Source organism: Mus musculus, chromosome X, assembly GCF_000001635.26.
Source record: "Mus musculus strain C57BL/6J chromosome X, GRCm38.p6 C57BL/6J".
NCBI lineage: Eukaryota > Metazoa > Chordata > Mammalia > Rodentia > Muridae > Mus > Mus musculus.
In genome coordinates, this window is record NC_000086.7 from 157,527,393 (window position 1) to 157,671,571 (window position 144,179).

At 41.4% G+C, this 144,179-nt stretch overlaps 2 protein-coding genes and 3 pseudogenes across 3 annotated transcripts; 1 reads left to right on the forward strand and 4 right to left on the reverse strand.

Annotated features, from left to right (window-relative positions):
* The first annotated feature begins 13,411 nt into the window (after positions 1–13,411).
* Gm6568 (predicted pseudogene 6568) lies at positions 13,412–14,358 on the forward strand (annotated as a pseudogene). Its single transcript, NR_040420.2, has 2 exons — positions 13,412–14,037; positions 14,075–14,358. The product of NR_040420.2 is annotated as a predicted pseudogene 6568 (transcript).
* Positions 14,359–20,429: 6,071 nt separating this feature from the next.
* Mbtps2 (membrane-bound transcription factor peptidase, site 2) lies at positions 20,430–71,323 on the reverse strand. Its single transcript, NM_172307.3, has 11 exons — positions 71,104–71,323; positions 66,333–66,481; positions 63,962–64,163; positions 48,692–48,795; positions 45,467–45,594; positions 33,991–34,109; positions 31,493–31,673; positions 28,205–28,299; positions 27,491–27,686; positions 25,524–25,599; positions 20,430–23,758 (listed from the first exon to the last, which is right to left on the reverse strand). Exons 1-11 carry the CDS (start codon positions 71,176–71,178, stop codon positions 23,536–23,538), a joined length of 1,548 nt encoding a protein of 515 aa, NP_758511.1. The 5' UTR covers positions 71,179–71,323; the 3' UTR covers positions 20,430–23,535.
* Yy2 (Yy2 transcription factor) lies at positions 38,727–41,593 on the reverse strand. The gene has a single exon (NM_001098723.1). It carries the CDS (start codon positions 41,374–41,376, stop codon positions 40,240–40,242), a length of 1,137 nt encoding a protein of 378 aa, NP_001092193.1. The 5' UTR covers positions 41,377–41,593; the 3' UTR covers positions 38,727–40,239.
* A 13,973-nt stretch (positions 71,324–85,296) lies between the features above and the next one.
* Positions 85,297–86,555, reverse strand: Gm15173 (annotated as a pseudogene).
* A 36,756-nt stretch (positions 86,556–123,311) lies between these two features.
* Gm8644 lies at positions 123,312–124,053 on the reverse strand (annotated as a pseudogene).
* Positions 124,054–144,179: the final 20,126 nt, after the last annotated feature.

The window sequence follows — 144,179 nt, forward strand, 5'->3', positions numbered from 1 at the left end:
CTCTCTCTCTCTCTCTCTCTCTCCCTTTATCCCCCCTCCCTCCCTCCCTCCATGTTTCTCTCCTATCTAGTGATAGGGAGTGAAGTTCGGGAGATAAGGGGTGGGAAAAAGAAAAACGCACAAAGTTGCAAAGGTTTGCTCCAAGTTTGGGCAATGCATTGCTGAGGAAGCATAAGACTGGAGGAGGGGATGTCTGGATCCTGCTCTTTTGTGTGAAAGAAGGGAGATTAGCATGTGTAGTTTGCTACCAGGTCATAGAAGCCAATCCCCTTTATGGCCTACCTGATGGAACTCCTAGAGTTGAGCACTTAACTAAGCCATCCAATTACACTATATACGTATGAAGAGGTTTTAAATCATGAATCCAACTGAGGTTAATAAATTGGACTCTATGTTATTAAGGATTTCCTTCCTTCTTCTCTATAGAGGTCAGAAGCCGATAAGAAAATCAAAACAGAAGGAAAGGGGAAAGCAAGCTCTATTTTCTTCAGACAGCTGAGTGTAGCCAGAGGAAATTAGAAATGCAGTCCACTGTGTATGTAAGTGCCTCCAGTCTCTTTCTGCCTCAGCAAAGGCATTGCTAGATTCTGATTCCCCAAAAATCCAAGTTCTTGTGTGTTTGTGACTCCTGATCTCCATTGGACACATCCATGTGTTTTCTACAATCTTTGCTGTAGGGAGCCATTCCGGACTTCCTGGTCAGCAGGATGGAAATCTGTTCCAGGTAGTAAACAAGCCCATGTTTGGTGGATGGCCCACCCTTAATCCCTGATTGGCTGAGCAAGCCTGCCTGGTGAGGTGATGTGACCTGTGGTGATTGGTGGGGGCGTGGTTGTGGCTGGAGAGAAAAACACTTGTAACTAGAGAGGCTGGGGGATTTGAAGTAAGTAGCTGCCTGAGTAAACTGCATTAAGAAGAACCGGTGGTTGTGTCTTTCTTGCTGGTCGAGTGGGACGCAACAAATGGTGCCGAAACCCGGCACCCGAATCCCCCACCGAAGAGGTTCAGAACTTTCTGCAGTCAGGGTCTGTCGACAGGATGAGTACGGTAAGTAACTCAGTATCCCAGGATTGGGATTAGGCTCTCAGTAAAGAGACAATAAGGCTCTCAGTAAAGAGACAATAAGGTTCTCGGTAAAGAGACAAATAGGATCTCGGTAAAGAGACAATAAGGATCTCCAGCTCTGGAGACAAGAAAGTGAAAGTAAGAGAGAAAGTGAAAGTAAGAGAGAAAGTGAAAGTAAGAAGGTAATAGGGACAGTCTATGGGTTATTTTCTTTTTCTAGCCATTGGAGTGATTTTTGTGAGCCATTTTTGTTGTTGTGGCGACTGTGTGGAGCATGAAAGACTAGGTATGGGGTCGTCACAGTCACACCCAATTTTTTCAGCGCTCAATGAGCTGCTTAGAGTGAAGGGCGCAAAACAATATTTTTTGGGTCATATTCAAACTTCTGTATCTCCATGGAATACCCAAAATTTTGTTATCAGAAAGAAATCAGGCAAATAGAGGTTATTACAGGATCTGCAAGCTATTAATGCACAGATGCAGGTGATGGGCTCCATTCAGAGGGGTCTGTCTCTCTTATCTGCCCTGCCAGAAAAGTGGCCTCTAATAGTAATTGATATTAAAGATGGTTTCTTTTCCATTCCCTTGGATTTGAAAGATAGTGTTGGATTTGCTTTTACTTTGCCCTCCTGTGATCATGAAGAGCTTGATCAAAGATTTGAGTGGGTGGTGTTGCCTCAAGGAAGGGCTCAGAGTCCTACCATGTGCCAGCTTTATATAGGAAAAGCATTGGAACCAATTAGGAAAGAATATCCCAAACTTCGCTGTGTTCATTACATCCTACTTGCAGCAAAGGATGAAAAGTATTTGCAGGAAGCCTATGGAAAGATGGTGGAGAGTTTGAGGCAATGGGGTTTGCATATTGCGCCAGAGAAAGTGCAACAAGAGAAAATAGAGTCTTGTTTAGGAGCAAGGATTGCCCCTACGGCCGTTTGGCCTCAAAAGATACAATTGAGGGTTGATTCCTTGCATACTTTGTTTCAAGTTTTAGAAGGAGACTCAGAGTTAAGTTCCGAAAGGGAATTAACACCTGAGGCTAGAAAGGCCCTTACCCTAGTGGAAGAAGAATTGATTAAAGCCCAGTTTCAGCGTTGTAAAGAAGGGTTACCCATCATTTTGATAATATTACCTACTGAGATGCAACCCACAGGATTATTGTGGCAAGAAGGCCCATTGTTATGGATCCATTCCAAAATATCTGCTGGGAGGGCATTAGATCATTATCCTACAACAGTGGCTTCTTTAGCCTTGTTGGGAATTCAGCATTGTTTACAATATTTTGGTATAAAACCCAGCTCTATTGTAATCCCCTATGATAGGTATCAGCAAAAGGTCATAACAGCAAATATTGATGAGTGGGCTATTTTAGCCTGTATTAATGAGGGTTCATTTGATAATCATTATCCCAAACATCTGTTAATGACATTTTTTAAGGAACATCCAGTCATTTTCCCTCAAGTAGTGAGGAAAACACCCATTAAGGATGCAGTTAACATGTTTACTAATGGATCAAAAACCGGATGTGGAGTATATATTGTAGAGGGGGAAGATCCTGTGGTCAGGCCGTATTATCCCTGTACTCCGCAGATGGTGGAATTACAAATAGTTATTGAGGTCATTAAGGATTGTGATTTTCCTTTTAATGTAGTTAATTTAGTTTTATCCCTAGAAGTGGCAGGCCAAATAAAAGTTCGTAGTACCATCCAAGCCTTAGCCTTACAATTACAAAAGTTGCTGTGGGAAAGACGCCAACCATTATATGTTGGACATATCTGTGTCCATAGTGGGCTTCCAGGACCCTTAAGTTGGGGAAATGATATTGTAGATAATTGTACTCGTATGGAGTTCATGTTTTTAGCATCCCCTATGGAGTTAGTCTCACAATTTCATTCTAAATTTCATGTTAATGCTAAAACTCTGCAGAAAAAATTTGGACTCTCTAGAGCACAAGCTCGGGATGTAGTCACTACCTGTGGACGTTGCCTTGAGTTTCAACACCCACCTTCTTATGGAGTGAATCCTAGAGGATTGCTCCCTCTGCAGGTGTGGCAGATGGATGTGTCACATTTTTCAGAATTTGGCAAATTGAAATACGTTCATGTATCCATTGACACATGTTCAGGAATAGTTTATGCATCTCCCATGGCAGGGGAAAAGGCCTCCCATGTTATACAGCATTGTTTGGAGGCCTGGGCAGCTTGGGGTAAGCCCCAACAACTTAAAACAGATAATGGCCCTGCATATACTGCCAAAACCCTGGTGTCTTTTTGTTCACAGATGGAAGTACAAGTTAAACACGGCCTACCATATAATCCTCAAGGCCAAGGAATCATTGAACGAGCACATAGAACCTTAAAAGAATTATTAATAAAACAAAAAGGGGGAATAGGCTATGGCCATACCACAAAGATAAGAAATTTTTTGCAATTGGATAAGGAAGGTCGCTCTGCTGCTGAACGACATGCTAATACCAGCCCCAGTAAACTGGGGTATGCTAAATGGAAGGATGTGCTTACAGGATCATGGAATGGTCCGGATCCTGTGTTAGCCTGGGGGAGAGGGTCTGTTCGCATGTTTCCACAGAATCGCGAAGAGCCAGTGTGGGTTCCAGAGAGGCTAGTGTGACACTGTCAAAATGAAGAAGCTGATCTTGCTGGTGATAAGCACGTGTCTGCCCTGATGGGTGCGGAACCCAGATGGGGAATACTGTTGGTGTTTAAAGTGGACTGCAAAATTTGATGGCAAGATGAATGAGCTTCGCTCTGCGATTGTCACCGTGAATTCTACCTGAGTGGATCCTGGCTTGGCATAGGCAAAGAATGGACTGGGATAGGTGCCTTCGCTATGGCCCTTGTTTTGGCATGCATGTTGTGTGTATGGTGTATGTGTCGGTTGCGGAATGCCCAGGTCCACACTGCCGCCATGGTGGTGCAAGCTTTTGCCACAGTGGAAGCAGGGAGTCACCTCAGATTTGGCTTGCTACCATAAAGAGTGAACAATGAAGCCATCATTCCGTAGGGTTGTACGGCTAAGCACTGCACAGAGGTTAGTCTGGAAGCTGTTTGACTATCTCTGGGAGGTATGTCTGATTGCATGAGGGTTGAGTGTCCTAGTGTCCTTCCCCCAGGAAAAACGGCACGGGAGCAGGTCAAGGTTGCTCTGGGTAAAAACCTGTGAGCCTAAGAGTCAATCCTGTACATGGCCCCTATTTCTGCACACTGGGGATCAGACCTCTATCTTCACCCACGGAGCTTGTTCAAAAAAAAAAAAAAAAATATATATATATATATATATATATATATATATATATATATATATATAAAAGGGGGAATTGTAGGGAGCCATTCTGGACTTCCTGGTCAGCAGGATGGAAGTCTGTTCCAGGTAGTAAACAAGCCCATGTTTGGTGGATGGCCCACCCTTAATCCCTGATTGGCTGAGCAAGCCTGTCTGGTGAGGTGATGTGACCTGTGGTGATTGGTGGGGGCATGGTTGTGGCTGGAGAGAAAAACACTTGTAACTAGAGAGGCTGGGGGATTTGAAGTAAGTAGCTGCCTGAGTAAACTGCATTAAGAAGAACCGGTGGTTGTGTCTTTCTTGCTGGTCGAGTGGGACGCGACACTTTGCATCTACACAATTAAGACTGGTCACACACTGGAGTAGTAAGTGCCAGGAATATGGGCACTGTGATTTTAGGTTTGGTACTTATAGTTCTTCCAATATTTGCTTACTGCATCCTGAATGTCATTTGTTGTCATTCAACAAATATAATGTGTTCTGCTCACATTCTGGCTCCCTGATATTGGTACTGTAACTAATTGTGGCCATAGTATAAATGTAAATTTTGGGGTGGGAGCATTTAATTGATGCTATCAGCTTTCCTGGGTTGGATTTTCCTTTTAGTGTGGCAGATGGCAAAGTCTGGCATCGTGGCTGAGCTACAGACTCAGTTTCTAGATCACTATGGCGGGCAGGGCTCAAAGATGAACTCTATGACAGCATATGAAACAAGAGAGAAATCCATCTTTGTTGTTTGGGCTTGTCTATTATGGCAGCACAATCTGGTCTAGCCTATATAGGACAGGTGTTTTAAAGGAATAAAGTGACTGAAACGAGGAGATACTCTCTGTTTCTGTCTCTGTGTTTCTGTCTGTCTTTGTGTCTCTCTGTCTCTGTACCTCTCTGTCTCTGTGTTTATCTCTGTCTCTCTCTTTGTCTCTGTCTGTCTGCCTCTCCCTCTCCCCCCCCCCCACCTCTTTCCTCCCTCGACCCTTTCTTAAAACAGGGTCTTGCTATGTAGCTTTGGCTGGCCTGGAATTTAAAAGAACACAGCCTGACCTGCCTCTGCCTCTGCCTCTCCAGTGCTGGGAGAAAACCAGCTGGATGGTGTTTTCTCTTAACAGCTCATTCTCACTCTGTTTTTTTTTAATTGGTTATTTTATTTATATTTCAAATATTATCCCCTGCAAGGCAGTGGTGGCACACACCTTTAATCCCAGCACTTGGGAGGCAGAGGCAGATGAATTTCTGAGTTCCAGGCCAGCTTGTTCTACAGAGTGAGTTCCAGGACAGCGAGGGCTACACAGAGAAACCCTGTCTCAAAAACAACCAAAAAAAACCAAAAAAACAAAACAAAAACAAAAACCTAAAACAAAACAAAAAACAAAAACAAATGTTATACCTCTTTCCCCTCCACAAGCCCCCTATTCCCTCTCCCTCCCCCTATGAGGGTACTCCCCTCCTCCCCCCCTCCCCCTCCCCCACCTCAGCGCCCTAGCATTCCCCTACACTGGGGTAACGAGCCTCCATAGAACCAACGGGCTCCCCTCCCATTGATGCCAGATAAGGCCACCCTCTGCTACATATCCAGTTGGAGCCATGGGTCCCTCCATGTGTACTCTTTGGTTGATGGTTTAGTCCCTGGGAGCTTTGGGGCAGGGTGTGTGTGTGTCTGGTTGGTTAATATTGTTGTTCTTCCTATGGGGCTGCAAACCCCTTCAGCTCCTTGGGTACTTTCTGTAACTCCTCCATTGGTTGGAGTCTGATGGTTGGCTGCAGGCATCCACCTCTGTATTTGTCAGGCTCTGGAAGAGCCTCTTAGGGGACAGCTGTATCAGGCTCCTGTCAGCATGCACTTCTTGGCCTCAGCAATAGTGTCTGGGTTTGGTGACTGTATATGGGTGGATCCCCAGGTGGGGCAGTCTCTGGATGGCCTTTCCTTCAGTCTCTGCTCCACTCTTTGTCTCTGCATTTCCTTTAGACAGGAGCAATTCTGGATTATTATCTTTGAGATGGGTGGGTGGTCCCATCCCTCAAACAGGGATGCCTAACCTCTGGATATGGTCTCTACAGGTTCTTCCTCTCCTTTGTGGGGGCATTTCAGCTGATGTCATCCCTGTTGGGTCCTGGGAACCTCTTGGTCCCAGCATCTAGGACTTTCTAGTGGCTACCCCCAGTTCCCCATCCCCCACTGCTACTCTCCTTTCAAATTCCTGACCCTCTGTACTTCTCTCCTATCTCCTCCTGTACCTGAACCAGACCACCTTTCCCCTCCCCCTCCTCTCTCTCTCCCAGATCCCTCTCTCCCTCTACCTCCCTAGATTATTTTCTTCATCCTTCTGAGTAGGACTGTAGCATCTACACTTGGGTGTGGTCTTCCTCTTTCTTGGGTTTCATATGGTCTGTGAGTTGTATCATGGGTATTCTGAGCTTCTTTTTCCACTAATAAATGAGTACATACAATGTGTGTTTTTTTATGACTGGGTTACCTCACTCAGGGTGATATTTTCTAGTTCCATCCATTTGCCTAAGAATTTCATGAACTCATTGTTTTTAATAGCTGAGTAGTATTCCATTGTGTAAATATACCACATTTTCTGTATCCATTCTTCTGTTGAGGGACATCTGGGTTGTTTCCAGCTTCTGGCTATTATAAATAAGGCTGCTATGAACATAGTGGAGCATGTGTCCTTGTTACAAGTTGGAGCATCTTTTGGGTATATGCCCAGGATTGGTATAGCTGGGTCTGCAGATAGTACTACGCCCAATTTTCTGAGGATCCTCCAGACTGACTTCCAGAGTGGTTGTACAAGGTTGCAATCCCACCAACAATGGAGGAGTGTTTCTCTTTCTCCACATCCTTGCCAGCATCTGCTGTCAGTTGAGTTTTTAACCGTAGCCATTCTGTCTGGAGCGAGGTGGAAGCTCATTCGCCTTTTAAAGTAAAAGAAGGAAACACAACTAGGAACATGGAGGAAGGAAAACATAAGAAAATTAGATCCATTGGGGCACTGGAATCATCTTGAAGTATTTTTTTAAGATTTATTCATTTTATTTATCTGAGTACACTGTAGCTGTCTTCAGACACACCAGAAAAGGGCATAGGATTCCATCACAGATGGTTGTGAGCCACCATGTGGTTGCTGGGAATTGAACTCAGGATCTCTGGAAGAGCAGTCAGTGCTCTTAACCGCTGAGCTATCTCTCCAGCCCCCACATCTTGAAGTATTTTGTGTGTTTTTTTTTTTTAAATTTCATTTATCTGAGTACACTGTAGCTGTCTTCAGACACACCAGAAGAGGGCATTGGATCCCATTACAGATGATTGTGAGCCACCATGTGGTTGCTGGGAATTGAACTCAGACCCTCTGGATGAGCAGTCAGTGCTCTTAACGGCTGAGCCATTTCTTCAGCTCCCGTATTTTTTGTTTCAAGTCACAAGTAACTCACTTTCTTAAAATATTTAAAAATATAAATAAGCAAAATCAAAATGAATCTAAATTATTCCTATGATTCCATTATACAGAGATAGTCAACCCCTTTGAAGGAGAAAACCCTTTCAAATTGATATTTACATATTATATTAATTACTTTTCCATTGCTGGGATAAGAACACCATAACCAAAGGCAATTTAAGGAAGAAAGTTTATTTCAGTTTATGATTCCAATGGGATAAAATCCATCATGACAGGGAAACAAGGCAGACATAGTGATGGGAGCAGGAAACAGTGTCACATCTAAGATCAAAAGAAGGAAGCAGAAAGTGAGAATGAACAGGAAACAGTACCAGGATATGAATGAGTTCTCAAAGCTCACCCCAAGTGATGTAGTACTTCTCATTATACTAAAATCTCTTTCTATAGAGAGAGATTAATCCTTTTTATTGGTTATTTTATTTACATTTCAACCCCCCATCCCATCCCTACTCCCCCTGCCTCTATGAGAGTGTTCCCCCATGTACCCACCCACTCCCACCTCACTGCCCTAGCATCCCCCTACACTGGAGCATCAAGCCTCCACAGGACCAAGGGCCTCCCCTCCCATTGTTGCCAAATAAGGCAACTTTTATTGCTACAAATGCAGCTGGAGCCATGGGTCCCTCCATGTGTACTCTTTGGTGATTTAGTCCCTGGGAGCTCTGAGGAGTCTGGTTGGTTGATACTGTTCTTCTTCCTATTGGTTGCAATCCTCTTCAGCTCCTTCAACCTTTCTCCTAACTCTTTCACTGGGGTCCCTGTGCTCAGTCCAATGGTTGGCTGTGAGCATCTGCATCTGTATTGGTCAGGATCTGGCAGGCCTCTTAGGAGACAGCTATACCAGGCTCTTGTCAGCAAGGAGATGCAGGGACAAAGAGTGGAGTAGAGACTGAAGGAAAGGCCATTCAGAGACTACCCCTACATAGGGATACATCTCATCTGCAGACACCAAACCTTGACACTATTGCTGATGCCTAGAGATTAATACTATATGTTTTGTTTCTCTAGAGAACCATAAATATTCTTGCCATAGAATATTCATGCTATATTACACTAGTGGGCATCTCCTGCCTGCCAGATCATACTATACTCAGGGTATACAGCTGGGAAAGGCTGCTAATGACTTTTTCTCCAGAAGACTGCATAGCATCTCCCGGTGCTATGAATGTTAGCCTTTAGGCAGGAATCTTTTACCTTGATTTCCCTGTGTCCTACATCCAGGGTGTGTCCACCTGTATTTTTGATACAGGATGTTTGAGTGCAGCCAGAACTCACCTCTATCCCTATCTTGGATGGCCAGTGAGCCTCCAAAATCTGCCTAGTGCTGGGTTCACAGAAGTGTATTAACATGCAAGGTAGTTTTACATGTGCACTGAGGATCTAAACTCAGGTCCTTATGCTCGTGCATCAAGCAAAGCACTCGAATCATTGAGCCACCTCCCTAATTCTTTTTTTGTACTTTTTACTCAAAGTACTTCTGCATATGTTATCTAATAAGAGTGCCTTTATATAAATATAATGCTAGTTTATTTGTTTTTTTGGGGGGGGTTCTTTTTTTTTTTCCCCCGAGACAGGGTTTCTCTGTATCGCCCTGGCTGTCCTGGAACTCACACTGTAGACCAGGCTGGCCTCAAACTCAGAAATCCTCCTGCCTCTGCCTCCCAAGTGCTAGAATTAAAGGCGTGTGCCACCATGCCCGGCATAATGCTAGTGTAAATTAACCAACTTAGACTTTCATACTACTGTTTTGGTAGTTGGACAGATGGTTTCCAGTTACTCACTTCATAAAAATTTTACTTAAATTTAGCATAATTATTTTAGCATACATTATCACAAAAGAATTACATTCAATAAGCATGGGCTTTTTTTTTTAGGTTGACAAATATTGGTAAATTGTTTTCCAATTACACGTCAGTTATTAACGTCAGTCCACATTGTAATGTGTCATTTAAATTATTTTGTTTTTATTTACATGTATGTTGTCTGTGTCTCTGTATGGTTGATCTTGGACGTCAAAAGTGGCCACTGGATCTGTCACTGTGAGGCACATGATATGGTTACTGGGAACCAAACTTGAGTCCTCCCAAAGATTAGGAAGTTCTCTCAAAACTGCGAAGAAGTTACCTGTCCAGCTCCATGTGTCATATTTTACCTTGACAAATTACAAGCCTAGATAATGGAAACATTTCCTCAGAAATGTCTTCTCTGTGATCCAGATCATATTGTCAAAGGCATAAACGATTATCAACTCAAAAAAAAAAATTAAAGCTGGGCGGTGGTCATACATGCCTTTAATCCCAGCACTTGGGAGGTAGAAGCAGGCAGATTTCTAAGTTCGAGGCCAGCCTGGTCTACAAAGTGAGTTCCAGGACAGCCAGGTCTACACAGAGAAACCCTGTGTTGAAAAACCAAAAAAGAAAAGAAAAACAAACAAACAATTAATTTAAATTCCAGACAGGGTAACATGAACTTGATGTTTTTTTGTTTGCTTGCTTTTTTTTTCTTTTTTTTCTTTTCTTTTCTTTTCTTTTCTTTTCTTTTCTTTTCTCTCTCTCTCTCTCTCTCTTTCTTTCTTTCTTTCTTTCTTTCTTTCTTTCTTTCTTTCTTTCTTTCTTTCTTTCTTTCTTTCTTTCTTTCTGAGATGGGTTTCTCTGTGTAGCCCTGGGCATCCTAGAACTACTCTGTAGATCAGGCTGGCCTTGAACTCAAGAGATTCACCTGACTTTGCCTCCTGAGCTCTGGGACTGAAGGTGTGTGCCACCACTCTGGGCTATCTTGGTGTTCTTTACCAACATTCTTATGTCTCGTTGGTGACTTTATTTCTTTCCATGAAGTGCTTTCATATTATTTTTACAAATAAGTGATATGTCTACTCTATGAATAGGAAAACACTGAGGTATAAGTTGTGTGTATGTGTAGTGTATGTATGCGTGTGTGTACATGTGGGTCCATGTACTTAGGTGGAGTGGCCAAACATTGACATCAGGTGTTTGGTGGCTCACCACCTTATTTTTCAAGACAGGGTCTCTCACTGAGCTTGGAGCATCCTGATCTGGCTGGCCAGTGAACTCTGGGGATCTGCTTGTCTCTATCTCTTCTACAACTGCAGTTCTAGGGTTACAGACACTTGCTACCATCATGCCTTGTTTTTGTGGGGGTGGTGAGGATCCAAACTCAGGTCCTAGAGTTTGTACACTGTTATGTTCAGGGACTTGGAACTGACTAGGATGGGAGCCAGGGACTTAAGAAAATGGGAGAGCTACACAGACATACAGTCATAAAAGTAAGATCAGGTAGTCTGAGCTCTTGCCTTAAGGAACTGAAGCACCCCAGAACTTCAGCATATTCAGTATATACAGCTCGACAGAAAGGAGGGTTATTATATACACTTGGACAAGGAGGCCTGAGTTATTACATACAGATAAACAAGGTAATCTAGGCAGGAGCAGTCTCTGTAAGGGAGCAGTATTCAGGTTGTAAATATTCATGGAGAGAAAGCTATGATATACATTTTTGGTTCACACTATCAACATTCCTACTTAGACCAGAGGAAAACTATCATTCCTTCATAGATCTGAAGCTCTGGGGGCTCTGACATGGCCAGTTCCTGTCAACACACACATTTACTCAGGAATTCATTCATTCATTCCCTATAGTGCAGCAAGCACTTTACCCACAGAGCCATCTCCTTAGCTGTTGAAATCCAAGTTTATAAAGAGACTCTCCTTTAGTTATATAATTTATACTGAATTCCCATCTACAGCTTGGGTTTTGGAGAAGGATTTTTTGCCAATTTTAGTAAAGTTAAAGTTCACCTTAAAACAGTAGATACAACATAATTTCTGAGAAGGGGCAGCAGAAAAGGAAGCTTTATCTGAGTTCCATCTCTGCATTAAAAAATAATAAAAATAATAACATCAAAAGACGGGATTTCTTTTTTCTTTTTTTTTCTTTTTTTTTTTTTTTTGGTTTTCGAGACAGGGTTTCTCTGTGTAGCCCTGGCTGTCCTGGAACTAACTTTATAGACCAGGCTGGCCTCGAACTCAGAAATCTGCCTGCCTCTGCCTCCCAAGTGCTGGGATTAAAGGTGTGTACCACCACGCCCGGCAAAAGAAGGGATTTCTTATATAGAACAAATAGTATATCAGGCTTGCATCATAGAAATGGCTCAGCAGTTAAGAGTACTTGCTCTTGCAGAGGACTAGAGTTTGGTCCCCGGCACCACTGTCTGGCACCTTATAGCCACCAGGAACTCCAAGTCCAAGGGATCTGACAGGTCGTCAGGGTTAACCACACGCACCTTTATCCACTGGGCCACCTCCCTGGTCTTATTATTAAAATACTGCACAAGGGGCCGGGGATGTTAGAGGAATGGCTCAGAGGTTCTTGCTGCAAAATCCTGAGGACTGGTGTTCACATCCCGGCACAGTGTGTAACAAATGGCTGACAACATGTTTTGTTTTACTTTTCTACTGCTGTGAAGAGACACCAAGGTGACATAAAACAAAAGCACTTAAATGGGGTCTTGCTTACAGTTTTAGAGGGCAAGTCCATGACCATAATGGCAGGAAGTAAGGAAGCAAGCAGGAAGGCATGATTCTGGAAGCACTAGCTGAGAGTTTACATCTGATCTGCAAGTTGGAGGCAGAGAGAGCTAACTGGGAATGTCATGGGCATTTGAAATCTCAAACCCACCCTCAGTGACACACTCCTCCCAAAAAGCCACATCTTCTAACCCTTCCAAAACAGTTCCTCCAAGTGGGGACTGTAATAGCTATTCCTGGTTGTCAACTTGACTCTATCTGGAATGAACTACAATCCAGAATTGGAGGGTTCATCTGCAATTCAGATCTTGAGGCTGGGGGATACAAGTTTCTGAGCTGGATCTTTGCATGGAGATCTTGAGGCATAGTGGTTATGAAAAGTTTAGGCTCAGACAAGGTAGTACATGCCTTTAATCCCAGGAGACTAAGGTAAGATCGCTGAGTTCAAGGTCAGCCTGGGACAAAACAAATCCAAGATCCTGGCATGGTGGTACACACCTTCAATCTGGGCCACACCTTCTGCTGGAGGCTTACATAGGGACATTGGAAGAAGGAAGATTCGCTCTTTGACTGCTTGTACTCACTTGCCAGCACATCTGTTGGAACTGACTTCTACAGAAGACCAGCTGAAACAACTAGCCTTGTGGGACTGAGCAACTACTAGATTCTTGGACTTCCTATTCACAGCTGCCCATTGTTGGAGAGTTGGACTACAGATGGTAAGTCATCATGCCAAATTGCCTGACTATATAGAGACTATCAATAAGTTTTGTGACACTAGAGAATCCTGACTAATACAATCCCTTTCATGCCTAGCATAAAAATTAAGGATGATGCTCTCATAACAAAATGCGGTATTAAGAGGAAATCATTAACACAGTAATTTAGCTAGTTTCAAAATGTGACACAAGAATTTTCTGATTGGGCCAGTAGGGAACAGGCTGAGCTGGGAGGAGGCTACTCGGCGTTCGGAGGTGGGGTCGGAGCCTGTGCGGCCGGGGTCAGGCAACCGCAACTGCAGCCGGAGCCGGAGCCGGAGCCGGAGCCGGAGCTAGAGCCGGGCCGCCGCGGTGTGGAGAAGCTGCGTCGGGGCGCACAGGTTATTAGAAATGGCTACTCCACAGTCAGTTTTCGTCTTTGCAATCTGCATTTTAATGATAACAGAATTAATCCTGGCCTCCAAAAGCTACTTTGATTTCTTAGGTGTGCCAAAGTCTGCCTCAGAGCGACAAATCAAAAAGGCCTTACACAAATTAGCCATGAAGTACCACCCTGACAAAAATAAAAGTCCTGATGCTGAAGCAAAATTCCGAGAGATTGCAGAAGCATATGAAACGCTCTCGGATGCCAGTAGTTGGAAAGCGTATGACACAATTGGACACAGTGCTTTTACTAATGGCAAAGGACAAAGAGGCAATGGAAGTCCTTTTGAACAGTCATTTAACTTCAATTTTGATGACTTATTTAAAGACTTTAATTTTTTTGGTCAGAACCAAAACACTCGGTCTAAGAAGCATTTTGAAAACCACTTCCACACACGCCAGGATGGTTCCAGTAGACAAAGGCATCACTTCCAGGAGTTTTCTTTTGGAGGCGGATTGTTTGATGATATGTTTGAAGACATGGAAAAAATGTTTTCTTTTAGTGGCTTTGATACCACCAATCGACACACAGTCAAAAATAGATAGACTGAAAATAGATTGAAAATAGACTGTAAATAGATTTCATGGATCTAGCAAGCACTGCAGGACTGTCACTCAACAAAGAGGAAATATGGTTACTACATACACTGATTGTTCAGGACAACAGTTGAATCTTTTCCTGTTTCCACTAAGCCCACCTAGTTTATTCTTCCTTACTATGTCTGATGAAAAAAGTTTTCTGTGAACTATTTTGGTAAATGCATGATTTCACTTATGTTAAGCTGTTTGTTATAGGTATTCCATATATTGAACTTCTTGTTTTTTAAAACAAATTACAATACATTCAGCTAGTAGGAAAAAAAAAAGAATTTTCTGATTGAAGATCCAAAGATATTGGGTGACCCATCCATTCTTCAGAATTGAGTTTGTAAGAGCTGTCAAGGACTTTCATCCACTGAACCATCCCACTGGCCTTGTGTTTAGAAAATCTCAAAAGGGGCAGGGGATGTTATAGAAATGGCTCAGAAGTGTTTGCTGCACAACCGAACCAGATAGGGCAGATCATTTCTTTCTTTTCTTTTGCTTTTAAAGATTTATTTACTTTATGTATACGAGTACACTGTAGCTGTGCAGATGGTTGTGAACCTTCATGTGGTTGCTGGGAATTGAACTTAGAACCTCTGCTCACTCCAGCCCCACTTGCTTCAGACCAAAGATTTACTTATTATATGTAAGTACACTGTAGCGGTCTTCAGACACACCAGAAGACGGTATCAGATCTCATGGTTGTGGTGGTGGTTGTGAGCCATCATGTGGTTGCTGGGATGGGATTTGGACCTTCAGAAGAGCAGTCAGTGCTCTTACCCTCTGAGCCATCTCGACAGTCCTAGATCTTTTTTTTTTTTTTTTTTTTGGAGACAGGGTTTCTCTGTGTAGCCCCTGGCTGTCCTGGAACTGGCCTCAAACTCAGAAATCCGCCTGCCTCTGCCTCCCAAGTGCTGGGATTAAAGGTGTGCACCACCATCAACCAGCTCCAGATCATTTCTTTATGGCTCTTAACACAGGAAAACAGTGAGAATTAGTGTAAAACTTTAGCTATTTATGGTTGGTTTGGGGGATGGGTAATGGATTCTGGTTTTCAACATATATTTTGGGGAAACTATTTCTAATAATTTTATCAATAAGTTTTGACAAAAAATTTTACTTTTTTTTAAAGAAAGGATCTCATTATGTAACTCTGGCTGGCCTAGAACTCAGTATAGACCAGGTTAGCTCAAACTTACAGAGATCCACTTGCCTCTGCCTCGTGAGGGATAGGATTGAAGGCATGTGCTATCATACCCTGCTCCCAACATAATTCTTAATCTGTCTATTTTCCCCTTTTGAACGATTCATGTGTATGACAGTTTTGCTTACATGTGTATATGCTTACCATGTGCATGATTGGTGCCCATGGAGGACAGGAGAGTGTGCCAGATTCTCTGGAACTGGAGTTAGAGATGGTTTTGAGACTCCATGTGGGTGATGGGAGTTGGATGTGGGTCCTCTGCAAGTACAAGTGGGGTTACTTAACCATTTCTGTAGACTCTATAGTTTCACTCTTGGACCATGTCTTTCCTCCTACCATGACAACAATTCTTTGACTCTGCCACACTTGAGACTTAAAGGGAAACCCAGCAAGGTGAGCGACATCTAACTTAGCATATTCCTTTCACTACAGGATTTTCTTATACGCTTATGCTTAAAAACATATCTGAGGGAAAGCAGTAAGAAGGTAGTGTGAAATTCTTCCTCTTTCATTCTAGTTATTCAATTAGGACTGAAATAGCAGCACATTCAACACGAGGTTTGGTTGTCCAACATGAAAAGACTAGGAGTCCATAGTCTTAGTCTAAACAGTGTTATCAGCCACCCAGGTTCTTTGTATTTCTGCATATTGCCATCTTAAACAATTGCTTTTGTCTATTGCCTGAATGATGCAATATGCCTCCCAGGAAAAGGAGCTGGGCATGGCTCAATTGATACAGTGTTTGCTTTTGCACAACTCCCTGGACACCTCTCTGTTACCTCTCCCTCCCTCCCTCCCCCCTCCTTCCTGAGTGTGTATGCATGCACACATCCATTCATGTGTGTGAGCACAGACACACATGTGACCCAGTACAAATGTAGAGGTTAGATGACAACACTGTATGATAGCTCTCAGCTTCCACCTTGTTAGAAACAGTTGTTAGTTACTACATACACCAGACTATCTGGTCAAAGATTGCAGGGATTGCCCTGTATCTTCTTCCTATCATCTGTAAGAGTGCAGGGACTACTGGTGAATTGTACCGCATACCCCCAGCTATTCTTGTATGCTGGAGACGCAAGCTCCAGTTTTCATGCTTGCACTGCAAGCACTTTACCTGCTCAGCCATCTCCCCAGCCCTGCCCAGAAAAGGTTTTACTTAAATCAAGACAGAAATGTCTTTTAGAAGTCTCTACGGAGAAAAAAAGCTCATTTGCCAAGATGGGTTACATGGCTAGTCCTACCTGCAGGATTGCAGGGAAAGAGAAAGACTAGTTGCAATTTTACATTTTTTGCCACAGAAAGCATATACTTAGAAAAGAGGGGGAAAGACTGTTTTTTCCATGTGCTGATTCATATTTTGCAAGACTATTTCACAGCTTAAAAAGTAACTGTAAATGGGAATGGTTGTTGATGGCACATACCTGTAATCCCAGCAGCTGGGGGGCTGAGGCAGAAGGACTACCTTAAGTCTAGACAAGCTGGGCTACGTAAGAGATAGTCTCCAAGTGAAACAGAACCAAACCAAACTAAAACACAACCAAACAAAAACTCCAATCTAATATTACAAGAGTGCTAGAAGTTGGGGCTGGAGAGATGGCTCAGTGGGTAAGAGCACTGACTGATCTTCCGAAGGTCCTGCATTCAATTCTCAGCAACCACATGGTGGCTCACAACCACCCGGAATGAGATCTGACGCCCTCTTCTGCTGTATTTGAAGACAGCTACAGTGTACTTATGTGTAATAATAAATAAAGCTTTGGGCCAGAGGGAGCAGGGACTGAGCGAAGTGGGGCCAACCAGAGCGAGCGGGGTTGACTGGAGCGAGCAGAGGTCCTAAAAATTCAATTTCCAACAACCACATGAAGGCTTATAACCATCTGTACAGCTACAGTGCACTCATATACATAAAATAGATAAATACTTTAAAAAAAAGAGTGCTAGAAGTTCAATGCAACTACCTCTTCCATATATATGCATGTACCCGTACACACACACACACACACATTTAAGAAACCGTCCAATGCTAGGGCTGTATGTAGTTCAGTGGATCTCTCTCTCTCTCTCTCTCTCTCTTTTCTCTCTTCTCTCTCTCTCACACACAGACACACATGCACTAATCACACCCTAGTTCCCTGAATGTTCTCCTACTGATTCTGTGTTCTCCTGACGTGTTCTTTATCTAGACTTATTCCTCTCCAGTCTCTGGAGCCCGATTTGTCTGTGAACTGCTGATATTTCCTAGAGGTGGAAGTGAGGCTGTGTTATTGAGAAGGAACTAGAAAGTCTTCAAGTTTTGAATGCTCGTGGATGACAGAGCTAATCTAACATTTGGACTCAAAATATGTCATTTTACTGTCCTCTTTTTTATACCTTAATATTTAGAATTACAAACCATTCCAAATTAAAATTGTATGCCAATCCAATATGAACTATAATTCAATTCAATAGGAATTATGTATTATTCTCCAAAGCACTTGCTGACAAGCATGAGAACCCAAGTTAAAACCCCAGCCCTTGAGCTGGGTGTGGCAGCACACGCCTTTAATCCCATCACTCAGAGGCAGAGGCAGGCAGAGGCCAGCCTGGTCTACAGAATGAGTTCCAGGACAGCCAGGGCTATACAGAGAAACCCTGTCTCGAAAAACCAAAAAAAAAAAAAAAAAAAAAAAAAAGAAGGCGTTAGATCTTATTACGAATGGTTATGAGCCACCATGTGGTTGCTGGGATTTGAACTCAGGACCTTCAGAAGAGCAGTGAGTGCTCTTACCCGCTGAGTCATCTCTCTAGCCCAGGAACACTATTCTTATAGAAAATAAAGATAAGTATTCAGTCAAAACATATATATAATCATTTTATTATATTACTGGATCAAAAAAAAAAAACAGTTGCCATCTATGCAAATAAGAAATACTTTCTCCAAATGAGAGGTAAGACATTACTAATATTTATTCTCTCCAGAAAACTAACTTTATACATTTTATGGATGACACACTTTTTTCATATTTATTAGTTCTCTGCACATTTCATACAATGCAGTCTGATCATATTGACCCTCTTCCTTCCCTTCTAACCCACCCCTATTTTCTAACCACCCAATTTTGTGTCTTCTCTTTCAAATATAGAGAGTACAACTTGTGCTGCCCATATACACTGGGTCCCACCTTTGTTTCTCATGTTTCATGATTTAAGTATTCAGTATCTTCAGTAATAGGATGTGGCCTTCTACTGGAGTGTAGATGGCCTACCAGGGCCACATCCTTAAGGAAAACTGACTCTCTTCTCTAAACTGATAGCAACTGCCAATAAGTCCTTAGCTGAGGGATGGGACTTTGTGCCTACCTCCCCTTTCCATGCTGGGATTTTGCCTGGCTTGAGACTGTGTAGGTCATCTCTATGTTGTCACAACTGTTGTGGAGTCACATGTGCAACTTTATGTGTCTGGGAAACCGATTCCTTGTAAACAGGGTTCACAGCTAGGTAAGGTGGATACTTACTTTTTCCTCCTATGGTGGCAGCATATAGCACTATGAAATCCCAGTCTGTGGGGAATGAAACTTCCAGGTACATACCAGCTTTATTTTTTCATGTACCATGATTCAAGTATTCAGTATCTTCAGTAACAGGGTCTTATTTTCAAGTTCTGGGGTGCAATCAAGTGTTGGCAATAGCCTGTAATTTTGGGAGAGGTGCCTATGGGACCTCACTGGCAAACCACTCCAAAAGTGGTAATCCCGTTTATGGCATTGAACTTTTTATTTGTTAGCCTACGGTGTCTAGTAGGGGCACTCTGTCCCATTATAGCATAACTGACTGCAACTGTTTCTATAGATATGTATGTATATATTTTAGGAAGTGTCTAGATTCCCATATGACTTCTTCAAAATGCCTTTATGTTTTCTACCTTTCCCATGTTCCCTTCTCTACTTTGCCCTCTCAGGCTCCCCTCCTTTTAACCCTTCCTGTTTCACTATTTCACTTTGACCCTCTAAGCTCAACTGGAAAACCTTGCCTCAATTAATAACATAGAGGACCATCAAGATTGACTTCTGACATCAATCTCAGTCCATCATATTCATGAGTACACATGTGCATACATATCTGCACATATATGAGCCCCAATACTTAATTGAATGTGTGTGTGTGTATTTATATATACTTAAAAAATGAAAACGAGAAAAGATGTGTTTAAACAAAATACACTGACAGGTTAACACATTTTAAAATGTTGATTTTTTTTTTCTAATCAAAAATATAAATTAAAGATGCCATTTTGAAAATCTACCTAACATAAAAATTCAGTTCATAAACTTAACAGTGTGTATACATAAAACTCTGGTAAGACTTCAAGACACCAGGGCATGGGGAGGGGAGTTGAGAGGGTAGTAGAGACAGAGAAAGGTGGAGGGGGAGGAGTACAGACCAGCAAAGAGCACGAGGAGAGAGGGGGGAGGGGATAGGGAGAGAGGGGGAAGGGAGGAGAGGACAGAGGAAAAGCTGGAAGGCAAGAGAACAAGGTGAGAGGGGAGGGGACTGAGCAGCCTCTTTTGTAGTGAGTCAGGCACACTTGGCTGTTGCCAGGTAACTGGGGCAAAGCTTAGATAAATGCTAACAAGGACTTTGTAGGTTAGAGCGGTTTCTATGGAAGCACAAGAATCTGACCTTAGACCCTGGCTCCTAAGCTCAGCTCCAGACTGAGTAAGAGACCTTGTCTTCAGGGAATAAGGTGAAGAGCCATACAGAGGGAAATCCAATGTCTTCCTCTGGCCGCTACACTCACATGTACCCTCCTTCCACATACATACATTTGTAATACTATGATGTAAATATATTAATAAAATAATATTAACACCAGACAGTATGACACACGCACACACCACTAAGGAAATGTGGCAGTCCTCTTTCCTTAAAGCTAACATTTCCAAAATTATAAACAAAGGCACCTCACTTAACAGATTTTTTTCTGAGACAACTGTCATATACAACTGTCATATACCAATATGGAAATTGAAGATCATGTTTAGAGTCAAGATCTTATTCTATGTAAGTGGGACATTTCTACAGAAAAAAAAGGACACTGACAAGACAATAGCTTTTGTCTAAGGTCAAATGTAAAAAATATGATACAGAAGATGATAAACGTAAAATGCTGGTTTATTACATTTGTTCTTTTATTGCTAAACATCACATTCTGACAATTATAAAATCAAATTAAAGCCTTAAAATGAATTACAGCTCAATTAAAGGAGTTATTGGAACAAATCTGTGTGCCACCAGTATGTGGATGTTCAATAAATACCAAGGACACAATGACAGAAAGCTACATCACTAGGAAGCGTATGCTTACAATCTGCTGTTCGCACAGACAATGACCTAGAAGTATTTATCAAAGTCAAGTTTAACTGTATGTCTCTTCAAACTGAGATGCTAAAAATAATATGTACATGTCTCACACTTATGGATGATTAAAATAAAAACCTTAAGAATGTAAACAATGCAGAATAGGAACACTGAGAATAAAATTTCACTGCTGAACAAAGAGACAACACAAAAAGATACTTCTTCAAATCACCAACATAATTCATTTTTCCAATATAACTCATTTTTCTAAATGCTCTACAGAAACCAAAATGAATTTTTCCATAAAGATGATAATACACCAGGGACATAAGACATTCCAAGCTTTACTATGTCAACATATATTTACAGTAACTATTCGACAATCCTTTTTACAGCTTAAATAGAAGCATGCTTTTCTAGCCATAAATAACACTAATCACCATCATTCATTCAAGCACATTAAGCAATTCTGATAGCGCATGCACTACACAGGGAAGCCAGGAGCCCACAGGGAAGCGGAAGAGACAATAAGTAACATCTCCTTTCTTTAGTAATGAGGCCATTTGCATACAAATCTGGACTCCAGGAGAGAAGCACCCAAACCCGACCCTAAAGATTAGCTGGCAGAGGTGTTCAGCAGCTAATAAGAAATAAGGTTTTGTATTGTTGCCTTCACTCAGAAAATGAAGTTAATGAATAGAATTTCCTCTTATTAAAATAGTTTCATGGTCTATGGATAATAGTTTAGTGGTAGAATACTTGCTCGCATGTGTGAGGTCCTGGGCTAAGTACCATACCAAAAATTGTTTTCCTCAGTATTGAAAACAATGATTTACACACATACATTTTCATTAGTAAACTGCTTCATGCATGCGATGAAGTTAATGTGAGTATTTCACGGCATTCTCTAAGCTTTACCTGAAAAGGTCTGTGCCTTTTTAATATGCAGATACATTTTGGTCCTGAGTGATCTTAGAAGACAACAATGCCATATTTTCTGCAATAAAAGTTAGTAATTTGTATGACTTTAGTATTATTAGTAATAATGGCCCATCATTAATAAAATCTCAAAATGATATTCAGTGTATGGTTCCTATTAAAGAATGAAGGCAAATTTGTAATAAAGTCTAAAAAATTTCTAAAAATTGATTTAAAAGTTTTAGGCGCTTAAGAGAACTAATGTTCTGAAAAAGGTCACCTTATGGAGTACCTTACTTCAGGAGGGAGGTATATATCTGGCTATTAATGAATGAATGGATGGATCATTGCCTTTTGTTACCTCTAATGTGTGTGTTTCATGAAATATGTATTTTTCATGACAGAAACAGTATGTGCATATATATTCTTAAGACTAACAGTGTCACATCAGCCAGCTGACTTTCTCAATTTCCCAGGCTTGAACTGCTACCCTACAAGACCAATTGTGATTCTTTACAGCTCAAAAGTCTCTTTCTAGATTCTGGGAAATTTTCATTTGTGCAGCCATTCTCACTAGACTACCAAGTCTTTTATGTACTCACAGAGGTAGCTTAGGGGGAGATGGAAAACAAAGAGGAGGTGTTTAATCCCGCCAACAGAGAGAAACATACTAGGTGCTGGTGACGACAGAGTATGGCTCAAGGTTGAATGTTCTTGCAGCACAAAGGAAAAAGTCTACTCTGGAAGAGTTCTAAGCTGCAAAGCTCTAGGAAGTGGTTAAGTAGGTTTGCTGAAGTTCTGTTGTGATCTGTTAGAGGACTCAGCTTAGTTCTCAAGTTCACCTCTAACTGCCTGAGCTCACATGCTGCCGTGAGAGACCCTTCCTGCAGCATACTCTATATATAACAAGGCTTAAAAATGTTGAGTGTAACTTACACTATGAAAAATGTAATACTTGTGCGACAAACTGTCTTATCACATCACAAGCCTTATCTGCTTTCAACATTGCTCATTTACTTGATAGCACTTGTACAGAGTTTTTGCTTTCATGTTAGCAGATACTTTCATAGAATTGTAACCAGAGTACAGAATAATACACCATTAAACTTTAAAATACTTTTCAAATAAGATAAAGACAAGAGTTATAAAACCAAGAGCACTTGCTCTACTTTCCATTCAACCAAGGTCTAGCTTCCTTCCAATCATTAATGATTTTGTGTATGTGCGTGTGTGTGTGTGTGTGTGTGTGTGTGTGTGGGTGGGTGGGTGGGTGTGTGTGCGCGCCTGTGCATGTATGCATGCACGAAAGGGTCTTGCTATGTGGCCAGTGCTGGTCTGGAACCTACTATGTAGCTAAAGATGATGGCCTTGAATTCACGATCCTTATGCCTAGCCCTCCAAACACATAGAGGCAGGTGCTGGGATTATAGGTGTGCACCAGCACATCACCTTAATGGCACTTTTCAGTAACTTTTACCTGGGACAGGCAAGCTTAGCCTAAGTAGCATAAGTAAGGCCCTGCTTTCAAACACTAGTAGAACACGCAGACACATACCACATACACACGCATTCTCTCTCTCTCTCTCTCTCTCTCTCTCTCACACACACACACACACACACACACACACACACACACGTTTTCCTACAAGATTCTGCTTTTCCTTTTACTATTCCAAAATGCTATATGGTCACACAAAATGGTATTACATGAATGAATTTTCACTTGTTTACAAATTATTCAACAAACATTCAGAGTTTGCACATTCAATCTTTAAAGTAGGATATAGTCAGGAATTATGCTTTTCATTTCTTCTACTCCCTCTACTACAGAGTTTTTGGGTTCTCTAGATATTAGGAGCTCAAAGAGGTTGGCCAAGGTGTTTTAAGGAAACACTTTACATTTCATAACTAGTAAGAATTTCAATGGCAACAGATATTGCCATGTAGCTTTACTTCTTAATTCTGTTGGATGAGAGCAAACATTACCGTGCTGTAACCATCCAGAGTCCCAGTGTCACATTGGCAGCCAAAAGTACACTGCCACCAAGCAAGATGAAAAATCCAATCAGATCTTTGACATCATTGTCTCCAATTACTGAAGTAAGGGTAGCATCCAGGAAAGAGTTTAAAATCCATTGACCATCCAAGGCAAAGCAGGGCACTGCATTAACAATAGCCAGAGCTCCAGAAAGAGAAATCAGGTACCTGGGTAACGATCAGTTAAGGAGCTAGCTATGAGATTACAAGTGGAAATCATCTTCTGAGAAGTCACTGGGAGGTGACATTACTGTAGGTCTCTCTACTTTAAGTCTCTAACATTCTTTCTTATAACAAACACCCCCCCCCAATAAAAAAAGCCCAAAACCCAAACAACAATACAAAACAAAGAACAACAACAACAAAACCCCTAAGCAAACCAATAAATAAATAAATAAATAAATAAATAGCCACTTAAAGCTGGGCAGTGATAGCCTTTAATCACAGCACTTAGGAGGCAGAGGCAGTTAGAGGCCAGCCTGGTCTGCAGATCAAGTTCCAGGACAGCCAGGGCTACACAGAAAAACTCTCTCCAAAAACAAAACACACCCTCCCCTCCCAGAAAAACCCCCACCACAACCACCACCAAAAACCAAAACCAAAAAAAAACCTACCCACTACCAAAAAACCAAAACAACAACAAAAAAGTAAAAAAGCACATAAAAACAAACCCCAAAACATTCTTCTACCTCTATTATTTAAAACTTTCAATAGAAAAGCAAATTACAGAAAGACAGACTAACAAATCTACAATGGATTCCTAAGCTTATGCGTTTGTAATCCTTTAATGATACAACAAAGAGAAGGAATGCAGAAGGACTAAGAAAGAAAGGAAAAAAGTGCCCCCAACCTTAGGGGTTTGTACATGCTAGGCATTGGTCTACTACTGAACAACAATGCCAGGCCCCAAATTAGGATTATGTTAAATTCTGAGACTGGGTCTTGTGGGACAGGATGGTGACAATCCTGTTTTCAAGATCTTAAGCACGCACCAACACTGCAGCCCCAATTTACTTCAACTATATTTATTTTTATTTTATTGGTAAATATGTGTGCCTGTTTCAATGAGTACCAAATGCATGTAGAAGATAGCCTGGCAAGATAAGGATGGAAAGAATAGGAAGCTGAAGTTACCTTGTTGTAGACACTTTGTCATTGTCCTGCTCCTTTTTTAAAATGTAAGTACACTGTAGCTGTCTTCAGACACACCAGAAGAGGGCGTCAGATCTCATTATAGATGGTTGTGAGCCACCATGTGGTTGCTGGGAATTGAACTCAGGACCTTCCATAGAGCAGTCAGTGCTCTTAACCACTGAGCCATCTCTCCAGCCTTGCATCCTTTTTAAAAAGGATTTGTTTGTACATCATATTTGTTTATACATCATATTTCCTGTAAAACTATATATGCTTTTGTGGGGCTGGAGAGATGGCTCAGCCGAGCACTGGTTGCTCTTACAGAGGACCTGGGTTTGATTCAAGTACCCATATGATAGCTCACACTCATATGCAACTTGTTTCTGTCACCCTCTTCTGGCCTCTGTGGCACTGTATGTACACGGTGCACAGATATACCTTAGGTGCATTGGCAGAAGACTGCCCCTGAACTTCTGAGCTAGCGGAGCAGTGGAGACAGTTTTGGTGGCAAGGAAGCTTCTGTGAAAAGAGCCCATCCTCTCTGTGTGCTTCAGACCCTTCCAGCAGCCAGGCCACTGTGATGCCAGCTGCTTTTCCCACAAGATCCTCCTTTCTGTAACCTTTGTCCGTAGCTGATGGAGTTTTCTTCACTGATTTTCCCCTCATATGTAAAACCTGACCTTTCATCTTTAAGGTATCTTTCAGTTGTAAGCAATTAAATGATAAAGCTTTATAATGATCTATTTGGGGTAAAAAGGATAAAGCTACAACCAACATACTTTTAAACCAGAAAGGATACTTGACAAATGTCTCCACAATCACTGGCAGATCTATGCTTAGAAAGTTGAAACGTGGGATGAAACTTGTAATGCTCACTAAAAATGAAAAACAGGGAATAATAAATATTATTCATAGCATAATAAGCAACATTACAAATTTACCATACATTCAAAAATTGCACTAGTCTATTAAAATGGCCAAGCAAAACTTTCCTAAGCATGTGCTCTCTCTCTCTCTCTCTCTCTCTCTGTGTGTGTATATATATATATAACACATACATACACAAACACATTTACATATATACATACACACACACATATGTATGTATAAAATCAGAACCAGGCCTTTAATTCTATTACTTAGGAAGCAGAGGCAGACGTATCTTTGTGAGTCTAGCCTGATCTATATAGCAAGTTCTAGGCCAGCCAGGGCTATATTCTATGAAGTCTCTTTTTGTTTGTTTGTTTGTTTTTTTCTTTTTTGAGACAGGGTTTCTCTCTGTAGCCCTGGATGTCCTGGAACTCACTCTGTAGACCAGGCTGGCCTGGTCTCAGAAATCTGCTTGCCTCTGCCTCCCAAGTGCTGGGATTAAAGGCATGTGCCACCACGACCAGCATTGAAGTCTCAAAACAAAAACAAAAACAAACAAAACAAGAAAACATAAAAGAAAGAGGGAGTGAGGGAAGAAGAGAAAGCAGTTATTATCAAACATACACTACAAATCGTATCATGACAAAACTCGTGTCCTAATATACACTTACATTTTGAGGTTACAGCTATTATAAAGCATTATTATGCTATTTAATGATTACTTCTTTACTGCTAAGATAAAGATTAACATGACTTAAACTCCCTGTACTCTGTAGACTCCATAACCCTGGTCCAAAGCATCTAAAATGTATCTAGTCATTAGCAAAGCTCACAGTCCACATTGCTAAGTTAAACCCAACCAGAACCATCTTTTCACTTAAGATTTTACTAATAGCTGCATCCTAGAGTCATACTTAACACCAAACCATTAAACAAGGAAAATGATGCAGGTGTCTCTCACTATAGAACTACAAAGGAAGCCCAGGCTTTGTGGCACATACATTGAATCCCAGCACCTGGGAGGCAGGGGCAGGCAGAACTCTGAGTTCAAGACGAATCTGGTATATGAAGTGAGTTCCAGGCTAGCTAGGGATACATAATGAGACCCTGTCTTAAAAAACAAACAATGGCCTAGTTGGCCATCACTGGAAGGAGAGGCCCATTGGATTTGCAAACTTTATATGCCCCAGTACAGGGGAACGCCAGGGCCAAAAAGGGGGAGTGGGTGGGTAGAGGAGTGGGGGGGGTGGGTATGGGGGACGTTTGGGATAGTATTGGGAAATGTAAATGAGGAAAATACCTAATTAAAAAAATAAAAAAAAGAAATGTAAGTGAATAAAGTAACCAATAAAAAACAAACAAACAAACAACTCAAAAACTATAAAGTAGTGTTTTGTGTGGTAGTGTGTGCCTATAATCTTGACACTCAGGAGGCAGCCACAGGCATATCTCTATGAGTTTGAGGTGAGCCTGGTATATGTAGCATGCTCTAGGCCAGCCAGCCAGGGCTACATGGTGAGTCTCTGTCTAAAAACAAAAGCAAAATAAACACAAAGCAATGCTTTTTAAAGAGGAACATAAGATATAAATATTCATCTACTGATAAATGAAAAATGAAACTATGGTTGATAAAGGATAAACCTTGAAAACATGCTACATGAAATCAGCAACTTGGAAATATTCAATTTATATGAAATTTGGAGTATAGACACATTGATAGAAACAGAAAGCATATCAGTGGCTGAAAAAAATGATTAATCAATCATTAATTAAGTAATGCTTAAGAACAAGTTAATAAGACTCTGATAAGTCGCCAAGTTTATCCTAAATGGAAGCAAAGCAACTGAGACCATATGTGATCCTAACGACTTGGAAGAGCTCCCCAGAAGTACCCACCTGTGTAGTGAAGATGCAGTGGGTGCCCTACATACAGCATATCAATTTGCGGGGGATGTTTCACTTTGATTAGTCGGGTGTGAGTTTCCAAGGACGGTACTATACAGAAGCTAGAACTTGCGCCGCTTTTGCAATCTTTATTGCTTCTACAAACTTGAGTAGCTTCAACTGCTTTCCGGGCAGGTAGACACGTATGCTAAAAATATAATATCAGTCAATGTTAAAAAGTACTTATTAGCCAGGCAGTGATAGCTCATGCCTTTAATCCCAGCACTTGGGAGGCAGAGGCAGGTGGATCTCTGAGTTCGAGGCCAGCCTGGTCTACAAAGTGAGCTCTAGGGCTATACAGAGAAACCCTGTCTCAAAAAATACCAAAAAAAAAAAAAAAAGTACCTATTAACAAGAAAAATCTAACTTGCATTCCTTCATGCTTTTCTTGTCACCCAGCAGATAAGGAATGATCTTGACATTAAAATGTGCTATTTATTAATGTGCACCAACTATAAATTTCAATATTCCATGTTTTGCTATATAGGATATCATACTACTATGCATTTGTAGATTCTCAGATAAAATGTGGCATCTGAAACATGGAGGTTTTAACTAAATAACACAAAATAGATAAAGACAGAAGGCATTATAGCTTTTGTTTTAGCTATATATTTATTTTAATGATCATATCAGACAAGTAAGATAGCCTTTGGGACAACTTACCAAACGTTTATTGAAATTATTTCTGTAGGAAAAGCACACATCTGTGAGGCTGTGATTGTTACAGCATTCAGTAGAACCATCTAGTCGTTTGTATGCTAAAGAAAAACACAGTACTTAGCATGGATTACATACAAGTATAACTGTAATAAAAATTCTGCTTTTAAAAGACAAAAACAGTAAGCAGAATGGTAGATGTATTTGAAAGCAACTGTTAATGCATTATTTACTTGGACAGCTACAAGCTATAGTCTGGTTTTATAATATTAACAGGGTACCCAAGTTGAAATGAGAAGTTGCACTCAGGAACTTAGTGTTAGGATAGCTCAGTTGTTCTGGGGTTTCTGTAGCACATGTGATGTGGAACTGCGGGTTTCACTGCTGGCATCCTATAAGCCAGGCAAGGTGGGACATACATATGTTTAGAGGCTTCATTTGATTCAGGATCTCACCCAGCACGCAGGAGGTGAAGGCAGAAGGACCAGCAGCTTAAGCTCATCTTCAACTATATATTGATTTCAAGACAAATTGGGTCTACATGAGAGTCTGTCCAAAAAAAGAGGAAAAAAAAAAAAGGAACAAGAAAAAAAAAAAAAAAAACAGCCGGGCGTGGTGGCACACGCCTTTAATCCCAGCACTCAGGAGGCAGAGGCAGGCAGATTTCTGAGTTCGAGGCCAGCCTGGTCTACAAAGTGAGTGCCAGGACAGCCAGGGCTACACAGAGAAACCCTGTCTCGAAAAACTAAAAAAAAAAAAAAAAAAAAAAAAAAAAGAAACACAAAAAACAAGAAACATAACCTGCTAAGAGAGGAAGGAATGGGAGATGGCAGATGGGGGAAGAATTGTGGGAGGGGGTGACTGGGAGAGAGGTAGTGAGAGGGATGTAAAGAGAATAAGTAAAATTTTAAAAATCCAACAAAAACAAAAAGAAAAGAAAAATGCAGCTGCACTTAACCCAGGTTAGCAGTTGTCTTTATAAACTCCCCAGCCATAACACTAAAGCTAGAGTGAGTTTTAGTTCTGTGAGAGGAACTCCAGCCTCTTCCTGAACTACAGTGAACAAGGGCCTAGCTACTTCTGAAAAGTGACTTTTGGGAGTAAGGAACTTTGGCAAACGTTTCAACCCTAAAGAATCAGATTGGTTAATAATAATAATAATAATAAAAACAACAACAACAATAGACCAAGAGAACACCAGACATCTGACATCTTGAAATCATACAAATAAAAGTGCCAAGCATTGCCTGTGAAATATTTTGAAGGACTGAAGTAAGGAAAGGGGGTGGAGAGGGGGGGAGGGAGAGGGAGAGAGGGAGAGAGGGAGAAAGAGAGAGAGACAGACAGACAGACAGACAGGAGGAAAAGAGGGAGAGGGAAGGAGAAGTCAAGGAAGGTGTGAGGGAAGGAGAAAGACAATACTGAGTCAAACCGAGCCTCTAAACTTGAAAACTATTTAAATTAGAGAAAATTACAGAGCATGTAAAATTTGAGAAAACAAGTGACTCCACTTCAATAAACACATAACATTTAAAACAACGGGGATTGTGATAATTGTAGAGATTTAAAAAGCGTAACAACACAATAAAACTAAAAAAAAAAAAAAAACCAACCAACCAAACAAAAAAACCCTAAACCCTAAAGAGGGGCTGGTGAAACAGCTCAGAGAGTAAAGATGCTTGTCCCCCAACTACGAGAGTCTGAGGATCTGAGTTCCATCCTCAGAACCCACACAAAGTTGGAAGGAGAGACACAACTTCACAAAGTTGTCCTCTGACCTCCATGCATGTGCAATACCCTGACCCCCAACACACACACACACACACACACACACACACACACACACACGCATACAATAACGAAATGTAGAAATAAAGAAAATGTCTTAACCTCCCTGGATTTCTGCTATATAAAATATACTAGAGAACGCTACCCTAGACCCTCACATAATTACTAGAACTGCCTCCTTTAAGGTATATTTTAGCAAGAAAAGGGAAGGGATTTTCCTAAATGTGCAGAGGGATTTTTGTTTCCCAATATCCTTGGATTTGTTTTCATCTTTCCTTATTGCATGTCTGCATATAGTTATAGAATGCTTGTGCACTGATCTCATTTCCTTGGATATTAGTTTGTTATCTGTTCATACACAGGTTTATACAGCACCAAAGGGAAAAAGGCTTCTGCAAAAAATTGCTTCTTGCTGTGTTTAAAATATCAGACATAGCTGCGAGTGGAAGAGGTTCTCCCCCAAGGAAAAGTACATCAACTGGTAGCCCAGTGCTGTATGGTCAGCCCTGAAAATGTTCCATACAAACAACAGTATATGACTGAAGAGGTTTTATATATAGGTATATATGTATACACACACATATATGCACACAATATTAGTGAAAAAAGAAGCCATGATGTTGACGGGGAATGGAGACGCTTTGGAGGGAGGAAAGGGAGAAATGTTATAACTGTACTATATAACCTCAAAAATTTAAAATGTGTTTTAAAATTAGAATTCAATTTAGATAAAATTATGAGTCTACACATGTGTAAAGATCATACTATACTTGTGTATTTACTTAAGTGTAATTAATTAATTAATTAATTAATTGTAGTTGATGGCTGTTTTGATTTTTGATTTTGGTTGTAGTGGGGATTGAACCTTGCACCTCATGCACAGGGAGGCAAACACTCTATTACTGAGTTACACACATAGAGTCAATGCCACTGAGCTTAGATGCCGATTTTACATATTTTTAAAAATTTTAATGTTCAGTGGTGCAAGAAATGGAACTCAGGTCACTGTACACATTATGCAAACTCTTCTACCACTGAGTTATACACCCAGCCTGAACAAAACTGTTTTGAAAACAGAAAGAATTAGATATTAGAATTCTAAAAGTCAAATATAATATAAAAGAAAGGGCTGGAGAGATGGCTCAGTGGTTAAGAGCACTGACAGTTCTTCCAGAGGTCCTGAGTTCAATTCCCAGCAACCACATGGTGGCTCACAACCATCTGTAATGGGATCAGATGCCCTCTTCTGGTGAGTCTGAAAACAGCAACTGTGTACTCATACATTCAAAAAAAAATACATCTTAAAAAAAAAGAAATCAGAAGTTCAACAATATATACTAAAGGGAACAAATATCCAACATACCAAGAATAATATCTATTAATTTGTACCTATTTATTTTAGTTACTTGCTTTAAAACAAAATAAATCTATAGATACCATCTCAGGGTTAATAATGGAAGGGACTAGTACTTGAAGCATTGTGTCATATCAAGTAAATGCACACACCTCTAACTGGGAAGCTTAATTGTTGTAACGTTGATGCACTTATACAATACCCAATTTGGGGCTCATATGCAATGGTGTCTAAACATTCATTCCAATCTTGCACATTAGTAACGGGACAATCCTGTAGATGAGTGACAAGGTCTCCCACAAAAAGGCCTCTGGGTCCAATGGCAGGTGAGTCCTTAGGAGGAAGGAAAATCAAAGCAGACAATGTATATAGACATTATAGATTATAGACAAGCTATAATAAATGTATATTAGCCACAGTAATAGATACTGCACTAATTAAAGGTGGAATACTTTTAAACAGTTTTATTCTTAGAGAATTTCACACAAGGTATTTTTAACTTATTCATCCCCCACATCCCTCTAACTATTTTCTACATGCTCCCATTCCTTTTCATTCAGCTTAGAGTTTTCTTCAAAGCAGAATATTTTGACTAATGCATAAAATAACCCATCTCTAAATCCAAAATTTATAGCCAAACAATTAGTATTGCATTCCCCAGTTCTCCATGATTATGAAGCTTTCACAACTTCAAAAGGAAAAAACCCTATTTGTTGATTATTAATATTAAAATAACGAAGCAGCAGGGTATACAGCACAAGCTTAGTCTGAACCAGGTCCTGAGTTTGATCCCCTGTAGCACAAAAGGATGAAGATCAAAAAGAAAAGCACTATGAGGGACTGGAGAGATGACTCAGTGGTTACTCCATTACTGGCACGTACACAGTGGCTCACAAGAGCCATTAACTCAAGTTCCAAGGAATCCAATGCACTTGCCTGTCCTCCCTGGGTGCTAGGCACCCAAGTGTTACACAGACACACATGCTGTCAAAACACCCAACCCTGGACATAATGTCACATTTAAAAGTAAAACAAACAAAGAAAAATCTAAACTTTTTTTGTTTGTTTGTTTTTGTTTTTCGAGACAGGGTTTCTCTGTATAGCCCTGGCTGCCCTGGAATTCACTTTGTAGACCAGGCTCGAACTCAGAAATCTGCCTCCCAGTGCTGGGAATTAAAGGCGTGCACCACCACGCCTGGCAAATCCAAACTTTTTTTTTTTTAATTGCAGGAATGCCTGATGCTTCTACGGGGACCAAATCCAAACTTTTTAACTGAAGGAAAAATAATAAAAGGCCAACAAACCACTCTCCAGTGGATGGCCCCACATCCAGAAGTATAGAGCTACTCAGCACAAATTGGAGTCCAAGGGCTAGGTTAGCAAATTAAAGGGAAAAATGGGGGACATGAAGTTGTAGGAGATGACAGGGAGGTGGGGTAGATCTGGGAGGAGTTAAAAAGAGGAGTAAATATGATCAAAATACCCTACATAAACTTCTCAAAGAATATTTTTAAAATTAAAAACAAAAATATTTTATGTATAAAATACATAAATAAATCTTTAAAACTAAACAAACTGAACAAAAATGTACCTAATGAATATAAACAAATGCTGTCATTCTAAGCATAAATAAATAAGCTGGATGTGGTACCACAGCCCTGTAATTTCAGCACTGGGGAAGCACAGGCAGGAAGACATCTGTGAGTCAAAGGCTAGCTAGGGCTATACAGTAAGACCTTGTCTCAAAACAATTTTCTTTTTTTAAAAAAAGAAAAATCTGCTGGGCAGTGGTGGCACACGCCTTCAATCCAAGCACTTGGGAGGCAGAGGCAGGTGGATTTCTGAGTTCGAGACCAGCTTGGTCTACAGAGCGAGTTCCAGGTCAGCCAGGGCTATATAGAGAAACCCTGTGTCAAAAACAACAATAACAATAAGACAAAAACAAAACAAAAATAACCCTCCCCCCAAAAAACAAAAAAAAAAAACAAAAAAAAGAAAGAAAAATTTGTGCAAGCCTTAATGGGAAAAACAAAATGAAACAAAACAAATCCAAAATATACAGAAACAGAAGCTGGGGAGGCAGCTGTTGGTAAATGCTTGCTGGGCAAACATGAGGACCCGAGTTTGGATCTCCAGACACCCCCTGACACCTGCCCCTCAACACACACACATAGTAGCTTATACCTGTAATCATAATACTGAAGCCGCAGAGACAATAAAATCCCTGGGGCTTCCTCACCAGTTAGCATAGAGAAATTGGTGAGCTTCAGGTTCGGTAAGAAGCCCTATCTCAAAAATTAAGGAGGAGGGCTAGAAAGATGTCTTAGTGGTTTAGAGCCCAGGCTGGAAAGACAGGGTTTTTTACTCCCAGTACCCACACAGTAGTTCACAACTGCTCTGACTGGGTAGCCTATCATTCTTCTTGTGCTAAAAATCAGAAATAAAATAAACAGTAAAGATAAACAATGCATTTGATTTATAAACCACACACACAAAATCTTGATACTATCTCTTTTGTGCAGAACAACAAAAACAAAGAACAAATTTCATCACATTAAAAAAAAATCCAACATTGTTTGCAGTTGAAAGGATTCTAAGTGTTACAGTAGAACATCTGGTGAAAGAACACCCTAGGCGATTCATTATTTACCTCTGCGACTTCAGTGATAAGTACCCCAACTCCAGTGTAGTAAAAAGGCAAGAGGATTACTGGGAGGAGAACAAGAGCTAAAATACCAAGGAGAGCAAGGACAAAATTATGCCATATACCTGAAAAGAGAGAGAGCAACTGTTAAGTTCAACAGTGACAAGAATACAATAGAGTTTACTGCACTTCACACCACATGGGCATCCTGAGAAGATCATAAATAGACTAGGGGTTGTGAGGCACAGGGATCTACTTATTGCAGCAGACAGATGCTCACTATGTATCTGCCTTCTTTTCAGATACTGAAATGTGAAATGCATTTAGTACTATAATTATGAAGGTTGTGATTATGGTTTAATACAAATAGAACCAACGTCTCCTAACTATGCCTTCCTTATAGAACACACACACAGTATATCTCATTAATTTAAACACATTCATGGTCTTTGATAGAAACCTCAAGAATATACAAATTAGAAAGCAAAATTCTTAGGGCTAGGAAAGTGGTTCAGTAGATAAAACACTTGCTATGCAAGCATATGATCCCAAACTGAGACCTCTTGAATCTGCATAAGAGCCATGCACAGGGTCACCTATGTGTAATTTCAGCACGGGGGCGGGGGTGAAGATAGACATATCCTTGTCATTCACTGGCTAGCCATTCTAAAACCACTAAGTTCTAAGTTCAGTCAAAGACAGTCTCACCAAGGTGTGTGTGTAGAGATATGGACATCTCTGGCCTCCACAGTGCATGCTGGGTGAATGCACCCATGCATACATTGTATACACCACACACACATACACACACACACACACAAACATACCCGTCTAAAAAGCTAAAATTCCGGTCAATCATTATGGAGAGTAACATCAGGATAATTGGTACCTTATATCATAGAACATGAACAAACCATGAAGAGTGGGTTTTTGCATGTGAATATGTGGATATATGTACATGTGTGTGCATGAGTGTGGAGGTCAGGAGTTGACATCAGGTATCTTTTTCAATTATTCTCCACCTCCCCCCCTCCCCTTCATTTTTTGAGGTAGGGTCTCTTGCTGAACATGGAGTTCACATATTCAACTGTCTTCATGGCCTTTTCTGTGGGTGCTGAAGATCTGAAAGCAAATTGTCATGCTTGTGGACTAATACTTTTACCAGCTAAGCCAAATTCCCAATTCCAGGTTTAAAAGCTAAAATTTACATGGTCAGATCTAGCACTCTTTTAACATCTAATTTATAGTAGTTATATATAATAATGAGCATCACGGTGCTATTTCCATACATTTATGTAATGTATTTTCAACAAATTTAGAAAACACTAAGATGACTCTAAGTGCTTTTTGTATAAACCTGAGGACCTGAATTCAATACCTGGATCCCATGGTGGGATCCTAAAAACCGACTTCTGTAAATTGTCCTCTGACTCATAGCCCCTGTGTATGTGTCTGCACACACAAAAAGAAATCTGAAAGATTCTGAAAACTCTATCAATTTAAAATCTAATTATTTGTGTGGGTGTGTACGTGCTCGTGCATGTGTGTGCTCTCGTGGGGGCACCTGCGTGCATGCTATGTGTGCTATAGTGTACAAATTGAAGTCAAAGTGCAATTTGTTAAGATTTTTGCTTTCTCCCACGAAGGGTCTGGTAACTCAGGTCATGAGGCTTGGCAACAAAACACAAGTTGTTCAATGCCTCAGTATCAAATTGTTTATCAAATATAGTTTGCTTACTTTTGACATCTTTTCCACAATTACTGTGTCATTAAAAATCTTTTTATGGGCTGGTGAGATGTCTCAGCGGTTAAGAGTACTGACTGCTTTTCAGAGGTCCTGAGTTCAAATCCCAGCAACCACATGGTGCCTCATAACCATCCATAATGAGAAACAACAACAACAACCAAAAAAAAAAAAAAAACCTATGGGCTGGAGTGAGCGGGCCAGAGGGAAAGGGGGCCGGAGCGAGGCGGGGATGGGTGGGTGCGGGGTTAGGGGTGGGGTGGGGCTGGAGAAGGCGGGGGCGGAGCAAGCAGACTCTGGAACAGCAGACATGGGAGTGAGCGGACGCGGGAGTGAGCTGATGCCAGAGCGAATGGGGCCAGGCCGGAGTGGGCCGGGCCGGAGCAAGAGGGAGAAGGGAAGGGGGTTGGGGGAAAAAGCTGAAAAAAATTATTCTTTTAATTAGCTGGTGGTGGAGGCAGAAGCAGGCAAATCTGAGTTTAAGGCCAGCCTGGTCTGCATACAGAGTGAGTTTCAGGACAGCCAGGGCTACAAACAAACAAACAAAAAAAACCCCATCCAATTATTTAATGTGTATGAATGAACCTGGAAGCCAGATATATGGGATCCCCTGAAGCTGGAGCCACAGGCAGTTGCAAGCTGCACTATGTGGGTGCTGGGAACTGAGTTCGAATCTAGAATACATGCTCTAAAGAATACATGCTGTTTCTCCCGCCCTTAAACCTATTTATAAAGTTCCCTATTTAGAGATCGCTTAACCTGCTTTTAACAGGTTTGCGATAAGCAGCTTGCTCTTACTGTTCATGTGTGAGAGCAGTGCGGAGCAAACCATAGGAGGGTGAGCCGCTGTTGTAGAAAAAGAGCTCAACCATTTCTCCACCAGGGGGCGGCGACTGCTCCTCCCAAGCCAAAATAGATCTCAAAGGATTGTGGGTGAGGTAATACTGGGGTGATCATTCATCATATAAAAAAGTGCAAACAAACGGGTCAAAAGGGAGCAAAGGGCAAACACGCTGAAGTGGTTGACCAAGAAACTAAAGATCTACCTACAGAAAACCAAGATACCGAAAATGAGGGTCCAGACTATGAAGTATGAAAAGAGCTGCCATGTCCAATGAACCATGCATCGTGTCTGTCTCCCTTTTTGTAAAATTCAGAGGAATTATTTTGTTGTTTTTTGAGACAGGGTTTCTCTGTGTAGTACTGGCTGGCCTCAAACTTCAGAGACCCAAGTGTCTCTGCCTCCTAGTATTGTGATAAAGGCTTGTGCCACCACGGCCCACCCAGTTTTCTAGAGGGTTATTTTTATCATTTTATATATGCAGTGTTTTAATAGCTCTAGAAACATCTATAAAGGGGGAAATTCTACCTTATCATATTTTTAAGTGTAAAGTAGTTTTTAATGTGACAAAATCATTTTCATTTTTTTAAGTGCAAAGAGAGTAGAGTGGGTTATTGAACCAGGGAAGGTTATGACTCTCTTGGGAGAGGGGGGTCAATGTAACAATCTATATAAGGTGGCTAGCTTTCATGTATTTCTGTCAGAAGTATTTTAAACTACTTTTAGTCTCATGTTTTTAGTAGAACGTTTTTCTCAAGAGACCTGCCGTATTGTGTGCCTTCTGAACATCTCTAGTCACGGCTCTCTGGCTGTCCAGTTTCTCTAACAATTCTGATGATATGCTGTAGAAAGTAGAAAATGTGGACATGGTACATGTGATGTAAAATTGTGAATCAGTTGAAGCAAAGATTATGAGGCTGTTGTGGTAGGCCCTCTTAAGAAAAATTTGCCACCAAGTTTGAAGCTGGCTCTCACTGGAATAACTGTTTTAAAAGAAACCCAATACTGGTCTCTAGATTTTTGATACATGGGTCAAGAATTGTGTACAAGCTGAAATGTCTATCTAGTGATCCTCAACCAATAAAATCTGTCATGAAATGGGGGACACAAAGAATGCATGTATAAAGGAATGAGAAATAATTTACATGGTTCCTCTTCCCCAAATAATATCCCATGCTATCATAAGTTTAGTTTTTGATTAAAAAAAAACAATCAAACTAAATGTTCCTGCATAACCCAAGCTGGCCTCAAACTCCAAACAGAAACCCAGATGTGGTTAACTGGCACTGTTATAGTACATTTCCCATTTGACAATACTACATGTTTTCTTATAGTACTTTCAAAGCTTCATTAAAAAACAAAGCAAAAAAAATCCAAAACAAAAGCACAGGCCCAATGGTATTCTAAACTGGCTAAGTGTCCTTGCCCCCAAGCCTGATGAACTGAGTGACATCCCAGGTCCCATATGCAGAACAGCAGAGATCCTGTAAATTGTCGTCTTCTCTTTGCATGTATGCCATGGCATTCACACTGCCATACTCACATCTCCCCCAACTTCATTAAATACACTAAATATTAGAAAAAGAAGAATCTCAATATGGTGGGTCATGCCTATAATCTGCAAGTTACAAGAAGCTAGCCTGAACTACACTGGGAATTTCAACACAGCTTAGGCTACAGAGTAAGAACTTGTCTAAAAACAGAACAATCAAAACCGATGAAATGCTCTAATTCATGCACTAAAATTTCCTTTGGACAAACTAATTCATAACACTGCCCTTTACTTTACTGCCCTGTTGCTAGTAACAGAAACAGGCATGGACAAGTGAATCAAAGTGGAGTCACAAAATAGCACTGGTTTCTTGACCTTACAGATGACCTTGGCAATCGTCTTCCAGACTTGCAGTTGGTCCTGTTACTCCTCTAATGATGACTAAGTGAGAGTCATGTGTGAAGCAGATACACTTCATTCATCTAAACAATCTCATATATTAATGATTTATTTTTAAGTACATTTTAAAAATACCACTTTTGCTTTCTCCAGGGCAGTTTTTAAATAGTGGGACAATGAACAGTGTCATCAGTGAATCAATGCCAGCAGCAGTTTCCCTTTGCCTTATTTTTTACCTACCATATTCACACAAGCAAGCTATTTTTAATTCTTCAAACAGTTTTATTTTTGTTCTATAGCACGAAAATATCCATCAAACATGCAATCAATGTCAAGACAAGATATTATGCAATCAACACAAACTTCTTAATTGATCAAAGAAATTACACTCAAGCACTCTAAATAATATTCGGGGATGGGATAAAGTGACTAAAAGAACTGGCTAATAAAATTATGTCATATAATATTCTATACTGTATAATACAGATAAAAGAAACTTGTACAAAATGTCTTGGTTATCAAGGAATACTGTCAAACTTAAAGTTTCTTTATCAGAATAATATGAATGCATAAAGCTGTCAATTCTTTACAAACATCAACTCCACAGACATCAGATATACAATTACTAGACATATTCCTAAAAGTATAAACATGAACATTTATAACACACAATTTTAAAATATAAGTAAACTTCATATTTATGAGAATCCCAATTCACAAAGTTGTATAAAGAAATGTAATTTGACATGGATTTCATAAATTATTCCCTGTCTAAACCAAACTTCACAGAAAAAAAAAAAAACATTGCAAAATACGACAGGACATCTCAACAAAAATATGGGGCTCATGAATTAAGTCTCCTGTTGAAACCAAACTTCAAAAAACACCACTAAACAAACAGGACATGTTAGCAACATTATGTTTTGAGGTTCATGAGTTATTCTCATGTCAAAATCAACTTTACAACACTATTGCAGAGTAATACAAGACACCTTAGCAAAATGAAGTTTGTTGAAAGCAAGTTTCATAAAAACACCTTGTTGAATAATACAGATCATTTTAGCATATGAAGTTCACGAAATTGTCTCTTGGTGAAACCAAACTTCAAAAAAACACCATTGCAGAAGATAGGATACCTGAGCAATATGAGGTTTGTGATTTAGTCCCCTGTTGAAACCAAACTTCACAAAAAAATCATCTCACAGAATAACACAGTACATCTTAGTGACAATAGGGTTTGTAATTTAGTCTACTGAAATCAAACTTCTCAAAAAACTTCAGTGCAAAATAGCACAGACCATTTGAATTAGTCCGCTGAAAGCAAGTTTCATAAAAATACCACTGCAGAATAAAACAGGTCATCTTGGGATATCTAGTTCTTGAAATAGTCTCTTGTTGAAAGCAACTTTCATAAAATTACCACTGTAGAAGATAGGGTATCTTAGGAATATGAGGTTCACAGTTTTGTCTCTTGTTAACCAAATATCTCAAAACACTTCAGCATAAAAAGAATGCAGGCCATCTTTAGCAACAATATGAGGTTTGTGAATTAGTCTCCTGTTGAAACCAAACTTTGCAAAACACCACTGCAGTATAAAATAGAGCATCTTAAGAACATAAAACTTTTAACTTTTTGATCTATCAAAACATAAACTTCAGATATGTACAAAATTCATTTGCAATAACTTTCCTAGAAACTATTCAAACTAGGGGCATATTTATTCTCAGGCACATTACTGTAAAATACTTCCCAGGCTTCAAAGGGACTCTCACTTCTTTTTACTGGTCATTCTTGTTCTTAACATGGGTTAAGATATGCGATTTCAGGTTTGTTGACTGTGCAAACTTCTTGTTGCAGGCATCAAATGGACACACGAAAGGTTTGTCTCCAGTATGGATTCGCACATGTGTGCGCAAATTGAAATCCAGGGAAAAGCGTCTCCCACAGCCTTCAAAGGTACACTGGTAGGGTTTCTCTCCAGTGTGAACAAGCTGATGACGTTTCAGCTTGGAACTCTCAACAAAAGCTTTGCCACATTCTGCACAGACATGCACTCTCGGCCCATGGATGTGCAAGTGCTTTCTCATAGCAGAATTATCTTTGAACATCTTCTCGCAGCCTTTATGAGAGCATGCTATAGGTCTTGGAAAGTCTCCTTTTGGCTTTTTGGGTCTCATGCTAGTAAATTCTGCCAGTTGTTTGGGATCAGAAAGATCAATGCCAGGTATTCCTTCAGGAGGAAATTTCTTTCCTGTCATATACTCAGAATAATCGGGGGGTGACTCACCAGCCTGTTCTTCAGCTATGGGATCTTCTTTTTCATTAACATCGTCCCACATGGTGAAGGGAAATTCGCCATCAAGACCATCGATCTGCTTCTGCTCCCACTGTTTGTCACCCAGGTCAGCGTTCACGCTTTCTTCTGCACCGGCCTCTATAAAGGTCGTCAAACCACAGAGATTCCCTTCATAGGGGCTGAGCTCACCTTGACCATTCTCTGCCGCCAGAAAGCCCGTAAAAGAGGCAGTGGTCGGCTGGAGATAGTCGTCTTCATTAACTGGCAAAACCATCTGGCTTCCAAATTCAGGACTGAATAGTAGGTTGTCTGAGTCTTGGTAGCCCACCACCTCCTCCTCTCGTGTCTGAACGACAAACATTTCCTTATCATGATCTCTACTACTCAGGCTGCTGCCCACAAGCGGCTGCAGAGCAATAACAGGAGAGTGGTATTGGCTACCATGCGCCCAATCGACACCTACATCTCCATATACTTCGATGGTTTGGCCTACGCTGGTTTCCAGAGAAACCGCCTCGATATCACCGATATTATCCGGTGGCAGCAGCTCCACAAAATCAGCAGGAATCTCTGCGCTTTCTGTGTTAAGACACAGAAGTTTCTCTGTCTCAGAGGCCATGGCGGAGACCCGCGGACCGGTCCTGGGTAGCAAGCAGGTGGGAGAGAGCTGTGGAGTAGAGAAAAAATCAGGGAAGAAAAGCACGCGCTGGCGTGCTGGATAAAACCAAAACAAAACGAGAAAAAAAAAAAACCCAAACGACAAAACTACAACAAAAAAACAAACCCGAGAGAGCCTGACGAAAGCCGTGCGCTTCGGAGAAAAGCCGCCGTCGTCTGAGGCACTACGGTGTTTCCGGAGGAGCTTATAGGTGTTTCCGGAGGACAAGACGCATGCGTTGAACGTGTCACTGGATACGTCACTGGGCGCGCCACTGGAAACGTCACTAAACTGCGACAGACCGGCAAGAAAGCTTCTTTTGCGCATGCCTTTTTGATTGCACACCTTCCTTCAGGAGTTGCAGAACCTTCCCTGGGTTTCCTGCTATTTTAGTTTCTAACTGAACATAGATTTCCTTTCTGAGCTTTTCTATATTTTATTTCATTAGATTTCTTACCTACCCTCAGCCAGGCTTACGTCAGATCCTTTATCCTATCTCTGAGCTACATACTCTCAGTCCCGTTATAATTGTTTATTTCCCGTTATTTAATCACAAGACATACTTTATATGCCAACAGTTAATATCAGTAATAGTTGATTGCTTTGTCCTTTAATATATTTAATAAATAAATACATGAAACATTCAACTACTCCTGTTATTAAGTATGGTTTTTAAAATATTAATATATGCTTAACATGTTAGATAAAGAAAATTTTCCTGAGAGTAAACTTTCATTTTTAAAACTTTCCAATATTAAATCACCCTTTCATCCTTGAAATATACCATATTTTCTGCTTTATTGCAATATATAATATATAACATGATATGTAATGCATATTATATATTATATATTTATTGTATAAATGTGTTCATATATTATAGCATAATTATATGATATAATATAAAATATAAAAAAATATAGCTCACACATATTTTATATATTATACATAATATGTAGCATATGTAATTAGATATGCTATATAATAGATATAATCTCTCTTTATATATGTATAAATGTAGTATATATACATCTGTGCTGTATGTTCTTAATAAAATAAGACTTAATTTTTGCTAAGTATTAGAGGGCAAATGTAAGGCAGAAAGAACTGGTGTTCAAGATGAGCCTGAATTACATAGTGAGACCGTAGGCCAAAGAAGAAAACAACAATAAAGGCAGAAACCCTCCACAAAAGTCCATCTATGGCAAACAAATAATGAAAAAAAAGCTTAGCAGCTTTTTGTATATGACCTGAAAAGTTTATGCTAAAATTTTCTTTTCCTTTTTGCCTCTACTTCTGATAAAATACATATGTATATGGAATACAAATTGTGGACAAACAACTGAGAATACTTTCTGAGGACTATGCATGCAGTATAAATGCATTAGTATAAAAGTTAACTTTTTTTTTTTTTTTTTTTTTGGTTTTTCGAGACAGGGTTTCTCTGTGAACTCAGAAATTTGCCTGCCTCTGCCTCCCGAGTGCTGGGATTAAAGGCATGTGCCACCATGCCCGGCACAAAAGTTAACTTTTAAATTAAGATAGGACCTTGAAAAGTTAATGTTACCTAACTATTGTCTATTTCAAAATACTTGCCTCAATATAAACAATTACCAGACAATAGTTATTGTATAAATAAACATGGTTCATGATAACTGCATTGTACTATAATATCAAAGGAAAAGCACTACTACAATGATATTCAGCAATTATTTAATGTTTAAACTGTGCTTTATATGATGGGTACATTTTTTGACTATTATGGCATACATTATCACACACTTTTTTAAAGGAAACAATTTATTCAGGATTTCGAATTATTTTACCTATAAAACTTTTAGAGGAATTCTTTATCAAGTTTTATAATTTCTCCTCTTTGCATTTAATAGCCTGATTAGTCAGTTTTAGCTATTTTCCCATTTTTATATTCAGTTTTCTAAAAATATTTTTCTTTTTTTAAAAGTTTTTTTAAAAGATTTATTTATTTTAATGTGTGTGAGTACACTGTCACTCTTCAGACACACCAGAAGAGGACATAGGATCCCATTAGAGATGGTTGTGAGCCACCATGTGGTTGCTGGGATTTGAACTCAGGACCTCTGGAAGAGCCATCTCTCCAGCCCAACATTTTTCATAGATGAAAAAAAAACCCACTAACAACAGATAAGGTTTTCTGTATATCAGATATTATTCACCAATGTGAATACAGAGTCTGTCAATAGTTACAATTTCCTGTTTATCAGATATTATTCACCAATCAATAATAAGTCCTATCAATAACTGTTTTCTCCAGTTGCTTAATGTTTTTTTCCAAATAACTCTTAGATTTATCACTCTGGTTCTTCTATAATTTCTCATATTTTGATTCTATCTTTATTAATTACCTCATTATTTCTTTTTTTCTTTTTTTTCTGAGACAGGGTTTTTCTGTATAGTCCTGGCTGTCCTGAAACTTACTTTGTAGACCAGGCTGGCCTCGAACTCAGAAATACACCTGCATCTGCCTCCCGAGTGCTGGGATTAAAGGCGTGCACCACCACGCCCGGTTTATTTCTTTTTTAAAAGATTTATTTTGAGTGTGTGATTTATTTTCCATACACACACACACACACACACACACACACACACACACACACACATGCATACATACTTCTAAAACTTCTAAAAGTCAAGAGAGTTCATCAGATTCCCTGGGCCTGGAGTTAAGGATGGTTATAAACCACCATATGAGTGCAGGTCCTTTCCTTTGTGAGAGCAGCAAGTGCTTTTTCTATTTAACCTTTGAAACATCTCTCCAGCCCCTACCCTATTATTCCTATCTATTTTATACTTGTTTTCACATCTTTTTTGTTGTTGTTGTTGTTTTCCAAGACAGGGTGGCGCACACCTTTATTCCCAGCACTTGGGAGGCAGAGGCAGGCAGATTTCAGAGTTCAAGGCCAGCCTGGTCTACAAAGTGAGTTCCAGAACATCCAGGGCTACACAGAGAAACCCTGTCTCGAAAAAAAAAATTCTGACTTAATCTCAAGCATAGCATCTTATTCACTCCATAAGAAAGTAAGAGAATCTTGCATGCAGATTCATGGATTTTACTTTACCCATTCCTATTTTTTAAAGAAAAAAATATTGAGTCATTTATATGTTTTGCCTATATAGCCTGTGGAGGTCAATATATTAAGTCCCCTGGGCTGTGAACCACCATGTGGGTTCTGAGAACCAAATTTAGGTCCTCTTCAAGGGTATCAAGAGCTCTTCAGTGCTGAGCTGTCTCTAGCTCCTAAAGGAAATTTTACTACATTCTGTTTATTTTGTGCATGCATCCATCCATCCATCAGGGCATAAGCACAGAACTCAGAGGACAACTTGTAGATATTGGCTCTCTCCCTCCCACCATGTAGGAACTAGAAATTGAACTGAGGTCATTGGGCTTGGCAGCAAAGGTTTTCACTCACTGAACCATGTTGCTGGCCACACCTCAAATCCTTTTTGATTCCATGTTAGTTATTTTATACCACCTCCTGTTCAAAAGCTCTATTTCCATACTTGCTTATATTCCATTTAAGGATTGTGGTAGACTTGTCTTGTGTTCCTTTAGCTGAGATGGATCTGTTTTTCCCACAATTTCTCCCCTCCATAATTGTATATCTCCAGGTGAGTCTTTCTGTCTGATTGAACTCTGAGAGTGCTATAGTTCAGCATCAATCCTTGCACACCATCTTTTCTTCACTCTTGAATTATGATTTATCATGTGACTGGCTTTTCATGTTCTCTCTTGACTTTTGCACATTTCTTTGTATATTTCAGCTAAGTTGACATTCTTCATAGTTGTGGTTTCAGGTTTTGATCATGACTTTGCTTCAGTAAATATAGTGTTCCCTCCTGCTTTTAATTTAAATTTTTAGTAATTAATATTGTTCTTTTAAAATTGCTCTAATAAGCTGAACTTATTAACCAAATGTTATTTTTCATAAGACTACTTTCAAAAAAAACACAGAAAATCAAAACTCAAATAACAGATAAACATTTAAAAATAATGAAGACTGTTTATTACCTGCACAAAATATCCTTAGCTGCTGGACTGGTGATATAAGTTGCAAATGGGTGGTGAACAGATCAACAAATGCCCCAGGATAAATAATGAAGAGAAAAATTCCAAAGCCATTAAATCGAACTTGTTCCCTAAGAAAACATGTAAAAATCATATTAAGAAAAAGGAATTTGCTAATATTATTATATTTGTGAAATTAATAATGATGCAATCTTACAATTCACTATAATTCAAATCTTTAAAAGTAATCTTCCTGGAGAGATAAAATATATAGAATAAAAACTAATAATCATAACCTTAAAATAGTGTAATACAGATTTGGCCTAGGTTCTAGAAAACGCTGGGATATACTTAAAATGCCAAAACTTTAGGTTTTTCTATTGTTGAATATATAAATAATACTTGATATATAGGGAGAAATAGCTAATAATTCTATGAAAATCAATGATAGAAAGTCACAGTGTATTATTACCTATTATCAGAGGACAAAGGGGAATATATAACTCAAGTATATTATTCAAACACATTCATTTGCCTTAGTTATTATAAATAAGCCCCAAGCTTTATGTAAGTATATTTCTGTTCAGCAAAAACTAAGATAAGTACATTCAAAAAGAGTTAATGCAGGGCTGGCGAGATGGCTCAGTGGTTAAAAGCGCCGACTGCTCTTCCAAAGGTCCCGAGTTCAAATCCCAGCAACCACATGGTGGCTCACAACCATCCATAAGGAAATCTGATGCCCTCTTCTGGAGTATCTGAGGACAGCTACAGTGTACTTACATATAATAAATAAATAAATTTTAAAAAGATTTAAAAAGAGGAGTTAATGGTGAAGATTGTCCTTAAAAGAAGAGTTTTCTACCACTTCCTAGGATCAAACAGATATTATAAGGAAAGCATTACCTCAATAGAAATATGTAAGACAACTATATAATTCCCTCTTTGTTGGTAAGGATATTTCATAGTTCATAGCGGCAGATGGTGCTGTGCAGCCTGCTAGTGCAGAAAAGTGATCAGTGGTTTTCCCCACCTTTTTTTTCTTGTTTTTTTTGTTTTTCTTTTTGTTTTTTTCAAGACAGGGTTTCTCTGTGTAGCCCTGGCTGTCCTTGAACTCAGAAATCTGCCTGCCTCTGCCTCCCAAGTGCCTGGCCAGCTGAAAACCTTATGAGCTATAACAGCAACCAGTCTGCTAAGATTGTTATGTGGATAACTACATTTCTGACTGGATTTAGGTCTGCTCTACAGGAGGCAAGCCATGCTCGATAAAACTGGACAAAACCCTGTAGGTGGGGAAGTGTGGTGGCTTAATAAAATTAGACACCATAAACTCAGAAATTTGAGTGCTTAGTCACCAGGGAGTGGAATACTTTAAAAGGATTAGAAGGCCTGGGGGTGTTGAAGTAGGTGTTGATTAGCTGGAGGAAGTGTGTCACTGGGGGTAGGCTTAAAGGTTTCAAAAACCCAGGACAGGCCCAGTCTTTCTCTCTGCCTGCCTACCTTCTCTCAGCTACTGCTCCAGTGTAATGTTCCATCCATGATGATAATGGACTAAATCTCTGAAACTGTAAGCAAGCCCAAATTAAGCTAAATAGATAAAAAGTTAACTATCTTTATATCCATAGATTAGTGATGCTTTCATCTATTATCAGAGAAGCTTGCTGCTCTTTTTTTTTTTTTTAAGTGGATGGCACTTAATACAGAGATTCATAACTGGTCTAAGTGCAAAGAATAAGTAACTATGGAGTGTTCAGCTATATATGGGGCATCTATATCACACACCCATTTCCTTGAGGCTCAGAGAAACATTGTGGAGGAGGAGGCAGAAAAATTTTAAGAACCAGTTTGGGAAGGACTGCTGCAAAACACTGTCTTCCAGATGTAACTTGGTCATTACAGTCATGAACTCACAACAGCTATGGCTGCCTGTAGAAGGCCATAAGATCAAACCAGTCAACAGTATATCATGGATGGGGGAGAAGTGCTTGAGGCGTTTCCCCTAGCTGAGAAGTTACTGGCAGTTGACGCTTTTTGGGAGATTGCCAATGCTCCAGTGGATGGCACTACAACCATGCAGATAACAGGTAGCATTAACTTGACTTAGAGTGTTACTAAGTGGTATGGGGAGAACTTGGGAGGGAGATGGAGATCTGAGAGGAGCTGGAGGAAAGGAATAGGGGATAGATATGATCAAAATACATTATATACATATGTAGAATTTTCAAAGAATAAATAGAAAGTATTAAAAAGTGATCCAATTGTTTCACAAACATACTGTAAAAGGTTTTTAAAAGGTTAACTGCCTCTTTAAACCAGTAGTGTGCACATTAAATATGCTGTGTTATGATGACTGTCTATTTGCTGTAGCTAAATGTGTTCATAAACAACCGGGAAACGATGATGAATCTTCTCCTCCAGACAGTGCTCTGCCTTCTCCCTGGTCCATTCACACAAGAGACGGAACATTCCTGTCTGTGTTTCTGATTATGGTAGACTTGTTATGAGGTATCAGGGAAGCCTTAGATATCACTGAAGCCAGCACTTCGAGGTTTTTTTGTTCTACCCAACATAGGACATGAACAGAAGTAGGAAACTGTTTCAGCTGGATAAGGTAAAGCCACGTACAGTAGTAGCACATGCTTTATCATTCTAATACTTGGAAGACCGAGGCAGGAAGACCCTGGGTTAGCCTGGGTGAGAGAAATCTTGCTTTCCTACTACTCAAAACATTTTGAGGCAGTGGCAAAGGGTTGAATTCAGGGACTGCTAGAGAATGGGGCAGTGGGTAAAGAAACTTTCTGTCAATCCTATGACCTGAGTTTGGTCTCTGGGACCCACATGGTGGAAGGAGAACAAAGGACTCCCACAAGTATGCCACATCAAGTGTGTGCACATGCATGCATACACAAACATACACACATACATAATAAATAATCAAACTTTTAAGATAAAAAAGACTAGAGAGGAAACTTGAAACACTGAGGTTATAACCATGCTGCATAAAGCAAAGGCCAGGACGACAAAGGCAGAATACAAACGATTACATCACTCGGTATGTATATTAATTTTCTTAAAAAAGAAGCTTCCCCAAAGTAATAAATGGTAGGTATACATTGAATAATATCTATAGAAGATAAAAACTCATCAAATATACAGGATTTTAGGAAGAAGTCCTCTTAAATGAGAAGCTTCTTTGCATGTAGTAGAAAAGAAAAAGTTAAGTCTAATTACCTAATAGCTGCTATACCGTGTCCAATTTCATGTACAACACCACTAATGAGGACTGCAGCGAAGAAGTAAGTCAGCTGATTGACAGGTAAATTTATACCGGGAACCTGTTTATGGACATAATATAACAATGATTATCAGTGCAGGTACAGCAGAATCCCATTTGCATACCAAGAGGCATGATCTTCACTGTCTTAAAGCTGAAACCTCTAAACTTAATATTTCATGATCTAAAAGTATTATGACCATTAGTGATTAAATTTTACTTCTACCATAATTAAAGAAAAAGCAATGTTTTGTTTCGTTTTAACCTGTGCATTTTCTGTAAATCAGACATACGACCAATTTAAAGGAAACCGTAAAAACTATATTAAAAACTTGTATCTCTAGATTCCCAAGACCTTGGCCATGGAAAAGAATGAAGATACCCTGAGTGTCAGAGAAAGCAAGGTGACACCGATGGTGACAGTGGTTGATCTATCCTTAATTTAAGGGTTGGAGGCTCAATTTGGGAACACTTCTTAAAATCATTAGTCCTAGCTAGCAGTAGTGGTTGCACACCTTTAATTTCAGCACTCAGGTAGCAGTAGGCAGATCTCCAAGTTTGAGGCTAGCCTGGTCTATAAAGTGACTTCTAGGACAGAGAGACCCTGTCTTGTACAAAAGTTTGTAGTCCTATTACTAAACTGTTTACTCCAAGATTTCAAAAGCTCATGCTGAATCATAAAGCGAATAAGTGAGGCTCTCTTTAATACTCACAACTTAGAAGAGGTAAGAAAACATAATGGAAGCTGTTACAACAAAATGCCTGATCAGTGTGGGTACACCATCCCCTCATTCCTCTTACCCTATAAATTCACCTCTTAGAAAAACAGAACCAAAGATGCACACATTAATGCAATATAGACACATAGACATGAAGGAGGAGTTGTTTTACAATCATGTATTCTAAAAATGTTGTGCATATAGATATCAGTACATATATAAGGAAAGAATTCTATCCAGGCTGACCAGTAAAAATTTTTGATAGCCAAGAGAGCCCTATAATAAGGTAAATCATATCTCAAAATGAGAACCTGAACATATGTATCTGCTGTGAACAGACACCATGACCAAGGCAACTCTTTTTTTTTAAATTTATTATATATAAGTAGAATGTAGCTGTATTCAGACACACCAGAAGAGGGCGTCAGATCTCATTACAGATGGTTGTGAGCCACCATGTGGTTACTGGGATTTGAACTCAGGACCCTCCAAAGAGCAGACAGTGCTTTTAACCGCTGAGCCATCTCTCCAGCCCCCAAAGCAACTCTTTTAAGGACAATATTTAATTGGGGCTGGCTTACAGGTTCAGAGATTCAGTCAGGTATCATGGCAGCATCCAGGCAGGTATGGTGCAGGCAGAACTGAGAGCTCTACATCTTCATCTGCAGGCCTCTAAGACTGACTTCCAGAAAGATAAGACTAGGGCATTAAAGCCCAAGCCCATACTGGCACACCTACTCCATCAGGGTCACACCTTCTAATAGTGCCACTCTCTGGGCTGAGCATATACAAACCATCACATTCCACTCCCTGGCTCCTACAGGCTTGTCCAATGAGTCTATGGAGGCCATACCTAAGCATAGCATAATGAAAAATACATTTAGTCCAACTTCGAAAGTCCCCATAGTTGCTAGTAGTCTCAGCAGCGTTAAAAGCCCAAAGTTCAAGGTCTCTTCTGAGATTCATCCAAAAACACTTAACTGTAATCCCCACAAACTCCAAACTCCATGTCTGATGTCAAAGTGGTCTTCACCTTTGTTGACTGTAACAAATTTCTTTCTCCTGGGCTGGTTTCACTCCCAGTTACCAGCTTTCTTCAGCAGATATCCTAAGGCTCTGGTATCTCAAACATCTTGGGGTCTCCAATCCACTTCAATGTTACAGCTTCTTGTTCCAATGTCCCTCTTCTGGGCTCCTCCAAAGGTCTTGCTTCACTTCTCTAGCTCTGCCCACTGTAGTGCTCTCGTTGATTCCACTCCACTGCCTTTGCTGTTCTTGGTGATCATCCCATGGTACTGCTATCTCCAATACACTGGGTTCTTCCGCTGCAACTAGGCTTCACCAATAGCCTCTCATAGGCTCTCTGCATGGTGCAAAGCCTTAAAACCCTTTGCATGACCCCTTCAGTCCTGGGCTGTCAACTGCAATTGAGGCTATACCTTCACCAATGACCTTCCATAGACTGTCACAGTGCCAAGCCTCAGCTGCAGTTCATGACTCCTTCATGCCTTCAAAACCAGTACCACCTGGGTGACTCTTACACATTACCAAGCACAGTTGAAGCACGAGGTACAACCTTGGCTATTTCTAGAACACAGCTTCTTTGTGCTCCCAGAAAACAATTCCCAGAAGATTTCACCTCAGTGATGCTGGCCTCTTCTTTTTTTTTTTTTAATTAGGTATTTTCCTCATTTACATTTCCCATCTGGCCTCTTCTTAATCACTGCTAATTTCTTAGCTCCATCTAACCAGCATTGATTGTCCCAGTAGTCCCTTCAATTTTTCACTCTAAAGCCAGAGCCACATGGCCAAAGCGGCCGAGTTCTGCAGCTTGCAGGAGCTGAAACATGGCCTCCGTGTTCTATTACATTATCACCAGCTTTCTGTTTCCCAACTCCTTCATTGCCTAAGTCTGGCTGTCCTGGATCTTGCTCTGTAGATTGGCCTTGAACTCTGCATGATTCTTGATCTGCATGCCTGTCTCCTGGGATTAAAGGTGTGCACCACCATGCCTGGATCTAAATTTATAGTATCTTGCCTCAAAGTCCCACTCCCTAATCTGTTATCTCCTAGAACATAGGATTCAGTTCCATTCTACTTCCTGGTGCCCCTTTAATACTTAAACCATATATTTTGTATTTTTCCTCTCTCGGCTTGCTCCTTTTCATTAAAATGTTCTTCAAACCCACACAAAAGAATTTATACCAGGCTGTTTTAAGACTTCCTTTGTCAATGCAATTAATGTAAATCTCTTTACTTTAGCCTCAGATAGACTCTTCAGACAAGGACAGAAAGCAGCCATATTCTTCACCAAAATACCACAAAACAGTCTCTTTGCCACATACTGATACTCTTCTTCTCTACTGAACCTCTTGGGCCAGGTCTGCACAGTTCAAATGGATCTCAGCAACAGTCTCTCAGATTCCTACTAGGACAGCCCATTAAGCCCCACAAAAGCATTCCATTGTTTTCCAAATCCACATTCTTTCAGACAAAAGCATGGTCAAGCCAATCACAATACTCTAGTCCCCTTAGCAATTTCTGTTTGAGTTAGGGTTTTACTGCTGCGAACAGACCCAGGACCAAGGCAACTCTTTTTTTTTTTTTTTTGGGCGGGGGTAGGGGGGTGGGGCTGGTTTTTTCTGAGACAGGGTTTCTCTGTATAGCCTTGGCTGTCCTGGAACTCACTCTGTAGACCAGGCTGGACTCGAACTCAGAAATCTGCCTCCCTCTGCCTGTGCTGGGACTAAAGGCGTGCGTGCGCCACCACGCTGGGCCCAAGGCAACTCTTATATGGACAACATTTAATCAGGGCTGGCTTACAAGTTCAGAGGTTCAGTCCAGTACCATCAAGGGGGGAGCACAGCAGCATCCAGGCAGGCATGGTGCAGGAGAAGCTGAGAGCTCTAAGTCTTGATCTGCAGTCCTCTAGGAGACTGGCTTCCAGACTGCTAGGACTAGAGTCTTAAAGGCCACCCCCACAGTGACACACCTACTCCAACAAGGCCACACTTCATAATAGTGCCACTCCCTGGCCTAAGCATATACAAACCATCACAACATGGAACACCCATTTCTCTCTGGAGAAAATCCTTTCCTTCATTTATGAATTATCATTTTAATGCTAACTAAAAATGCCTAAAACAGGAAAATTGGGGTTTGGCAAGATGGCTCAGTGGTTAAGAGCAATATACTGCCCTTGTAGGGGAGTTGGGTTAAATTCCCAGCACCCATACTGTAGCTCACACTGTAACTCCAGGTCCAGGATGTGACATACTGTTCAAGCCTCCATGAGCATGAAATCCACACATGTGAACATACATACTAAAACATTCCTACACATAAAATACAAATAAATAAGTCTTTAAAAACAAAATAGGGAAATAGAAGCCTCTAACCCCATCACTCTGCAAACAGAAAACAGAACTATTTCCAATGCACTGCCATAGCCTTCTAGTCTTGCCTATACACCCATTTCTCAAAACTTACAAACATGATTTTGAAACTTGCATTTTAGTCTAATATCTCTTTATGAGTATTTTCTAGTTTTATGTTTATTTTTTTCTTGTCTTTTTTTGAGACAAAGTTCCATAGCAGAGAGCTGGGATTACATGTTTGCACTATACCATACCTAACTCAACATGCTTTAAAAAAAAAATAGGGAACTGCAGAGATGGCTCAGCAAGAACAGTTAAGAGTAACTGTTCTTGTAGATGACCCAGCACCGAAGTTTTGGCTGCCAACAATCCATAATCCTAGTTCCAGGAAATGTAACAGGCATTCATACACTTAACACAAATAGATAAAATAATAAATGTTTAGACTTTATGTGTATGGGTGTTTTGTTTGCATATATGTATATACACCACACCACATATGTGCCAGGTCCCCACAAAATCAGAAGTGTGCATCGGATACCCTAGAACTGGAATTGTGGATGGTCATGAGCCCCCGACTCAGTTCTAAGAACTGAACCTGGTCCTCTTTCTTTTATTATTAATCATTTCATGTGTTTACATCTCAAATGATATCCCACTTCCCAATTCCCCCTCCACAAACCCCCCATCTATCTTCTCCCCCATCCCCTTTGCCTCTATGAGGGTGCTCCCCTACCGACCCAGTCTCTCCCACCCCACTGTTCCAGCATCCCCCTATGCTGAGGCATCACACCGTGATGTCAGACAAGGCCATCCTCTACTACATATGCATTTGGAGCTATGTATACTCCTCCCTGTATACTCCTTGGTTGGTCTAGTCCCTGGGAGCCTGGGTGGTCCTGCCAGCCGATATTGTTCTTCCTATGGGGTTGCAATCCCCCTCCACTCCTCCAGTCCTTCCACTACCCCCACCCCCACAGGGGTCCCTGAGCTCAGTCTGATGGTTGACTCTCAAGAATCCACATCTGTATTGGTCAGTTGCTGGTCGAACCGCCAAGGAACAGCCACAGAACCTTGTTCTCTTTAAGGCAACAAATGCTCTTAACCTCTCAGTAACTTCTCCAACCACTACTTTATTTTTAGAAATGAGATCTCTCTCTCTGGGACCTGAAGTTCAATGATTAGGCTAGGCTGCCTGGACAGAAAGCCCTAAGAATTCTCCTGTCTCTACCTCCTTGCATTAGGATTCGGAGTGTGCACCATCAGGCCTGTTTTTTTGTTTTTAACATAGTTTTTAATAGGTGCATTATATTTTGTGGAATGAACTGTTGTTATCATTTAACTATTTTACAAGGTTTTGCTTTTTTGATTATTAAATTCCCAAGTGTGAACTTTTCTAAGTACATACACCCCTGCACACACAAGCAGACAGAGGCCGAAGGAGGATGGTGGATGTCTTCTTCTATTGCTCTCACCTTAATTGTTGTATGAACATGTATGTATGTGGGTATATACTTGCTACAGTGTGCCTGTGGAGTGTAAAGGCGAGAGTACCTATGGAAGCTAGAGGACATGAAGGAGTTGGTTCTCTCCTGACAATATGTGGGTCCTGTGGATAGCACTAAGGCTGTCAGGCTCAGCTGCAAGCACCCTTACCCAATGAGCCATCATCCTGGCCCCTCTGTATCTTATGTTTTGAGACAGGGTCTCTCACTGAACCTGAGGCTCCACCATTTCAGCTAGTCTAGAATGTCTAGAGAGCTCCAGAGATCAGCCTGTCACATGATATCACAAGATACTGGGTTTGCAAGCATGGAAAGACTTGTGGGTGCTGGGAATTTAAACTCAGATCTTCTCACTTTCACAGCTATTGTTCTTATCCATGGAGCCATCTCCTCATCCAGCAAGTTTCTGCTCTCATGATAAAGATACTGCACAGGCTAGGAACGGTGGTACACAATTTAATCTCCATACCTAAGAGGCAGAGGCAGGTAGATTGCTTATGTCTGAGACCAGCCCGGTCTACCTATCGAGTATTGTTAGCCCAAAGTGAGACTCTTCCAAATAAAAACAAACTTTAAAAAGAACACTTGTGGGCTGGAGAGATGGCTCAGTGGTTAAGAGCACTGACTGCTCTTGTGAAGGTGCTGAGTTCAATTCCCAGCAACCACATGATGGCTCACAAACATTTGTAATAAGATCTGATGCCCTTTTCTGGGGTGTCTGAAGACAGCTACAGTGTACTTACATATAATAATAAATAAATCTTTTAAAAAAAGACATTTGTACACATAAGTCCAAATATTCAAGAGGATAAATTTTTAGGTGAGTAGTTATTATCGGAGGTCCAGCTCTGTTGTTAACTAGCTAAATAACTTGAGGAAGCTGACATATTCAACATCCTCATCTTAGAACAGAAATAATCATATTTATATAAAATGTCATTTTGAGGACAAAATAAGTTAATTTTTGTCCAATGCTTACCATATGCCCGAGAGGAGGTAATAATGCTCCCAGTAGATTTTGATCCTGACAGGGTTTCTTTTTTTTTATTTCTTAGTGATTCATTTATTTTATTTTATTTCATTTTTAAAAATATTTATTTATTATTATATGTGAGTACACTGTAGCTGTCTTCAGACACTCCAGAAGAGGGAGTCAGATCTCATTACAGATGGTTGTGAGCCACCATGTGGTTGCTGGGACTTGAACTCAGTACCTTAGGAAGAGCAGTCGGTGCTCTTAGCCGCTGAGCCATCTCTCCAGCCCCTGATAGGGTTTCTATTGCTGTGATGAAACACACTGACCAAAAACCAAGCTGGGGAGGAAAGAGTTTACTTGGCTTACACTTCCATATCATTGTTCTTCATCAGAGGAAGTCGGGACAGGAATGCAAACAATGGCAGGATCCTGGAGGCAAGGGTGCTGCTTATTAGCTTGCTTCTCATGGTTTGCTCAGCTTGCTTTATTATAGAATCCAGGACAACAAGCCCAGGGCTGGTACCACCCACAATGAGCTGGGCCCTCCCCTATCAATCACTAATTCAGAAAACACCTTACAACTGGATCTCATGGAGGCATTTTCTCAACTGAGGGTCCTTCCTCTCTTTTGACTTAGTTTAAGTACACACACACACACACACAGCCAGCACGACTGACCCCTTGTCATCGTGACACACAAACCCATATCTATTAAGCTACTTTCCCTTTCTTATTCATCCTCATGATCTCACATTAAAATCATAAATAACTTCAAAAGTCTCACAGTTAATTTCAGTCCCTTTAAAATATCCAACCTCTCTAAAAATCTGAAATCTCCTTTAAAAGTCCAAAGTCTTTCAGCTGTGAGTCCCTGTAAAAGTCAAAATTAAACTAAATAATTTTTTACTTCAAGAGGGAAGAACCAAGGCAGTAATAATCAAGTCAAAGCAAAGCAAAACCCTGAATGCATGAACAAGAGTGTCCAATGTTGAGTTGGGTGTGGTGGTGCACGCCTTTAATCCCAGCACTCGGGAGGCAGAGGCAGGTAGACTTCTGAGTTCGAGGCCAGCCTGATCTACAGAGTGAGTTCCAGGACAGCCAAGGCTATACAGAGAAACCCTGTCTCGGAAAAAAAAAAAAAAGAAGAGTGTCTAATGTTGGATGGACTCATAATCTTCCATGCTCCTCCAAGGACTGCTCTACCCACTGCAGCACATACAGCTTGTCTTCTGGGCTCTGGCTAGCTTCACTCACTGTTGTTGTTCTTGGTGGTCATCTGGTGGTACTGGCATCTCCAAAACTGTTGGGGTCCTCTGCTGCAACTGGGCTGCACTTTCACGAATAGCCCCTTATAGGCTCTCTTCATGGTGCCAAGACTCAAATTTTCTGTATGACCCCCCTCCAAGCCTGGGCCTTCAACTGCCATGGAAGCTGCACCTTCACCAATGGCTTCTCACAGTGCCAAGCCTCAGCTGTTCTCCATGACCCTTTCATGCCTTCAAAACCAGTTCCACCTGGGTGACTCTTACACTATACCAGGCTCAACTGCCAGTGCAAGGTATAAGCATGACCACCTCTGGAACACAGTTTCTGTGTGCTGACTCTCAGGAAACACCTCCCAGAGGATTTCACCTCAACAATGCTAGTCTCTTCTTAATCAATGCCAAATTCTCAGCTCCAGATGACCAGTAATTAGTACCCCAGCAAAGTAGAGGTTTCATGCTAGTAGTGCTGGTATCTAGTTAACCACAGCTGATTCTTCAGCCCTAGCTAACCAGAACCATAGAATTTTTAAATCAAAATAGCAAACAGCCTGATAGAGTCTTTAAACGTCCCTCTGCAGTGTCACAAGCCATCCTTTCACCGTTCTTTCAACACTCTTAGCTTCCAACTGAGCTCTCAACACTCAGTGGCTTTTTAAACCCAAAGTTCCAAAGTCCTTGCACAATCCTCCAAAAACATGGTCAGGTCTGCCCCAGCAATACTCCACAATCCTGGTACCTTTGTCTTGGCTAGGGTTTCTATTGCTACAATGAAGTGCCATGGCCAAAAAGCAAATTGAGGAGGGAAAGGTGGTTTTTTTTTGTTGTTTACAGTTCCAGATCACTGCTCATCATTGAAGGAAATCAAGACAGGAACTCAATCGGGGTAGGAACCTGAAGGCAGGAGCTAATACAGACGCCATGGAAGGGTGCTGCTTACTAGCTCGATCCCCTGGCTTGCTTAGCCTGCTTTCCCATAGAACCCAGGATGGGATGGGCCCTCCGGCAATGATCACTAGTTGAGACAATGACTTGTAGCTGGATCTCATGGAGGCATTTTCTCAATTTAGGTTCCCTCCTTTTAGATAACTCTAGCTTGGGTCAAGTTGACATAAGACTAGCCAGCACAAATACACAAATCTTATCAAGCTACTCTCTTAAAAAACAGGTAAAGTTTAGGCAAGCTCATTTTAGCTCAGATCTGCACTCTGAGTAGTCTACTTATGGCTTTTTCCTCATGTATTGACATACTTGCTATTTTATTTGAAACAGGTTGACATGTAACTTGGCTGGGAGACTAGCTTGATGTTAAATTTACAGTGATCCTCCTGCTTCTGCCTCCTGAGTGCTGGGATTATAGACATGCACTATCATGTTCAGCTGCATTTCTCTCTCTCTTTCTAACCTATTAACTATAATTCAAACACTAGTACTGGTCCTTTGTAACACATGCAAGAAATGTATCCTCCAATTTATTTGCCATATTATCTTACTTTACTTTTAGTTTTTAATATTAAAAAAACCTTAGGGGTATCAAATCTATGAATATTCAACATTTCCTAAAGCATCGAGATTGAATGTAAGTGCAACCCCTGGACCTGGGTGATGGGGGTCCAGTAGCTTAGATTTACCAACAGTAATAAGTAGACCAGCTTAGTTGGAGTAGCTGTGTTTTGTGAGAAGCACATAGGAAATCTCTGTATTTCCTCTCAATACTGCTATAAACTTAAACCTACTCTAAAAATAACATATTCAAAAAGCAAAATAAGAACAAAGATATACTGTTTACTGTTACATACACGCATTCTGTAGTTCTAATGTTAGCTTTCTGTCTTCCTCATTCCACGATCATGTGAATTTCCTACACTTCCTTTTTGCAAACTAAAGCTTCACACTGTCTCAATCAGACTATGGATTTGGACTCCACAGGAGATGACTTTCACTTTTTAAGCCTCGAAATCAAAGAGAGATTCACAGAATATGGCTCAGTTCTCATCTACATTCCAATGATTCTGAGTGTCCATTCTCTGATTATGAAACTCATTTTCATAATGAACATTTTAAATGTCTGTGATATCTTGTTATCTGGATTCTCTTTATTCAGGCCTTACTGAGCAATGTTTTTTTCTTCCACAGATATCAGTGTCCCATTTCTTCTTTCCCATGCTGGATAAAATACCTGTTCAGTTTTGTTTTTCTTTTTCTGATGCCTCTTTAAATGGATTCCCTTAAGCATAGCTCTCATCTTCATGTGCCAGGGTGGGGAGATACCCAGGAGGGTCTCCACTCTCTCAGAGGAAAAGGGGGGTTGGGAGAGGGGTAGGGGCTGGTGGGGGGGTAGGGACTCAGGGGGGCTAGGAGCAAGGACAGGGATGTAAAGTGAATTAAAAAAAAACTAGCTCTCATACATGCTATCTAGTGCACAACAACTTGCAGCAAAGCACAGCTCACTTTTATTTCAAATAACTCAATTTTATGCAACCAGCTCTTTGTTCTTTCTCTACATTGTCTTCTGGATATACAATAAAGAAGAAAAAAAAGTTAAAAGTCTGAGTTTGTGACTGACTATTGCCACAGATGGCAGGTCTTATTGGCTGGCAACAGTACAAGATGACCATCTGTCTCTGACATGATCTCAAAGTATTAGATGTACCAGAACACTGAATGCAGAATACTCTTTCAACCACACACAGTGCCAAGGTTGTAAGAATTAATATGGAATAAGGCTGCAGGAAATTAAGAGTAAATCAGAAGTATGTTCCTTAAGCTCTGAGGATTTATATCAAAGACAAGAGCCAAGGCATTCTTAAATTTATACTCAAATATTAATGGTAGACTTGTGGCCTTTTAACAGTTCCAAGGCACAGGTCACTTAGTATTTTTATGAATAGTGAATAAACTGAGAAGTAAAGAGAAGAATAATTTGCAGTTAGAACTGGAGCAGGCAGACAGGCTAATGATCAGATTGTCTTGAAATGGGCTCTTATCTTCTTTCTTGAAAACGAACTACTTGTAGAACCAAGAGTCACCCTTTAACTGTCCGTGCACCCTGCAGCTTCTCATTAAATTAATCACTGTCTGGGAATCATAATGGAAAACCATCCGCCTCATTCTCTTCTCCCCCACTTTGGAGACTGAGGATTTCATCCGTAAAGATAATACAATCTGAGGCATGACACCATATGATGTGTTTATAAAAAGATAGAGAGGGGCCGTTATGTTCTGTTGCCAGGTAACTGTGGGGTGGAGCATACCTAGCTGTTGCCAGGTAACTGTGGGGTGGTATTTAGACAGATTGCTAACAGATACTGTGTTTAGATCAAATCTGCCCTTTCTAGATCTGCCAACACCTCCCGTATCCCACTACCATTTTTCCCTCCCCAGTCCACCTGCTCTTTTGTTAACCCATGGAATCCTCTTAGTACTGCCACTATGTGCATGGGCATAGACAATCTTCTATGAGGGTAGCTTCTCAGGAGCCTCCATTCTCTGCCACAAATTTAGTTTAGATCCTTATTACTTCTAACATGAATCATTGCATCTGTACTCTTAAATGATCTCCCTATCTTTGATCTAACTTTGGCTCATTTTGCATAGAATTCTAATCCATAGGTAAAACAGAAACTTTCTAGAGGCGTCTTTCATGGCCTAGATACTACCAATATCTCCCGTCTCCTACTTGTCATACTGTTCTCTTATAATATGCCTACCTGTGGAGCATTGGATCCTGAGTGGGCCTGGTCCTCAGCGGAGCTCAGGCTAGAAGCCACGGAGATCCTGAAGGGATGGTAGAAGCTTTGCCTGCTCCTGAGCACCAGGCCCCTGTCACTAGCCACAGCCCCCTATAAATTTGTGGCCATCAGACATGTAAGGGCAATGCCCTAAGCCCCCCACAGGTAGGAAAGGAAGTGACCTGTAGTCCTTAGGCTCAAGACAGAGATTACCATCCTTTTTTTTAAAAAAATTAGATGTTTTCTTTATTTACATTGCAAATCTTATCCCCTTTCCTCATCCCCCCCCCCACCCAGAAACTCCCCCTATCCCATCCCCCCCCCCCCCCCCCCCCCCGCTCACTAAGCCACCCACTCCCCCTTCCCTATCCTGGCATTCCCCTTCACAAGACTAAGGGCCTCTCCTCTCATTGATGTCCCACAAGGCCATCCTCTGCTACATATATGGCTGGAGCTATGGGTCCCTCCATGTGTACCCTTTAGTTGATGGTTTAGTCCCTGGGAACTCTGTGGGTACTAGTTGGTTCTTATTGTTGTTCCTCCTACGGGAGATTAACATTCTAATGAGGTACCTAGAGGGCTTAGCCAATAAGCTTTTCTTCTCAGACATTCCTCCCTGGAAAAGGTTTTAAATCTCAGGCCCTCCCTGAGAAGTGGGGTATGGTTTTACTCATCTACTTTCTGCCTTGACAATAAATGCCTTAAAACCATGGACTGCCTCTTTTCATTGGGATCTGAGGCCTTCCCAGCCCCCTTCCGAGCGGGAGCTCCCCCGCCTGAAAGGCCAGATCCAGCTCATGGGCCCAGATTCCATTCTCAGCTCTTCTGAGACTTCCTGTGGCGCCTGGGTGTTCCAGAGCCAGGGAACCCCACGGCCCTGGCCTCTTCACAGGCCCAGCTATCCTGCGCCACAGACCGTGCTTTCTCATCCCAGGAGCAGTGTCCAGGGGCTCCCCTATAGCCCAACACACGGCCAGCAGCAGCGTGGGGGTAATAAACACAGTCAAAGTTCCCTCGGCCCACCTCGCCAAGAGCAAGCAATCGGGGACCCAAAAACCTACACCTACCTTCTAAATTTTCACCATATTCCTCATAGGGGCAAGCCAAAAATATGTATACTTTCTTGAATGAGCCTTCTACTCACCTCCCTTCTTCCTTTCCCCTTTTCTTTCTCTCCATCCCTGATCCTCAAATTGAACCTAGGGCCTAATGCATGCTAGCCAAGTGCTCTACCATTTAGTTAGCCTCCCAACACTTTCTTCTACCTTTTACTTTGAGACAGGTTCTCACTAAGTTGTGAATGTTAGTCTTGAACTTGCTTTGTAGCAAGCCTTCAACTTACTCCCATCTCAACCTCCCAAGTAGTTAGGATTATAAGCTTGTACCACTAGGCCTGGCTTTTCTTTGCCATTTTAAAGGAGTAAAACATAATGTACATAGATAATATCATCATTAATGATGGATACACTATCTACTAACTGGTCCTAGGAAAATGATGTAATATCTTTGGGCACTGGCTTTCTCATCTGTAAGCCAGGAAGAACAAAGTAAACTTTATGAGTGTATCCTGCACTTTGGCCGTCTGCTGAGAGAACAAAATAAAATGCATTACAGAAACCTCACATGGGCAACAGTGCCTGTGTTACGTAGGAATTTATGATTATTGGGATACTTCTTACTGGGCTCCATGTAAAGGTGGTCTTTCTATTCCTGAAATGCTCAGTTCTCATCGGTCACATCTTCCACTTGCAGGCTATGTGAAGTGCCTTCATCATTCTGCTCTCTCCTCCTTTCCTAGTGCCATGTACCCCATATACTTCTTCTGTTACACAGCACCTTGTACAACGTCCAATCAAATAACAATCATAGCATCTCATCTTCTAGACTGAAAATGTCATGAATGTGAGCACTAGGTTTTGTTTTCCAGGTAACTGGGACCCTGTACATGGCCAGCAGGAAGGATACACTCATGAAATGTTTACTGAAGAAATAATTCCTGTCCTTGCAGCAGCTGCACCTAACAAATCACCTCAACTCCTAAGAAAGAGGCGTGGCCATTCTTTATTACTCTCTATAAATCATTGTAAGTTTTCCCACATTTGCCCAACTTAGCACAGGTCATAGAGATCAGATTTCCTTCTTTTTTAAAATAATCTGTTCCTAACCTTAAATGTCCTATGAATAAGAACATTATTAAAAGCAACACTCATAACTCATGGAGTAGAAACTACAAGTATAAAAATGTGGGCTGCAGAGTTGACTCCGCACCAACTGCTCTTCCAGAGGTCCTGAGTTCAATTCTCAGCAACCGCATGGTGGCTCACAACCATCTGTAATGGGATCTGATGCCCTCTTCTGGTGTGTCTGAAGACAGCTACAGTGTCTTACATACATAAAACAATAAATAAATCTTTTAAATAATGTGAAGTAGAAATAAATAAATAAAAGTTGAAAACTTGTGATGCGAAACTGAGCCGATGCTGGGCACTCCTGCAAACTGAAGATGCAGGGGCTGTAGCTCAGGGGTAGAGCACTGGCTAACATGCATGATGCACTTCCGGGCTCCAGGACTGCCAAAAGATAAGCTAGAAGGCCACACATGTGCTTTAAAGGAAGAGTCACTGCACTAGCTTACAGCCAACGGAGTAAATCCTATCAGATATTTTTTTTACATTAAATCACAAGGTGGAGACCAGACAGGTGGATCCGTAGTTAAGAACACTTACTGCTTTTGCAGAGGACCCAGATTTGGTTCTCAGAACCCACATGGTGGCATACAGTGTCTGTAACTACAGTTCCAGGGACGTCAATGCCCCCTTTTGACCTCTGTGGATACCAGACATGGACATAGTGCACATATATGCAGGTAAAACAGTCACAAAAAAAATCTTAAAAAAGAAATCACAGCGTGGGTATAGTGACTCATATCTGAAATCTCAGCAGGTGTGAGGCAGAGGCAGGAAAATCTCCATGAGTCTGAGGACAGCCTAGGCTACATACCAAATATTAGGCTAGCCCCGCTTACAGAGTGTGATCCAGTTTCAAAGAAATCCCAGTGATCATTCGAAAATGTCTCATACCTTTCCCTCCCAGCACCAGCCTTATACTTTTAACTAAAAGAACATTAAATTCTGAAAACCATGAAAAAGACAAGGGAGTATTGCACAGGGTTAAAATGTATGATATAGAGATCTCAAGTCAGCATGCTTGCTCCTTGAAAGAAATAATCATTACACATCTCAAGAAGACAACCTGAGGTAAGGGGGAGCGGTTATGACTGCCTGTCTTATTAGTCATCCATTTATTCTCTGCCCTAGTTATTTCCACTGCCATCAAATACTGTGACAATTTCTGCTAATTTTTTTTTTTTTTTTTGGTTTTTCGAGACAGGGTTTCTCTGTGTAGCCCTGGCTATCCTGGAACTCACTCTGTAGACCAGGCTGGCCTCAAACTCAGAAATCCGCCTGCCTCTGCCTCCCGAGTGCTGGGATTAAAGGCGTGCGCCACCACGCCCGGCTCTCTGCTAATCTTTTATTAATGGTTTTTAGTTAAGTGTGTAATCTGAAAAATTATGAGGCATTTTACTTTAATGTCTACTTAAGCCAGAAAAAATAATATCTGTGTTTAAGCAGTTAAGACAAAAAAGCGTGTACTTACCACAACTTGCAACACCTGTTCATTGTGAAGAGAGGAGGAGGAAGAGGAAGAGGAGGAAGAGGAAGAGGAGGAAGAGGAAGAGGAAGAATAAGGAGAGGGAGAGTCAGCCATCATTTGTGCCAAAGTCTGCATCAGTGTTTTTCCAAGGAGAAAAAAAGAGCTGAACATGGCAATCACGCCAAACACCATTCCAAAATTGAACCTGGCAACAAGAACAAAAACAAACTTGTAAGTATACAATTCTTCACAGTGCATGGACTAACAAAGTAATTGGCCACATTTTGTAACTTTTAAACAATGTCTAAAAAGACCAATAGCTCAGCCTTATTTCCCTATCTGAACTGATTGACTCATAGGTAATTCTAACAAACTTCATACTCTGACACCCTAAAAAGCTAAATATCACTGCCAATTTTTAAAAAAAGGGCTGAGGGGGCAGGGGTTCCTCTCTATTTGCTCATTTAGTACAGCCCAGTTTTGCTCGTGTTTACTATAGTTAGAAATGCTATTAACATTAGGGCATTCACTTATTTCACATTACTTATTTTCTATTCTACTGTCTGCATCTTATTTATCGCATTTTAGCTTTGTGAAAAATTAGTTTAAATATCAAGGAAGGCAATTTTAATAGTTTTGTTTATTCAGGTTTTTTAAAAAAGATTTATTCATTGATTTATTTATTTAATGTATGTGAGTACACTGTAGCTGTCTTCAGACACACCAGAAGAGGGCATCAGATCCCATTAGAGATGGTTGTGAGCCACCATGTGTTTGCTGGGAATTGAACTCAGGACCTCTGGAAGAGCAGTCAGTGTTCATCACTGAGCCATGTCCCCAGCCCCCATTTTGTTGTTTCAATAATAAAAATTACTCTTATAGCCGAACTAATCTGTTATTTTTTTTATAAAGTTCTGTTGTAAAATTTTAGGTTGTAGAACTGTTTTAATAATCTTACTTTTGTTTTAATGTTCATCCTTTCTGGCTTTTTGATTATTTGTTTATATTTAGCTTAAATACATTTGGAGCTTTCTTTACATTTATGTGTGTGCTGTTCACATATTTACTTTAAAAATTTTTTACAATGTTGTTTCTTTAATTCTGAACTGTAATTTTTTTGTCTTCATTTATAATGTTAAAATTGATAACATAACTCCAACCTAAAATCTAGAAAATATTTTAGAAAGCAGAAAGATAATTCAAAGGATGTTACATTATAAACTGTGTTCTAGTTTCAAGGCAATCAACAGGTGAAGTCTTATAACTGAAAGTAGACATTTTCCATAATATTTTGGACTTTCAGGTGAAAAGCTCTAAAAGAGAAAATTAAAAGTTGTTAAACTATCCACAGGATTGATCTGAAGTGCCTTTTCTATTTTGCCTTTTTCTTTTCTTCTCTGTATTACTTTATTTAATTAAGATAATATATATGTTGAGACAAAGATTCATTATGTACCCTGGAGTTGCCCAGAACTTGCTATGTTGTCCAGGCTTCCCTCAAATTAATAGTTCTCCTGCCTCAGACTTCAGAGTGCTGGGATTCTTAGAGGTGTGTGCTGTTGTTTCTACTTGGAGTTTCATTTTTAACAGAAAGTAGTTTAGAGTACATTATTCACTAGCCCCAAATTCTCTGAACTAAGAACCTGTTATGGGGAGCTGGAGAGATGGCTCAGAGGTTAAGAGCACTGGCTGCTCTTGCAGAGGACCCAGATTCAGTTCCTAGTACCAAATGTTGGTTCACAATTGCTGCTCCAGTTTCAGGGGATTTGATATTGGGTCCTGTGAGCATTGCACGCAGGTGGTGCAAATTCAGCAAAACAAAACAAGAAAATAAAAATAAACACATCTTTTTAAAAAGAAATTGTTAGGATATTAGGTGTCCCAAAGACCACAGAAAATATAAAAGTATAAATTTTCATAAGTGTCTCATTCCATTCATTCATTCATTCATTCGTTCATTCATTCATTCAATTTAGGCTTTACTTGAGTCCCCTAGAAGAACAGCAAATGCTCTTAACTGCTGAACCATCTCTCCAGTCTCCCTCATTTTACTTTTTGTTTGAGACAAGGTTCTCATGTAGCTCACACTGGCCTCAAACTTAAATCTAACTCAGAATGGCTTTAAAACTCCTGGTACTTCTGGGATAACAGAAATGTACCACTATGCTCAGGTGCCATGACTTTTAATGTATGAAAAAGCACAATGATACAATTCCATATATATATATATTTATGTGTGTGTGTGTGTATATATATATACATATATACATACATATGCTCAATAGATCCAAAAATGATGGAAATTGTTAATAAGCTAACTCTGATGATTATAATTTAACTACTAATTTAGACCAAAATTGAAGATGAAAAGTACCATTGGTAAAGCATCCTTGCTTTCCGCCGTCCCCAACTGTAAAAGGCACGATTAAAAATTGAAGTTTGCCATCTTATATGAAAAGGAGAGATGCTCAATCCATTGTTTTCCAGCCAGTCTTCATAAGAATGTTTAAAATACACAGATGACTAAGAGAAAGAAAAGTTCAGCATCACTCAAATTTGAAGAGCAGACTTATAACATAAGAAAACAAAGAAATAAATAAAATAAAGAAAATAAAGACTTTCTAAAAGAAATCAAGATGTTAGTGGTGCAAATGTTTATAATATCTTTTGAGTTAGTTTCATGTAACCCAAGCTGGCCTCTAGCTTCCACATAGCTGAGGATGTCCTTGAATTTGTGATCCTCTTGACTCCACCTCCCAAGTGCTGAGATTCCAGGCATTTGATATCGTGTCCAGTTTATGCAGCACTGGGGATTCATCCCAGGACTTCTGTATGCTAGGCAAGCACTCCACAAACTGAACTACAATCCCAGCCCCACCCAAATGTTTATAATCTTAAAGCCTCACTGTTTTTCTGCAAAGTATTAAAAGTCTCCAATTAACTGGGTAGGCCAGGTTAGTTTCCAGAGATATTTAACCCAAAAGTGAAATCTGGCTTATAGCCTCTAATTTAGGAATAGTTTTCAAATTTTTAAGGGATGTTTTTTAAAAGACAACTGCTGGGGATAGTGGTTATGATGGTTACTTGTCTAGATACTGTGACAAAAAGGCAGCTTTGGGAAAGATTTCATTTTGATCACAGCTCCAGAGTAGAGCCCGTCATGGAGCAGAAGATATGGCACTGGAGGTAGGTGGTTGAGGCAGCTAGTTACATTACATTCATAGTCGAGAGGCAGAGGAAGAGGAAAGCTTGTGTTCAGTCCTTTCTCCGTTTTTATCTAGTTCAGAGTCTGATCCCATAGAAACAGTACTTCCCACATTTAGGGTGGGTTTTCTCCCTCAATTATCCTAAACCAGATAATCCCTTGCAGCCACATACACAGAGAATTGTTTCCATGGTGATTCTAAATCCCAGTAAATCCACAATCAAAAGTAGCCAGCACAGTGGAGTCTGCCTGTAATCCCACTACACAATAGTGATGGAGAAGGAAAGGCGGAAGTTTATAGCCAGCATGTTTTGGCACAGTGAGCTCCAAGCCAGCCAGACTCACCTAGAGAAATGCTGGCTCAACCCTATCTTCTCCAAATAGGAAATAAAACCCAAGAATTTGTAACAAAGATCCTGTGATCCATAAAGCTTAAAATACTTACTATTCAATACAGAAGAGCCTGAGAGAAAGGAGGTCCAGTGACAAGCCCAGACAGGGATCCAGCTCAAGGGCAGGCTCCAAGGCCTGACACTATTACTGATGCTATGGGGTGTTTACAGACTGGAGCCTAGTATGGCTGTCCTCTGAGAGGCCCTACCAGCAGCTGAAAGAGCTAGATGCAGATATTTACACCCAACCAATGGACAGAAGCTGGGGACCCCTGTGGTTGAATTGGGGAAAAGCTGGAAGAAGCTGAGGAGGGTGGCCCCATGGGAAGAGCAGCAGTCCCAACTGACCCGGATCCTGAGATCTCTCAGGCACCGAGCCACCAACCAGGCAGCATACACCAGCTGATATGAGGCCCCTGACACATATACAGCAGAGGACTGCCTGGTCTGAGAAACTTGAGGACCCAGGGAGAGGGGCGGTCTGGTGGGGTGGTGGTGGTGGCGTGGAGACATCCTCTTGGAGATAGGGGGGATGGGATGGGGAGTGGTCAAGGGGTGGCAGACTCGGGGGGGGGGGGGGGATGAAGTCTGGACTATAAAAAAGGATTAAGGAATAAAGATAAATAATTTTTTTAAACTTACTATTCCAGCCCACAAAAAAAAAAAAAAAACCCTGACCTTGACAGGTGATAGATATACACGCCTTTAATCCCAGCACTCGGGAGGCAGAGGCAGGCGGATTTCTGAGTTCGAGGCCAGCCTGGTCTACAGAGTGAGTTCCAGGACAGCCAGGGCTACACAGAGAAACCCTGACTTGAAAAAGAAAAGAAAAAAGAAAAACCAAACCCAAAGCATCACCACCGCCAACACTCCTGACCTCTGCTTAGAACCATAAAGCCCATAAGAAATATGTACATCAAAACTTCAAGCCACATCATTTTAAACTGTCTAGTAGCCAACTTTACAAAAAGGAAAGATTCGTTTTCATATATTTGTAATCTGTAAATATCCAAATCCAAGCGATCATTTTAATGTGTAGTCAATGTAAGAACAATGAGACATTTATTTCTAGTAGTCTTTGAAATGTGGAACTAAAATGACACTCAGAGCACATTTCTAGTCAGACAAGGTTTTGCAAACGCTAGATAGCCACACACATCCAATAACCACCACAGTGGACGGCCCCGCTTATTTCATTGCCACAGACAGGAAACAGGTCTTTTGAGATAATTTTTTAGACTCTGAGAGAATTCAACAGAAGAGGTAGCTTACTTTCAATCAATATTTTCTATTTTCATCTAAGCAAGCCTCAAGTTAAACCAGACAAAACGAGAAAATTTACCCAATGTCCTCTAGGTCTCAGTAGAAGCTCTTAAATTTCCCCAAGGGTTACGGTGATGGCTACTTATAAACAATCACAAAGTTCTTATCAATTGAAGTCCTTGGCTAAAGTAGATCTATAAATAACAAGGGAGTTACAGAAAGCACTGAAATACTGTCCTAACTGCTGGCCATCTGTATGGAAAAGCGCATTCGTCCTAAAAGGCTATTTCAGGTCTTTTACCATCATAAAGAAATGGCCACAGTTTGAATGCCAGTATCTGTAATTGTCTCTACTGTCTTCTGATGGCATTTTTTTAAGCCTGCCTGTTTTCTATGACTTGAAAAGACGACTGGCACACCTGTGCAGCAGAGGTTTACTGGGCTACAAAAACCAAGGGTAAGACAGCAGGATCAAGAGAAGGGAAAAGTTCAGAAAAGCCAAGCTCTCAGGCACTGGCAAGAAGGCTCAGCCAGTAAAAACAGTGGCTTTTCTTTCAGAGGACCAGGTTCAAATCCCAGCACTCACATGGTGGCTAAGGAAGCATTTGTAACTCCAGTGCCAGGGAATACTTCTTCTGACCCCTGAGGGCACTGAATGCATGCAGTGTACATGTACAGAGAAGCAGACAAAACAGCCATATCCATTTGTTCAGGCAAGGCTGCTTCCCATTCCTAGGCAGATACCGAATCAGTACCACGCCTCAGGAGCTGGTGCTTTTATGAACACAGGGGATGCCCCAGAAATTAAAACCACATCCTCCTCACTCACTTGACCTGCGACCGACTGTATGAGTTTGATGAGTTCTATTTATCTGGGATTCTTTTTTTAACATATGAAACATGAAGAAATCATGCGCTTTTTCTCTTGAGCCCCATCACCAAATCACTGTGGCCTGTGCTGCTAAGCACTAAAACCAAGTCCACTGCACTAGTGATTCTCAAGCAAATGTGCAGAGAAATGATCAGGGGAACCTTGTTAAGCTTCAGACTGTGATTTTACAGGGCAGAGGTGACACCTGAGAGTCTGCCATTCTAACAAGGGCCCAGATCATCCAAGTGTTGTTGGTCCTTGGACCTCCGATACAGTATATTATCTGGACGCATAATATAATCCTCTCCATAAGTTCAGGTGATCCTTTCAGTTGCTTTCCCAATTTAAAGACAAGAAATGGAGGCACAAGTAACGATCTGCCTAAGGTCACAGAGGTTAGAAAGTGGCAGAGCCTAGCTCTCTTAAGCTCGCTCTTCATAGCCTGGCATACCAACGTTTAAATATGACAAAGAAGCACAGGTGCCATTTGATTTTATTGTTTCCTAAGACGAAGTGTCACGAGGTTATTTTGTTTAAAAGAACACAAACATGAAGGTTTTACTATTTATGATTGTGATTTCCAAACCCTTGGGAATTTCTAAGCTCGTATTCCCCACCCCCACTCCATTCCAAGGATGTCTGAAACACGTGCTCAGACAAACTCTTGAAATTTCTTCTTACGATTCCAGCACCCACAACACTCAAAAAAAAAAAAAGCACTGTGTGCTCAGAGTGTGTGTGGTCACTGTGAAAAAGGGAGTGTAGGGTGTAAATAGAATTTGAATAACAGAAAATGTGGCTATGTAAATTCTTGCTACTTTAAAGCACCGCCTGTGGGTCAGCACTGTCCGTCCGTGGGCCAGAGAAACTGGCTGGAAATACACAATCTTAGCTTTCCTCCCAGATCTGACGAAATCAGAATCTAAATTTAAACTAGAACCACCGATGCTCCTGTGTACTTTCGAGTTTGACGCCAGTGATTTAAGTCACAATCTGATTTCGGTTTATCACAACACTAGCAGCGTCTCACGGGTCCTAACCTTAGCACAAAGAAGAACCACAAAGCATTTTCTTAAGCGGAAGTTTTCGTTTCTTTTCCTCCTTCGAGCCGTGCCTCCCAAGCCCGCCAGACTCCTCCCGGGAAGGAGCCCAAAAGCCGCAGGGACCCGGCGGCGCCCGCAATGCGGTGGCCGCCACACCCCTCCCCTCCCGCAGCCTGCCTGCCCTACTTTCTTTACTCGGTCGGACGGATGCGCCACGCGGGAGAGCGCACGCAGACGCGGCGGGCGCTCGGAGCGGCTCCCGGCCCGGCGCGGAGACTCCGAAGGGGAAGAGAAAAGGCCTTGGGCGACACAGGACCATGCGCACCAGCCCTGGACTCCGCCGGCTGGGGCCTGAGGCCTGAGGCCCTCACCTTCAACACCAAGTCGGCCAGGTAGACGGCAGTCCAACCACCCACCACCACCACCAGCAGCGACACCGGAATCATCGTAGCGACGGATGGACGGCGGGCCCCGGCGGCCTGCTTCTGCGAGCCCCAGTCAGCCGTGCGCCCGCCCGGAGCCTTCCAGCTCCAGCATCCGCGCAGGAACTAAAGTGCTACCGGGTTCTTTGCTCCGGTGGCAACATTTCCCTCCGGACCCTTCCGGTGAGGACACTCAGCCGTTTTTTTTTTTTTTTTTTTTTTTTTGTTTTGTTTTGTTTTTTTTTTTTTTTTGGTGCATATGCCGGAAAAAGCGCGCGGGCTTCTTTTCCTGGGACGCTCGGGCTCCGGAATGCTCGAAGCTCGGGTCGTCCGTCCGGCAGCGTGCTTGTGACTCATGAGGCTTGACCCTCTCTGCGCTCTGCCCTTCCTTCTCACTGATTTCCATCTCCGGTTTGTTGTGCTTTTCATATAGCCGGAGTTTGGGATTGTCAGAAGTACATACCCACATTTAAATTAATCACGTCTCGTTCTAACGTCTTTATGCACGGCAATATCGTAATGGAGGCCTCATTTGTTCATTTCGGTGTTTTGAAAACTAAATATCTGTCTATATCTTAATCGAAATACGTAGCATTTCTTTTCTTTCTATTTTTTTTAAAGATTTATTTATTTATTATATGTGAGAACACTACAGCTGTCTTCAGACACTCTGGAGGAGGGAGTCAGATCTCATTACAGATGGTTGTGAGCCACCATGCAGTTGCTGGGATTTGAACTCAGGACCTTCAGAAGAGTAATTGGTGCTCTTAATCGCTGAGCCATCTCACCAGCCCCATACGTAGCATTTCTATCCAGAGAATTTCTTTCTAGTTTCCCTTCCTACGTATTTCTGTCCCCTGCCCCGTTCTGATTTATTAATTAATTTATTTATTTTTAATGTTGAATTCTGCGTAAATAGAACCACACTGTTAAAATCTGGATTATTTCGCGCGACATTTTGTTTTGTAAGATTTGTCTATATAACTGGTCTTTATTTTAAGACAGGGTCTCACTATGCAATCCAAGCCTGGCATTCACTATACAGAGTAGGCTGGCCTTGAACTCTCAGAGTTAACCTGCACTTAAGAGTTGTGCATCAAAAATACCTGGCTGTTGATTAAAAAAAAAAAACAAAAACTTTCATCTAAGACTTGAGGAGCCGGGCGTAGTGGCGCACGCCTTTAATTCCAGCACTCGGGAGGCAGTGGCAGGCAGATTTCTGAGTTCGAGGCCAGCCTGGTCTACAAAGTGAGTTCCAGGACAGCCAGATCTATACCGAGAAACCCTGTCTCGGAAAAAAAAAAAAAAAAAAAAAAAAAAGACTTGAGGTTTGGGCTATTGCTACATATTGGAGTTCTAGACCTGGAAAAATGGCTCAACACGTAAAGGCACTTGCTGCCTAACCTGACTACCTGAGTCAGTCCCAGGGGGACAACATGATGAGAGAAACAGCCCTTGCAGGTTTTCCGTTGATCTACTGGCCTATAAAATAGGTTAGATGAAACTTTTAAAAATTGGAGCACTGACCATCTGTCTAGTGAACTAAAGTGTAGTTCTCAGCCTTGGTTGCACAGTACCTTCACCAGGGGCCTTTAAAGTCCCCCTGGTTTCTGGAGCCTGGACCAATTAAATGAGAAGCTCTGTGAAACAGACCCAAGGCTGTATCATTTTAAACGCAGTCCCATCTCTGTGTCCCCAAGTACAGATCCACCTAAGGACCCAGGACTTTGATACTCTGAGCTACACCCTCTAGCCATACGGCATTCTCTCTTTTTAAAAACAAAGTCTGTAACCCAGACTGGACTTAAAGCTCTACATAGCAGAGGAAACTTGTCCTCTTTTCTCCAATTCCTGAGTGCTAGGATTGATTACAGGTGTACACCTGTACCATGAAGCCGGGATTCACATAATCTATTAGCTATCCATAGGCTCTTGAAAAAGAGTGGTTTTGGTTTTGTAGCTAAAGTCGCCTTCAAGTTTCTGTAAAGCAACGTAGAAAATTGTTCTAGTATACAAGCCATAGGCGTTGTCTACAGTGAAGCTAGTTGGAAACTTATCCTTGATTCTCAAGAATAGGTGAACTTGGAGGCCTTATTTACGTATAGTCCTGCTAACAATTTCTCTTTTTTGGTTATATAGCCTGACTTTTTACTTGGTTCACTCAAATGGAACTACTAATCTGTAAACACCTTGATCTTGTGGCATAATGGGGTATTGTATTCTATGCCAAAGCTGTTGAGCAAGCACTGGAGTTAGAAAAAAAAGGGGGGGGCACATCGTCCGTTCAGTGACAGGCGCAGGGCACAGAGTTTTCCTTACGTTTTAATTACTTGGTAATATGTCTCTGGCTTCAGAAGTGACTCTGTTTTACCTCTGTTTGTATACATGTGTTTATGTGTTTTTATAAATGACTTGGATTTTTTTAATGTAGGTGAATATGCTATAAATGTTTACATTCAAGTACCCTGTGAATTCATAACTTTTTATATTTTCTTGGTGTTGTGTTAACCTTTGAGAATTTCTGAGGTGTGAATGCTAGCTAGATACTTACAAAATCTACTACTTGGAAGCTTATTTTTATTTTATACTTTAAATTTTAAATTTTAATTTATGGTAGTAAATTTTAAATAGTTAAATCTTTTAATCCCTCTAACAAAAAAAATGACAGGGATTTGGCCAAAATGAAAAGTTAAAATTATACTTACTGCTCAAAATTTCAAAAATTAAACACGGTTGAAATTTTATCTCCCTACTATTTTCCAAATGTTCTTTTGTATAAATGTGTTAGAATTTGTACTTCTGAATTTCTAAGTTTATTGGTACACTTTATTTTTTGATTTGACCTTTGTTTGCTTTCTGTAATGGCTCTGTAGTTTTAACCTTGTTCCTTCCTGGGAGGAGGCCATTAACTTAACAATGGAAATAGTTTCTTTTTGTTAGCCCAGAGCTTTGTCTGGACCTTGTACTAGGACAAGAACAAGCTACTGCGTGGCTATCTGATAACCCAAAATGTGAAGGAAATGAGTTGATTGTGATTTTCTGTTCCCAGCTTAAAGATTGAGTTCTACATCTGAGTTGATTTTCCCACCAGGAGCACAGAAGTCATAACAAAGCACTGAATTGCCTCCTGCTGGCTGCTGGAATTTAGCTGTAGTAGCAGCCAGCTGGTGGCAGCAGCAGAAGCACGATGGGAGACAGAATGGCAATGAAGGAAGCCCCGATGAAAAAAGAAAAAAGATGAAAAAGGTATTTTTCAGTAAAATAAACCTGTGGCTTAATTGGCAAAACATTTTGGATTTCTGTCAAGGAACTGTATTAAATAAAGGACACATAACTGCGCTTTTATTCATAGAATTTTCATTTCTTACAATATTTTTAGAGGGACATCAAATATGTATTTTGGCTGAGTGCAACCAGCTGCATATTAAAAATTGATACTTGGCTGAAACAGAGTATCAGTATATTTTCTAACTTCAGAGATAAATATATATGAAATATAAATTTTTAAAAGTTGTATAATTTTAAATTAAAGCATTGATATTCAATTAGTTATTGAAAAATATATTAATATTTTCATTTTTGTTAAAAATGTTAATTTAATCCATATTCAGAAACTTGTAAAATAAAAGGTGACAATGAAAAAATAATTTAGAAAGTTGTACAAACAACCACAGTTATTATTTTCCTTTATAAAAGTATTCCAATAAAACAAAATAAAAACACAAAAGTCAAATTACAGATTTTGGTTGTAGTACCTTCCCTGAGTTTCTTTGTAAAACATCAAATTTAAATAATGCCATTTAAAAATGGACCTAAAGGCCTTACCCCTCCTCACTGCCCTGGGAAATGCATTTGACATAAGAGGCTGCACCCACTGAAATGGCCTAGAGCTGTGAAATGCCAATCTGCCTGTGTCTATGCCACAGGATAACCTCACGCACTGCAGCACATGACCTTAAAGTACTAACAGTTTATCTTGACCTGCTATTATGTAACACATGATACTGTATACCAAATGTAGACCAATAATTTCAGTTATTAATAAATATTATATTTCTAAGTGGGTTTAAAAAGTATGCAGCAAATTTTGGCAACAATATAGAAATAATTATTTTTCCATGTGAAAAATCTTACACAAACAGGAGTCAGTAAATCACCTCAATCCACCAAATCTGTGTCATAAAAAAATTAAAAATAAAATGTCACTAGACCTACCTAGCAACATAAAGCAGAACAAACAAGATTATGTGCTGAGGCTTGGGTACAGGCAATCTAATTCCCAAAGCAGTGGCTGTCCCCTTAGCCTTTAACAAAATCAGCCCTATTATGTGTCTATTTGCTCTGTTTAAATCCTATGTATATATGTATACAAGTATACATTACTGTGTATGATCAAGCACTCAATTCAAACAGCCAAGTTTAATCAAATTAAGGATAATGGTTTACTTGAAATTAAAACTTTCTCTTTCCAATGTACTAAGTTATTTGCTAGATGAAATATTATTTTCTCATCAAGTGTAGAAAAAAAAGCTCCAGATATGTGTTTCAGTCATTCAGGTAAATACCAAAGAGAGATGTAAAAGGTCTGAAACCCTGTACATTTCTATCACAATGAAACTGAAAACTCATTTTAGCAAAACCTAATTATCATTAGCTTCTGAGAAGCTAACGGCCATGCACTGTAAAATGCAGGGGTGAAACGGCAGCTCTAAACGTCCTAGGACAGGTACAGACATTCCTACTATGTATTAAGTGTATGAACGACAGATGGATGGGGGTCTCAGGCACAGAAGAGGCTTTTTATCTTGAGACAGGAAAGCCCAGGTCGGCCTTGAACTCCGGATTCTTCTGCCTCAGCTTCCCACATAGGTTTTCATTTTTTAAGAGTTGTACACTGGTCCGCAGAGCCATCCATGTGTGTATGGGGTGGAAGAATCTAAGATCAAGACCATAGTTACAGGCTTGACTATATAGACTAGATACCTATGGGGAACAATGAATTTAAATTCTTTTTTTTTGTTTTTTTTGTTTTTGTTTTTGTTTTTTTAAGACAGGGTTTCTCTGTGTAGCCCTGGCTGTCCTGGAACTCACTCTGTAGACCAGGCTGGCCTCGAACTCAGAAATTCGCCTGCCTCTGCCTCCCAAGTGCTGGGATTAAGACCATATGCCACCATGCCCAGCCAAATTTAAATTCTTTATGAAACTTTATAAAGTCCCTGTCCTGTGTACATAACACCCCTAATCTAGCCTCTTTTAAACTATTCAAGTATGGTTCTGGGAACTGCCACTAACCTCCTGCCTTCTCTTGGGTGAAAAGTCAGTCCTTGTACAAAAAGCATCTCCCGATGTTACATGTAATCTTCATGTTCAATATAGCAATTTAGTAATATAAGCATGTGACATCTACTTTGTACCAACTTAGTAACAGTATGTCAACCACTTCTTGATGACCTTTCAGTGTGGAAGCAACACTTCTGTCCAGGCAGCTACCATTCCAGGTCCACAGAGTACTACTGCCCAGTGAGGCAAGCCATATTGTGTCCTGTCTTCTCGAAATATTCCAGATGATTTCCATTTTCTTGAATTGAAATATCATGTTTTTTCACTTTCTGCTTCTTGAAATTTGTTTCTTTTAAAAAAGATTTTATTTATTATTATATGTAAGTACACACCAGAAGAGAGTGTCATATCTCACTACAAATGGTTGTGAGCCACTATGTGGTTGCTGGGATTTGAACTCAGGACCTTCAGAAGAGCAGTCAGTGCTCTTAACCGCTGAGCCATCTCTCCAGCCCAAAATTTTTAACATTCCTACAAAAGAAGAGCTCATAGCCAATAAACCAGAATTTGAATGTCTTGCAGAATACCTCGAAGCAAAAAGTGTTGTATAGCTGAGAGTGGAAGGACTGGTTTCATCTGTTCAACAAGAAATAAAAGAAGTTGCTTAAGGGAGAGACAGATCTTACTGCACAAGCCATTGCTGTTCTGCTTTTTTTTTTTCATCAGTTTAAGCTGATCATTTGCTTCTGGGGTTATTATTCTTTACATTTCTGATACTACATTTTACCAACCAGAATTAGTGTGTGCCATTGGGACAAACCCTAAAATTCAGTGAATTTGTTTACTTTTTAAATATTTATTTTTATTATTTTTAATTACGAATGTGTGTTTTGCAGATGCTATTAGAGGCCAGAAGTGTATTCCCTGGAATTGGAGTTACATGTTGTGAGCCACCCAAGATGAGTGCTGAGAATCAAACTTAGGACTTCTGTAAGCATACTGTATGCTTGAGCTGGGCCTGGTGGCGCACGCCTTTAATCCCAGCACTCGGGAGGCAGAGGCAGGCGGATTTCTGAGTTCGAGGCCAGCCTGGTCTACAGAGTGAGTTCCAGGACAGCCAGGGCTATACAGAGAAACCCTGTCTCGAAAAACAAAACAAAACAAGAATACTGTATGCTCTTAGCTACTGAGCTGTCACTGTAGCCCCCACCACCAGATTTAAATAGCAAATATTTATGATTTGTTTGCATTACATTGTTAATCTCACCCATTGAGAATAATACCACTACTATAATTTAAAGTCAAATTTGAAAAAGATTTAATTAAATACTGGCCAGGTTAATGTACTCTAGCCAGGTCCATCTCTGGGTTCCCAGAAAATGGCCACATTCACATTTTGCAGGGGTTTAAAAAGGCCAAAGCCATAATTCACCACATTTCCCATCAGGTCTAGTCAGGGGCGAGCAAGCATCCTGGAATGTATTCTTAACTGTCTTAACTGCAAACAGAACCCTTCACCTGCACGGTATATTTTTCCTATTTTGCTCTCCCATTAGCTTGCAAAGTGTGCTGTTTCTTGTTCCTGTTTTGCTCTACAGAGCATATCTGTCATGACATGCCAAGGTACACAGATGGAAATGTAGCAATTGAGTGGAGAGTATAATTTTATCATATCCATGGTTCCAGATGAGGCTTAGAGTTCATGGGGTTGGGAAAGGGGTGACTGTGGAGTGCACTGCTGGCAGTGAAGTGGGAATAGTCAGGATAGGCCGTGCGTGTCCCTTTCACTCATTCGTGCAGACCAGTCGAGAACAGACAGAGCCTAATCCTGTGTGTATCTAGAAGCTGAGAATAAGCCAAGTGGGTTCTCACTTTGACTAAAGGGGTAAGGAGGAGAATAGCAAGTAGAAACTGCCTGACCATGAAATACTATATATACCGCTGCTATCAAATTGTTAAACTTGCTGGGCAGTGGTGGCACACGCCTTTAATCCCAGCACTTGGGAGGCAGAGACAGGCGGAGTCTGAGGAAGGAGTACAGTGCAGGAAGAAGAGAGTACAGTAGAGTTTGTACAGTACAGTACAGTTGAGAGTAGAGCAGCACAGAGAGAAAAGGAAGAAGGAGGCAGTTTTACTGAGACATTTGTAGAGAGAGGTTGGAGTGAGAGAGGCAGAGAGGGAAAAAGAGAGAGAGAACAAGCTGAACATAGGTAAAGACAGAAAAAGCCAAAGAATAAGAAGGAGCTAGACGATTAGAGCATATTGCCAAAGTTAGTATGAAGCCAAGCAGAGCAATTCAGGAGAAGTCAAGAGAGAAAGGCCACATTGAATCAATCAGCTTGGAGAGGCATTTGAGCCAGCTGAGTTAACGAGCCAGCCAGAAAGGACATAGAACTAAGATGGGTGAGTGTATTTAGTAGTAAGCCTGAGAGGCTAAAACCATTCTAGACCTAGATTAGATTGTATGGAGGCTAGAAGATTCCAGAACTAGGTTAGCAGATGGAGGCAGAACTAGGTTAGCAGATGTAAACCTCCCATACAACAACTGCATCAGGAGAATAAAAGTTAGACATATGAAAATGTATACACATGTGTGCCACATACATAAATTTAAACAAAATAAGAAAAGAGCACTGTCTCTGTGTATACAATATACACAACCAATTTTGTAGGAAATCTTGACTCAGATGGCAACAGACTAGATTCTGGAATAAGTGGCTCCTTTTCCTTCCCATGTTTCCTTAATTTCCCTATCTTTCTCTTCTGCTTCAGTAGCTGTCTTAGTCTTTGTGAAAGTACACCACAATGAAGCAACACTTGAAAGCATTTAACTGTGGGCTTGCTTACGGTTCTGGAGGTTAGTTCATTATCAACATGGTGGTGTGGAACAGACGTGGAGCTGCAGAAGTAGCTGAGAGTTCTAGTTTGTGATCTGTGCGGGTGGGGCAGAGAGACAACACCCACCCCTAGTGACACACCTCCTCCAACAAGATCACTTCTAATTTTAATCCTTTCAAAGAGTTCTGCTGTCTGTGAATAAGCGTTCAAATATATGAGCCTATGAAGCCATCCTTATTAAAACCACCATAGTAGCATATGTGGATCTGTGTTAAAGGGAGATGTTACTATATATCTTAGAGCATATTTCTGTAGAAGTCTAGATATTGGGTTCTAAGGCAAGAAAAGATTGTTTAATACTTAAGTGTAATTCTATAGAATGATATTAGGAAAGTGCTATTGGTTAATGCTATGCTATGTGCTCATAACAGTGCTTTTAATGGTTTTTAAAAGTTACACTTATTTGTAAATGTTTGTGTATGTGTTTGTTCCATCACATGTGTGTGGAGGTCAGAGGACAACTTTGGGGATTTAGCCTGTAACCTAAGTTGATACCCAGATCCTAAAAGGTAGTAGAAGAAAACAGCTCCTGACAGTTGTCCTCTGACTTCCACATTTGTGCCTGCATTTAAACACACACAGACACACACACACACACACACACACACACACACACACAGACACACACATACATACATGCACATGTTCATCAAAATATATACCTATACCCAAAGAGACATACAAGGTGAGTGAATACATATTTAAAGTTAATTTCAGTTTCCTGTGATATTTCTTTCATGGTGAAAGTAGAAAGAGATGAACCCAGAATGGTTAGATGGCTTAGTGGTAAAGGATCTTGCTCCCAAGCCCAGGGACCAGAGTTTAAGCCTCAGATCCTACATCGAGTTTTAGCCTTGTAATTCACATGAAGGTAGGAGAGAATCAGTTTCCACAGGTTGTAGGATGTATTACTACAAGGGAAATCCACCAGAGAACACATATGGATGCTCTTAAAGCCAAATAGAAAGTCTCTATTGTAAGCCAGTGACTGCTCAGGGAATTTGCCAACAGTCAGCAAATCAAGTTTAAAAAAATCAAGAATACGGGGCTGGTGAGATGGCTCAGTGGGTAAGAGCACCTGACTGCTCTTCCAAAGGTCCGGAGTTCAAATCCCAGCAACCACATGGTGGCTCACAACCATCTGTAACAAGATCTGACACCCTCTTCTGGTGTGTCTGAAGATAGTGTACTTACATATAATAAATAAATAAATCTTTAAAAAAAAAATCAAGAATAGTTAGCAAATATCAAAATTTCAAAAGCCAAAAAGCAAGGTTAGTACCTTTAGGGACTTTCCTGGATCCTGGACTATGGACTATGTCTTTGATGGATTAAGCCATTGTTCCCATTTTGGCAGGTGCCAGGCAGGTGCTGGGTTCTAAGGTCAGAATGGTGCCTCTAACATGGTGTCATTTGTTCCTAAGGTCTGGGGTCTTTTACAGAATATGCTGCTGTGGCATATATGTGCCCATCCCTGAAAGAATTAAAATGTAATGAAAAATTTTAAGTTCATTCATTAAAATAAGAGAAAGGAAGAAACAGAGAGGAGGGAGCCTGATAGTTGTTGGGAAAGAAAAGATTTAGTAAAAAGTTAAATCAACCCTAGGATTAAGGTAGGAAATAGGAAAAGATGAAGGAAGGACTGGTAATCAGAATGTTTTGAGGTTTGATCAGTAATAGGTACTGTGTCCACTATGAGGGAGTTAGGTAGGAGAAAAAGCTAACTTTAGCAAACTTGCCTTTATTGTGTTTTTTTTTTAAACTTGGTCTTTCAGAGACTTGATGTGCCAGAGTTGGGGGTTACCCAGGGGAGCCTCAGAAGAGAGGGGGAGGGGGAAGGGTCTCAGTGAGGGGGTGTTGGAGATGCTCAGGGCCTTGCACATGCTCAGCAAATACTCTACCATAGAGCTTTTCTCCCGGATAACTTCATTTAACAGGATGCTTGTCTTATTTTACCCAGTACTTATTTATGTTTTATAGTAGGAGAGTTTTCATATGATGCAAACTAGTATGTGGCCAAATAGAGAAATCCCATAGAAGCCTAGAAAGTATGTAAATATGAACAAAGAATCTTAGCCTCCCACATTGTCTTATGTTTGAACCAGAGAGATTTGGAAAATCTGAACTCCTTCAGGTGATTCTTTTTTTTTCTCTTTTGTTTGTTTGTTTGTTTGTTTGTTTTTCGAGACAGAGTTTCTCTGTGTTCCCCTGGCTGTCCTGGAACTCACTTTGTAGACCAGGCTGGTCTCAAACTCAGAAATCTGCCTGCCTCTGCCTCCCGAGTTCTCGGATTAAAGGCATGCGCCACCACACCCAGCCCTTCAGGTGATTCTAATGTATATTTCCATTAAGAATTATTGCAAAAGGATGTAAAACCTTGGATCATTATATTGCTTGAGGAGACTGTTATTTATGATATACTATAAGAATTTTTGAAATACTAGTTTGCACAGCAAACAAAAATTTTTTTTTGAATCTACAAAGAGGAAATACTTTTACCACATGTGATGGTTTGTATATGTATGGTCCAGGGAGTGTCACTATTAGAAGGTGTGGCCCTGTTGGAGTAGGTGTGGCCCTGTTGGAATAGGTGAGTCACTTGGGGTATGGGCTATAAGACCCTCATCCTAGCTGCCTGGAAGTCGGTCTTCCACTAGCAGCATTCAGATGAAGATGTAGAACTCTCAGCTCTGCCTGAGCCATGCCTGCCTGGATGCTGCCATACTTCCACCTTGATGATAATGGACTAAACCTCTGAACCTGTAAGCCAGCCCCAATTAAATGTTGTCTTTATAACAGTTGCCTTGGTCATGGTATCTATTCACAGCAATAAAACCCCAACTAAGAGACTACACATGCCTTTCTGGTAGTTATTTTTACAGCTAATTGGATATAGAAGATTTTATTGGAATTACATAATATTACGTAGTGGACAATTCCATTTTCTCAAAGGATAAGGAAAAAACAGATGAGTAGATCAGGTTTCCTGCCTGAAAAAAAAAATTCTTTGGCCAAATTTTTGCTGAGCTCTAAAAACATTTTTTAAACTTTTTGTATCATTTGATTTGACTTGCTGAAATCAGTATCATTGAAGTTGACCTCTGGCAGAATTTTAGCTGAGTAGATAATTATTCAGCAGCTTTCAGTCGTTGTGAGCGATAACTGAATAAGTAGATGGAAAACCTCTACGTGCCAACTGCAGTTGCTTGCCAGTTTGCAGTTCTCACTCAAGTCCATTAAAATGGAGTAAATGAAATGTTCTTTGTGAATATGCATAAAATATTATACAATATTTACACAGAAAATATGCCATGATTTGAACATTTTTTCCTTCCACAATTCATGCCAGAATTTTATTGGTATTGTGGCAATTCAGAGGGGTAACTGGGCCAAGAGGGCTCTGCTATTTTAATAAAGGAATACAACCATACCATTTTTCACTTTCTGGCTCTTCTTTCTTTCATGTTAGAGGGCAGCAAGGCCCTCACCATGAGACTGAAGAGATGACTTAGCCATTAGAGGTACTCGCTGCTCTTGCAGAAGACCCAGATCAGGTTCCTAACACCACATGGTGCCTTGTTGCCATCTGATACTCCAGGACAACTGGCCTTTATGAGCATTAGGAATGCAAATGGTATACACACATACATAGGTAAAAAATAATCTTTTTTAAAAAGAAAAAGTTTATCAGGTCAGATGCCAGCACTTAATCATGGACATCCCAGCCTATATAACAGAATGAAAACAAAGGTATGTTTTTTATAAATTACTCACTCTATTGTATCCTGTTATGATAATTCAAAATGGCTTAAGACAAGGTGCAAACTATATATTATGTAGCCCAGGTTGGCCTCAGACTTTCAGTCCTACCTTAGCCTCATGGGTGCTATGTGTGCCCCTTTGCCAGTGTAATGCATGTTGCACTTAAGAGATTGACAACTAGGTCTCTCATTTATTTATATATTTATTTATATTAGATATTTTCATGATATACATTTCAAATGCTTTCCCGAAAGTTCCCTATACCCTCCCTCCGCCCTGCTCCCCTACCCACCCACTCCAACTTCTTGGCCCTGGCATTCCCCTGTACTGGGACATATAAAGTTAGTAATACCAAAGGGCCTCTCTTCCCAATGGTGGCCGACTAGGCCATCTTCTGCTACATATGCAGCTAGAGATACGAGCTCTGGGGTACTGGTTAGTTCATATTGTTGTTCCACCTATAGAGTTGCAGACCCCTCCAGCTCCTTGGGTGCTTTCTCTAGCTCCTCCATTGGGGGCCCTGTGTTCCATCTTATAGATGACTGTGAGCATCTACTTCTGTATTTGCCAGGCACTGGCATAGCCTCATATGAGACAGCTATAACAGGGTCCCTTCAGCAAAATCTTTCTTTTCCTCCTTAGAATAGGGAACAAGATACCCATGAAAGGAGTTACAGAGACAAAGTTTGGAGCTAAGACGAAAGGATGGACTATCCAGAGACTACCCCACCCGGGGATCCATCCCAAAATCAGCCACCAAACCCAGAAAACTAGGTCTCTTTACACCAGCATTACCACAGATATGTAAGGAATACACCACAGTGCTATAGTAGGGCAGCCCCAGCATTACTAGGCTATACACATTTGTTACTCTCAAACCTAGGACAAATGTCTGAGGTGCCTATTTAACATATCAAAGGGAACCTGGCTTCTAGGATCTCCCAGCATCCCACAATCACTATCTGTTACAGGTATGGCTGGCATACTCCACCCCCTACCCTGAATTCTCAACCCAGGGGTTGCATTGCCATTTTGTTCAGCAGGTCCTTTTTGTCTACACTTTATCCTCCTGGCCTATTGGTCTCCTGGTCTTCTGACTCTCTTCTCTCTCCTCTCCCCTCTGCCTCTCCTCTCACGGCCAGCTCAGGGTCATATGTACTATGGGTTACCCAGCTGAAACTGTCTCTGCCTATGCTCTCCCCTTTACCTACAATAAACCTCATCCACACACCTAGGAGCAGTCATGCCTTCCGTTTTCATTCTTTTCATTAGGAAATTTCCAGCTCCAATTTTCTTATAAACTCTTTCTATCTATGTGGTCCAGTGTTATTGATGAGAACCCATTATACAGGATGACATATCATTCCACGGTATCAGACTGCAGTTCAGGGCCAAAATTAGACCTGGGCATACAATTCTGCTAAGAGGACTTGAGGCAGGCTTCAAATCGGCAGTTCAGGAGACTAGGCCTAAATCTCTGTTTATAAGAACTGGGAAAGCCCAGGCAAGTCAGTTACTGGAAAAACTCCAGGCCTCGGGCAGCCAAACAGAAACTGTCCTGGTACCTGGTCTGAGGCAAGGGCAATGGGGTCAAAAACAGTTTCCAAGCTTGGTCAGTAATAGTTTCCAGTCCCCCCAACCCCCCAGCCCCCCAGCAATGGTTCTGGAACGTCACTAGATAGAGAGCCAACCAATTAAGATAAAGGTCACCCACGCCTCCCTGGAATTTACCTAATGTGCTTTAAATTGGGCCTGCAAGCTCACTTGGGCATCTCTATCTTGGTAAATGGTAGATCCCAGCATGCTGGACTTCTGTAGAATAAAAGTCTCTGCATTTGCATACTATTTGAGTCTGGGACATCACTCTTCAGTGAATCATGAACCCTTACAATGCATGATACGTAAGTGCTGACACTTAGATCCACTGGCAGAGTGAGAGTTCTCTGCTTGAGTAAAATATCTTTGTTTTTTTTTGTTTGTTTGTTTTGTTTTGTTTTGTTTTAAAAGTCCTGTCAGTTTAATAACAATAAAAACCCCCAAAAGTGGAAAACTGAGGGCAAGGGAAATGGTCCCTAGACAGGGGCATGGGGATCCCTGCTCATGGCACCAGGCCTGGCCGTAGGGTCCCCCAGTGTTGCTGTTGCTTCGAGGTTGGGGGCAGCGATTGTCCTGTGGGAGCCACGGTCACCTGAGTCAGGACCCTTACTTCTTCTGGGATGTGCTCAGCTTTTGCATGCCCTGGATCTTGTCCAGCAGGCCAGAGATGAAGGCCTCAGTGGGTTTGTAACAGTCAACTAACAGCTCCTTGACTCTAGCAGCCCGGGTATCATCGCTTTCCTTGTTCTGTGTCCAAAAGTTCATCCACATCTATCCTGGGCTCTGGGAGTTCCTCCTCCTGACAGTCATAGAGTCGCATGAGCTGTTCTAAAATCCACTCCTCCAGCTTGAGGCGCTTCCGTTGCTCCTTGTGACCTTCCCTTGCTGTCTCACCAAGTCGTAGTCATCTGAGCCTCACCCCACCCCTCACCCCAGGGCCTTCGTCTGTCAAGTAGACTTGGGGCCCTGTGCTGCCACTGCCCGGCCTGGGGGCTGGGGCAGCTAACGCCGCGCCCCATGCGGGGCCTCTGTCCTCCAGGGCAGCTGCCGGGGCCACGTGCGCGCTCGGGCCCCTCCCTGCGCCGCCGCCTCCCGGACGCCCACCGGCTGGCTCAGGGCCACTGGCTCAGTTTAGCTCACAGGCTCCGCTCTGCACAGTTCCGCGGCTAGGGCGGCGGCGGCGGCGGGGGCGCCCCGGGGCCGAAAATCTCTTTGTTGATCAGGAGATAGGTCTCTGAGCACAGATTGAATAGTACATTAGAACTAAGAGCTTTGTATAAGTGTGAGGCTCTGGAAAGGCTATATCCAAGTAGGAAGGCAAGCTATTCATTCCTGCTTTTGTTTGAAATTTTACTAGAGATTAAAAAAACTATACTCATTAAAATTAATACCTTGACATCATTTTTTTCAGGTATTTTGTAGTCTGAATTTATGTTACTTATGTGATCCAGTAGCTCTGAGCTAAGAAATTGGTTTAAAAATGGCCCCAGGTTGGGACATTTGAAGGACTCCTGACAAAAGCAAATACAAGACTTCTCTTGAGGGACACACTAAAACCAGACTAAAGTGGAGTGGTAGAGAGACATGGGTGTGATGTAGTATTAAGCAAAGTCCATGAACTTTTGGTGTGGAAAGCACACTGTCTGACTTTTAGGGCCAATTTCTCCAAGAAATAACTTCTGTCTGAGGGGTCAAGAGTATGATTTTGATTAACCATTTGTTTGCTGGGGTAAAAACAAACAAGAGTGATTACCTCTGGCTTTTGAAGTTGCCAGACTTCACATTTCTTTTTGCTGTGCTCTTTGAACACTGGGGCCGGTCTAGATTAAGGACTGACCTTCAGCCATTATCTGTACAGCCTTCATGTCGATGCAAATATAAGTTCACAGACCCCATAAACCAGATGTCTTGAAGAGAACACAAAGGTCAAAAAGAAAAAAGAAAAGCAAGTGAGGAGCCATGTCTAATTGTGATAGAAATACTAATAAACAAACCTAAAACATGATAAACATTTTATTAGTTGAAGTTAAAATATAATTATATTATTTCCTTCTTCCCTTTCCTCCCTCCAACCCTTCCCATTTATATTGCCCCCTTATTCTCAAATATATGGCCCCCTTTTCTTTATATAAATGTAATTTTCTATAACTATACACAAACATGCATATTTCTAAGTATATAACTACAATCTTCGCAGTGCATACAATGTTACTTGTATTTTTATTTCACAGCTGATAACTTGATACTGTATAACCAATGGGAAGATTCTTCTCTGGGTATCTGAGGGTTTTATTGCGATGAAGAGACACCATGACTACAACAACTTTTCTTTTTTTTGCTTGTTTGTTTTTTTTAGATATTTTCTTTATATACATTTCAAATGCTTTCCCGAAAGTTGACTATAGCCTCCCCCGGCCCTGCTTCCCTACCCTCCCATTCCCACTTCTTGGCCCTGGCATTCCCCTGTACTGGGGCATATAAGTTTGTAATATCAAGGGGATCTCTCTTCCCAGTGATGGCCGACTAGGCCATCTTCTGCTACATATGCAGCTAGACACACAAGCTCTGGGGGTACTGGTTAGTTCATATTGTTGTTCCACCTATAGGGTTGCAGACCCCTTTGGCTCCTTGGGTGCTTTCTCTAGCTCCTCCATTGGGGGCCCTGTGTTCCATCCAATAGCTGACTGTGAGCATCCACTTCTGTATTTGCCAGGCACTGGCATAGCCACATACAAGACAGCTATACCAGGGTCCCTTCAGCAAAATCTTGCATATGCAATAGTGTCTGGGTTTGGTAGCTGATTTTGGGATGGATGCCCGGGTAGGGTAGTCTCTACATGGTCCATCCTTTCGTCTTAGCTCCAAACTTTGTCTCTGTAACTCCTTTCATGGGTATTTTGTTCCCTATTCTAAGGAGGAATGAAGTATTCACTCATTTGTCTTCCCTCTTCTTGATTTTCTTGTGTTTTGCAAATTGTATCTTGGGTGTTCTAAGTTTCTGGGCTAACATCCACTTATAAGTGAGTGCATATCTAATGACTTCTTTTGTGATTGGGTTACTTCACTAAGGATGATATCCTCCAGATACATCCATTTGCCCAAGAATTTCATAAATTCATTGTTTTTAATAGCTTAGTAGTACTCCGTTGTGTAAATGTACCACATTTTCTGTATCCATTCTTCTGTTAAGGGACATCTGGGTTCTTTCCAGCTTCTGGCTATTATAAATAAGGCTGCAATTAACATAGTGGAGCATGTGTTCTTAATACCAGTTGGAACTTCTTCTGGGTATATGCCCAGGAGAGGTATTGCTAGATCTTCCGGTAGTATTATGTCCAATTTTCTGAGGAACCTCCAGATTAACTTCCAGAGTGGTTGTACAAACTTGCAATCCCACCAGCAATGGAGAAGTGTTCCTCTTTCTCCACATCCTTGCCAGCATCTGCTGTCGCCTGAATTTTTGATCTTAGCCTTTCTGACTGGTGTGAGGTGGAATCTCAAGGTTGTTTTGATTTGCATTTCCCTGATGATTAAGGATGTTGAACATTTTTTCAGGTGCTTCTCAGCCATTCAGTATTCCTCAGTTGAGAATTCTTTGTTTAGCTCTGTACCCCATTTTATAATGGGGTTATTTGAAATTCTGGAGTCCAGCTTCTTGAGCAATTTTTATGTACTGAATATTAGTCCCCTATCTGGTTTAGGATAGGTAAAGATCCTTTCCCAATCTGTTGGTGGCCTTTTTGTCTTATTGACAGTGTCTTTTGCCTTGCAGAAGCTTTGCAGTTTTATGAGGTCCCATTTGTCAATTCTCGATCTTACAGTACAAGCCATTGTTGTTCTGTTCAGGAATTTTTTTTCCCTGTGCCCATATCTTCAAGGCTTTTCCCCACTTTCTCCTCTATAAGTTTCAGTGTCTCTGGTTTTATGTGGAGTTCCATGATCCACTTAGATTTGACCTTAGTACAAGGAGATAGGAATGGATTAATTTGAATTCTTCTACATGATAAATGCCAGTTGTGCCAGCACCATTTGTTGAATATGCTGTCTTTTTTTCCCCACTGGATGGTTTTAGCTCTCTTGTCAAAGATCAAGTGACCATAGGTGTGCGGATTCATTTCTGCATCTTCAATTCTATTCCATTGATCTACCTGTCTGTCATTGTACCAGTACCATGCAGTTTTTATCATTTTGGAATAGTTTGAGAAGAGTTGGAATTAGGTCTTCTTTGAAGGTCTGATAGAACTCTGCACTAAACCCATTTGGTCCTGGGCTTTTTTTGGTTGGGAAACTATTGATGACTGCTTCTATTTCTTTAGGGGAAATGGGACTGTTAATATCGTTAATCTGATCCTGATTTAACTTTGGTACCTGGTATCTGTCTAGGAAGTTGTCCATTTTATCCAGGTTTTCTAGTTTTGATGAGTATAGCCTTTTGTAGTAGAATCTGATGATGTTTTGGATTTCCTCAGGTTCTGTTGTTATGTCTCCTTTTTCATTTTTGATTTTGTTAATTAGGATACTGTCCCTGTGCCCTCTACTCTAGTTAGTTTGGCTAAGGGTTTATATATCTTGATTTTTCTCAAAGAACCAGCTCCTGGTTTGGTTGATTCTTTGAATAGTTCTTTTTGTTTCCACTTGGTTGATTTCTGCCCTGAGTTTGATTATTTCCTGCCGTCTACTCCTCTTGGGTGAATTTGCTTCCTTTAGTTCTAGAGCTTCTAGGTGTGCTGTCAGGCTGCTAGTGTATGCTCTCTCTAGTTTCTTTTTGGAGGCACTCAGAGCTATGAGTTTCCCTCTTAGGGCTGCCTTCATTGTGTCCCATAAGTTTGGGTATGTTGTGGCTTCATTTTCATTAAACTCTAAAAAGTCTTTAATTTCTTTCTTTATTTCATCCTTGACCAAGGAATCATTGAGGAGAGTGTTGTTCAGTTTCCATGTGAATGTTGGCTATTATTTATGTTGTTATTGAAGATTAGCCTTATTCCGTGGTGATCAGATAGGGTGCATGGGATAATTTCAATATTTTTGTATCTGTGGAGGCCTGGTTTTTGACCAATCATATGGTCAATTTTGGAGGCGGTACCATGTGGCACTGAGAAGAAAGTATATCCTTTTGTTTTTGGATAAAATGTTCTGTAGATATCTATTAAATCCATTTGTTTCATAACTTCTGTTCCTGTCCATGTGTCTCTGTTTAGTTCCTGTTTCCAGGATCTGTTCATTGGTGAGAGTGGGGTGTTGAAATCTCCCACTATTATTGTGTGAGGTGCGGTGTGTGCTTTGAGCTTTACTAAAGTGTCTTTAATGAATGTGGCTCCCTTGTATTTGGAGCATAGATATTCAGAATTGAGAGTTCATCTCGGTGGATTTTACCTTTGATGAGTATGAAGTGCCCCTCTTTTCTTTTTTGATAACTTTAGGTTGAAAGTCAATTTTATTCGATATTAGAATGGCTACTCCAGCTTGTTCCTTCAGACCATTTGCTTGGAAAATTGTTTTCCAGCCTTTCACTCTGAGGTATTATGTGTCTTTTTCCCTGAGGTGGATTTCCTGTAAGCAACAAAATGTTGGATCCTGTTTGTGTAGTCAGTCTATTAGTCTATATCTTTTTATTGGGGAATTGAGTCCATTGATGTTTTGAGAAGTTAAAGAAAAGTAATTGTTGTGTCCTATTATTTTTGTTGTTAAAGTTGGCATTCTGTTTTGGGGGCTGTCTTCTTTTAGGTTTGTTGAGGGATTACTTTCTTGCTTTTTCTAGGGTGTAGTTTCTGTCCTTGGGTTGGTGTTTTCCCTTTATTACCCTTTGAAGGGCTGGATTCTTGGAAAGATATTGTGTGAATTTGGTTTTATTATGGAATACTTTGGTTTCTCCATCTATGGTAATTGAGAGTTTTGCTGGGAATAGTAGCCTGGGCTGGCATTTGTGTTCTCTTATGCTCTGCATAACATCTGTTCAGGATCTTCTGGCTTTTATAGTCTCTGGTGAGAAGCCTGGTGTAATTCTGATAGGCCTGTCTTTATATGTTACTTGGCCTTTTCCCCTTACTGCTTTTAATATTCTCTCTTTATTTAGTGCATTTGTTGTTCTGATTATTACGTGTTGGGAGAAATTTCCTTTCTAGTCCGGTCTATTTGGAGTTCTGCAGGCTTCTTGTATGTTCATGGGCATCTCTTTCTTTAGGTTCAGGATGTTTTCTTCTATAATTTTGTTGAAGATATTTGCTGGCCCTTTAAGTTGAAAATCTTCACTCTCATCTACTCCAATTACCCATAGGTTTGGTCTTCTCATTGTGTCCTGGATTTCCTGGATGTTTTGAGTTAGGATCTTTTTGCATTTTGCATTTTCTTTGATTGTTGTGCCGATGTTCTCTATGGAATCTTCTGCACCTGAGATTCTCTCTTCCATCTCTTGTATTCTGATGCTGATGCTTGCATCTATGGTTCCAGATTTGTTTCATAGGGTTTCTATCTCCAGCGTTGTCTCACTTTGGGTTTTCTTTATTGTTTCTACTTCCTTTTTCAGGTCTTGGATGGTTTTGTTCAATTCCATCACCTGTTTGTGGTTTCCTGTAATTCTTTAAGGAAGTCTATCTCTTTAACAGTGTTCTCCTGTATTTCTTTAAGTGAGTTATTAAAGCCCTTCTTGATGTCTTCTACCAGCATCATGAGATATGATTTTAAATCCGAGTCTTGCTTTTCGGGTGTGTTGGAGTATCCAGGAGTGGCTGAGGTCAGAGTGCTGGGTTCTGATGATGGTGAGTGGTCTTGGTTTCTGTTAGTAAGTTTCTCATGTTTGCCTTTCACCATCTGGTAATCTCTGGAGTTAGTTGTTATAGTTGTCTCTGGTTGGATCTTGTTCCTCCTGTGATTCTGTTAGCCTCTGTCATCAGACCTGGGAGTTTAGCTCTTTCCTGAGTCTCAGTGGTCAGAGTACTTTCTGCATTCAAGCTCTCCTCTTGTAGGGAAGGTACACCGATATCTGGCGTTCAGACCTGCCTCCTGACAGAAGATAAAGGCCTGAAACAGGGCCTGTCCCAGAAGATGTGTTGCTTCTGCAGTCTGCATGCTCACCGGCACAGACTGGTCTCCGAGGGACATGGGACACAAGATGGCTCTCTTGTTATTAGACGCGTTCTCACGACCGGCCAGGAAAGACGCAACAAACCAGAATCTTCTGCGGCAAAGCTTTATTGCTTACATCTTCAGGAGCCAGAGTGCAAGAAGCAAGAGCGAGAGAAAACGAAACCCCGTCCCTTTTTTAGGAGAGTTATATTTCGCCTAGGACGTGTCACTCCCTGATTGGCTGCAGCCCATCGGCCGAGTTGACGTCACGGGGAAGGCAGAGCACATGGAGTGGAGAACCACCCTCGGCATATGCGCAGATTATTTGTTTACCACTTAGAACACAGCTGTCAGCGCCATCTTGTAACGGCGAATGTGGGCGCGGCTCCCAACATCTCCCCCTTTCCTTTTAATAAGAGCAAATAGGCCACCCATATTAATGAGAGTGGAGATAGAGGTCAAATCCCCAGTGTGTAGGTAAAGGAGCCATGTACAGGATTAGCTCTTAGGCTCACAGGCTTTTACCCAGAGCAACCCTGACCTGCTCCCGTGTCGTTTTGCCTGGGGGAAGGGAACTAGGACACTGAACCTTCATGAAAGATGACATGTCTCCCTAGAATAGGCTCATATATGCCGCAGAGCCTTTCCATTGCAGTGCTTAGCCGTGCAACTCTCTCGGGCTGCTGAAGCACACTCACTCTATCCCGTGCAATGAGTCTAGCCTCGTGAGATGTAAGAGCTGAGTGGCCAGCGACCTATTGCCTAAGCATAGATAACCATATATCAGGGGGAGCTCCATGTTCTAGTCCTGCAAGCGCCTGGGCAATAACCACCTTGTCTCTCCTAGTTTGGGCCTTAAGCTTACAGACCAATCAAAGAAGCAACACTAATCCACAGCAAAGTGTATCTCCAAATAATATTAATCCCACCCAATTTTTTAAAGAAAGAAAATGCTGAGGAGATCCAATTGGGTAATCCTTTGGTCAGGGACAGGTCCAAGCGCGTGGAGTTGACCTGAAGTCTCAATTCCCGAAGGATCTGTTCAAATTCAGCCATCCAATTCTGTAACATATACTGAAAAAGACTTTTTGACAAATTTGCTGCCCTAGTAAATTTAACATACTGAATGGAAGTAACACACAATCCCGGAAACTTTTGTTTACATCCCAGCTGAGTTATTTGTCATAATACATCTAGTTGTATCTGGACAAGATCTATGAGTTGATTAACCAGCATGAGACCTCTCTGTATCTTGACATTAGCTGAGGCCTGTTTATCTATGACTGTAGTCACTGAGGCTGACAAAGTGTTAATGGTGTCAGTCGTCTGGACCTGTCCAGACAGAGCCAAGGCTGTCTGAATTAAGGCTAAACCTAGTTCCCAGTTAGTGGTAAAAAAGCAGGAGAATACTTGAGCATTATACATCACCGTCATTGGGAGTGGAAATGTCGACATTATCCCCCAACGCTGCTCTCTTTTTATTATTGACGCCCTGGACATCACCAAGACGAGGGACATTAGTATTCCCTTGGTCAGTCTGGATTTTTCGGGTGAGTCTTTCTGGTATCCAAAATGGGTTGTCTTCATTCTGTGGGAAAACACAGATAGCTCCCCTGGATCTTATCAAAATAGGATCCGGGCCATACCATTTATTATCAAGGACATTTTTCCATTTAACCATCTCATTGGGCCTATCTGGCTCTGTACAATGACGTTCAGCCGCAGTATGGCCATGAGCATCAATATTTAAAAAATTGAGTGTAAAGAGTGCCATAGACACAGACACTCTTGGTGCTCGGGGTACAGTCTCCTCAAAAGTTCCCCTCTTCTGTTTTATAAGATAGGCTTTGAGGGTGCGATGCGCACGCTCAACAATACCCTGTCCTTGAGGGTTGTATGGAAGTCCAGTCAGGTGGGTCACGTCCATCTGACGGCAGAACTGCTGGAATTTTTGAGACGTATAAGCTGGTCCATTATCAGTCTTAAGGAGTCTGGGTTTCCCCCAAGCACTCCATGCCTCAAGACAATGTTGAATCACATGTGAGGCTTTTTCTCCGGTTAACGGAGAAGCAAACATGATGCCAGAACATGTGTCAATGGACACATGGAGATATTGAAGTTTTCCAAAGGAAGAAACATGTGTAACATCCATTTGCCAGACCTGTAGAGGTCGAATACCGCGTGGGTTAATTCCCACATGAGGAACTGGCAAGAACTCACAGCAGCTTTGACATTGAGTAACAATGTCACGGGCTTCTTTTCTTGTCAAGGAGAAACGACTGCGTAATGTTTCAGCCGTCACATGAAAATTGTTATGAAAATTTCTTGCAGCCTCTACCGGGGATGATAGGGCAGCAGCCACCACTTTAGTGGCCTTATCTGCCAAATCATTTCCCAGAGCCATGGGGCCAGGTAGGCCTGAATGGGCTCTAACATGAGTAATATAAACAGGAAATCTTCTAGATAACAAAACTAATTGTATTTGCTGAAAAATATTGGCAACTCTACTGGAAGGCTTAATCACTCCAGCCACTTCTAAAAGATTTACTGCATTAACCACATAACAGGAATCTGACACAATATTAAGGGGATCTAAAAAGGTTTTTAAAACTTCTAAAACCACTAAACATTCTACCACTTGAGGTGAATTTTCATTATATTGTTTGGATACCACTTTACCATTAGCCACATAGGCACCTATGCCAGTTTTTGATCCATCAGTATATACCACAATCCCATTTTTAAGTGGGTTTCTTACTGTTATTTGTGGAAACACAACAGATTGATTTTGGGCAAACTGTAAGATTGGATGTTTTGGATAATGGTTATCTATTTTTCCTGAAAAGGAGGTAACTAAAACTGCCCAATCATTAGATGTGGCTGCCAAGGTTTGAACCTGTGCAGCGGTATAAGGTACAATTAAAAGATATGGACTTCGCCCAAAGTGGGTGATTGCTGCTTTTAGACCTTTAAGGGCAAGCTGTGCAATTGCATCAGGATACCAATCTATTATTTTAGCTGGGGATACATTTGGATGGATCCACAACAATGGCCCATTCTGCCACAAAACTGCGGTTGGCAATTGTGCTGTCTTAAAGACACACAAACTGAAAGGCTGCGAATCCTCAATACGTTGTAATTGTGCATTCTGTAAGGCTTTTTCCACTTTTTGTAAGGCCTGGTTAGCAGCTAGAGTAAGAGTCCTAGGGGAGGAGATATGAGGATCTCCTTCTAAAATACCAAACAAAGGCCTTAACTCAGCGGAAGGAATCTTTAAAAAAGGTCTGAGCCAATTAATATCTCCCAACAGCTTTTGAAAATCATTTAAGGTATGGAGGTGATCTCTTCTTATCTCTACCTTTTGGGGCACAATCTTATCTGGGGACACCACAGAGCCCAAGAATTGTCCTGTATCAGAAATTTGGACCTTTTCTGTGGCTATCTGTAAACCCCACTGACTTAAAGTTTTAAGTAGAAAAGGATATGCCTTTTGTAGCATGGTAAGGTCTTTATGGCACAGGAGGATGTCATCCATGTAAAGGAGCAAAATTAAAGAGGGGAATTGTTCCCTCACTGGCAAAAGAGCTTCTTGCACATAAAGTTGACACATAGTAGGACTATTGGACATTCCCTGTTCTTGATGTCCTAACCCTTTTCCTTCTTTATAACCCATCTTTGCCATGATATTTTTTGCTTTAGTTGAATACCCTCCCGATGGGGCGTTTTCATTGGACAAAATAAGGCCCAAATGCTGCATAATATCCCTTCCCCAGAGGTTAACCGGGAGTGGGAGCACATAAGGTATGAATTTCCCTTGCTGCCCTTTAGAGGATTCCCACGTCAAGGCAATGGAGCTTATAGTGGGACATGATTGATAACCTAGGCCCTGTAATGAATGAGATGACTCTGTGGTGGGCCATGCTTTGGGCCACCAATGTGTAGAAATTATACTTTTATCTGCTCCGGTATCAAGGATGCCTTCAAACTCTTTTCCGTTGATCTTAAGGCGGAGCTTAGGTCTATCATTTAAAGATACAACCAAATAGGCAGAATCATTTCCTGAGGAGCCCATTTTCTTTATCTCAGGTCCTGCAAATTTCTCCCTGGTATTATCAGGGAGGAGCAGCAGCTGAGCTATCCTATCTCCTTTACTAATAGAAAAAACGCCTTTAGGGCTTGAGCACAGGACCTGTATTTCAGGGGAATGTTGACAATCCATAACTCCAGGGTGGACTACTAAGCCCTGCAAGGTGAGTGAACCCCGGCCGAGAATAAGGCCCATGGTTCCCGGGGGCAAGGATGGTATAGGCTCCACTGGCACCGGCTGAATACTCATTTGAGGCATTAATAGGAAGTCGGAGGCGGCACGCGGGTCCACCCTTGTGGGTCTTCCTGGGTCGCCTCTCTGACTGCTTCCTGGGTCCTGACAAACCGGTTCCCATATCTTTGAGGGCCCTGGGACCAAGGGCCCGATGACCCGTTTTTTGGCACATCAGTTGATTGACTATCAGGTGGGGGAAGAATTCTGCCCTTTATATCCCTCACAGAGCGACACTGGTCAGCTCTATGATAACCCTTGCCACACTTAGAGCAAAGAGTGAGAGTCCCTCCCTGTTTATCTGGAGCTCTGCAATCTTTCTTAAAATGCCCAGGCTTTCCGCAATTAAAACATGTCCTCTGATTATTTCTGCCCATGGAGCGGTTCTGAGATTGGAGGATGGCGGCCGCTAAGCCTGCATTGGTGAGAGGTCCCCCAAGCTCTCGACAGACCCTGAGCCAGTCTTGTAAGCCTTTGTTCTTTCTTGGGGCTATGGCCGCTCGGCACTCCTTTGTGGCTTGCTCATAGATTAGCTGTTCTATCAGAGGCGCAGCTTGCTCTGACTCTCCAAAAATACGCTCTGCTGCCTCTGTCATTCTGGCCACAAAATCTGAGAAGGATTCCTGAGGTCCCTGGATTATCTTTGTCAACTGCCCAGTGGTTTCACCTGCTCGAGAGAGCGCCTTCCAGGCCCTAATAGCCGTGGAAGAAATCTGGGCATAAGCTCCCCAATGGTAGTTTGTCTGATCAGCAGAATAAGCTCCCTGACCCGTTAACAAGTCAAAAGTCCAATCTCTCTGCTCTGGAGTCAAAGCAGCTGCGTTTGCTCGGGCCTGCGCTTGTGCAGTTTCATGCCAAAGAGCTCTCCATTCCATATATTTGCCCATACTAGGGAGAGCGGCTTTTACAACCGTTTGCCAGTCGGCAGGAGTTAGTGCCATGCCGGCAAGCCTGTCTAACTGCACCAAGGTAAAATTAGCATTGGTTCCGTATTTACGGACCGACTCGGCGAGTTCTTTAATTTGTAAGTATTCTACCGGAGCGTGGACACGCCCACCCTCGGCTCCTTCAAAGACTGGAAATGCCTGTTGTATTTTCCTTTGTTCCTCTCTGGGAATGAATGAGTCTGCGCACTGCCTCTCTGCGCACTGCCTCTCTGCGCAGGGCTGACGCACTACGCAGGGCAGGGACTCCGCATAGGGCGGACCTTGAAGCCGACTGCCCTGAGGCCAATCAGCAAACTGGCCTTCGCCAGCCGCTTTTGGCTTCCTTAACTGATTAGTTAGCACTTTACCTGGCTGGTACCCTTTTTTCTCATAATGAGCTGCTTCTTCCTCCCAGTCTGTTTCCTCAGAGGAGAATTCTTCATCTGCTTCAGAGCTACTAAGAGCTGGCTTCCTGAGCTCATCTAGTGACGAGTATCTCCTAGAGACCTCCGCTAATCGATCTTTTTTCTTTTCTTTTTTCTTTTCCTTCCTTCTAATCTCTCCCCAGGTATTCTTACCTGACCTAAACTTTTCCTCGGGTTCAAGACCCTTGGAAAGGCCTGTATACTTATTTTGTGTACCATATTTTCTCTTTGCTCCTACTCTCTCTCCCCGCTTTACTTCTGATAGATTGCCCTGAATTTCATCCAGAATCCGCCCTGCCTTAACCACTTGATAACATGTGAAAAGGAACAAAAGGGCTTCTAACACTAGAAAAAATTCAAGGCCAAACATAACTTGTAAAGCCATTTTCCACTTTACTTCTGATAGACTGTCTTGAATTTCCTTAGAAAGTTCAAGATCAGACTTACCTCGTAAAGCTGTACTCACTGGTACTCTCGTTCCCCAGCTGAAAAGTTCTGAATTCATACAGTTGAATCCTTCTTAACAGTCTGCTTTACGGGAACCTTTATTACCGCGACCCGCAGTTCTGGTTCTGGAATGAGGGATCTTCCTTGCGCCAGTCCCGAGTTTTTTCTCGTCCCGGAATTCGGCACCAATTGTTATTAGACGCGTTCTCACGACCGGCCAGGAAAGACGCAACAAACCAGAATCTTCTGCGGCAAAGCTTTATTGCTTACATCTTCAGGAGCCAGAGTGCAAGAAGCAAGAGCGAGAGAAAACGAAACCCCGTCCCTTTTTTAGGAGAGTTATATTTCGCCTAGGACGTGTCACTCCCTGATTGGCTGCAGCCCATCGGCCGAGTTGACGTCACGGGGAAGGCAGAGCACATGGAGTGGAGAACCACCCTCGGCATATGCGCAGATTATTTGTTTACCACTTAGAACACAGCTGTCAGCGCCATCTTGTAACGGCGAATGTGGGCGCGGCTCCCAACACTCTCTCACCTGGTCTGTTGGTCAGAGCCCTCCTGGGCAGACATGTCTCCTTTGGCGGGGAAAGTGTCCAGATGTCTGGAGCCCGAAATGGGGTATGTCCCAGAAGCTGTGTCGCTTCTTCCTGTCCCGGAAGCTGTGTCACTTCTGCAGTCTGCTTGCTCACCCTTAGCAGTCCGTGAGCTGACCTGCGCAGACTCACAACAACTCTTATAAAAGAAAACCTTTAATTTCAGGCTGGTTTATAGTTCCGAGGTGTAGTCTGCTATCATCATGGTGGGAAGCAAGGTGGCATGCAGGAAGACATAGTATACCAGAGGTAGCCAAGAGTTTTACATCTGGATCCACAAGCAGTAGGAAAAGACTAAGCAAGGGGCTTGGCTTGGGCACATGAGCTTTCAAAGCCCGCCCCTTAGTGACACACTTCCTCCAAAAAAACAAACCTACTCCAACAAGGTCATACCTCCTAATAGTGTCAAAATGGCCTATGGGAGGCATTTTTATTTAAACCACCACACTGGGGAAGATGATTTCTCCCAGCTCCTAGAATTCCTTAGTTGCCTGTAGTTTTGTGGGGTTTTTGTTTTTTGTTTTGTTTTTTTGAGACAGGGTTTCTCTGTATAGCCCTGGCTGTCCTGGAACTCACTTTGTAGACCAGGCTGGCCTTGAACTCAGAAATCTGCCTGCCTCTGCCTCCCAAGTGCTGGGATTAAAGGTGTGTGCCACCACCGCCCAGCATTTTTTTTCAAATAATCAGCAAAATGCTTCCACTTCTGTTTAGGATTTAGAAACTTGCAAGGGACTATGATCCTCATTGTACTATATGATCTAAAGTAACTTTCCCCATCCCAAAATGCTGCTGTGTTCTAATAACCCATATAGCAATAAATTCATGGGTTAAGTTTGACCAAATGGTGATCTGTGGCTGAGGAGAAAGCTCAATTAGTAGAGCTCTTGCTTTGCTAGTATGAGGACCCAAGTTCAAATGCCCAGAGTCTACATAAAAAGCCAGGCACAGTGGCATGTGCCTATATCCCAGCCATGATGAGGTAGGATGCAGACAGAGCCTATGAGAACCAATGTGGGGCATTGGGCTATTGCACTACAGTCTGGTCTCCAGTTGAGCTGAGGTCTGAACCCTGGTGGCGATAATTCACCTAAATGACACAGTAAGCGTTCCCTCATGCTCCTGAAACTCTGGCTCCTGCCTAAGTTACCGTCCCCCACAACCCCCACAAGAGAAGCATGGCCAGTAGTCTTGTAGGCAATGGCCCAAGCTTCTGACCTTAAGGCTAAACTCCTCCCCAGTTACCTAGCAACAGTAAAGACCATAAAAAGGGCTGTTCAGCCCCTGCTTGCTCTCTTACCTCTCACTCCTTTGTTCTCTTACCTTTCATTTCTCTTACTCCTCTCTCCTCTTTCCTTTCTCTTTGTCTTCTCCTCTCCTCTCTCCTCTCCTCTCTCCCTCTTACTCTCTTTCTCTCTAGCCTTTCCTTGCTCTCTCTCTTTTTACCTTCTCTCTTTCCCCCTAAATTTCTATAATAAAGATCTAAAACCATAGAGAATCTCTGCTCCAGTCAAGATCCGCTGCCCTCACTCTTGCAGGTGTTGGGAACCTCTTTCCTCTCCCCTATCTCCTATAACCCTGGTGGCTTTAGCAAAGTAGCTCCAGGGTTCCCAGGTAGGGCTGCCCCTTGGCCACCCCCTGAAGAGTGGGTCAGAGGCTTGAATGCCCACCCAGGGCTGAATGGAAAGTGTATGGCAGCTCTCTCACCCCTGACAGACCAGAGAATAGGTAAAACTTTGGTGGGGCGTGGGTCTTTCCGCCCCCCCCCCACCCTCCCCAGGGTTCCCTTTTTAGTTCCCAACAAACCAAAGTTATGTTTTAAGTTTTAATTACTGTGCCTAAGGGATCTATAAAACCAAAATGCCTCTAACCTCAAGACCCTTGTCCAAGAACAGATACATCCTGAGATTTCTGGAGGCTGTTGTTCATATAAAGTAACAAGCTATGTGGTTTTACTTTCCTAAATAAGTTTGGTTGCCCCAACTGCACTGGATGTACTTGATCACACATAGATGGGAGGTATGTAGGCAGGGACTACATCAGGATGTATGCTTGCTCTTGATTGGATGAAGGCAGGAAGTACATAGCCTCATCAGTTTGCCTTTATAAGCACCTGGTCAACATAGTTTGTGGTCATTTTCTGGGGACCCCAGAATTGACCTGGCTTAAGTCCATCCTTCTGGCCAGTATTTTTTTCCCCTTTGGTTTTTTTGAGACAGGGTTTCTCTGTGTAGCCCTGGCTGTCCTGGAACTCACTCTGTGGACCAGGCTGGCCTCAAACTCAGAAATCTGCCTGCCTCTGCCTCCCAAGTGCTGGGATTAAAGGCATGCACCACCACGCCCGGCTTCCTGCCAGTATTTAATAAAAGCTTGGTTCAAACTTGGCTCAAAATTGTGGTAGTGGTCCTATTCTTGCCCAGTGGGACTAAGGTGCCCTCAAACAAATGTGGAAGGCACCTAAGGAAAAGCACCTGAAGTGTCCTCTTACCAGCATCTCCAAACATAAACATTCAAGAATGCCCCCAACACACACCACACAAACACAAATGATGACCTGTGGTATTGTTTCCATTCAGTGCTGAGACTGCTGAGTTGGACTAGGGGTTGTAAATGTGAGCACTCCATTGACATGTGATTGATTGTTTTGTTGATCTCTCGAAAACCAAGGCCTGCTTAAATACTTGTGAAATTCTCTTTAATCCTTTTCCTAGACTTATAATCTCACCATAAAGTTGGGAGCCCGGTGTAGTGTAATGCTACAGTCAGCTGCATCACATGACTTGCTGGGGGTTCACAGATTGCTTTTGCCTTTCCTGGAGTTCCATATCAAAAACACTCCCTTCTCCTCGAGGCCTTGATTGCCCCAGAAGCTTCATGGAAATCCAAGTATCAGTTGCAAGCAACCAATGTTGGAGCAAGTTCCGTGTGCACAGTGCTTTTCTGTGCACTGTCCTGTAGAGGTTTCCTGTGAATCTCCCAAACCTCTGACACTTCACTCCCTGAAGTCAGGGTAAGAGTATCTGTACTGGCTGGTTTTGTGTGACAACTTGACACAGGCTGGAGTTATCACAGAGAAAGGAGCTTCAGTTGGGTAAATGCCTCCATGAGATCCAACTGTAAGGCATTTTTTCAATTAGTGATCAAGGGGGAAAGGCCCCTTGTGTGTGGAAACATCTCTGGGCTGGTAGTCTTGGTTCTATAAGAGAGCAAGCTGAGCAAGCCAGGGGAAGCAAGCCAGTAAGCCATGGCCTCTGCATCAGCTCCTGCTTCCTGACCTGCTTGAGTTCCAGTCCTGACTTCCTTGGTGATGAACAGCAGTATGGAAGTGTAAGCCAAATAAACCCTTTCCTCTCCAACTTGCTTCTTGGTCATGATGTTTGTGCAGGAATAGAAACCCCGACTAAGACAGTATCTAGGTCCATTTTAATATTAATGTCCTCTTTCTTTGCTCTAATTTCATAAACCTTAAGTTGCCTTCTGGTAATTAAGTATTCCCTATGACTTGTTTGAAGAAAAAAACGCACTGTGTAAATGCAGATAGGAATTAAAAGGTATCCATTCTAGTTGCATTTTATTGAAAATCAATCAAGAAGCATACTGGCAGTGATCATTCTGTCTCTGGTCTCTGAGATGCAGTTAATAGATTTGTAGCAATTAGGAGCTATATTTAGACCAAGGTGAATTCTTCAAGGTCTGCACTTTGGTTCAGATTCCCCCTTCAGTCTTTCTCCAGTCCCGACTGCTTTAGTTTCGATCTCCATAACTGACAGCTGGGAGTTTTAATCTTATTTTGATTGTGGTAGAATGGATACATGGAAATAAATGAAGCTGGACTGGCCTGTTAAAGGAACTCTTGAGCTGTAGTATCCTAAACATTTTGTTTATTTTAGTTTTAGAAAAAAATGGATTTTATTAAAAAAAAACCATAGATTCTGTATCAGAAGAATGCTAGAAGGAATCAGGGTTTTGTTTTTGTTCTCCACCCTTTACTATACGCAATCTCTATTACTTCTCTGTAGATGGACAAAGCCAGCTCCAATTTGGTGCCTGCATCTCCTCCAGCTGGGCTCCTTAGATTCAGTCTGATCTCTGTGGTATGCAAAACTAAATATTTAACTTTTGCCTTTCCAGGTCAGTAGGTAGATGGCAGTTTGGCTCACTGAGGCTTGGATCGATGGCACAAAATCCCAGGGTTCTTCTGTTCAATGGTCTAAGACCCAAGGCTTCCGGTTAGGTTTAAATCTAGTCTATTACACTTTCATGTTGGGCCTACACTGAAGGGACAACAACTACTTGAAGTATATCCTTGTTATAGAAGATCTCAGAACTGCCAAACTTCTCAATGTGGTCCAAGAATCACCGAAGAATGATACCCCAGACTCAAATGATATGAAAAAGCAAAGAACATTTATTTAGCTAAATTTCCTGCATGCAGGGGTCTCCCCATTTGGGAATGGAAACCCCTGGTGGGCTCACAGGCCCAGCTTTTATTGTTAGTTAGAGGAATTCCAGGGAGGGGCATGTGTCCTTTTACATTGAATGGTTAGCTCTGTCTTTAGTAAGGGGTCTGACTAATTCTACAATTGGTTAGGCTCTGGAGACTTTCCAGGGGGTTGCTTACTCATTCTTGCTACCTATTGTTACTTCAGGCCAGATGACAAGGTGTCCTCGGATTGGCTGCCTGCAGCTGTGGTTGGCTGACCACAGGTTCCTCTCATTTCTAGGAAACAAAAACTTAGGCCTACTCTCCCAAATTGCCAGTGTTCAGCTTGTCATGGAATCGGCCTGGCTCTGGCTAACGCAGTCCTCTCAGCAGGTTCATTCATGGCTTTTGCTGCTAACATTTCACTGTCAGAGCAAGTCATTGCGCTCAACCAGAAGTTGACTCTATCCACTGTGAAGCCATGGCTAGAGCAGGAATGGCTACTTCTGTAACCAGTGGAAAGAACAATTGGGAACTATGTTGTAGTCCCATCTTGGAGACAGTCCAAGACTTTCAAAGCATGTCTGAAACTAAATGCTATCATATGTATATATGATAAAGTTTAATTCATAAATTAGCTATCTGGAGAGATGAACAAATGTGGTGGATAATTTTCATTGTCAACTTGATAAGAACAATCAGTATATAGCAGATATAGCCTTCCTCTGCCTTTGTGCTGCATGCACTCCAAGATAGCTACGAATGTCCCCAAACAAAAGCTTAATTTAAGAGATTATAAGGATTTTTGTCATTTTATTTTAAAGGTATATATTTACTTTGAATTATGTGTGTGTGTGTGTGTGGGGGGGTGGCGTTATGTACAGCTGAGAGTCGGTAAGTTCAGATGCCACAAAGGATGTTCAATCCCCTGAAGCTGGAGTTACAAGCAGTTGTGAATTGCCTGTGAGGGTCCTAGGAACCAAACTTAGGTCCGCTGCTGTTGTTTTTTTTTTTTTTTTTTTTTTTTAACAAAATATCATTCAGTGTTGCCAATAAAGATTCAGGAGCCAGATGCTGGGGTGAAAGCCTGCTAGCTCAGTGAGGCAGAGAAAACACCCAGCTGACCTTCCTCCACAGCTGATGTCCCAAAAGAAAAAAAAAACTGTTTTCCTTCTCCATGTCACCTCAAAACCCCCTCAAACTCAGTGCTCATCCCTTCTACTTCCTGTGTGTGTCTATCTATCCTCCTGACTTCCTCTTACTCTGTTTTTTTTTTTCCTATGTTCACTCCCTGTCAACTGGTTGCCTGCTCTGCCTCTTGCCCTAATGTTGACTTTATTTAATCCTGTTTACAATAAACATTAAAGGGTGTGCTAGGGCTGAGCTGCTCAACAGCTAGGAGCAGGTTTTTCCAGTAAACAACACTGTCTCGAGGGTCACAGTGTGATCAAATGTCCTGCAACACTCTGCAAGAGTGGGGGGGGGGCTCCTGACCCCTGACCTAGCTCTGAAACCCCACAATTTTGTTACTTGATTGCACAGTTGGGGAGTGTGAGCTCTGTAGACGACAGTGTTGTCATATCTCAATGTTAAAAGGCTGGACATGATGAGTAGGGCATTACTGTGGCTCATCTTTGGGTGTACCTGTGAGGGTATCTTCATGGAGGATTAATGGAAGCTAGAAGACCCATCCTCAATGTTGAGGAGCCCCATCTCATGGGCTGGGATCCTGGGATGAATATGAAGGGAAAATGAGTTTCAGCTGAACGCCACCATTCCTTTTCTGTGCTTCTTAGTCTTTCTAGATATAAGGAAACAGCCTCCAGCCCCTGCTGCCACAGCCTTGAGTTTCTCCCACTGCCTGCCACAATGGATTTGAAGGAAAATGAGATTTTTGTAACTTGTGATTCATGTAAAAGAGTTGACCATGAGCCTGGATGCCAGGGCAGGGCTCTTGACTGTAAAGATGAAAAAGAATGCAAGGACGCAGGCAAGGCTATCTTGTCTGAGTCGACACCATCTGGCCAGAACCTCCCCTCTGTCTATTGCCCCTTGGCGCCGGGTAAAGTCATACATTAACTGGTTGCTATGTGAACAAGATAAGCCCCCAGCCCACAGGAACAAAGTCCTGATGCCTTTTGCTGCTGCTGCTATGCTGAATTCCACACCCCTAAGCCCCTCACCCCATAAAAACCCCTAGCTTTTGAGCCTCGAAGCCGACATCCATTATCTCCTGTGTGAGATGCATGTCGGTCCGGAGCTCCGTCATTAAACAACCTCATGTAATTACAGCAAAATGGGTCCTTGTGTTTCTTTCGGTGCTCTCACACTCCCGAGACTAGAGTGGGGGTCCCCGAAAGGGGGTCTTACAGATTGCACCCTAAAAATTATAAATAACGCCTACCTCAGTTATTTGGTACACTATCAAGAAAGAGAATTAATAGAGTAATCATAATAACATAGAGCAAATTCAATATAGTTTTTAAAAAGGTACATGAATGTGTGCTCTCCAAATATTGTACTATATTCACTCTTTTTACTGACTGTAGGTAACCAAATCTTGGAAAGCAAAAATTTAAAATAATGGGAAGATACTTTAATCCAATCAACTTTTATTTTCCTTGATGCTATAGTCAAGCCCTGAACTGCTCACAATCTGATCCTCCCTTTGTTGTTGTTGTTGATTTATCTCTCTTTTATTTTCTTTTTGAGAAAGTCTTCCTATACAGTTTGGGCTGGTCTTGAACTCACTATGTAGGCTACTCCTCCTACCTCTGCTTTAAGCATGCTAGGATTATAGGTACATGCATCTATGTCCAGCAATCTATTTTTCATCTCATGCAGTGCCTATGTCTTCCTTGCCTTCTCCTATCACGATCCTTCTGGTCAAGTTGTCTTGGAGTCCCAAGAGTGGAATGTGCCCCCTCTCTTCTTCAAGCCTTCACATCTACTGTTTCCTTGTCCTAGTCCACTCTTCCAACCTCTCTGTTCAGCAGCTACTCACTGCAGACTCTCCACAGAGCCAGGTCAGCAGTGCAGATGTTAGCTGTTGCAGTTTAGCTCCTTTGTTCTGCCGAAGCTCCAGCCCTTGATTTCATCAGAGCCTTAGTTACAAAGGCTTTGTGTTTTCTTGTTTAATTGACTATCTCTCCCTAGACTGACCTTCCTAAAGTTGGGAACATAATACTATTTCACTGCCCTGTCTCCAGCCCCAATGCAGTGCCTTGCATGTAGGAGTACTCATTTTGTTTTTATTTAATGAACAGGTGGGGAAAAACCCAAGAATACAGTTTGGTTTTATAATTTTGGTTTAAAATTTCAAAGAAATTTATTTTGAGAAGTCTACTTTAAAGAAATGTCTTCACATCTTCTGCCTTCTGCTGTTTATTTTCATTATACAACTCTTTTTTTTTTTTGGTTAGCCTTTTGTTGTCCACAGACTACATTTGAAGGCAGCCTACAGATTACCCTTATAGTCTGAAGAGAGCCTTTTTCCTGTGGCTATAATAAGAACCTGATTGCTAATGTTTGCAGCAATTTAAAGGATGCATCATGAATAATGATCAGCTCTTATGGCTGACTGACTGCTAAGGGAAGACAGCATGTCCCCCAAGAGCAAGTGGTAGATTCTGTCTTTGTAGGCTACAGCACTCCAAGTTATTTGTTTATAGCCAGAAGACTAATTGTTAATCAATGTGTTTCTGAGTGAAAAAGAGACCCAGATGTTACATGTTAATTTTTTGAGTGTGTCAATTTATGCAATTCTAGCTTGAAGGCTGAAAGAGTCAATCAGTCACACCTGACTAGTTGCTCTGCATGAAAATATGAACAATAATGTTTTCTCTCTGGAATTTGAGGAAGAAAATCTCATTAGAACAGGAGCTGTTCCCAGTAAAGAGCAGAGAAGGCGGCCAATTGATTAAGGATTAGAAAGCGATTGGTTGGTGTGTGAAGTAGCTGGTTGGGGGAGGAAAAGAGTAATGGAAGAGACCCAATCTTTCCAGGGTCCCAGGGTATGGATTTGTTTACTTCTGGAGGTAATTGCCAGCTGAGGTTCGAATTCTTGCATCTCATTTCAGGTTTCAATGGTGGAGAAATTATTCTTTTTTTTTTTTCTGATGAGAAATTAAATTCAAGTTGCATAGACTTAAAATGTTGATGCTTGTAATTGGCTAGATTTAAGAATACAGGATTTCACAATTAGATTCTCATTTAACAAAAAACACCTTACTTTATTTAGAAAATTAGCTGTTAATTAGCCAAAGTGGATTTGCTTCTGAGGCCTAAACTACTTGTATTCATTTCATGTAAATGTTTTCTAGTAGCAAGGTGCTTGAGTTGAAAGAGAAACATAAGCCAACATAATAACATATTTAATGAACTGCTGCACAAATAACCTGGAAAATTCCATCCTGGCCAAACATTAAAACAGGAATCACTATTATAGGAGCAAAATGATTTCTATTTCCCCCTACAAAGTCCCAATTAATTTAGGTTATCATATACAGAGTAGGACATTTACTTATTTTTCATTTTTTGAATTTCTTCTTATATAAGGCCAGATTCCTTAAAAAAGTTTTTGCTCTAACTTTTCTAACTGACTTAAAGCTATGGTTGGCAACATGGAATCAGCTGTTTCTCAAATGAGATCAGAAATCCCTTTGGGTAGTGTATGTGTGTTCATGTGTCTGTTGAGCTGCTAAAGCAAACAGTTATGAAGAGTGTTTATAAAGTACACTTCAAAGGCACAAGCAAGCATTTAGAGAGCTCTTTAGGTTTATGATTAGTCTCTTCCCAAATGTATATACCTCACTCTTTGGGACCCTTTATTCCTCAGTGATTTCAAAAGTTGCCATGGAATTTTCAGCACAGGTGCTTGACTGTAATAATGGCCTTGGGGGTCCCCTCCTTTGCACATTTTGTCGCCTATTTGGAGAGTGAATTTCTCAGAGGTGGGAATTGTTCAATAGTCAGATAGAAGAGACTAAACAGGGCCCATCCTGGGTGAGGAGGCAGGGTGTTTCAGAAGACAGAATCTATAGGATATATAAGGATATATAAGACAGAGTTTATTAGGGTCAGTAATTTTTATGATTATAGATGCTAAAGAGTTGTTTCTCAATGCAGGCCTCCTACAAGCTCTAGACTTGAAGGTGTCTGAAAGCTTTGTCAGTATGATAGATTTACTTATGGTAAATCTATTAGTTTGAGTCCAAAGTCCCTAGAAACTGATGATAAGGGGTTCATGGCAAGCTATTAGTGTACATTCTGGTATCTAAAGGCTAGAAAACATGGAACCCTGTTGTCTGAGGGCAGAAAAAGAGCGTATCCCTGGTTTAGGAGACAGATAACATTTCTTCTCTTTTGTTTTGAAGTTATGTTCCCAGCTTTTTATATAATATCAACTTATATTGAGGGCAGATGTCAACTTCATTCATTTACAAATCTCTGGGAAAAAAAACCTTACAGATACACCCATAAACAATGCTCCAACAGTTCTCTTGGCATTTTCAATCAAGTTGACACCTAAAATTAATACTACTCGAGAAAGGGCCGGGAGTGGATGCTGGTGTCTACAGCAGGATGAAAAGAGCTAGAGGATGATGAACTGGCTGATGAAAAGTGGCTTTTCTATACAACATTTTCAAAATCTCAGGGAGAAGTCTGAAAGCTTTGGGAACTAACGATGAAACTATCAGTTTGAGGCCAAAGCCCCCAGAAACTGATGATGAGGGTGAAGAGATTTTCATGGGGCGATGATTGTGCTTACACCCCCACCCCCCACCCAGCTTCACTTGAACTAGTGATGCTGCCACCACCCTTACCTTAGAGTTCTTTTAAATGAATGTAAGCCCAGAGGGCTCTCTAGGAATTCCCAGAACTTTTGGTTAATAGGGAGAAATACGTATGGTCAGCTATAATTGAGAAAGTCCAGCATGTCTCCCACCCCAACCAGGTGAGGTATAGCTCTAAAAATACAACTCAAACCTACATTTTGTCATGCCTCAAGAACTTGGAGCAGCCAGGTCTGAAATAGGGAACCTGTTACTTTAAGCTCACTGACTGACTTTTTCCTAGTTAGGTTTTCCAATATCCTCTAAGAGTTCAAAATAGACTTAACAATATTCTGAATATGTTGAGGTCTGTCTCACCCAGTATAGCTGTAGCTATTTTGTTTCATGCCTGCCAGCTATTTCATATTGTTGCTGTAATATACCTGCCAGTGACTGATACAGAAAAATGACTCAAAGCAACGTCATGCTGATCATGTAAGACCCCCGATGCTGGGCCTCCGCTCAAGTCCAGGGTTGAGCTGGCCAGCACCCCAACATCTTGAGAGAAAACCACACCTGATGCAAATTGCAAGAGGTTTTATTATCAGCTAGCTGAGGACAAAGTCCCTCCGTGCAGGGCAGGGGGCGTTCGACCCCGAGTGGTGACAGTAGGGGACTTTTAACAGCTAGTTGAGGAATTGGGAGGAGTTGGAAGGAGTTGGAAGGAGTTGGCTACAGCTCCTTTCCGGTGAGGGGGAGAGTGAGCTGCAGCCTCTTTTCCGGGGTCTATCTCCATGTCCTTGTAGGTCTTCCTACAATGATCACATCTCTGGCTGTAAGACACAGAAACAAAAAGGCTTTTTGCTGGCTATAGAGAATAAAGAACTTCTTTCTAGCTGCATTTTTAGAGATCAGGGAAAACAAGCTTGGGGAACATCCAGGGGCTTCACCTTCCAGGGAGAAACGCTCTAAGTCGGGGTCTCACAGTCACATATCCTGTTATATTCTGTATAAGGTTTGTTAATAATAAGAAATCCCACAAAGCTTTACACAGTACCCATCAAATTAAAGGTCAGTATGAACTGTTATGTCTAAAATGGCTTGAGACAGAGCCAACCATTAGCAGCACTTCTTGCACCTACGTATGAGCCCACTGTGTGTGGGTTTTTTTTTTTTTTTTTGTCTTTATAAGCTGACAGAGAAAGATGTTTAGGGTCATAGGCGAAGGTATGGTTGTCCATAAAAGAGATAGGGAGTCTGGTCAGCCTTATGTACTTGGATACACTCCTATTTTCTGCTGAGAGTAAAGGAAGCTAACCCAGGCCAATTCCCCTCACCCCTGAAGCCCAGTTGTAGCCTTCTGTGTAGGAAGCACCTCACATCTCTGGGAAACATTAACACAACAGTAGCTTGGAGCTTGTGTTTCTTATGTATCATAAGCCCAAGTCTCTGTAGTCATGCCAACCTTTGGAGCTTGCACTGACCCTGGGAACCAGAGGTGAAAAAAAGAACCCCTTACATCAACAAATTTTGTTGGAATCATTAAGTAATATGTGTTTTTAAGTAAACCATTTATATTTTCTGTACTCTTCCAGAAGACAGGGGATACCAGACACAGCAGAGCATTAATTGTATACCCAGAGCCCCTTAAGTGGCTTTTGTTTGAAGGTTAGCACATTGCTACTCTGTATCTTCCACCCAATATGTATCTTACACCCTTGGTAGCAATATATGCTCAGTGGTTACCCAAAACTAATGGATTGGTAGTGCTTGGCATAGCATGAATACAATATCCTCAAGAAGTAAGACTCCATCTAATCAATTCAAGAGTCCCTCCGTTTGTTTGGTAAGTGTCCCTAAGGTGGTAGATTCGGGGCATGCTAGATTATTCTTATTTATATAACAGCTTATACCTGTGAGTAATTGAAATGATTTCCTTTTATATATTTAAAGAACCATTTGTTTGTGTGCATGAATATGAGCATGTACATGCCAATAACCTGTGTGTGAAGGTCAGAGGACAACTTGCAAGAGTTGGTTGGTTGGTTGGTTGGTTGGTTGGTTGGTTGGTGTGTTATAGGGATAGAAACTTGATCCTGAGGCTTGGTTACATGTTTCTTTGCCCACGGAGCCATCTTACTGCCCTGAGAAATGATTTCTACCATCCAAGTACTGACTTGGTCCAGGCCTGCTTAGCTTCCAAGATCATATTAGATCTGGCAAGTTCAAGATAGTGTGGGCATAGATGAGAAATTATTTCTAATACCCTTTCAGTGAACATAAAAGCCCTAGTTTGATCCTCAGCAGAACAAAACATCATACAAAATCCAGCAAAGATTTATCTAGTTACATTTGCGTAGTTACCCCAGAATGTGAACTACTGGGTTGAATCCTTCAATGTTACTTATCTATTCCTAGATTGCAGCTGAAAATATATTCTCACTGACTTAACCATTTTTCCCGCTCTGGGATGTCACTGGGGATCAAACAATTGGCCTTGCACGTGCTTGGAAAGTACTGTAGCACTGAGCTATATCTTCATTGGACTTTTTAGGATACCCTCTGCCCTTACAAGTACTCATAAAGAAAGTATAAATATCATTAAAGGAAGTGAAATAGCTCACTAAAAGTATTCCATCTCAGAGTAAAAGGGTATATATGTGATTAAGAAGCTAAGACTCTGCAAATGACATTTCTGTGTTGCTAGCTGTCCTAATTAGGCTTTACCTAGAAGAGCACTAGAGATAGCCTACAAGGCTGAAGAAAGGACAAAGGACTATGTCTTAGATCTGTTGCCATGAAGAGATGCCATGATCAAGGCAAGTCTTATAAAAGAAACCATTTAATTGGGGCTGGCTTACAGTTTCAGAGGTTTAGTCCAATATCATCATGGCAGGGAGCATGGCAGTGTGCAGACAGAAAGGCATGGTTCTTTAGAAGTAGTTGAGAGTTCTACATCCTGATCAACAGGTAGTGGAAGAAACACTGGGCTTGGCATGGGCTTTTGAAAAGTCAAAGCACACCTCCAAGTGACACAGTTCTTCCAACAAGTCCATACCTACTTCAGCAAGGCCACATTCCTAATCCTATTCCTTTCAAAGAGTTTCACTCTATGGTGACTAATAATTCAAATTTCTGAGCCTATGGTGCCATTCTATTCAAACCACCACAGACTACTTTCTTACTGCCTCCTGTATCTATGAGCATAGGCCCTTAAATGACCAATCACTTTGTCAGCAGCATTTGGTTCCACCAATAATTGGTAGTAATTTTCCAGGTGGTATTTATTCTTATTACCATGTACTAAATGTACAGGAGGATTCATTATGACATTTCCATACATGCATATGTGGTACTTTGATAATATTCACTCTCCATCACTCTTTTAATTTCATGTCTCCCCCTCCCTTTGCCCCAGCTACCACATATGGAAGAAAGCTTATACTTGTTTTTGTGAGACTGACTTATTTCACTGAACACATGGATATTCAGTTCCATCTATTTTTTAGAACTAAAAAATAGGACCTGTAATTTCATTTCTTAGTTTCCTAGAGTCTGTCAGCTTTCAAGGGCTTCTCAGAGGCACAGGTCTCAGTACTACAAAATTTCCTACATACCTTCAAAGGGAGCAAGCATCAGTCAAACAGAGGTCTGCCCACCCTTCACTTGATCTCCCTGTTTTTCTTTTTTCCAAGTCTCATTTCTTCCCTTTGTTTCCCATCCACTGGGTTGGTAACTTCCTACTGCAGTTTACCATAGTTGGCCATCTCAGTGTTTTGTTTTTGCTTTCTTGCTAAACCACTATATTCAATTTTGTCCATTAAAACAATTGGCATGGTTCCTCTATTCTGATGGAATCTTGACCTGTGTAATCAGGGTTTAAAAATAAGAACAAAAGAAGGGGAAAGATTCTAGGATTTTAACAAAGAGATCTTCAACCCTAAAAGGTTGGTTGAGAGGTAACTGCTAGTAGAATGTGCCTGTCTTGGAATAGCCCAAGATCTAAAATGACAAGCCCATTTCAATTAGGAGATTCCCCCCTCCCCCAGTCTTAATGACCTGACAGCAGGTAGTGGAAAAGCAATCACTAAGTATTGGGGATTGACAGACAGTGGGTTAGTTTGTCTCCACAGATGGTTACCACAGCCCTTTCCCTTCTGTCACGTACATACCATTGTATCCAGGGAGGACTTATTTTCCCTGCCTAGTCTAATCGGCTTCATATCTGGCTTTATGTTGACCATCTGGGATTCTTTCTAGTTTAGTCATTGTCTGAGCTTTATTTCTGGTTCTGACAACAAAATCCCCTGACAAAGCTACTCAGGAGAGAAAAGGTTTATTCTTCCAGCCCACAGTCCAGGGTTTCAGTTCATCCTTGCAAGGAAGTCAAGATGGGAGGAACTTGAAGCAGCTAGGGACATCACAGTCAAGAGAGAATGAACGCATGAATGCATGTGTGCTAGCTAGTGCTCATCTGGTTCTTGCTTTCACTCAGTCCAGGGTGCAGTTCAAGAAAAGATGTTGCCCACATTCACAGTGGGGCCTTCCCTTCTCAGTTAAGCCTCTTAGAAAATCCTTCACCAGGTATACTGACCAACCAAATCAATCCAGAGACATCCTTAGTGAGACTCTTCCCAAGTGATTCTACATTGTTTCAAGTTAACCAAACTAACCCATGACTTTTGTTAAGGACACTGGAAGCTGACACACCCTCCTCCGAGTATGTTTGTTTTCCATAGCATCTTCTTTTTTTTCCCCTTATTTTTTTTATTACGTATTTTCCTCAATTACATTTCCAATGCTATCCCAAATGTCTCCCACACCCTACCCCCCACTCCCCTACCCACCCATTCCCATTTTTTGGCCCTGGCGTTCCCCTGTACTGGGGCATATACAGTTTGCCTATCCAGTGGGCCTCTCTTTCCAGTGATGGCTGACTAGGCCATCTTTTGATACATATGCAGCTAAAGTCAAGAGCTCCGGGGTACTGGTTAGTTCATAATGTTGCACCTACAGGGTTGCAGATCTCTTTAGCTCCTTGGATACTTTCTCTAGCTCCTCCATTGGGGGCCCTGTGCTCCATCCAATAGTTGACTGTGAGCTTCTGTGTTTGTTAGGCCCCGGCCTAGTCTCACAAGAGACAGCTATATCACGGTCCTTGCACCAAATGCTTGCTAGTGTATGCAATGGTGTCATCGTTTGGAGGCTAATTATGGGATGGATCCCTGGATTTGGCAGTCTCTTGATGGTCCATCCTTTTGTCTCAGCTCCAAACTTTGTCTCTGTAACTCCTTCCATGGGTGATTGTTTCCAATTCTAAGAAGGGGCAAAGTGTCCACACTTTGGTCTTCGTTCTTCTTCAGTTTCATGTGTTTTGCAAATTGTACCTTATATCTCACTATACTAAGTTTCTGGGCTAATATCCACTTATCAGTGAGTACATATTATTTGAGTTCTTTTGTGATTGTGTTACCTCACTCAGGATGATGCCCTCCAGGTCCAACCATTTGCCTAGGAATTTCATAAATTCATTCTTTTTAATAGCTGAGTAGTACTCCATTGTGTAGATGTACCACATTTTCTGTATCCATTCCTCTGTTGAGGGGCATCTGGGTTCTTTCCAGCTTCTGGCTATTATAAATAAGGCTGCTATGAACATAGTGGAGCATGTGTCCTTCTTACCGGTTGGAACATATTCTGGATATTTGTCCAGGAGAGGTATTGCGGGATCCTCCGGTAGTACTATGTCCAATTTTCTGAGGAACCTAAGCCAGCCACTGTGCTGGCACACAGCACATTGAGGGGTCATCTGAAGGAGAGCTGAGGCAGGCAGGCCAGTGATGCTTGCGGATATCCTGTTAGACAGTCAGAATTTATCAAGGAAGCCAGATAACTGCAACTCCAGTTGACGTGGGGGGCAGAAGACCCCCTCCCTCACTGAAGGTAGAAGAAAATGGCATTGCTACTGTTTTAAGCCGATGGGTTCTGGAGTTATTTGTACTCAAAACGAGAGAGCTGAAACAGACAGGAGGCCCAGTTCCCAGATCCTGGGAGGCTAAGGTCACAGATTTGCTAAGGGGTGGTCAAAGCAGCTGAGAAAGAATATTCAGACCTGTATCAAATGGTTTGCTTTCGGCTATCAGAACAAGGCAAAATTTTGATTATACCATCAAAATTTAAGAAGGCTCTAAAATCTTCCAATGGGCTCCTTGGGAGATGGAAGATGAGACCTTTAGACACTGAATGGAGGGAGACAACAAAGATACAGGCAGAATTGCTTACACGGAACTTGATAGGAATCCGTGGAGAGGGTGAAAGAGAAAATCGAGGGTGGAGCAGAAAGCCAGAGGAAATGTGGACTAGGGCAAAACTGAGGAGGAGAATGACAGACAGAAAGGGTGGCTGGGCAGCATGGCCAGTGACTGGCTTTTGTGAGGAAAGAATACCCCCTGAGCAATCTCAGTGGGAGGAGGGTAGAGACATTTAGCATAGGTTGGCTTAGTGTCTAGTATTTGTTATAAACCTTTATGGCTTTTAAGAGTATGTTCTATTGAAATCACCATAGAAATGAGGGTAAAAAGTCAATAAAAGGGATGGAGAGGTGGTTCAGCCATTAAGAGCACTGACTACTCTTCCAGGGGGTCCTAATTTCAAGTCCCAGCAACCACATAGTGGCTGGCTCACAACCATCTGTAATGGGATCCAATGCCCTCTTCTGGTTTGTCTGAAGAGAGTGCCAGTATACTCACATACATAAAAGAAATAAATAAGTCTTTAAAAATTTTTTTAAAAAGTCAATAAAATGGAGAGAAATGCAACACACACACACACACACACACACACACACACACACACGAGAGGAAAGCAACCGTGAGCCAGAGCCAAATGCTAAGCTCAGTTCTTAATTGTTTTTTATTCATTAGTACAGTATGAGATGTTCCATCTACCCCTTTCCAGGAACTGTGTTGGCATCCACAAGGAACAGAGGCGCATGTATTCATAAGCAAATTAGTACAGTATTAAAAGCAGTTCAATAGTTTTGAAACAAATTGAGGGCTGGGCATGGAGATCCATGGGAGAGTGTTTGCTTGGCTATATGACGGCTCTCAGAATGGAAAATAAAAGAGAAAAGAAAACACATAGACCAACATGCTCATTAGGGAAAAGATTCCAGTTACTGATAGGTTATTCCTCCGCTGTCTGTGAAATAAGCCAATTCGAGCCAGATTAGATTCTATTAAAGGCAGGTTTATTGGGAAGCTGCTCTCAGGTGGGCGCAGTTCACTGGCCTCAAGGACCAAAGCCAGGGAAGTCACCATGGAGTAATGGGGGGTAGGGGAGGGAGAGAGAAGGGGAGACATGGATGGGGGGCTGCACCCACACAGAGAGATAAGAGGGAGAAAGACCAACATGTCTGAGTTGTATAGGGAGGAGCATTTGGGGGAAGGGCAGCCCAGCCCCTGGGCTGGAAAGTTCAGCGTTGCGGGCAGGGCATGCCAGGTTGCTGGGAGAACCTGGAGGCCAGGTTCCCTTTGGTGTGTAAAATATTCACCTCAGTGACTTGTCCAAGGTCTGAAACCAAAACGCTTGGTTCCTCGAAGGAACAGAGGATTAAGTAAATATTTTGTTTTCTCTGTCTTAACTATTGTAATAATCTAGAGTTGTTTTTGTTTTTGTTTTTGTTGTTTTGCTTTGAAGATAGCTGTGTTCCCTGGATTGGATGGAAGAAGCAAGGTTGCATTCCTACCTGGGCAGAGCCAGAACTTTTAGCAAGAAGTGGGCAGGAATCAGTGGCTCCAAGGACTATGCAGACATTTGAGCGATGCATGAAATTCCTCATAAGGAAGGACTGAGCCAAGCTTTTCCAAATCCAAATAAAAGAAGCACAGGACAATTGCAGTCTTTCTCAAATGGAACTCCGAGAAAGAATTAGATCACAGTGGGCTATGGGCATTAATTGTATGGAACAAATTCTTTCGTTTCCATTTCAGACATACCTTCTAGCATGAAATTTGCTATCAACTCTTTGTGGAAGAATTGAGATTGGAGTGACTAAAATAATCTGTGTTCTAGAATTCAAATGTAGAATGCCAGCTGAAATATCAGCTTTTTAAATATACTAGCTCAAATAAGGTACTTTTTGACAGAGTCAGACATGGTTTTAGAAGGAAAAAAAAAAGGTAGTATAGTATAAACCCTCTCACCTTCCAAGCTTGAAGATACTTTAAGAATCATAGAATCTAGTCCCTTTATTTTATTGCTTATGAAAATAAGCTCTTGGAAGTGAGGTGAAATATCCACAATTAAGAGATTGTTAGGATGGGGACTGAGAGATGGCTCGGCAATTAAGAACACTGGCTGCTCTTCCAGAGTTTGGTCCATAATATCCATGATGGGCAGTTCACAACTGCCTTTAACTCCAGCTCCAGGGTATCTGGCACCCTCTTGTGGCCTCTGTGGGCACCTGCATGCATGCACACTTAATCTCCCTCCCGCATATGTACATCGTTAAAAAGAAAATAGATTTGAAAAAAGAGTCTGTTAGTAGCTGGGGTGACACTGTTGGTAAAGTGCTTGTCACACAAGCAGGAGGACTTGAGTTCAGGTCCCCCAGGTCTCCCAGAATCTACATAAAAAGCTAGAGGTGACAGCATGTTCCTGTAACCTCAGCCTTGGGATAGGGGGCAGAGACAGATTGCTGAAGCATTGGGCAGCCAGGCTAGCTGAATTGAGCATCATGTTCAATGAGAGACTTTGTCTCAAAGTATAAGGGCAGAGAGTGATTGATTGAGGCAGAACACAAACCTTAGCTTCCACGTGCATGTGCACATATGCAAATGCGCATGTGCACAACACACACAACTCACTAGGTAGCAGTGTTGTAAGGGGAAGTTTAAAAAAAAATCTCTAAGCCCTTCTGAGAATTTCATACTTGCGGTAAATTACATTTCTTTTCTCCCAAACAGACCCCATCATCTCCTTCTAGCACCTCTCTCTTGGCTTATGATATTTCTTTCCCTTCTGCCTCAGTAGCCCGAAGTACTAGAACAGCACAGAGCTGTGAAAGACACAGTTGACCAATACTCTTTTCTAGTTGTAAGCCACTGAAGTTTTGGAGTTGCTGCCTATTTAGATTACTACTGGATTTCTGTACCTTGCAGACAGGTTGTCTTGAAGGGAAGAGAGCATGTTATTCATTGCTCCACCCAGATACTACCCTTTGGTTATGAGCTCCTTGTTTAGAATGCTGCTGCCAATATTCATTTCCCATGAGTCTAGGTGGCACGTCTAAGTGGATCTCAACAACCTGGATAACTGGAACATCAGAGCCAGGAGGTTGCCTTTTTTTTTTTTTTTTTTGATTCATCCTCTTATTGAAGACCAGCCCTTATCCTTAATCAGTGCAGAAAGAACTTCTAAGTTAGCGGCTTTTGGATCATATCCCCGAACTTCAACTTCTGTTTCAGCAGAATAAAGTCTTCCTTCTATATTGCTCATCTTTTACGGTCAAGTGTTAAGTGCTCAAAGAGTTTGAATGAGGTACTCGTTGGTGATTATTCAAGCCATTAGTGTCACCCACTGTATGCCATTAAAGTGAGTCAGTTTGAGATGAGGTAATGGCAGCCCCAGGATTGAATTTTATCATTAGAGAGTTATCATTTGGCCGAATGTATTGCATACCTGCTTTATGATTCATACACTGCCCCCAAGCAAATCATAAATGCCAGACTTGGGCTATTTATTTATGACAATGGGAGTCAACCCTTGGGCCTTATGCATGCTAAGCATGTGACCTAACACTGACTATACTTACAGTGCCTGAATTGAATATCATTTTTGAGCCTTAAGAAGTTTTATAATTCGCTATATAAGAATCAGTTTTGGGCTGGTGAGATGGCTCAGTGGGTAAGAGTACCTGACTGCTCTTCCAAAGGTCCAGTGTTCAAGTCCCAGCAACCACATGGTGGCTCACAACCATCTGTAACAAGATCTGACACCCTCTTCTGGTGTGTCTGAAGACAGCTACAGTGTACTTACATATAATAAATAAATCTTTAAAAAAAAAAAAGAGTTTTACCTCACTGGTTTTGTCCAAAATCAAAGGGAGGTTCGCTTTCATCATTATAACCTAAAAATGGTTCATAAACCTATCATAGCTCAGATATTGTTTGATAAAGTAGTAAGCAGTTTTTGAAAAGAATCCCGAGTGGATTCTGTATATATAAAAAGTGTTCTTAAAGTGTACTTTATATTTGGCACTTACTTCACAAGGAAAATAATTAAAAAGAAAACCCTGTATATGGTAATTAAAACTGACTGGAGAAAGCTTTCTGTTTCATGTATTGGTATGAAATAACTGTAAGAGTTAAGACAATACTTATTGCACGTCAGCACTAGGCAAGCAGCCATAAAACCTCTCTGAAGTAACTACAGAAGCAAGATGCTTTGTTTATATATTTTTAAAAGTTCACAAAGACTATATTATGTGGGAGTGGTAAATATAACCCAAGTGACAACTCCATCATAACATAGGCCATGTGTGATCTTGCCTGGCCAAGAACACCCCAAGTAGAGAGTCCACTTTTACCACAAATATTTGGATTAGACACTCTATTTAGGATTTTATTATAACATAGCAAGTCCCTGGTCAGACAGAGTAGTCCTTACAGCTTAATGGATGCCACCATGAACTATGTTCACAGATTTGGGTAAAGGCTGCAGACCCAGGGAGATCACTGAAAAAAAAGGACAGTGTCCCCAACTTAATCCGGCCCCACTTAATCTATATGCTTCCTATTGCCTCTATGAGCAGAAAATTACTTTTGGCTATGTGCTGTAACCTTCAGAGCTTGGGTCTGGAACCCTGATAGGAGTAGTGAGGGGGTGAAGACATGACAGACACGGGTACAAAAAAATCTGGGGTCAGGTGCATGATGAATGCTCTGATGGAGTTGCACCTACTTCCTCTACATCCTGTGACCTCAGCAGTATTTATTATATACATCAGGAGAGGCAGGAGATAAGAGGTGGGAATATTGTTGGTGCCTCTCAATAGGAGGTCTTTGTAGGTGAGAAGTTTTAGGTCCTAAACATCCAGGAGGAGGAAGCTACGGTTGCTAGGGTTTTTTTCCCCACATGTTAATTAATCGTTTGTAAATAAGTTAATTAATCGTTTGTAAATAATTTTACCTGGAGAAGGAGAAGGAGAAGGAGAAGGAGAAGGAGGAGGAGAGGAGGAGAGGAGGAGAGGAGGAGAGGAGGAGAGGAGGAGAGGAGGAGAGGAGGAGAGGAGGAGAGGAGGAGAGGAGGAGAGAAGGGGAGGAGAGGAGGAGGAGAGGAGGAGGAGGAGGAAGAGGAGGAGGAGGAGGAGGAAGAGGAGGAGAGGAGGGGAGGAGAGGAGAGGAGGAGGAGGAGGAGGACAGGAGGAGAGGAGAGGAGGAGAGGAGGGGAGGAGAGGAGAGGAGGAGGAGGAGAGGAGAGGAGGAGGAGGAGAGGAGGAGGAGGAGGAGAGGAGGAGAGGAGGGGAGGAGGAGGAGGAGGAGGAGGAGAGGAGGAGGAGGAGGAGGAGGAGGAGGAGAGAAAGAGGAGGAGGAAGAGGAAGAATGCTGCAGCTTTGTTAGTCCTGAGCCTGACCCATATGGGGGATGGGTCTTGGCACTTTCCCATGGACCTGAGGCCTTGGGTTTTGTCGTAGCCATGCCCGTGTGTGTCAACAGTACATATTCACTCACAGCTTCACTCAGCTTGGGATTCTTCATCTCCTTACAGTTATGTCTGTAAAACTTACTTCGACAAGAGAAAGTCTAGTGACGAAGAGACTAGATTGCAGAGCCAGGGTGCCTAGCTTCAAAGTCTGTCTCTGCCACTTAATTAGTTGTAACCTTGAACTCCTCCCTTAATTTCCCTATACTTCATTTGGTAAACAAAGAACATAAAACTTATTTCTGGCTCATAGCAAATACCACTTAGATATTAGCGGCAACCATGGGCCATGGTTGCAGTTATTAAGACTTAGAGTTCTGTCCATGAGGATAGGGCTCATCTAGTTTTATCGAGACACTCAGTTGTCAGGAAAACTAGAAAGCCTACCACAGAAACTACTCTGCACTAGGAAAATTATATATATCTTACTTGCACTTGTGGGTAGTTATACGACACAATTGTCTTTGAGGGAATATCAGGAGAACTTTCCTGAGAAACACTTCTCCCTACGTATTAGTTACTTTTCTAACTACAGAATACCCGGCAGAAATGACTTAGGGGAAAAATGTTTATCTTGGTTCAGTTTCAGAGTGATTGCAATTTGTCATGGAGCAGAAGACATGCTGATGAGAGTATAAGGGGATAATCTCTTTACATGGCACAGATAAGGGGACAAAAGCCTGACAAGATTCTTGGAAGAGAGTCCACAATGACTCATCCCCAGTGACCTACTTCTTCTGCTAGGGTCCAATAATTTGGGAATAATCCAGTATGAAAATCAAGTTTGAGCCAACAAAAGTTTCTTTATTCAGAAAACTCATACACCAGGCAGAAGGCTGGGTTCAGGATCCAAACCATGTCAGCTGGAAGGGGGTGGGCAGGACAGAGAAAACTTTTAAAGCAAAACCCAACAAGGTTTTGTTTTGTGGGGTAGGAGCAAGGGTAGAGGCAACCAACCGGGTACATGCATATGTTGTATGTTTCCAACCATTTTCACACCTGGCACCTTAGGTGAGTTATTATCCATCAAGTACCTCAGATGGCTTCCCTAATAACTTGGCCTGAATGGGGACCAGCCAATCAGAGCCTATTTGACAACTGCTAGGCTTCAGTCTGGACTGGATGCAGACAAAGCATAGGGTAAGATATTGTGGTGTAAGTTCATACAGGCACCTGGGGCCAGAAGCCATTTCTGGAAATTCAGTTGTTTCTTATTATTTAGCTTACTACAAAATGGCAACCCAGATACAAGATGGAGTCCCAGGAGCTAAGGAGGCCCTCAATACTTCCAGATAGGCTCCATCTATTAAATGGTCTAAAGCCTCCTAAACAGAATCATCAGCTGAGTATTCAAACACATAAGCCTGTGGGAGATATTTCAGATTCAAACTGTGCTACCCTGTTTTCTGCACTTGGGGACACTAGGTGAGGAAATGATGCTAATAGCCATGGCAGCTGTTTCATTATTAGGCACACACCCAAGAACAAAAAAAGGCTATTCTCGGGACACAGTCCAGGAAAGGAGTCGTGAGAATCCTGAGTGCTTGAGAGAGAACTCCAAGGAAATAAGTCTTGTGATCTCAGCTTCTTCAAAAAGAGGGATTATTCTTGGAATGTGTTTTTCTATTTCTCCCAGGTGAGCAGATAGAAGTGAGTTTATTTCAGATCTTGTATTCATATGGCTCTATGGAAAAACATGTTTTTGCCATATGTGGCTTGTCCTTGATTGACATGCCTTGCTTGAATACCTTGCTCACGTACACGTGACGCTTCTTAACCTGCTGAGTCTAAATTGCCTGATGCTCTGCATAGGCTTGGCTACTGTATTGAGGCTTTAGTCCACCCAGTGTTAGGCCCTGCTCTCTCCGGTTCATGCCACCCACTAGAGTAGCAAATGGACTCTCCTGAAGAATAATAGATGGCACCAAAGAATGACACCCAAGGTTGACACCCATGGTCTCCACATGCATACACATGAACACACACACACACAAAGAGAGAGAGAGAGACAGACAGACAATCTGAGAGACAACATAGAAAGACAGACAGAGAGACAGACACAGAGACAGAAAGAGAACCTTAAGTGAAAGGTGGCTCTTGCCTATGATGCTTGATTTTAGGAGGGTGAGGAGAGAGAACTGTTGCAAGTATGTTGCTAGCCTTAGTCATAATACCAGTTCCAGGCCAATAAAGGGTACATAAAGAGACACTCTCTGAAAAAGCGAATAAAATAATATCCTATCTCTGCTTCTCCCTGGAGTTAATACATGCTTTAAACTATTGTTCGTTGTTTCTCTGCTATTGCCAGAAGCATTCCCAAAAGATCCCCAAAGGCTTAACCTGATAGCTAGTTTCTACACTGAAATCGCTTTCTTTCTTTCTTTCTTTCTTTCTTTCTTTCTTTCTTTCTTTCTTTCTTTCTTTTTTGTTTTTGGTATTTCAAATACTACTTCTGTGAGTGGGATTTATTTTAAGAAATGAATGACAGCTGATACAAAATGTTTGCCTCTAAGAAGTATGTCACACTTATAAGGGAGAAGGTAATTAATATTGAACATTTTTCTTGTTCAATGGTTCTAATTTTTATAAGGGTTTTATAATTCTCATAGTCACTAAGCAGGCTTTTTTGAAAGGTAGGCTTCAGCCAGGCAGTGGTAGCACACACCTTTAATCCCAGCACTTGGGAGGCAGAGGCAGGTGGATCTCTGAATTCCAGGCCAGCCTGGTCTACAGAGTGAGTTCCAGGACAGCCAGGGCTACATAGAGAAACCCTGTCTCGAAAAACCAAAAAAAGAAAGAAAGAAAGAAAGAAAGAAAGAAAGAAAGAAAGAAAGAAAGAAAGAAAGAAAGAGAGAGAGAAAAAGAGAAAAAGAGAAAAAGAGAAAAAGGTAGGCTTCATGGCCCCTTTGACTTTGTGCTTTTACATGACACGACAAATTATTTTATTCAAATTATATTTTCCAAAAGAGAGGGTTTTGTGCTAGTTGTCTTTGAAAGTTTTCATACCATTTCAGAGCCGCGTTTGCTGGGATGAACATTTCTGATGGGTTTGGTGTCATCTGGATCTGAGAGAGAAGAAACAATGAAGCAAAATTGTAGAAGTTGTCCAACATCTTCTGTGTGAACTGCATAGAGGAGTCAACCGAGGGCATAGCAGCACTGCCTTACAGGAGTCTGCTGAGCCAGACTGTCCAACGATTCCACCGAGATTCCAATCCGGGCAACAGATGGGGTTTGCACAATATTCATGGCTCCAAATGGGTGCTGGCTTTCTTCTGTAGGTTTAAGACCTGATATTTTGAAGATGGCACTTGGCTTCCCATTCGTGACAAATCCTAGGAGCTGCCACATTGGCACTCCATTTGAATCAGGATAGGAAAAGTAGACAGATCCTCCCATCCCCTCAGGAAATGGGATTGTTCCCAGCATAAAAACCACAACATGGTTGATATTTTCATAATCGGGCAAGTCAAAAAACAAATTTATCCTCTGCCACTTGCTGTGCAGCTGTTTGCACCAGCCTCCCCACCACCAGGCAGCCAAACATGGCAGTGCCCCTGGTGCTTCTGCCCAGCCAGCGGGCACCTCAGGCTGGACACCAGGAATTCCACCGCCACTGTCCTAATCGAATTCAAGAACCTTCCAGAATTTGCAGAAAGGAACGTGCCACTCCACTACATAGCAACACAAGAACGCATCTGGGCCGGTGACCTCTGACCCTTCCTTCCTAACTTGCACGCCTCTCAGGAATGAGTACTCGCTATTATGTTTCTAAAGTGGACCCTTATTTCTATACCTTTCACAGTCTTGCATTTCTCTCTCCACAGTGCTGGCTGTAAATATTCTGTGCTGCTACTGTTGCCTCAATGCATCTTACCCACTTTCTTGAAATATGATCTGGAATCTTGCCACTATCTGACTCTTGGTCCTAGTCCTTGTACCCAATTCCACATGGAAGTCTTTCCAGATCCAAGACATTCCTATTATTTTGGACATTTTTGTTATTTTGGTTTTAAGTACTGGTCAGTGATGGGTCGTAGGCCCACCTGTTTTGACTAATTTGTACCTCCACAATTAACCTTCAGCTAAGGAGACATCTCAGCACGGCTTGTAGCTGTGCCCATGCTGGTGGGAACAGATCCAGCCTATAATATTAAGGCTCTGTGGGGGTGAGCTATTGAATGAGAATGGCTCCATAAGCGCATATATTTGAATTATTGGTCCCTAGTTGGTGGGACTGTTTGGGGAAGGATTAGGAAATGTGGCTTCATTAGAGGAGGTGTGTCATGAGGGATGGGCTTTGAGGTTTCAAAAAGCCCACTGCAAGTCCATTCCAAGTCCAGAGTCTGGCCTTCTTGCTGCCTGTGGGTCCTGGTGTACAACTCTCAGCCGCTTTTCTAGCACCATGTCTGCCCGTGGGCCACCATGCTTCCCATGGACTAAACCTCTGAAAGTATAAGTAAGGGCCAATGAAATGCTTTCTTTATAAGAGTTGCCATGGTCATGATATCTCTTCAAAGCAATAGAAATGTACCGAAGACAGGTCTCAAACGAATGCCTCTCCGTTCTGAACATCCTGTTCTGAGCGCGTGCGTTATCTCTCACTCCTCAGAAGTTCCCAGACTGCTGGGCTGTCACTTTGATCTTGGCCAAGAAACCTAATCTTGATTCCTGCATGGAACTTGTTCCCAAAATTATCTGGGAAAAGAATTCTGGATTCTAAGAGACAGGAGATTTTGTTTCTAGCCTTGTTTCACACTGAAGCAAGCCAAAGTAGGCCGCTACTGTAGGTTTATGTACTTTCATTATCTGTGGTTCAAGATGGAGTTTTTTTTTTTTTAAAGATTTATTTATTTATTATATGTAAGTACACTGTAGCTGTCTTCAGACGCACCAGAAGAGGGCATCAGATCTCTGTTACAGGTGGTTGTGAGCCACCATGTGGTTGCTGGGATTTGAACTTCAGACCTTTGGAAGAGCAGTCAGGTGCTCTTACCCCCTGAGCCATCTCACCAGCCCCAAGATGGAGTTTTGACCTTTGCCTGACACTGTCATTTACTTCAGTAGAAAGTTTTTTAAGCTCACATACAAAACATAAGATAATTATATAGTAAAGAAATAAGCCAGAACATTGAAGGGCATTTCTATAAGTTGTGGGAAAACTCGGCTAATTTAAGGTTGAAGTCCACCATGACCAGATAGCTTCTGAGCTCCATGCAATATGGAGACTCACTTCATTAGCAGGGATTTGACCTTGTCTGGGGAATTCTAAACAACACTCTACCTCTACCTGAGGAATGTCATATAGCCTCAATTAGATTACAGGATCAATTTCCTTTTTCCTGATAAAAATTTTTTCAACCAGTACCTGAGATTCCTGAAATGCTTCCCAATGCTAATGGGGCATTCCAGGAACCCTAAGTAAGCCTCTAGCCAATGACTTTTGCCTATCTTTGATGTTCCTACCCTCAGCCCTCCAAAACTTTATAATCCTTGAATTACCCTAAGTAGAGTTGATCTGCCTTGTGATAGGTGGTTCTGGTGGAGTTATTCACCATGCATACTCACAGGGCTTCTGAACCCCCTGCTCAATGTCTCTGCTCCCCCTGCCATTGTGGATTGATCACGAGAGCAGGGAGACCCACAATAAGTGTTCATGGTATCTTTTACATTTTGAGGTTGGCAGAAAATAATGACAATTTACTGGAGCCACTTTTAGTTAAAATAAAAATTCACATTCCTCTCCTCTCCTCGGTATTTTTTAGCACACTAGAAAGAAATTCCAGAAAGAATAAAAGTACTAGATAGTAATCCTGCCCAGCTGTGAACCTTGCTTTTTATGTGAATCAAGTGTTTGATCCTGAAAGATCCATTTAAGTCTCTGACAAATACAGAGACACTGCACTGTTGGAAAAGTCATAGTGTACAGCTCTTTAGAGTTGAAATTTTTTATAGTTGTGCTGCTCCAAAGAAGTTGGGGGACTTAGAGTGTTGTAAAGGCATGAGCTTAGTGTTCCCACTTATTGGCATATAAAAGTTCCATCTTTTCAGTTGTTGTTCCTCCTATCCTGCATTCAGAAACAGAGATCTTGCTATATTAGAATACCCTTCCTCCCTCCCCTCCCCTCCCCTCCCTCCCTTTCTCCCTCCCTTCTTCCCTCTTCCCTTCCTTCCTTCCTTCCTTCCTTCCTTCCTTCCTTCCTTCCTTCCTTCCTTTCTTCTTATTCGAGACAGGGTTTCTCTGTACAGCCCAGGCCATCCTGGAACTCACTCTGTAGACCAGGCTGACCTCAAACTCACAGAGATCCATCTGCCTCTGCCTCCCAAGTGCTGGATTAAAGGCGTGCACCACCACTACCTGGCCAGGATGCCATTTCTTATAATGGTAAACTTCTATTCCATTGCACGGGAGCATATTCTGTTGGACATTGGCTTGATTACACCTTTGGGCTCTTCTAACTAGTACCACTATGGACATTAGTGTACGTGGGTACCCACTTTCTTTTGTTTATATAGCCAAGAATGAAGCTGCTGAATGCTGGATGATGTGGCCTTTGTGTTGTATTGGTAGCATTAACACAGATATTTTGGGGTTGGTAATAACATACACCAGCATCCATAGAATTAAGTTACCAAGTGCCCACAGAAGCATCAGAGCCAAGTACAAGGAGAAGAAAAACTTGGAAAATATGACCATGGAGTTTTCCTTTAAGTTGCCGTGAGTTAAGCAGGCCCACAGTAAAGATAGAACTTTTAGAAATCTGATGAACTGTTTCTTTATAGAGAGAATTGAGTTACTTTAGAGAAGATGAGTTAGGGAGATGGTGCAGCCAGAAAGGCAAGAGTCTGGAGGATATAGCAGAAGGATCAGGTCATGTGATGATCATGCAGTAAAGTATTAGACTCCACAGGATCCAAGACACCAGGAAAAACAAGACAAAACAGCAAGGGCCATCAACAAAAAGTATTTTTTTGGGGGGGGGGTATTGTTTTCCTAAGCTGGAAAGCATCATGTGTCTTTCTTACTCATCCAGGGAGAAAAACCATGATGGATACTGGTTTGTCAGGGACCATCCAGATAAGGCCAGACTGCACCTGCTTCTGCCAACGAATTTCTGAAGCAATTTCATTGACCAAAATGAGCAGGCAAAAGCTCTAGATGGTCTGTGTTCCTAGTTGGCAATATAAACAACTATTAAAAAAAATCCCAGTTTTATTATACACCATACCTGAGGGTAAATAAATTGCATGGGCCCTGAGCAAACGCTTGTGTAATGAAGCCAAGGAACACACATCTTAAATTCTAGGTGATGACTAATTCTCAAGTACTTGGCTTAAAAGTAATTTCAGAGGTCATTCTGGGCCACTGAGCTCAGTAATTCCAGTACAAGTCAGGTGGCATCTTAATCCTCCTGACATAAAGCCTGCTGGGAAGGGAGTTTATATCACATCTTTGGGGTTATCATTTCAGCAGAGGCAAAGATAGCAAAGTTTGTCTAGTGATGACAGCCAGAAGAACAGCTGTATGGGATTCACACAAGGTAGTTGATATCTAAGCTCAAAATTGCACAGCCACTCCCTTATGGGCTTACCAAACAAGGCTATTCAAATCCAGGATGGTACAAAAGAGGTTTCCCTGGAAACATCAGGTTCAGGTTTGTTTTTTGTCTTGTTTTGTTTGTTTGAATAAAGGTGACTTAATATATTTATTATTTGTTTTTTGAAAATATTTTATTGTTATCAATTATGTATACGTGTGTGTGTGTGTGTGTGTGTGTGTGTGTGGTTTGCATTGTTTGCGTGGTTCGCATACCTGAGTGAAGTGCCTACAGAGGCTAGAAGAGGATATAGCTATAGTACAGGTAGGTGTAAATTTCCCTATGTGCTGTGAATTGAACCTGGGTCATCTGCTAGAGTAATATGTACTCTTAACTGCAGAGCCCTCTCTCTGGCCTCCTATTTGTTTGTTTATTTGCATTATGCCCAGACATTTTTCAAAGGGACCTTCTAATGTAGGTCACTTCTCTCTGGGACCAGAATTGGTGAAGCACAGCCTAGCTAACCTGTGAGCTTCACTTGTACTAATATATGCTACAAATAACATCCATCTATAACTTCAAAAGGTGTTCATTCCTGCCATAGCCTTACCAGCAGGAGCTACACCACTAAGTAGCACTCCAAAGTCCTCCTGATGAACTGGTAAATGCATGAAGTGAGGAGGAAAATTCACACACGATAACTTCGTTCATGATCGATAGGGATCCCCTCAAATATTTGAAAGTGATCCACAGGACTAGTGACAGAGCTTAGTGCTAGAGTGGTTGCCTCAACTTGCAAAAGGCCCTGGGGTTTAATCTCCAGGACCACAAGAAAACAAGAAAACATGAAAAGAAAAAAATCAAAATAGGCCTCACTAATAAGGTGTAAACATGGCCACTTACATTCTATGAGAAATTCCATTGCTCTTGGGCTTTCGCTGTGTGTACTTTTAAGCTAGATGTGTTTATCTGTTTGCCCATCTGTCTGTCTGCTTGTGTTTATTATCCATCTGTATGTATGTTTGGTTGATTTTGTGTGTGCCACATGTGTGAAGGAGCCAGTGAAGAGTGTATCATAGCTTTTGGTGCTGGGAACCAAACCTGCATCCGCTGTGAGATCAGCAAGCGCTCTTATGCCTAAGCCAGTTCTCCAGCTCCCAGATGTTTGTTGGCTTTTTATTTTCAGTTCTCATCTCTGATAGGCTTGTTCATCCTCTTGATTGATGCAGTCAAACCCTCTTAAGGTTCATGGGTGTCCTTGTGAAGCCTTTCCTGGATTGCCTGCTGTTCTCACAGGCCTCTACTCCTGAAAACTCGATGATGGAACTTCTATTGTCTGTCTCATCTGTGACTCTCCAACTTCCTTGAGTATATAGGAAAATTGTTAAGAGAACATTTTTTCTTTTCACTTTCCATTTCTCTAGTACACCTTGCATTGAAGAGATATTAATGCAGAAATAATGAATAAGTTCATAAATATAGAAGTGAGTTATATTCATTTTAGCACAACCTTTGGGAATCCCTGATCCACAAAGTGCCCATATATCTTGGAGAAATGTTCTTAAGAATCTGATTTAATTTTTAAAAATTATTTATTTTATGTATGTAAGTACACTGTCCCTCTCTTCAGACACACCAGAAGTGGGTATGGATCCCATTACAGATGTTTGTGAGCCACCATGTGGTTGCTGGGAATTGAACTCAGGACCTCTGAAAGAGTAGTCAGTGTTCTTAACCACTGTGCCACCTCTCCAGCCCCTGATTTAAATTCTTACTGTTTTAATAAATCTGTATTTCCTCAGTTTTCTTACTAGAAAAAAATACCATCTGCTATACACTTACTAACTGAATTAATTCATTTAGAACTCCAATTGTGTCTGCAATTCCCCCTTCCGCTCAGGGCTGGCTAATTGTCATGCTTTTTTTTACCTTTTTTACACCTATCAGTGTTTGTCTTAGTCCTTGTTCTCTTGCTGTGAAGAGACACTGTGACTAAAGATAACTCTAATGATAGAAAACATTGAATTGGGGGGTTGCTTACAGTTCCAAGAGGTGAATCCATGGGCATCATGGCAGGAAGCATAGCTGCTGGCAGGCAGGCTTGCTGCTGGGGCAGTAGCTGAGAGCTTCTGTCTTGAAAGTTTGAGTCAGAGGGAGAAAGAGCCTGGGCCTGGTGAGGGCTTTTGAAACTTCCAAGTCCCCCTCCCAATGATATACCCCCTCTAACAAAGCCACACCTCCTCCCAATCCTTCCCACAACAGTTTTGCTAAATAGGGATCAAGCATTCAAATGTATGAGCCTCTGGGGAGCCATTCTCATTCAAACCACCAGTGCTCTTAGCTGAGAAGTGGGTTAGTAGTTAGTTACCTCAGTGGGAAGCTGTTGTGAGGTCACACAGTGCTGAGGAAATGCCTGGAAAGGTGGTAACTACTGGGTGGACTGATTCTGGACAAGGAACTTTTCAAAGCACTGTGTAGAAAGCCACATTTTGCCCAACAGGAGAAGACATGAGTTAGAGGAACAGAGACAAGGACTAAGGCAAGTTCCTCCATTAATCATGCTCCCAAGAACAGAGCTCCCCTGCGTCCCCACTAATCAAAACAGAACACCATCCTGCCAAAGTGGCCAATACCCAAACCACACAAGTGAGCGATTTCAAAGTCACCGGAGTTACTTTCCAGAACCAGAAAGACTGTTAGAACTAAATAATGTGTATTTCTTCCTGGAAAGAACAAACCAATGCCTCTGCTTGGCAACCTCATGTGGTAGGCTGCCTTTATCTAGAGGAGCAACTGAAGTGACCTCTTTTAAATGACCACCCTTCCTTCCTTCCCATGGCTTGCCTCAATTCCCAGTGAGAAATAACTTCTACATTTCTGCCCTCTGAGGCCCACCTTGGAGCTGAAGGAAAAAACATCATTCCCAACAAGCACATCAGGCATTCCACCTGTGATGGGTGGTCTGGGAGCCAATCCAGACTCAAATTTTCTCTCAAATTCAGCTACAGTCCCTCGGCAGTTCAATTTGCCTAAACACTATTCATTTTTTAAGGCACTGTCTTTGAGCTCTGGTCAAACTGTGGGTCAGCACAGTTCTAAAGCTTTTCCCATCGGGTTTACCATTGGATTCATTTTAGAAGCATGGCGATTATTTTGAGATATGTTAAGTCACTTGGTTAGAAAGTGGGCTGGGTCTTGAGCCTAGGCCTTTATGGACGCAGCAATCTTGCTTTTTAATTTTTAGGCCATACAAATCACCAGGCTCGACGCTGGGGATTTAAGGATGAATTAGATTTGTTCCATGTTCTCAGGACTGAAGACACTTGTATTCTCTCTCTCTCTCTCTCTCTCTCTCTCTCTCTCTCTCTCTCTCTCTCTCTCCCTCTCCCCCCTCCCCCTCTCCCTCTCCCTCCCACCTCTCTCTCCTTCTCTCCCTCTCCCTCCCCCCTCCCCCCTTAACCTACCTTGAAATTTACACAGAGTTTTACCTACCATTTCAGAATTTAGGATCTTGTTCCTCTTGGAATGGGTGGGAATTTGGAGTTAGGATTCACACCATAGCCCACTATGGTCTCAAACTCATATCAGTCTGCCTGCTTCAGACTCTCACTGAGCTTAGGATCTCATCAGGAGTTGGCTTATCAGGTGACAAAGGTGCATTGTGGCTTTTCAGTCTATAGGCATGAGCAGTAGGCCATATACCTTTCTGCAAATATATATATAAGCAGATATTTACCCAGGATATGACAGTGTGTTCAGTGGAGGTGAGTAAATGTCTAGTGTAACATTATCAGTACTTCAGTCAAGAGCTCAGCAACACCAGATTTGGGCTGAACTAGTACCATCAACAAAGGTAGGAAAAGTGGGCACGCCATTCCTTGAACAAGGCCCCAAAGAACGGGAAGGCACACACATATCCATGTCTGTCTCACACACCTTCTCAGTTTTTTGTATGATTCAGTGACCTAATGGTACAGACATTGTTAACCTTCCATAGCTGGTGGCTTGATTTTTCATTTCTAATTTATTTTTGTTTACTCTGAATTGAGATTTTGCTTGTGTAAAGTACATTGACGTAAAGTAAATAGCTTAATGCATTTTCACATTGGCACCTACCCATGTGAACATCATCCAGAACAAGTCAAATAAGAGGATCATTTCCAGAGCCCCCCCCCCCCACACACACAAGGGTTTTCATTCCCCTCCTCAGTCAATACTCATACACTTTGCCCAAGACACTGTGTTTAGACCTTTTTGACCTCAGCTGGTTTGTTTGGTCAGCTGTTGAATTTCAGGTGAAAGAAGCATACAATGTATTCTTTTGTGTCTACTTTCTGTTTGTAAACAACATGTCTCCTAAGATTCCTGTTTGGTATTGTGTTATATTAATTTCTTTCAGGGTTGCCCTGTTTCCACCATTTAAGTATGTGTCAATTCAGCCATATATTTTAATATTCATAGGCATTTGAGCTGTTTCTAACTTCTAGACTCTATAGGTAAAAAGAGTCATCATTCATGCTTGTTTTTGCTTTCACTTTATGACGAGTGAAACTGTCAAATCAAAAAATAAACGTGAATGTATAGACAGAGAACTGCATTTCTGACGCTATTTGAAGCAAGACTAACATTCAAAACAGAACAAAAGGAACCCACCACCGCAGTGTTGTTGTTCTTCAGGTCCCAAGGTCCTTGGATCGTCTGCCGCCTTCTTGTCACCATTTGTATTTTTCTTGCAGTTACTTCTAACGGACAGGGTTTTAGCTGTATTTAGTGAGGTAGAGAAAAATTAATTGAATCCATATTCCTGAAAGTAGTTACTCCTGAAAAGTGGCTTTGAAATGCTGTTTCATGATGCTGTAGAATCCTGGTACATTACTTCATGGGTTTTTATGGTACGGAAAGTTTATCACAAAAGGGCTGTTTGAATGACTAATATTCAAGGATTTAATAGATTTGATTAAACCACCTTTGTGGGTTTTCTATATTGGAGTTTTGCCTAAGATATCTTGGAAAACTGCTACTGTTGCTTCTGCTTAAGAGAAATTGGAAGTTACTGCTGTAAACTATTGAAATGTCCTCAAATTCCAACATGTTGTTTTCCAAACTATGTCTTTCACTGTCTTCTACACCTGGAAAAAGTGCAAAAATCTTTTGTCAAAACCACGTGTCTATATTTTTAATTTGGGCAGCATGGTAGCCATAACCATATGCCATGAAAGCAGATTCTAGCAAAATATCAGCTATTTGCACACCTAACACAGATGTTCTCTTTTGCCATTCTCTCAGCTACTCGGATGGGGTCCAAATGCCTAGATATGAGTTGAGTTAGTTCCTAGCTGCATGGTCTTGTATGGATGACAACACAGACCCTCAAGTCCTCATCTGCAATAATGGACAACAAAGCCTCATTTCTGTGATAACTTGTCAAATGCTAATAAGAGAACATATAAAGGTCATGTCAAGTGACCACCTCTGCAGCCAGGAGTGCAATTTTAAACATGACCGAAAATTTTCATAGTCTCGTTTTGTTTGTGTTAAAACTTTAAAAACTGGCAGGTGATGGCGGCAGTGCAGGGATTTAATCCTAGCACTTGGGAGGCAGAGGCAGAGGCAGAGGCAGAGGCAGAGGCAGAGGCAGAGGCAGAGGCAGAGGCAGAGGCAGAGGCAGAGGCAGAGGCAGAGGCAGAGGCAGAGGCAGAGGCAGAGGCAGAGGCAGAGGCAGAGGCAGAGGCAGAGGCAGAGGCAGAGGCAGAGGCAGAGGCAGAGGCAGAGGCAGAGGCAGAGGCAGAGGCAGAGGCAGAGGCAGAGGCAGAGGCAGGCAGATTCTTCTGAGTTCAAGGCCAGCAAGGGCTGCATAGAGAAACTGCTTCCAAAAAAGCAAAACAAAGAAACAAAGAAACAAAAAGTTTAAAAACTAGGGACTGGGTATGTAGCTCAGTTAGTGGAGCACACTGCATAAACATGGCCTATTTGCCAGCTTGCCTGAAATTCTAGCACTCAGGAAGGCGATGGGGCAGGAGGATCAAAAGTTCAACTTATCCTTGGATACATATTGCGTTTGAGGCTAGCCTGGGACACTCAAAATACTATATCAAAACAACCTTAAAAATAGATTCTTCACTCAGATATAGGGACCTTTTAAGTATATGTAAAACACCTTCAGTACAGAAAAAAAAAACCTATAAATGCTGTGAAATTTAAATACAAATAAAATTATATCTGATAAAAATGTTTATGAATTGCCGTGTATAAAAGTAAAATGTGAAGATTTGTATGAAATATGAAAAATATTGATAATCTTTATACTTACATAATATTTTACAAATCCCAAATTAAGTGTACAATATAGTATAATATTAAAAAGCAATTTTGCTCAGTTATTTTTATTTTTAGTATGGCTAGTAGAAATTTAAAATTAGCATACATTACTTGCATTTTATTTTTACTGGACAGTAGTGCTGTAGAATAGTGCTTACATATGGTCTAGGAAAATAAATATTACATGCTTTTACCTTTAGAGAGGTTAAGTGATTCTTTTTGATAGTTTTGTCTACTTAAAGACAAAGCTATTATCAAAAATATATACCTGCTATTAAAATATATAAAATATACCATATCAAATACTCGAGTGACAATGCAACCATTATTATCCAGAAAAAAACAAACCAAATACTCAAGTGTTCACAGGATATATATATGAGCACATACATATATGTTTTACCTACATGCTCTCTGACTGAGATATGAGATGTAAGCTCATATCTTATATACCAATGGATACTGGATTTGCTACTGTTACTACTGTTAATGAAAATGTAAAAGCCAAATCAACCCTATCAGCAATGTGGAAAAGAGTGAAGAACGGCCATAAAAGAAGCATCGAGTAGAAACTTAGGAAGCATATTAAAACATGGGTAACAATTTCTTGGTAACAGACAATTTTGTAACTTGTCCTGTTGACATATTCAGATGTATGAAAATTATAAATGACACTTTCCTAGCCTATGTATTTATTTATTTTTAAAATTGTAAGATTTATTTATTTTTATTTTATTTGCATGCGTGTTTTGCATTCATGTGTGTCTGGGCATCATAATGTATGCAATACCTACAGAGGCCACAAGTAGGCATGAGATCTCCTGGAACCGGAGTTGCAGGTGGTTGTGAGCATGCCAGGCATCAAACTGGGGAGCCCTCTGGAAGAGCAGCCAATGCTCTTAAAAGCTGAACCATCTTTCCAGCTCCATTTTTTTTCTTAAAATATACCCCATTTCTAAAACTATAATATTAAATAAAGTAATTTTTAGAAATAACTTCTTTGTGTCTTAGTTAGGGTTTTACTGCTGTGAACAGACACCATGACCAAGGCAACTCTTATAAGCACCACATTTAATTGGGGCTGGCTGATAGGTTCAGAGTTTCAGCTCATTATCATTAAGGTAAGAGCAGAGCAGCATCTAGACAGGCATGGTGCAGGCACAGATGAGAGTTCTACAGCTTCATCTGAAGGCTGCTAGTGGAAGACTGATTTCCAGGCAGCTAGGACAAGGTAGGGTATTAAAGCCCACACCCAGACTAGTGAGGTGGCTCAGCAGTTAAGAGCACTGACTGCTCTTCTGAACATCCTGAGTTCAAATTCCAGCAACCACATGGTGGCTCACAACTATCTGTAGTGAGATCTGATGCCGTCTTTTGGTGTGTCTAAAAATAGCTACAGCTACAGTGTACTTATATATATAATAATAAAGAAATCTTTGGACCTGAGCAAGAAGGCTGGAGTAAGCAGAGGTTCTGAGTTCAATACCCAGCAACCACATGATGGCTCACAACCATCTATACAGCTACGGTGTGCTCATATACATAAAATAAATAAATAAATCTTTCCCAAAAAAGCCCACACCCTCAGTGACATACCCACTCCTACTCCAACAAGGCCACACCTCCTTATAGTGCTAATTCCTGGGCCATAGCATATATATATATATATGCTATCACATTTTCTCTTTCTCTATTTCTGGTTTTCAAAAAGTCAAGCAAGTCAGGAAGTATGATTCTGAGAGAAACCCAGATGGTTGGTCAGCTCCTCCAGTGATGATTTGCCTTCAAACCATGTGTGTGGTGCTGTTATTTCACATATACATACAAGACATGTTCCTGGACAATATGATATATGAAAGGAGCAGAAATAAATATTTCCTCTGGTCAAAAATACTCTCATTTTTGGTTGAAATATAAACAGATGTAATCAACAGGCCTGTGGTGGCAGTGGGCTCGGGCTGGGATGTGTGTGCTGTGCAGGGCCATGGAGTGGTAGCTGTTGGACTGACCACTGATGCTGCAGGATTTTGCAGGCCATTATATTTCACAAGCCATGAAACATGTGAAATAAGTTAAACAGTTTTCCAAAATCTACCAACATCTGCCTTCAGGGGTGGGAAGTACAGAGCTGGTTTTGAACCCACAATGCCAGAGCAGAATGTAGCATTCATGCTTGGTGGGATCCCTACTTCCAAGAAAGGGAAGATTAGATGTGATCGTGGATGAATTATGTACCGAAATCATCCAGACAATGGAGGATCTCCTTATATAGCAGCCAGCATCAATGTAGTTAAAGACCCACTACAAGGTCAAGCTAAAATGAACAAACAAACAAACAAACAAACAAACACCAAACCAAAACAACCTGAAGTAAATATATGTGACTCTTAAGCCAATTAGTCCATTATGAGTGTGTGTTTTTGTAATAAAAGGCCTCAGAGCCAGAGAATCCCTGTTCAATTCCTACTACCCACTTGGTAGTTCACAATCATCTGTCACTCTACTCCAAGGGAATCCAGCACCCTCTTCTGGCCCCTGTGGGCACTAGGCATGCATGTGGTTCACAGACATACCTGCAGGCAAACGCCCATACACATAAAATAAATCTATCAATAAAATCATATCTATGATTTATTTACACTAAATATTAATAAAATAGTTAAGCAGGGCATGGAAAAATAGGAAAAAAGGTTCACTCAAAAATTTTGTTTTATGTGGCAATTTTAGAAGTAAAATATTTCCATTTTAGAATGAGTACCAAACAAGATCTGAAACATTTGAATACTACTCTCTGTGTCTCTGTCTGTCTCTGTCTCTGTCTCCGTCTCTCTCTCTCTCTCTCTCTCTCTCTCTCTGTGTGTGTGTGTGTATGTGTGTGTGTGTGTGTGTGTGTGTGTGTGTGTGTGTGTGTGTGTGTATCCTGGATCCTGTGGAGTTGCCATTGCAGATAGTTGTGAGCCATCTGTTGTCAGTGCTGGGAACCAAACTTGATTCCTCTGAGCAGAGCGTGTGTGCCTAACCTTTGAGCTATCTTTCTAGCCCCAAAATGTGAAACTTCTTTTTAAAAAGCACCTAGAACATATAGCCATGATTATAAAAAGAAAAGATCTAGTTCTTTAGAATGGACTTTTTAAAAATTCAAATTATGTTAAATGTAACTAACGATTTACTCGAAAAACTCTATTGAGCAATTGTACTGGTCATCTGCTCTGTATTTTTATATCTCATTTAATCCTTCCAACAATGCAATAAAGTGTCTATCAGAACACCTTGCGACCTGAGGTCCTTATTGAAGAACGTTTGATTTCAAAGGCCAGTTCTAGCCATTGTACCACAGAGTATCATCAACCATCAGTTGATGTTTTTTTTTTCTGGTTATAAATGTGATGCAGATTTGTGTGTGTGTGTGTGTGTGTGTGTGTGTGTGTCACACTCAGGGATGATTGTGAGAGCCGATCTTCAGAGTTTCCCATCCAGAGACTCCCTGCCAACCCATTTCTTAACAAGCATTGATCTTTGCCATTGTTTTCCTGAAAGTTTAACCAAAATCAAATCAGAAATTAGATTCCTATTGTAAATCAGAACACTAGAGATCATGAATAAGAGTCATCTAGACTATTGGATTTGTCCCCAGTGAGGTTAAAAGAAAACCAAGGCCTAGCCATATGTTCTCTTTTTGGCACAGTTGTTCATTCATCTGGCAGATCCTATAAATCAAATGCTTATTTTAAAATTGTTGTTTTGAATTAGGGGGAAAACAACCCAGATTACCCTGAGGCCAAAATCAGCATGCCAAATCCAATTCCAAAGCTTTCAAATATAATGTGGACATTTATTCAATATTCAGACAATTTTATTTTTCTGTCTCTCCCATTTCCCATTTATTTTGAGCCACTCACAATAACACCAGTATCAGAGCTGTACAATGTGCGAATTAGAAGGGTGTGGAGGGGGAGGCAGGTATCTACAATCACAGGGTCCTTGGTACCTCCTGAACACCATCTCTGGTCTAGGCAGTGGTTCTCAGTCTGGCTGCACATTTGAACACATGGAGAATTTTTATAAATTAGAAAATTCCTTTAAACTTCACTCCCTCCCCCCCCCTCGAAATTTCAGCATAGGGTGTGAGTATAGTTGTTTTGCTCTTATTCATCTCAGGTAATTTTAATGTGAAGCTAAAGCCAAAACCTACTTTAAGAGATCTGTTATTGGATTGTTTTGTTTCATCTTTTCCACGATGTGACTGGTTCCTTTTTGTGTCTTTCTGGCCTGCTTTATTTATTTATTTTTCAATAGCCACTTCTAAATCTTAACTGTTCCATTCACATTTGTTCCTTCTCACCTTGCTTTCTAATCACCATATGGGACGAGAACTAAAGTACCAAGTCATTTCTTTGGGAAGAAATCCACTAGGGGAATTGGCAAGTAATAAACATCAGGGAAAACAGCCAACCAGGGGTGTTAGAGATGCTATTTTTCTCACTGTTCCAACCAGATACTGGACCAAAGGGGGAAAAAGCATCAGGAGGGAGGAAGTATTTATTTTGGATCACAATTTGTGAGCTCCAATGCACCACGGTAGGGAAGGTATAGCAGTGGGCTGAGTTCCTGACTGTGGTATTGGGAGGCTGCTTGCTCCTGTCTCAGTGGACAAGGAAGCTAAGAAAGGAGAATGGCCATGCCCAGATGGCACCTCTCCTTTCCCCTTTCATTCTTTCCGGGTCCTGAGCTCATGTGCCACTCACTCCCAGTGTAGGACTTTTTCCTCTTAGTTAATTCTCTGTAGAAAGGCCTCAAAGGCACACCCAAAGGTATGCCTCATTAATGCCCTAGTATTTACTAAAAAATCAATTTGACAGGCAGAATTAACTATTACCTGTTCTCAAGGGTATCCGAATAAAGCAACTGTGTCTCAGGCTTGTTGTGGAGCTAAAATGGATAACACAGTGATCCCATATGGGAGATGGAATCTTTATCTACCAATTCTTGCTAGTCATTAGTCAGGGATTATCTCTAGGAGTCTTTAATTCTCTGCTACTTCTAGCCTGTAGTGTGCACAGTCTGAGGGGACTTGTAGCAGCCTGAATTAGCCTTTAAGCAAAAAATTGCAAGCACAGCCATACATTTAACTAGTACACAGCAAAGCGAAGCTAAACCATCTCTTTGCATCCACAGGTAAAAAGACTCAGATTCAGTACGTTTTCTCCTTTTGTTTGTGCATCTACTCTGCTTCCCTTGAATCTTATACTGTTTCATTATTATACTGTTTCATTATTTTATGATTTGTGAGAGCACACCATATTTTGCAATTTGTTGCTGTGATAAAATATAATGGCCAAAAGAAACTAATGGAAGAGAGAGTTGATTTTAGCTTCTTGTTTCCAAAGGAGAGCCTATCAGGGTAGGAGAAATAGAGTGGCAGAGGTCCAGAGCAGGAAGGAGAGATCACAGTTTCAACCAGAAGTCTGAAGCAGAGAGAGAACTGGAAGAGGGACAAGGCTATAAAGCCCCAAAGCCCACCCCTAGTGATGTACTTCCTCCAGCAACACTCCATCTCCCAAAGGTTCCATAACCTTCAAACAGCACCACCAACAACTGGGGCCAATGGTTCAAATACCTTAACCTATAGGGGACATTGCTTATTCAAACCACTACACATGCATTTCATCTTTTTTTATATCCCCTCTTTCATTTTTTTGACATATTCCTTTGATATTGAAGCCCATTATTCTTTATCTCCTTGGCAAGTCTGACCAACTTGACTCCTACTGCTGCCTCATCTAAATCCTTGTGTGTTTCCTTTTTTTCCTTACCCATGCAACAAAACCCTTATTAACATTTTAAACAAGAGGTTCAGCTATTATTGAAACTTGTAATTTCTAAACTCAAATTGGGGCAAATGGCTAGAGTGTGGAGTAATGCCATCACTGCCCACTGGGAATGCAGACTGAATAATTAATAGCCAGAGGACCAGGTGCAGGGTCGACTCTTTCTGGATGTTGTAATCAGAGAAGGTGCAGCCATCTTCCAGTTGCTTGCCTGCAAAGATGAGCCTCTGCTGGTCGGGGGGATGCCCTCTTTATCCTGGATCTTGGCCTTCACATTCTCGATGGTTTCACTGGGCTCCATCTCTAGGGTGATGGTCTTGCCAGTCAGGGTCTTCTCGAAGATTTGCATTTTGACCTGTTAAGGAATGTGATGAAAGCACAAACCACTCGGCGCCGAAACACCCTTATGGGAGAATCACTGAACCAGACAAAGACTCTTGTCACTCCCTTGTGTGTATCTAAAAGATGTGTCGAGTCAGTTCACTTTTCTAACCATTTATTTCCAAAGTCTAGCCTTCTGTTTACCCAGTATTGCAAACGACTAACTCATCCTTCAATATGCAGCTCAAATATCACTTTCATTAAGAAGCAACCATGCAAAACCAAATGAATCCCCCTTTCTTCATTATCATACTCTTATATGCAAGTTCAATTTATAACATAGAACATCTTATAAAACATTCTATTTATTTATATGATATTTTCACCACATACACCACAACTCCTGAGACAATAGAAGCTATCCCTCTTTGTATTTCTTCCTCCAAGTGGAGTATGCCATAAGTTTGCATTCCATAAATATTAGTAGGGTTATGTTAAAGCCATTTTGAAGCAAAGTTGTCTCAGAATATGAGTATTTTCAATGTCTCTCACCCTGGGGATTAAACTCAGATTCTTTCACATGCTAAGCATATACTCCACTACTGACTTAAATTCCCAGTCCATGTAATTGTTTTACAATCATACTAACAAACACATCAGTGAAGACATAGCTAGTCATGGAAGTTTTAATGAGAAATGAGTCTTGACGTGTAATGCCTAAGAAGCAAGCACAAAAGTTAAAGGAATATAATACACCTGAACCACAAGCAAAAGAAAGATGTTAAAAGAAATCAAATTAGAATTATTTTAGAATGGATTCTTATTGCATGATAAACAATAGGTTGCTAGTCTATGAAATAACAGTGAATTGGATGAAAAAAATGTTTATACATGAGCCCTACTAGGTTTCTACATCACAATAAGGTGGAAGATGTGGGGAGAAATATAGAGAATATTTGACTGAAAGAATGGCATAAAAGACTCTTCCACAAAAGAATTGAAAGGAAGGTATTGTCTTTGAAGTCTTCTCCTTAGAGTTTCCCTCTGGAAGTTGATCTCCCGATTTAATCATGAACTCACTAACAATATAGCAGAAGGATGGGCATGGTGGTGCAGGCTTCTAGTCCCAATACTCTGGAAGCTGAAGCAAGAGGATTGCTGTAAGTTTGATCTTAGGAAATATTGTGATCACCTCACCAGCCAGAGTATACACCAAATTCGTTTCAATAAATGAGAGAAAGATAAAGAGAGAAGCAATTTAGCATAATAATTTCCTTTTATGACATGAATTTTTACTTAAACTACCTACTTTTATATGTTTGGTTTTTCAGTTTTCTTGAGTCAGGAGATAGAATGTAGAGATGAGGGCCTTGGAATTTGGTGAAGAAAGACATCATTTGACAAATAAAGGCTTGGAGTTGGACCATCAAAATTTCAGGATGCCCTGGTAGATCTGAAATTTATGAACTGGAGACTATTTCCATATAGGCTACAGATAAAAAAGCAATTGCTACCTTTCTTGAAATATATTAACTACTGAATCATCTCTATTATATTTCCCATTAATTTTCTTGAGTTCGGGTCTTCCATATAGCCTGAGTGAGTCTCCTGTTTAGCCTCCTGTGTACTGAAATTATAGGAATGAGCCACCATATCTGGCTCATCTCCATTTTATACTAAACAAAGTAAATTCAATTAGCATTGTTTTGTCGTCTTTTGGTGCTGGATGTTGAACACAAGGTCTCACACATGCTAGAAAGGTGCTCTACCAGTGACCTATATTCTCAGCCTTTGTTTTTAATTTTGGTAGATTGTTAGAAATGTCCAAAAGGTATAAAGACCATTATAGTCCATAAATGCTAATTATGAACATTTTAATCAACTTTGGTTTGTATTTTATATAAAGATAAATCACTATTCACGAATTTGAAATCCATTCTTTCTCTACTCTTATCCATAGGGGAAGTTCATTCCATCCATTTCATATGGATCCTTTTCAGTCAATTTCTGAACTAATTAACATTTAAAGATTAAGCTTTTAATTAGCTTTGTTTTCTTAGAGCTCATATCCCAAAACTTGAATATTTTCTCTTAGACTTTTCTACCTGAAAAACTACTACTTAGTCTTCAGGCCACAGACTATGCATAGGAGGCATATCATAGAGCATACACCCAGAGATTGCAAACAACCCAGATGTCCCTCATCTGAAGAATGGATACAGAAAATGGGATTAATTTATTTACACAATGGAATACTATTCAGCTATTACAAACAAGGTCATAACTTTGCAGGCAAATGGATGGAACTTGAAAAGTATCATCCTGAATAAAGGTAACAAAGACCCAGAAAGACATGCATGGTATGTACTCACTGATAAGTGGATATTAGCCCAAAAGTACAGAATACCCATGATACATGTCCCTCCTGGTCCCCCATCCCAGACTCAAAGAAATTAAATAAGAAGGAAGGCCCAAGGGAGGATGCTTGAATCACAGTTAGAAGTGGGAACAAAATATTCATAGGAGGCAGAAGGAGGGAGGGAGGAAGGTAGGAAAGAGGGAAGAGGGAGGGGAACGAGGATGTAGAACTAGATGTGAAGGGACAGGAGAGAGATCCAGAAGGCCAGGAGAATGAATGGAAATCTGCAGCTGCTGGCAGGGGTGGTGGGGAGAGAATCTTTAGGAAGCCCCAGAGGCCTGAGGTGGGGGAGGCTCCCAGGAATCAATGCAGGTGAACTTAGCTGAGATGTTTAAGAGTGGGGACATAGAACAGGAAGAGGCCACCTCTTGTAGCCAGGCAGGACCCCCCAGTGGAGGGACAAGGACATCAACCCACCCACAAAGCTTTCAGCCCAAAATTTGTCATGTCTGAAAGAAATGTAGGGACAAAGATGGAACAGAGACTGAGAGAATGGCCAACCAATAAACAGCCCAATGTGAGACCTATCTCATGAGCAAGCAAAAAATCTCTGACACTATTAATGATGTTCTATTATCCTTGCAGACAGGAGCCTAGCATAATTGTCCTCTGAGAGGCTCCGCCCAGCAGCTATCCCAGACAGAAGTAGACACCCACAGTCAAACAGTGGCAAACAGTGGATGGAGCTTGGGGACTCTTATGGAAGAGTTGGGGAAGGATTGAAGGCTCTCATGGGGATGGAAATGAGGCTCTTCTTAAAGTTTTAGCCTGACTGGTCTGTTCCCTAACAGGACTGTCTTGTCTGGCCTCAGTGAGAAAGAATGCATCTAACCTGGCAGAGATTTGGTGTGCGGGGCGGGGGGGGGGGGGAGGGTGCGGGCTGGGGGGGGCTACCCAGGGGGCCCCATTCTCTCAGGAGAAGGAGAGGGTGAGAGAAGTCTCCATGAGAGGGGGTCAGGAAAGGGGGATGTCAGCGTTTGATGGTATAAATAAATTAAAAAAAATTATTGATCTATAGAGGGATTAAGCTCCCTCAAATGAAATATACTTGTAGATGTACCTATAGGTGGTATAGGACAAAATTTCTAAAGTTTTTTCCATTCATGACTATATTTTTCCCAAGAAAAAAACTGAGTATACAGATAGAAATATAGGTATATAAACTAAATATTTCCTGATAGTAGATAAAGAAATATATTAAAAAAACTCTTTGGTATCTGTATCATTTTATGATAGAAAAGATTTGCCTACTAATACAATTGATGTGATTTATTTTCATAAAAAAATGAAATATTTATAGCTCTTCCAGAGGATCCAAGCTCAATTTCTAGTACTCATATTGGGTGGCTCACAGTCACCACTTAACTCCAGATCCAGGGGTCTAGCACCCTCTTC

Coding starts and splice junctions, on each gene's coding strand:
- Yy2 (NM_001098723.1), bottom strand. CDS start 41,376: ATGGCCTCTGAGACAGAGAAACTTCTGTGTCTTAACACAGAAAGCGCA.
- Mbtps2 (NM_172307.3), bottom strand. CDS start 71,178: ATGATTCCGGTGTCGCTGCTGGTGGTGGTGGTGGGTGGTTGGACTGCC. Junction 64,164..66,332: donor GCAAGGATGCTTTACCAATG/GTACTTTTCATC, acceptor TCTTGTTGCCAG/GTTCAATTTTGGAATGGTGT. Junction 45,595..48,691: donor CACGGTATAGCAGCTATTAG/GTAATTAGACTT, acceptor ATGTTTTCTTAG/GGAACAAGTTCGATTTAATG.